This window comes from Chroicocephalus ridibundus, chromosome 4, assembly GCF_963924245.1.
Source record: "Chroicocephalus ridibundus chromosome 4, bChrRid1.1, whole genome shotgun sequence".
Classification (NCBI taxonomy): domain Eukaryota; kingdom Metazoa; phylum Chordata; class Aves; order Charadriiformes; family Laridae; genus Chroicocephalus; species Chroicocephalus ridibundus.
This window is the reverse complement of record NC_086287.1, coordinates 29,651,886-29,773,781: the sequence shown is the minus strand read 5'-3', so window position 1 is coordinate 29,773,781 and position 121,896 is coordinate 29,651,886. Positions and strand designations below refer to the sequence as shown.

Genomic DNA, 121,896 nt, shown 5'->3' with positions numbered 1-121,896 from the left:
TGGTCAAATGATGTGTATGCAGAAACAGAAGCAATGCACTCCTTGAAATGCGGTATAAGGAAATTGGGACAGAGGTCCCTGAGGTACTGTAAAAGGAAGATGTATACATGGGTTACAGGAGTCACAGACCAGCCTCTGCAAAGAGGGGAACAAAGTCAACATCCACCTATATAACGTCTTACCAAGGAACAGTCATATTCTGCAGAAATATATTAGCATATTTTTAATTTGTAATCAAATTACAAGGCGAGAATTTCCGTCTAGGGTATAGCAAAGGGGAAAAAAAAAAGATACAAACTTTAGTGAATCCCCAGTAATTGCACTAATACATAACTGTCAGTTACAAGGCATCTTTACCAGAAGGCAGGATACAAAGTGTTCACATTCAGGTTGTTTAATTAGAACAAGTAAAGGTTACAATCATTAGAATAATATTATTTTGCATGGGTGCTTAAAAGAGTTCCCTGCAGAACTGTCATGGCTGCATCATCTTCCAGGAACCAGGAATAAAAATACAGGCTCTCCAGCTCCAAATGCACAGATTCTTAAAAACAGGGTATACCAAGTCTTATCCTTCTCTAGTAATGGGACCTGCAGTCCCTAGAGAACATGACTAGAGCAAATGTGACATGGAGTCAATCGACGCAAAAAAATAGAGCCATAGTCAGGAAAAGAAACCAACAGAACACGTCTCGCTGCTTTGTGATTAAAAAGCGTGTTCTTTCCTCCTTCTGACCCGTCTGCTTACTCTCCCTTCCACCCAGACCCACACGGTGCTGTGACACAAAGACACGTATACATCCTTATGTTTCTGCTTCCACAGTTTTGTTATGTTACAGGACCTGTAGGCACATATCTGTTAGCACAGTAAAAAGGCACCAGACAACTTTCAGGTATAACAGAATTGACAGCAAGCTGGAGAATACAAGCCACATACACAACAGGAACAGAAGTTTTCAAGCTATCAGAGGCACGGTGAAGGTCACTGTACCATACAGGAGTTTCTTTCATCCTCAGACAAGCCATCAAATATGCTTTCCTGAAAAATCTGTAGAAAGCTGTTTCCCAAGTGTTGTGGAAACTGCTCAACAGATGAAAGGCTGACGTTCTCAACTCCCAAACTTGCTGTCTTCATTGTATGTAAAGTCACTTCTATGAGACACCCAAAGTGTCCCAGTTATGTCACTCAAAATGAGTACTCATCTTTGAGTAAGGTGAACTCAAAATCTTAACATGTAAGATAAAGAGGTAAAGAAAACTGCTACAAGATGTAGCCAGGAGTGAGTCACTAAGGCTAAAGATATTGAAGTGGAAACCAGAGTAATGTTCAAGTTCAGAGGGTCTGGAAAGACATACAAATTAAGACCAACCTCACTGTCTGCTCTTTCAGTTAGATAAGGTTGTTTCCTCTGTGATAGGTTATAGGAAAAAAATTGAGTTCAGCTAACCAAAAAACACTGACAGCAGCAGAAAACTCAGACTGTGCATTACATGAGCCTGCCTGATCTGCACAGAAACAGAGATCCTTGAGAAGATGGAGCTTTTTATTTACTCCCAAGGAAATTATGATAGTCAGGACAAAGCTGGAAAGTGCAGCGTGGAAGGAGAAGGGCAGCAGAAACAGTATCTGTAAAGGCTGATTTAGTTTCCCATAGTTGGCATAACCACAGCAGGCTTGGTAACGGTGGCATCTTCCTCTTTCCATTGAGAAATTATAGTCTTCAGCTGTGTGTAGAACTGCACTCCCTGGAAGAAAGGAGAGACACAAGGATCAGACGTTTGGCCTTATGAATTCTTGAGGTCTGCACCAGTGGTGTATCAAGCAGTTTTTGCTGTATTTACAGAGGGTTGAGTTTTCCTCTGTGGGAACAATTCTTGTCAGCCTGTTCTTTTTACCAGCTCCCCAAAGATTCTGGCTCTGTGAGTAAGCTTGCTACTTAGTTCTTCCCCCCTTCTCAAATCTCCTAAAAAACGGCTTGCTTTTTTATATTAAAGAAAAAAAAAAAGGAATTGGCTATTGTAACATGCATTATGCTGGCTGTGATCACTGGCTGGTCTTCAGTTTCCTGGTTGAGACGGCTTCAAAGTCTCCTTATTAATGAGGTCTGATGACCATTCCTCATTGCCATTTATCACAATTCAATCCAATAGAGTACTCTGAATCAGTAAGTTACCTGCTTGCCATAGAAATTGGTGTCTCCTCTGAACGAAGCACGAGAGCCGGTGAAAGAGAACATGGGCAGAGGTACGGGGATTGGAACGTTGACACCCACCTAAACCAAAGGAAAGCTGCCATATTAATCACAAGAAGTAGCGGATTGCAGAGCACTCTCCAAAAGCTACCATAGTTTGTTTCTTTAAATCCGAGGCTGGGTACTGTTGGCTGAGTAGTTAGTGATTAGTCACTACAGCTGGATGGTTACCCATTGTAAATGGTGAGTACTAATAGCAACAATTCTAGCTTGAACATACCTGACCCACATCTACTAAGTGAGAATATTTCCGAGCTGTGGCTCCATTCGTGGTGAAGATTGCAGTTCCATTTCCATAGGGGTTATTGTTCACCAGCTCAATGGCATCATCCAAAGTGTCTGCTTCCAGAACCACTAAGACAGGCCCAAAGATTTCCTCCTTGTAGCAAGTCATGTTTGGCTACCAAGACAAACAGCAGAAAAAGCAGCTTGTATATAGAATATAATGAACAGGATATAATAAAAATATCATAGGAAACAGGATATAATGAACACATGTGCTGCTAATGCTCAGGATATTCCTAGGATTACCCATCATACTACATTGCCACAGGCCATCTTTCGGTCCTCCTTCCCTGTTCACCATTTCCCATGCCCTGCCATCTATCTAGACCACTAAAGAAGGTTCTGCTTTTCATCTCCAGAGCACTTTCTGTTTTTACTGCCTGCTTAACCTCACTTACAGGTCTACATGACCAAGCTGATTAAGACGGCGATTAATTCAGGATAGTTTACGTCAGTTCTTGTTGACGAAGTGACCAGAACCTGCTATTCTCTCCAACTCAGTGTCCAGGATTTATGTCTGATTAGCAACATCTGACAAATACAAAAACACCAGTTGGAGAATATCTGAATCACTAATAGCTAATACAGCGAACTACAAAACATTTATTTGACAAGTTTTAAGTTTTATGCGGATTAACCTATTACTAACCACTGTATAAGAAAACTAATTATCAAAAAATCTCAGTGAAACTTTCACTTTTGAATACCTAACAATATTTATGACACAACACAGGAAAGTGAAGTATTTTAAGATGTTTAATGAAAACAAGGCAAGAAAATTCTGAGACAGATTAAAAGCCTGAATTATAAAAGAGCATAAAAATCAATAAAATCCTAAGAATACAAAGTACAATAGCAGAATTATCAAGATTAGTTTGCTATCATGGAATCACTCACCAAAAAGAACTGAATACTTAAATATTAAGGAAATCATACCAGCTAATTGCATAAACATAAAAGAATGAATTTAGGTATAAAAACTCAGATGGATGTGTACCTGGTAAAGAATATTCCCCCGTAGTAGTGTCCATCTGTTGTACACCATGCATTATGTTGAGAGGCTGACTCAACAAAGTTTTGAATATATTCAACAACAAAGAGATTTTGTACCTCGTCCTGTATTATTCTTGTGAAGATTTCCACCAATATTTAACTTTTGTTTCTGCAAGTCCTTAAATTGCAAACTGCACAGATGTATAACAGAGGAAGGAAAATTGCAAATTTGGTCTTCATCATACTCTTCCTTAGGCATCTGCTGCTGGCCATTACTACAGATAGTACGCTATGCTCGATGGACATTTAGTTTAACACAGTGCAAACTGCCCATATCTTCTTCTAATTGGCTGCATTCTGTTCAAGTTAAGATCATTAACCTCCTTCAGAGTATGTTGCACTACTGCAAATTCTTCCATCACCTCCACAACAGCACTTCACTGGAATTGTGCAAGGGAAGGCTGAGCCATTTATGGGTTTTCCACCTAGTGTTTATTGATTCCTGACTGATTTGGGTAACCCATTTTTCAACTGACCCTGCAAAATACAGCATCAAGCCCTGGTTTTGGTCATCTTACCTTGACCTTGGCAAGGATTGTTGGTCCAACAAAATTGCCATTTTCATAGCCCTTCACTTTGATATTACGTCCATCCAGAAGAAGGCTGGCACCTTCTTTTACTCCTTTCTCAATCAGATGGCAAACCCGTTCCTTAGCTTGGGGACTGATTAGAGGCCCTAGATCTGCTCCGGGCTGGTCTCCTGTGAAGAGGCAGAGACATCAAGTTTTTAACCCTGACAGCTTCCTCTTCATAGGCATCATGGAGATAACTACGGTGGCAGGAAAAATCTGAAAATCCTGATGTTTCTGAGACACAGAACAAAGATTTGAGATATTAACGAACAAGAGTAATAGCCTGCAACTCTCAGAATCATCAAATAACATTAAGCATAATTTTAGATCACTGAGAAGCCAAAATTCAATAACAGATTCTTCTCAGAGAGGAAACTTTTCCCCTTTGCAGGACTTTATTCAACATAAACAGAAGATAACTCTTGTAGAATTAATAACAGTCTAGTTTTTGCAAAGTACATGTCTCCATTTTTCTTTTTAATTGCATGCACACTAAAAATTGGAAGAACCTCTAAGTGATGTTGCTATATAAATGGTAGGTTTGAGTTAAACATAGGACATAGCCTCAAAGCTCCAGTTAAAACAAGACCGATCCTGTAAACCTTGCATCACAGTCACACTGCCAAGCCTTCCTACATGTTCCTGACTCCAGCTCTAGGGCTGTGTTTCCCAATCCAGATAATCTGCCACCTCCTACCCCTACACATCAAACCTATGGCGCCAATAGCTCCAAGGGACACACCGTTGTATGGCAGATACTACCTAAAACGCTACAGTTGTACAGAAGTGAAGTACCTTGAAAGAAATACCTTATCACAATCTGTACCTGCATTTACACGGAGATTTTTGGCTCGGTCCACAAGCTCTGGCAGCCATTTCTGAGCTTCTCCCACTAGAATTGCTGTAGACAGGGCCATGCAACGTTGGCCAGCTGCTCCAAAAGCAGCTCCAACCAGCTGGTTCAAGGTGTTCTCTTTATTGGCATCAGGCATCACCACACCATGGTTCTTGGCTCCCTGAAATATAACACATACAGAGCCTCTCATTGTTAACCACCCCGGCCCACTTCTTTTGTTCTCTGGCAACATTCTCATATAGTAGCTATGACTCTGCTACCAACAGGCTGAAGGGCTGCCCCAGAAGGGCAGCCTCCGCACTTAACTATCAGTAGCAAAGTCAGCTTCTGCTGCTGAGTGGCATGGTCTCTCTTAACATTCACAGGAGACAGAGGCAGTCTATGTGCTTGAAGTGTGCTGCAGAGGCATTACCATGTTGGCCTGGACTCTCTTGCCATTCCGGGATCCTCTCTCATAGATGTACTCGCCAGCCTGATTAGATCCCACAAAGCTGATTGCTCTGATCTCCGGATGGTCACAAATGAAATTCACAGCTTCAAATAGGAAATAATACATTACACACTGTGGTGCACAAATGGTTCCCTCTGTCCCCACCCCCAGAGTGCTAAATCTATATATCTTCTTATCAAAATTCCTGCCTCTGTGTTTCCTACATTTGAGTTCCCCTACTGTCTGTCCATGCATCTCTCCACTGATTTCTCAGCTTGTGTAATCCTGCCCCTGTGCTCATACACCCATCTCTCTGACATCTCTTCATGCTCTGGGCATCTCCCAAGGTGCCCAAGCGATGGTGAAGCGAAGTTACTGTTGTCTATTTGTACTCTTGTGTTCTGAGGGTACTTGTGTGCTATGGAAAACATCACCTTAGGAGTTAAAATTCTGGCTCCCGCTCCATATTCAGTGAGGCATTTAAATCTTGTTTAGGCTTCCTTGTGAAATCAAGACGACTTATCTACTTATTTCAGTTGCAGCTTAGGTGGCTAAATAGAATCTGAGCACTTACATGCCTTAGAAACTCTGACCCATCCCCCAAAATTCTGCCCACCATATGTCCTGAAAGATTTGGTGCAAGATGGCAGAGAATCTCCCAGTCACCTCCCCGCCCCTCCATCAAGAGGGGTGAAGTGCCTGTCCAAACCTATCTAACAGCAGTAGTATCAGACTCCCCAACTTCTTTAGTACCTCCACTGAACATGCACCACAACACTTAGACACTCCAGCCATCTCCCAAGGGCTGTTATTACCTTCATGCTGTCCATGGATGATATTCAGGGTCCCATCGGGGGCACCAGCATCCTGAAACAGCTTGGCAAGGAACATGAGTGCTCCTGGTACACGCTCAGATGGTTTCATCAAGAAGGTGTTTCCACATACCATAGCCATGGGGAACATCCAAAGAGGAATCATGGCTGGGAAATTGAACGGTGCAATCCCAGCGCACACGCCGAGAGGCAGACGGTAGGTGTAAGTGTCCATGTCTTTAGTGATGGAGGGCATGGTCTCTCCCAGTATGAGGGACGTCACACTGCAAGCATGTTCAACCACCTCTGCAGCAGAAAGGGCAATATGCCGCTGGGTGATCTGTTAACAACCAGTCCCCAAACTCCCTTCTCATCACTGCCTTGACCTAAGTCTTCCTTCCAGCCTCTTTTCCCACATCTTAAAACTCATTGTGCTCCAGAAAATACCTTTGCTCTGCCAAGCACTGTGAGCTCATCGTGAATGGATTCTCTTTTGAGTGCATTTTATGTCACTGTGATAGGAGCACAGACACAGCAGCCCCAGTAGAAGAAGCACAGGTATACTATTAGTGTACCACCTGGACCTCAACCTTAGACATCTGGGCGCAAGTGAGAAGTTCTCATCCCTTTACAGCAATTTGTAGTCACTCCTAGGAAAAGGAAGGATCTAACAACTTGGGAGTGATTCAGGGTAACTCAATCTAAGGGAACTTTCCCGGTTAGAGTTAGAATCACCCCTTTTCTTTCAGAAGGAGGCTGTGAAGGAAGCTACATGTACATAATCTCAGAGCAATCAGTTGCTCAGGAGACCTCCTCCCTTCCTATAGGTTCTCAAAGACCCTTTTTTAACAGGAGGAGCCAGCAGCTTACGGAGGCCTCGGAACACATCTCCCTCAGCATCAGCCAGGGTCTTCCCTTGCTCAAAGGTGATGAGTTTTGAAATTTCTTTCTGAAAATGGAAAAGATGAAGTTTATGAAGGTTAGAAAAGTGCCTGTCCATGCATCAGGGTGCAGAGATAAGAGAGTTTAACAGACAGCTGAACATCACAATGAAGACTGAGCAGAACCTGGGAATGCCTACACTGGCTGATTTGCTTCTTGTGGGTAAGAAGCCAGTAAGGCACACAGGTGACATTTTAGAAAAGTCAACAGTGGGTTGGCTTTTATTCTACAGCTTTCATGTGTCACACCACAGACACACAGAAAAAGCAATCCGGGGAATCCAAAGTCATAGTAACATTCTCGTCCCACTTGTCTTTGTCAACTGGCACATTCTCCGTCAAGACTGAAAGTTCCTCTTATGGTCTTTTGGTAAAGGGACAAATGCAGAATAATATTTCCTAAGAAGCACTGCCTCTGCGTCCCCATTTGCTTGGAGAGTGCTTTGCTAGACCTCTCAATGACAGCATCTCAGCTGGCTCCTCAATCATAGCAACAATGCCTCATCAAGAACGCAGTAAACCCTGACCCTCTCAATTTAATTCCTAAAGTCAACTGCAATGCATTCAGCAACAGCCATCACACACAGCCGTGGTGTCTCACCAGATTGTCTTTGATGAGTTGTTGATAACGCAGGAAGATTTGCTGGCGACTCAAAACAGATGTCTCTGACCAGTTCCAAAAAGCCTTTTTGCAAGAAGCCACAGCTGCCTCCATCTCACTGGCTGTGGCTTTTGGTACACGGCCAACCACTTCATTTGTGGCCTGAAGGAAAAAAAAACCTGCATCAAAACTCAACTTTTTTCCAGTTGTCCCTGCCAACCATTCAACCATTTCACACCACACACCTAACATCCTTGTTCTACAAGGAGCTGTACTTCTGAGGGGAGAGCACAAAAGAGACTCCTTCCTTGGTGCACACAAAAAGGGCTGGGCTACAACTGGAATAGTTCTGAAAACCTGCACTCTGCACTTCTCAAACCAAGCACCCAGAAAGCTGCAAATGCCATGCTGATTTCCAAGTTGGAATTGAAGTGACTTGTCTGTCTTGGAGCTCCTAGAGACTATAAGGCAAAGGTTTCTGCGGACTGTGGTCTTTTGCCTCATCTTGGCTCATCTGCTGTCCCTCTTGTGCATTAAATGAGGCAAGGTTCCTTTGGAAAAAGCAGTACATGACTACGCAATTGGCACTGATGTTAGTTCACCTAGATCACCAGGCCAAAGTAAGATTTTTACATGCAACCTTAGTTCTAAGGTATTTTCACTTTAAAAGCTGGTCTTTGCCAGTTTAACCTCCTTCTAATGAGCTCTTAAAAATTAAGTCTGCTTTGACATGACAAAAACATCAGGTACATCACTAAGAGAAAATACTCAAGAGAAAGAAAATTAAACACGAACTTTGCTTGCCACGCAAGAGACCGGATGAGCTTCATGAACATGGCTTGCTGCTCTGATCACTTACAGAAAGCAAATCAAAATAGGGCTTTACAGAGAAAAGTTTTAGAAACTGCTGTCCAAATGCTTACTAGGGGGTCAGAAGGGTCAGAATTCTGAGTGCAGCCTCATCTCCATTTGTCTTTGGTGGAGGACTACGACAAGTGCCACTTATTTAAGACTATTTTGCACTGCATAGCACCCAACCTCTAAATTCACTGTGAATATTGTGGCTCACGGATAGAAGCTCTGAAAGGAGGGGAGCTTCAGCTGACAGGATTTTTTACCTTGGTCTGAGAGTGAAATCAGTCTCTATCATTACTTCACATTCAGCTGGCATCAAATCACAGCCGGTTGAATTCACATACAGGGTGAAAGAAACCGTTCAGAAATTTGACATACTGATCACAGAGCCTTTCTATGAGCAAAAAAAAATTTAAGTGGGGTTTAAGCTTCCTTTCCGGAGATCAAGGTTTTACTACATAGGGGAGATAAAGGAGGGAATCACTTTCCTAAGACTGACATTTCATGTGAACAGGAAACTGAGAAGCAATTACACAGTGCTAAATCCATCTTAAGCTTCAAGTCTAAGCCTTTCTCAAGAAATGTATGTACTTTCCCCTTTTGCCAAAAGCTTGAACAGAGGCACAGACTCCTGTTGCGCAGTGATCGCTTATATATAAGGTGAGGCCGTTTCACTTACCGGGTTGTGGATATCAATCCATTCAGTAGTTTTGGACTCAACAAACTTCCCATCAATGAAAAGTTTGGTTGTTGGCTGTGGAGGACAAAACACTGGCCAGTGAGTGATCTTTGTCTCAAGACGCCCAGTCACCAGTGCGCTTTAATACATGCAAACCTTCACCATTTACCACTACGGCACCCATTAAAGAGTCTAGATCCAGTATTTACAGCAAGACCCAGCTAACTGCTTAGACTGAAATTTTTCACACTCTCTGCCCCATTTTCCTCTTGCTTTACACAAAAATGGCCAAAATTTTTTCTAAAAGCAGTTATAGCAAAAGTACATTGCTGTGCTTATGTTCAGAACTATTTCAATTACTCACCCAATGTTAAGTTAGTTTCTAACCTAAGTTAGAAAACTGAAAAACTGCAATTCATAAATGTTCAAAAGAAACAGTTAATAATTCACCTTGTGAGAAACCCCTGTGCCCAGTGCACACTCATGCTATGTGTTTCCTTCCCATCAAGCCACTAAGTAGGTCCGTCTCTCTGGCTCATAGCTATAGGCATAAAATTGGACTTTCCCCATTCCCTGCAGCTAAGAGCAAGGAACTTGCACCTGCCCAGTTCCCAGTGATTGTCCTGGCCGGCAGCACGGAGAACAGAACTTTCCAACTCAGATGCAGAGGAGAGAAAAGGCAGGTTTGGAATAAGGAGGTAAATGCAGGGCTGAAGAAAAAGCAGGGGTAGAAGCTGTAACTAGCACTGGATAAGCAACAAAACTGTAGCATGCAGGAAAACAGATTGGTGTTGAGGGATATCTCACAGCAGTGAGAGTTGGGAGAAGCTGAGAAAGCAGGACTAGGATGAGAAGTGTAAAGTAAGACCGTTAAAGCAAAAGCAAGACCTTTTGGGAGGTAACACCAGGAACAGGTCAAAAAAAAAAAGTTGCAGAAGATTATGTAGCTGGAATTACATTCAGGAAAGAAGAGGCAGAAGTCTGTGCCTACGAAAACACAATCCCCTCTAGAACTTGGAAGGAAGCACAAGAAATCTGAGTCCTTGGTTTCCTGACTGTCAGAAAAGGTCTTCTAGTGCTGGTCTAAAGAACGACAAACTCCTACTGCTATCACTCACTCTGTTAGCACAAGTGCCACGTATCTGCCGTGGACCTACAAACTCCAGAGCTTTATGACCCATGGGGACTTCAGTGCAATGGAATTTATGTTTTTTACAAATTGCTTAAAAGGGATATCTAGAAAATCACACAAAATACAAAGAAAAAATATTTTAAGCAACCCAGGAAAGGCTGAATTAAGATTGCCTGTACTTTTTCCCTAAGATCACCACCTTTTTCTGTGGAGAACTGAGGTCACTACAGGAACAAGGGGTGTAGTAAAAGCAGACTATTTGGAGAATCATGATTTAGCTATTCAGAAGTTGGAGCGTGTGCTGCCACGGATACCGGAAGAAAAAAGGCACCTTAACAGTTAAAGTTGTTTGATGCTGCCCAGAGGAAATCAGATCCTCTCTCTGACATAAATAGATGAGGCCAGTCTGCACACTTTGAAACAATCTTTTTTTCACATATTATCACTAGTTATATATTCTATATTCATTTTTGCCAATCTTATTGAACAGATATTACACGTGGTAAAAGACACCTAAAAATCGGGAAAAAAATAAAAGCGGCTGGTGTATATTTAGCACAATGTGTGCTGCTTCGGGAACGTGGAGAAAACAAACCGGGACGCGATTAATCGCACTACGGCATCGCCCTTGGGGGCACCTGCTGGCCCGGGCAGGGCCCGCTACGAGAAGCGACGCGGGGGGGAGGATTCCCGGAGCGGCTGCACGGCGAAGGGGCGAGCGGGGGAGCGGCCCGGACTCAAACCGATCTGACACTGAAGGTTTTGGTTTTTTTTTTTCCCTCCGGTCGCGCAAGGTGGGGCCTCCGGGCTGTGCCAGGCCGAGATGGCAGAAACGACCTTACAAGAGCAGACCCCAGGGAACAACCCTTCGGCCGGCGGCGGCGCCCGGGGCATTCCCGCGCCCTGTCCCCGCCTCTCCTCCCCCCCCGGCCTCCCCCGCTCCGCGGGACGGGCACTCACCACCGAGGAAGAGGAGAAGGAGGCGGCGGCTGAGGCGATCCAGGGGGCACCGTCTCTCCACGGCAGCTGGAGGGGAGGGGAAGCAGAGACCAGCGCGGTTCCGCAGGGCTCCCGACCGCCCGACTCCCCCCATCCGCGGATTGTCACCCACCCCCCCACCGGGGCCGCCATCGGCTACTCCCCGCTCCCACGGGGCCGAGGGGGCCACGACCAGCCCCCCTCCCTCCGCCGCGCCCCCGCCCCGAGCGCCGGGGCCGCCGCCTCACCCTCAGCGCCACGCGCCGCCGCCCGCCCCAGGCGCCGCGCGCCACCGCCGCCACCGCCATCCCGGCCGAGGGTCGCTGCACCGCGGCCCCCGACGGAGCCCCTCGCCCCGCCCCCTCCCCTAGGCCCCGCCCCCCGCAGCCCTCATTGGCTCCCCGCCCACCCGCCCCGCCCGCTCCGCGCCCCCCCTCCGGCGGGGCGCCGGCGGCCGGCAGCCAATCGCCCCCAGCGATCCCCTCGCCCCGCCCCCTTCGCCCCCACCGCCCCCCGTGCCGGGCCGCGGATTGGCCGCACCAGCGAAGCCGCCCACTGGCCGTCGAGCGCTCGGATTGGCCGAGCGCCGCCCCGCGGCGACGCCTCCTGGCGGCTGGGGCGAGAGCGGCACGTGGGGTTGGGGGGGGGCCGGTTTGTTTTTTGCGCTTCCCCGCGGGCTCGGCCGCGAGGGCAGGGTCACGTGCCGGGGGCGGGGGGTGTGTGTGTGTGTCCCGCGAGCAGCGGCGACGCGTCACGTGAGGCAGGCAAGATGGCGGCTCCCGCGGACGGTGAGGCGCGAAGGCCGGGTGGTGTCGCCGCTCCGCTCCCTATCCCGCCGGCGGGGCCCGGGCGGTGCCTCACCCCCTCCCGTTCCCTCTCTGTTGCAGGCGCCGACCTGGAGGCCTCGCTGCTGAGCTTCGAGAAGCTGGACCGCGCCTCCCCGGACCTGTGGCCCGAGCAGCGTAAGTCCGGCGGGCCCGCCGCCGCCTGTCAGCGGGGAGGCTGGGGGGGGGGAGCTCGCCCGGGCCGGGCCCCCGGGGGCCGGGCAAGGGGGGTGAGGGTTGTGGGGTGCTGCCGCCGGAGGCGCTCACCCCCCGCCGCCTTTCGTTGTCTCTTCCCAGTGCCCGGGGTTGCTGAGTTCGCCGCTTCCTTCAAAAGCGTGAGTGAGCGCTGCCTTGCCTTTCGCGTTTCTCCCCTTCCGCCCCCCCCCCCGCTTCCCCTGTGGTGGTGGGTCTGCTGTGTCCGCTTGTGGGCTTTACATCTTTGGTCTACAAACATTTCTCAGTGATAACTCCGGCATACGTTAGAATGATCCTTTTTGTTTTCAATATTATTTTTATACAACCTTGTGGAGCTTACTGTGAATGAGAATTACATCTTGGAAGAAACAAAAGGTTTTAAACTTTAGGAATCATGGTTGGAAGGGAACTTTAAGATAATTGAGTCCAAGCACTAACCTAACACTGCCAAAACCACGACCCTAAGCATCATATCTACCTGTGTTTTAAATACATCCAGGGATGGTGATTCAACCACTTCCCGGGGCAGCCTGTTCCAATCCTTGATAACCTTTTCTGTGAAGAAAAACTTCCTAATATCCATCCTAAACCTCCCCTGGTGCAACTTGAGGCCATTTCCTCTTGTCCTATCCCTTGTTACCTGGGAGAAGAGACCGACCCCCAGCTCGCTACAACCTCCTTTCAGGTAGTTGTGGAGAGTGATAACGCCTCCCCTCAGCCTCCTTTTCTCCAGGCCAAACAATCCCAGTTCTCCCAGCTGCTCCTTATAAGACTTGTGCTCTAGACCCCTCATCAGCTTTGTTCCCCTTCTGTGGACATGCTCCAGCACCTCAATGTCTGTCTTGTAGTGAGGGGCCCAAAACTGGACACAGCGTTCGAGGTGTGGCCTTGAAATCCCGCTTTTCATACTGACTTGGGATTGTGGGTGGTAGTGTGCTATTTTTAACTCTAAAAATTCCAGGGAAAGCTAGAAAGCAAGATTAAACATAACAATATGTCTATAAAGTACCTGTAACTCTCATATTTTTGCTGTCAGTGTAACTGGTTTTCAATATGAGACCAGACTTTTTTTTACAATTCTAAAAATGCACTTGTCTCTGTATGAACTTTAATTTTTTTCAAAACAGCCTATTACAAGTTCTCCTCCCAAGTGGATGGCTGAGTTAGAAAATGATGATATCGATATGTTAAAGGGTGAGTACGGACATTATGTGTAGGAAGTAACATTGCCAAAACAGATGGAAATTCAGTACTTACTTAAGAGGCTTAAAACATTTGTTCTTTAAATGTTCTGGAGGTGAAGGAATGGGGAGTAGTTTTTTTGTGTTGTTCAGTACTTATTTTGGAGTTTTTCTTGTTCAGGATGCCCAAATGCTTGTGTCTTTTTTTTTTTTTTTCCCCCCTTAATTATACTGTTGATTTGTCCTATTTCTGAAGGCAGGAGTCTTCCATCAGTAAGCCCTGTGGCCTCAGATCTCTAGCCCTCACATTTGCAGAATCTCCAGCTCGGGAGTCTCTTTATCTAGTTAATGATAGACATTTGTCATTAATCCAGTTATTTCACTTACCAGTTTCTTACTGCGTAAGTATAGTGTGCGTCTGCTGTATTTTGAGAAGTGGCATGAATTTTTTGATGGGCCTCAGCTGATCAAATTTGGTGAGCAGCTTAGACTTGTTGATTGACTTGTTTAGAGAAGCTCTATGCATTTGTCTTCTCTCACAGATCCAAGATCTGTAATGGAATGGTAAGGCTGTATGAGCAAGTTACAGAAGGGCTAGCTAGCATCTGGATTTGCTGCATGTTACAGCTGTTGGTTTGCAGTAAACATCCTCAAGCATGCTCTGCTGCTCATGTGAATTCCAGATAAACTGTTCCAAAGTATAAGTGGGACAAATTAACTTGAAATTGTCGCAGGAAATGTGCAGCATTACTATACATTATTAACGTATATACATTATGTATATTATCTATACATAATGTATATACATTATTAATGTATATATATTATAATGTATAGTAAGTCCATTCCCTTACATACTCTTGTAGCTTGTTCATGTAGCAATGTGAACTTCCAAGAACTTCCAAAATATGAGGCAAGTTCTTCATTGCAATGGTGGCAGATCGCAGTATGAACCATATCTGTGTCTTCTTCAGTAGAGGAAGCTGGTCTTTTCTTGCAGTGTTAAAATTAGGGATGGTATCAGCTGGAATTTCAAACATACTCTGTTCCCTGGAAATAGATATTATCAGAAGTATGACTTGAAAGTGCTCTGTGAAGTAGTAAACAGGTGAACTGTCACTAGAGATCTATAGATGTTGTTAAAACTCACACTTTTCTCTTTTCTTAGAGTTAGGGAGCCTCACTACAGCTAACCTGATGGAGAAGGTTCGTGGCCTGCAGAACCTGGCTTATCAGCTGGGACTGGATGAATGTAAGTGCTCTGCGCAGATGCGACTGACTGCATTGCCAATCTTCCCACTAAAGTGTGCGCTAATGGTACATTTGTAGCTGGAAAAGTGTGTTGGCAGATTTGTCAAGCACCTGACAGTCACAGTGACTTTCTGAAACAGGATGGGAGAGTGAGCTTACAACTCCAACTTCAGCCTACCTGCATGGGGGAAACATCTTAGCAGAAATAACAAGAGGTCACATGTCAATCTGGTGTTGTCTAGTGGCACGCAGATTTCTGTTCCTGACTTAACGTTCCCTTAGATAAATCGGGTCACTTTGCTTAATTTCCCACTCAGTGAAGCTGTTTCTCAGAATACTTGTGGCAGTACTTCTGTCAAACTTTATGCGCTGCTTCCACAGTGAAACTTTCAGTTAGGTATAAGATTCTCCTATCACTTTGTTCATACTGTTTTCTGCTTCTGTAGCTGCTGTTTTTTTCTACACTCAATTGTGGTGGGAGGTGATGTCATTGAGTACTAAAGTTGACCTTCATCCCATTTACAAACAGACAGTTTCTATCAGTTCTTGAAGAAGGAGCTGCTTTCATCATCACATCTAGGACTCTGTTGTTAACGCGTTGATCCGGCTTTGAGGATTTAAAGAATATTGTGTTTCTTTTAAATGCCACCATGTACTGATATGATTAATTTTTTTCTGCTTAATTTTGCTCCTTTAGTTACAATTACTCTTGGGCTACACAAAGCACCAAAGTTTTAAAACTTGCAGGTCTTTCACCTTCCTTTTAGTGGATAACAAAAATCAGTAATAGACCTTTAGAGTTTTCCTGACTGTAGAACTAAGATATCCTAATGCTTTCTTATCAAAAGATCATTAAGCCTGTTTTAACACGCTCCCTGCAAGTTTATTTTACTTTCAGTGCTGACATCTGTTAAGACTGCGTAAAGCATTTAGTGAAGTAGAAGTTAAAGTATAACAATGTAAAACTGAGCCAAATACAAAGATTGGCCGATGATTGGCTTTCTCAGTTAAGCTGTAGGCTTAAATGTCAGACAGCTTTGTCCTGCTAAATGCAGTTTAAGCAAAGCCTGAGTTACGTTAAAGCTAACAAGGTGGTTGTTTCCTTGCAATATTTGTTGAATGCGTTTCCATTTATTTTTACTGAAAGCAAATAAATATGGAAAGAAGACAAAGTGAGCAAACAATGAAATATCTGAGGTCCAACAGTGCTAACCCTTAGTCTATAGTAACCGAAATCTTGAATTTTCGCTCTCCGTGTTTGTAACGTCTTGTCACTGAAGTCTATTTTCCTTTAGGCTATAATATATTGAATACTTTGTATGTCATAATATACATGGATCTTGGAAAGCTTTCACAGAAGATTAGATGCGGAGTTTGCACAGAGCTTCTTGGAACTGTTTTTCCTAATACTGTTTTTAAGTTCTTTTCTCTTACAGTCTTAGATAAGTGAGAGAACAAGAAGAAAAATCCAAAAGATGTGTGCATTAAAGTTAAGGGACTTGTGGTTTTGGTCCAGAGGTATTGGATTTGATGATATCTTTGTATATTGAAATTTAATAGTCCCCTTTTGACTTGACTGTTCATTGAAATTAATGAAAACCGGGATTAAAACCGCTGCTGACCAGTCCCCTCTAGGTGGCAGCATGAGGCTTCCCACAGAAGTCTTGCTGCTTTTTAATAAAACTGTACCGTTTCAATCATGATTTGAAGTTCTTCCCGATATTGTGTTTTGTGACACATTTCCTATTCTGAATGTGCAGTGTCTTGTATTTTCAAACGTTTTATCTGTATGGAGCGTGAGAAACAACTCTGCTTCATTTCCTTCCAACTCTCCTCTTCTACGTTGCATCTCAAATCCGTTATATTTTCAAAGACTTCTGTCTTCATCCAAGTTACTGATAAAATGCTGTGCAGGACCAGAGTGATTCCTGCAGTGCTCCATGACAAGTGTATTTATTAAGTGACTTTGTAGTTATGTTGTGAGGTCTGTTATTGGACCAGTTCACAGTACACTTCATGTTAATCTTGCATTAAAAGTCATTAAGCAAAGTGACATATGGGACTGGGTACCTTTTGAAAAGTTTATTCATCAAGGTACTATTGCAACACTAGAATTGAAATCTGAGTAATTGATTTGACGTGATGTAGTTTGATAAATCAATAATTACTGAATTACATGCCTTGTTTCTTAAATTCATATGAATGTCTTACTATTTTGTCTATATAAGCAGGCTTTCTTGACAAATTTGGAGCAAATGTATTGAATGCTTTGTCCGTCTTCACTGCTTTAATCTAGGAATGGTTGAATACTATTATCTGTGTTCTACATCCTGATTATGTATAATTCCTGCTGTCCCTGACTTCTCAGTTCCTCTTTTGGTTGCTTGCTTCACACAGATTTCTGTTCTTTGCAACTAACTTTCCCCTCTCTTTTTCCCATAGGGTTACCTTTATTTTCTGTAACCCTGGCTACTTTGTGGAATGCCCCATAGCTTCTGTGAATCAAATTAAATTGTTAACTTATATTTTCTTTCCGGCTTGTTTGACATCTGGTTTGATTTACAGTTGTCCTCCACTTTTAAAAGCAGACAGTTTTACAGTCGCTACTATTTCACTGGTCTGCACTTTAAGCTGCATGTTCTTAAGTGATTTAAATAATTATATCTCAATTAATGCATAGCTTTGTGAAAGTTTTTCTTTATCAGATGAAACTGGATAGACTTGCCCTGTTTGGATTGTAACCATAAGTTCAAGAAACAGTTGACTAGAAGCTTCAGAGGTGACTTTTAGTGTTAGAGTTCTGAGATACAGTGAATATCATTCAGGCTGGAATAACGCTAACAGAGCTTCCTCTGGTATTTTATATCATCATCTGAGCTTCTTACCCTCTGTTAGGATTTCTGTGCAGCCTAGCACATACCTGTTTAGACTGCAGTACCTTTATCTGGTAAGACATCAATCTCTGAGCATGTGGGATGATAGTGTCAAAGGAGACCTTTGACAATTGAAATGGTTAATGGTATTTTTGATAATGCTGATTCCCTCCTCTTTGTCTCAGGGTTCAGTTACTTATTTCTGAATAAGGTAATTGTTGATCTGTCCAGCCATGTATCCGATTCTTCTGGCCTCAGTAGTACCTAATACATTTAGGTCCTGCTCAGACGATATCAGTTGCTTATTTTTGGCGTTGTTTTACCTTTGTAGTTTAAAAAGACTTCTGTTTTGCAGATATTTTGCAACTTTGTCATCTTTTTTTTTTTTTTTTTAACCAAATGGATAAGTGAGCACCTTGCTTTTTAAAAAATATATTTCTGACTGCTGTCTGCATGATCTCCTCTACTTTCGTTTCCCTTTTCCTAAGATGCAGGCCATTAAACTGCCAACAAAAGATGGGCTATCTTCCATAAATCAGAATTTGTTATTTGCACCATTTAATTTGCTGATGACTTACACTGAAGATCTATCTTGTGGATCAGAGAGGATCTCCAAGGTGATTGTGAGGAATCTCTTCTTCAGCTTTCCTAGCATGCTAGTAGGTGGATTCTTGCTCACTCCTGTCTGTTCCTTACAGAATATCCTTAGCACAGAATTCACCTAAAGGATAGCCTTCCTTGAATGAGGCAGGATTTTCGTAGCATGAACCAACAATTTGATTTATTGTTTTTACTCTCCTCTTAAAGGATAGACTATCCTTAAGTCTCTGGTTTGTGTATTTATTCTTAGCTACAAGGTGGTTCTAGAGTTCTCCAGCAGCTTCTAGGCTTAGGACCTGGTATCAATAATAATAATAATAATGATAAAATCTTTTAAAAATATATATATTATTTTTCAACAGACCTCTTCTGAGGTCTCGGTTTGTGGTTCCTTGCCTTGTTTTTAAGCTATGTAAATTTCTACCTCATCCTCTCACTTGTCACTGCTTTTCTCTTTTTGCTTCAGTTCTCTCATTGGAGCTTCTGTTTTCCTTCTGTTAAAGAGCTGTTGGTTAGAATACGTTGAAACCATTTTGAGTACTAAAAATTCTGCTTTGTGTGGATTTTGCTGTCCCTGTTAACGTGAGTATTTTAAGGGAGGAGGAATGGCCTCAATGAACACACCTACTTCTAATTGTTCACATAGTTAGGGGGACTTTACCAGGCATTGTATCACTGCTGAATGTGAGCAGCAGCCAGTCAGCAAGTCTCATCTCTGCTGTTGGCAGAAGTCTGAGGGGAAAAAAAAAAAAACAACAACAAAGATGTAGGCACGTTGCCTCATTATGAGCTTTTCTTCCCCCCTGCGTCCCTCCGGCTTTGCTTGGAGCCGGGTCGTGAGTGCTGCAGAATAAGGAGCCTCCAGCTGATGTGGAAAGCAAGAGGGAGGTAGTTCTTATTTGGGAACCTAGTCACAGATCCTGACTCAGTATTTGTGGCCCACAAAGCGGCAAGTTTCAAAACAGTTTGTGTAAATAACTGCAAATTTAGACACTAGCTCTGTTTTGCCACTGCATGACCCATTACAGCTTTCAGAGCAACTGAGTCAAAGTTGACTTTGGATTTTTTTTTTTTTAAAGTCTTGGTTTCATGAGCTAGCAGCTCTGGGAAGTGCTTACGTTGCTAGGAAGCAAACTTGGTGTTAAGAGATTTTTATTATCCTTGATTGCAGTTATTTTTAAAGATCTGCCCTGTCATCCTTTTGAATATACGTGTACAGAGAGGTGTATCTAAAAACTACACACACAGAGAAAAATGTGTTTTTTCTAAAAAAAAAAAAATGTTTTTTTTTTTTTAAAAATGTAAAAAAGTAAAATAAAAAAATTGGCTTTTTCCAAACTTTGGAACAAACCTGTGTGTAAAAGTAGCAGATAGGTAGGATGGAAAAGCAGGAAAAGCACCGTTTCACTTAAGGAATGTGGTTGTTCCAGGGACTTTCTGAAGACCCTGCTATTGCTTGTGAATCTTTGATCTTTTTCAGATAACACATGCTATATTGGTCCAGAAGTCCTAAAGTGTGTGTGTGTGTGTATATATATATATACACACACACCTGGTATCACTGCCATGTTTATAAAACTCTCGCTGATGCCAGAGAGATGTTCTGACTGCTATGCTACCACAGTATGGCTTTGGTGATATCACTAGTGCAAGACTTCCTGAAAAGCCTATTCTTTTTAAGTCCTAATATGTTTGTGGAGGCGATGGTGCTTTTGTGCAGTATCTGCCTTAAATATTAAAAAACGTGGGATAACTGACCCCACAGATGTGAATACCTTTTATAATTTCCCTGTCAGTGATCTTTTTGTTAGTCTTCTCTCTTAGATTAATTTTTAATTTGGAGTTGAAGCTGTTTTGCGCTTTTCCTGCTGTAAAATCAGGAATGTAACAATGATTATATTATCCAATATCAAATCCTGACACTCCTTCAAGAGCAGTGAGACAGTTACTGAACATTATCAACCAAGTCTCCCTATTTTTGGTCCTCTGTGGTTTTGTATTCCCTGGCTTTCACTGGACTCTAGCAACTCTGTTCCTGTATATGGTTATTTTCTGTATATGGTTAAGCAAATTAAATACCAAGGGTACAGTGGAAGAGCTATTTGATGCTAGCCATCAAGAGCCCAAGAATTAGACCTGGATGACCTGGGAGATGTTAGGTGAACAGCAAAAAGTGGGCCATCATGTAGCATCATAGACTAATGGAGGAAAAGTCAGCCAGTGTTCGTTCAGTCAATGATAATTTTCCTTAATATGAAGAATGAGTAAATGACTAGGAATTTTTTGCCTGGAGAGAGACAACTGGTGCAGTATATGAAAAATATCTGTACAAGTGATTAATGCAGAGAGTGTGAGTAGGGAATGACTTCGCTTTTTCCCGTAGTATGGGAGCCAGAGAGAATAAAATAGCGTACCAGGACAGACACGAGGAGATACTTGGGCTGCACATTAAAGTCAGAACTCATTGCAGCTGGAGGTTGTGGGCACGGAGGTTATCTTGCTCAGTAAACGAGACAAATTATTGCAAGATAAATCTATCGAGGGTGTCTGACCACAGAAAAGTCACCAGTGGAAATCTTGGAGATGCAGAAAGCTGGGAGGGATTACTAGGCAGGCACAGCTATGTGCTTCCCTGCTCTTACAGTCTTCTATAGGCGTTTGCCATTGGCATGTCAGAGTCAGGGTGGTGGCTTGGGAGGACCTTTGTAATAGGCTGGACTGCAGGGTAATCGAGCTAGTTTGCTCCCACGTTAAGCTGTCCTTGGTTGTGAATTGTAGTCCCCTGCAGCCTCTGAAATTTCTGGGAAATCATAAATGAGTCTTTCTGAATTCCAAGCTGTTTACACATTGCCACTCTTTCTCAGATTGGTAGTCTTTGGTTGTGATCTCTTGCAGGCAAGTTTGGCTTTTTTGTAGGTTTTGGGTAGAGCAGGATTTAACTGTAGCATATTTTGAAACATATGCTTAGTTCTGCCTGTGATCCTTGCAGGCTACTCTTGACATGGATAATTTCAAAGCTAGGATAGCTCTTCCCTGTATGGTTGAATGTGCATTCACTCATTGAGTTGTTTTGTTGTTTGTGGTGTTTGTTTGGTTCTTTTTTTTCCTTTTTTGACGATGGTTGTGGGTAGGATATTTTTAAATCAGGGGCTCCATCTTTGGTGGGCTGAACTTGTATTATCTATTAAACTAAAAAACAGGGTATGACACTTAGTTGTTAAACTGCAACTTTGTGTAAGTTGTTGAATTTGAATCAAAGTAAGGAAAGGAGGGAGGACAGTGTCTCCTCTTACTGAAACATCTCTTTCCTTTTCTGTAACGGATTGTCTTTCCTAGGAGTGTCTACATGTAGTACCAACATGCAGCCCGTAGGTTCCATGCAAAACACCTGGCCTTCGTACCCAAACGGGCTTATATTGATGTTGCAATTGATCAGATAAAAATATTTCCTGACCATAATCACTTTTTCTTTAATCCTGAGTCAATCATCACAGAGGGTTTTTTATGCTCAGAAGCCTTTATTTACATTTGTGAACATGCCCCTGCTTCCTGAAGTACAGCTGTCTAGTGTCTTTTCTAGTTCCCTTGTGACTTTTCTAGTCTCTGTGTACACTTGTTTGTAACAAAATGTTTCAGCCTTACATTTGTAGGAAATCAACATATCAACAGGTATGTATAAGTAAAGAGTGTTTTAATATTCAGGATGTCAGTGGGGTGTCTGTCTTATGGCGTCTTCTGAAATCCCTTCATGGTCCATTTTAGTAAAAGCTGTGTGTCCACGCTCTGCAGTCTGGGAAGTGGCATGAAAAAGTGAACTGGTTTCTTATGGTTTCTTATTAGCCAAAATAAGGTTTGGGAATCTATGTAGCAGAGTAGACTCTTTCCTGAACATGAACTTTTTCTGTGTTTCCTTGGAGAGATAGACTACCCAAAGTGTTGTGGTGGAGCTGGAGAAGAGAACTGAGTTTTGGAGAAGGAAGAAGGAAATAAAGTGAAAGAGAATCATGTGATGTGGATCCAAATCTAGATCCTGCAGCGGGACTCTCAGTGCCAGTTATTACAAAGATACAGCACTGTTCTTAATATCTTGACTGCTGACAAAAGAGTAAGGAGGATACTCACTTTTTCTTTGTTAAAATCTGGCACTTCCAGAAGCATAGTGCTTCTAGCACTAGTGTGTCTGTATTAATCTGAAACAGGAAGGAAGAAAATATGGTTTGGAATCGCCTCATTGTTCTAAATATGTTGGACTTTGAAGAGAATGTTGTATGCCAAGTCTAGTGCTCATTATGTCCTTAAACTTAAAATACACAGTTATTTACTCTTGCAAGGTGAGCTGTCCTGCATAGGAGGAAGCAGTTTGAGGTGCATGTACTTCAGTTATTTCTGCTCTGCTTAGAATTTTCTTTGTAGCAGCTGTTTTCTTTTTTTTCTTGGTTAGTTTCTACATTCCCTGCCCTGCTGAATGAATCTTCATCATGTTTCAGTTTTGCCTGAAAGCATATTTCTCTCTTATTTTGTTATTTAGTACTGTGTTTGGCAAGGACTTTATGTGAAATAGTATACTTCATGTGCTTCAGAGCTTGAAGGCAGAGTTTTATAGCTGGACAACAAAATTATGCTCTTTGGACACTGGATTTCTGTAATATGCAGTTAGTTTAAGGATTTACTTAGCAGAGTTAGTAGACTTCTCCCTGAAATTGTCTCACATTTTGCATGGTTCACTTGTGGATTAGGAGATGATCACAGAATTTTTCAGGAATCACAGAATTAGTTGAGATGGTTGGTTTTGTTTTCCTTAGTAAGAAAAAGATGGAGGCTGTTTTCAGTTTACATTCATAGTAATTCCTGGTCCTTACTTGATTGTTTCAGAGCGGTGAAAAGAACGCCTGTGTTGTCCGTTAAGGTGTTTATATGGCCCTGTCACCATGATGTCCAAGCTGCTATGATTTCCATGTGAAACCTTGGCCTTTCTCCCAATTCTCTTTATACCCTCCTCCCACACTGTAGATCTGCTGCTTCATTTTAATGCACAGTGCTATGGTAAGAGATACTCTGCATCTGCAGAGGGGTGAGGAAATCACATCTCCTTATACTGCTCACTGGGTGGCTTATTTACAGGCAGGATTCTTCCAGGGCAGCTCCTGTTGGAAGAGCAGACATCAGAATACTGCCTTGAAATTGCCATTCATATGTGATCTGTGAATTGGCTAATTTTGACATGTAGGTAGTTAAGAAATGATTACAGTCAGAGGAGTCGTGACCTCAACTTTTCATCATCTCCATTGGCTTGTGCCCCAGTTTGGAAGTGAAGAAGGTATAGGAAGTTTTAATTGTACCTGTGTGATTTATCCTCAGTCAGCTCTTTAATTTCTTCTGGCTGTCTGAGGTTTCCGACATGCTGTAAATTTCTCCAACTTTTTCATTATCTGCAATTTCTTTATGACTCATGAATCGGAGTGGAGAGAGAGTGTGGATTTACAGCAGAGATAAACATGTCCATAAAGTCTGTATCTGTGTCAGTAATTGTACTGCTGTCAGTGACTGTCCTGTTTTACAGGTCTCTCTTGGGAGAGGAACACGCTTTGCTACCAGTGTCAGAGAAGTGTTCGCTTTGATTTGCATTAACTTGCCAGGAGATTAGGTTGCGATAGTGAGGATGGAAATAGAGTCTGGACCTTGGCTGCTTTTGTTTCTGTTTTTTTTTTTTTTTTTTTTTTAAATAAGTGGGTGTGTGGTTGAGTTGCCCTCTATGTGCAGAAAAAAAGCAGGTCCAGACTGTTCTTAAATACAAATTCAGGGAGATTCAGTCTGCTGATGATATCAAATGTGATACTACCCATATGCATAAATTGTGCATTCTTACCATAAAACAAATGCTGTATCTAGGTAACTGTCATACCTGAAAAAAATACTGCATGGATCCTTAGGGTGTTCTCTGTCTGGTGGTGAAGTAGAATAAATATTTCTCTAAGCTTCAAGAAATTTCTGCATCTTTGCCTTCTTCTTCCCCTCCCTTACTCTGGGGGAAAACTACTAGTGTGCATTTTAATGGCGAGTACTAATAGAGCATCCTAGTCTCTAGGTGTTGATGACTCTACTTGCTGCAGAAGGACATGTATATGGTTGGAGTTTGAGAAAAGGGGAGAAATCTCTAAAACTCTCCTTCATGTGTCAAAAGTTCAAACTCCTGCAATTTGTCTTTGCTTTAATTTCTGTTTGATGCCTATTGGCATTATGTACGTAGAATATCCTTTTGTTAGATTATGTAGTTTGGGTCAGACTTTTTTGTCTGACTTACTAATTTGTCATCACATTAAGAATGTAATTATTTTCTCTCAGAATTATTTTTAAATATTCAAAGTGACTGTAAACCCCCAAATTTTTATTATTGTCAAGTAGGCATTGAGACCTCCAAATGTAGCTGATTGAATTTTTCTAAGTCTGCTGGCCACCTTTTACAGAAGGGAGATTATAATAAATAATGTAAACTCTGTGATTGCATAGATAGCTTTTAAATGTACATAGATGTAGGAGTGTTAGAAATGCTGACAGGCCATTGCATGGTGGTTAGTTCTGGAGACTAATGTTGGAAATAAAAAGGGGAGCTTTTCGAGTGTTAGACAGTGTCCATCTACCTCTGGTAACTGAGTTTCCAAAATTATGTGCAAGGACCAAGGCCAGGCTGGATGGGGTTTTGTGTAACCTGGTCTAGTGGAAGGTGTCCTTGCCCAGGGCAGGGGCTTGGCTTTAAGGTCCCTTCCAGACCAAACTGTTCTGTGATTCTATGACCACATGCTAAGTGGATGAAGAGCTGGCAGATAACTGTGCTCTTAAAACCACTGTTGATCTTAACAAGCAATGCTTAATGCAACAGCAGCATTCTAAATAAAAGCTGAGTTACTCTGAGATGCTTTTAACCTGATCTTTATTGAAATGTCTGTCTTCTTGCCTTTTCTCTCCTCCTCCTCTACTTATCTACATCCCCATACCTAGTTTGTGGATCTGATTTTGTTAAAGCAAAGGTCACCTCTGGAAGGTACTTCAACCATGACATATTACTTGCTTTATTAAAAAAAAACAAAACAGAAAACCAAAACCCAAACAAAAAATAAACCCAACCCAACACTGCTGCCCCCCCCCCCCCGAAAACTTTTCTGTTATACTTTGTGTTATTCTTTTCTAAAAATGTCTCTTCTGAAAGTCCCCTTTGGGTCCTTTACTTTGCTTGATAGTAGGAAGAAATGCTGCAATAATTTTATCCTTTCTGGAAAAGAGTTGTTGAGTTTATGTTAATAGAGTGAAGGTTGATCTGGATACTTCCTGTGGTTAAGAGAAGGGACCCTTTTCAGTGTTAGCGGGGGGAGAGGAAGAAATCTGATTAACCTGGAGACTAATTGACCAAACTGCTTTGAAGACTGTGAAATCATTCATTTGATGCATCGCCATTAGCTTTTGCAGAATTTTTGGTGTGCTGCTCAAAGCAGTAATTAGTGCTTTGTGAGGACAGCTGGACTATTAGCATTGGTCAATCAAGCAGTGGAACGCTTTGTGCAACCTCAAGAGTGGTTGTGCAGTCTCTGTTCTTAGAGGTGTTCCAGACTGGACTGAATAAAGCCTTAAGCAACATGATCTGACCCCATAATCAACCCTACTTTGAGTAGGAGACCTCCCGAGCCCTTGTAACCTCAATCATCCAGTGATTCGATGATGCCGTGATCTAAGATCCTTTCTAGAAGTAAGCTAATTCAAAGCCTGCATTCCCCAATCTCAGCTGAACACAGCACTAGACACTTGGCTCAACTCATGAGCTCTGAGCAGGAGATCTCAGGTGCAACTCCATGGTTTGCCTTCATGTGAGCAGCTTGATTAGGAACAAAAAACCTAAGGATTCTTGCATCACAGTGATGGTACAAGTCGTCATCATGGGGATGATGAATGGACTTCCAAATACTTCCATCCACAGAGCTGATTATGAGTCTACACCACATGGACTGGGGAACCTGTTTTCCTGTGTAGGGAGATACAGCCCATTCAGTATCGTTCTTTAAGCAGAGGAAGAGAATGGTCCTCAACATACACAGAGGTTCTCATGTGTCTTGGCTCAAATGAACAGCGAAACCACCATCATCTGTCTAGACAAGCAGGGGGTCAATGGGGCTTGACTGAAGAGCTTTTAGCCACAAAAGTAAAGGAATGGGCTGTCACATTAAAGCATTTCTACCTGCCACATGCTTGGCACAGAAAGAAACATGACTACAAACAAAATGTTCTTACATTATACTGTCAGAAGCCTATTTTTTGCTACTCTCATTCTGACAGGATAACTTGTAGACTACTGTCAGTGGAGGAATTGAAGATCAGGAGAAGTTTGATCAAGCATAAGGTTATGTGCATTTTTCCATTACAGTTTAAAAACACAAAAATGCCAAACAAATCTCAGGAGATGCTCTGGCAGGGACTCTCAAACCTTTGCAACTGGCCTGTATTTATTATTTAAAATTCTTTTGCTGTCTATACCTTTATCCTTTATTCTGCTTCTTCTGTGTTAATGGAACATTTCCTCTGTATTTACAAATATTGGAAAGATTATCCCTGTAGTACCTCTGTTGGAAATGCGTTCCTGTAAAGTTTTTCTCCTGGCAGGAGTGAAGAGAGAATTTTCTTCCTCAGTATGTGTAGCTGGACCTATTTGCAGGCAGCAGCTGATCCTAGTGAAAATCACACTAGAGTGTGACTTTGGAGACCTTGGTTCAGTTTCTGGCGCTGCCATGGTTCTGCTTGGTTGGTTTAGTTGCCTTCTCATGTGCCCCTCCTTATTTCCCCAGCTGTAAGGTGGAGTTCATGTTAACGTTCTTTTGCAAGACATTGGAAAAATCACAGATTTTAAAAAACAGCATATAAAGCCTTTATGGTTAAGTATCCTATCCTGTATACCATTTGTTGTTTTCCCCTGCTAGCTATTATATACCACAGGAAGGCATCATTAGAATACTGTGTGTGTTGTCAGTAGAAGTAAAATGAGATTGTGGTGATGAAACGGATCCGAACACCAAATGCTCTTCAGCCTAGGACTCCAAGCAAGGTAACTAATAAAACCAAACCTATTCTCAGCCATTTACAGACACTATATATATAAATATTTCTGTTTGCAAGCAGCATAAAGGTTAAAAATCATTAGTGTGTATCCATACTAATACCAGGGATTATTTACCTGTTTGGTGGCACATTTACCCCGCGAGCTCAGAGGCAGTGGAGTTACCCGGTATGTAAGGATCAGCTTAAGTGTTCTGTTTAGCCAGCATCTGTGCTTTGAGAAAGGAAATAGTCTATTTGTCAAATAGACTGAACATATGTTGGCTGGGTATTGCTGTATTCCTTTTCAGTTTTCTCTGTTTTTTGGATCAGGTGATAATGCATGCAAGGCTATGTGAAAAATCTAGCATTTTGTCACTTGGTTTCAGTTCGGAGCATGAAGTCTTCTGTACGATCAATAATGGACTTACCACCTTACCTCTTGCATCTCCAGTAAATGCAGCTCTGAGCATCCCGTCTGTATAATGTGGCTAGACCAAGTCTGATAGTATCTGTCTCTTATTGCCTCATTAACTTGTGAGCATTAGAACAAGATAAAAATGCCCTAAAGCCTCTTATCTGATGATTGTTGTAACCTTCTGAGTGCCATTAGTTTAAGTTTGCAATCAAATGCTTCCCTTGAGAATAAGGAGCACTGATTAAACCTGAAGTGTCCCCAGAGGCTTTTACAGCTGTCATGGGGGTGGTGGCTGCCCCTCTCCAAAAGGAAAGGGGGGCTGGAGGTCCCGGTGGGGCGGCCACTCTGCAGACCTCCACGTGGCTGCCCCAGCTGTTCTGCTTTGCCTAATGAATTGTTTTACAAGGAGAGGCTGGATATTGTCATCACAAGCTGCCTTCCCCAGGGACTGAAGCCAGCCTGATAATGACTAATGTTAGTGATAGTAATTGAAGTGTGATGGCTCTCCAGGGACTTGCACACGCGTAGAGCTGTCAGGCACTTGTGGCTGGTACAGTCCCATGAATACCTCAGAAATGCTTTTTAATTGCTTGACTTTCATAACTAGTTCCCATATATCTCCTGCAGAAATATACATTTTATGGGGGGAGGGAAAAGAAGCTGAGGACTCTGCTATGACCCTTGGTTTATATGTGTAGTTTACTACCCTGATGTGTCTCTAACGAGGATGGCTGTGTGTTCGTGCTTCCCTCTAGTCTTGGTGTGGATCTGCTTGGTCTCTCTGCACAGGCGCATACAACTGATTTCACCTGAACATAGCTTTTTTTTTTTTTTAAATGTCTAAGCCCTGTCTTCTATGATACCGATCCTCAATGCATGGGGATTGTACTTGGTGATAAAAGAAGGCAATAACTTTATTTCAGAATATCAAAGGATCACTGGTATTAATAGCGTGGAAGTAATGATAACTCTTTGCATTTTGTTTGGCATTGAAAACTGCATGTAAGATCGAATAAAAATTTTGTAAACACGTAGCATATCCACGTGTCCCAACAGGGCTGGAGTTTATAGCCATGAGCTTCTGGAGGTTTAGGACAGAGAAGTGACCAATCTGTATAAAACAAAGGGACTTTTTTTTTTTCCTGAAAACTTTCTCCTTTAGAAATGCATTGTTGAATGTGGCAGTGGGCTTGAGATAAAAATAGCTGGAATGGGAAACTGTACTCCTGACCTCCAGGATAGCCTTTTTGTGTGTGGGATGTGTTTTTTGTTGTTGTTGATTTTTTTTTTTTTTAAATGCCGTGTTGGGATTGGCAGATGAAACTCATTGGGTTAAATGAATGCTTTCTGCCAGTAATAGCATATGTTAGTTCAGCAAGATGTTAGTTCAGGAAACAACTTTTAACAGGACCATGGGAGTGGCCATACTCAGACCAGTACTCTTGTAGTATCTTCCCCCTGGCAGTGGACTTTGTCAGTGTGAAGAGCTACTTGCTGTTCTGCACAGTTGCAGAGGAGCAGGCAAAGGGAGGTTTCTGGCCAACCCTCCCCAACAGCAGCTGGTGTATTCCCTGAAATGTGAAGCTTCTGTCGCTTTATCTATTGAAAATTTACTTACTTCTACATTTTTATGTAATACTTCTTCAGGATCTTGTTAAATTTAACAATATATAATTTTTAATTAAAGAGCTAATAACTTGAGTGCATGAAAGCTTACGTTTCCCCCCCAGCTATATCCATTAGTCTAATAATGTAAAACTTTCTCTCCTTGGAAATCTTGCTTTGCCTTTATTTCTTCTTATGGATTTCCTTAGACTGATTTTGGTTTGTTCCTCTGTGTTTTTTTTTTTTTATTAATCTATACAGTTTGTTTCCATTAAACAAATCTAAGTTTAATGGCTATAAAAGGGCTTCTTGGGTATGAACGAATTGGATCTGGTGTGATATTGTTGTACTGGATTGAGAGTTCTTGTGGCTTACTTTGCTACTTATAAGGCTGGTCTTTTCTGAGAGTCTGTAGAGTGAAAATAACAGGTCTCCTCTGTCTTGGTGCTAGCTTGGACAGAGGAAGAGTGAAATTCATGTTGATGCTACTTGAGGAAGCTGTGAGGAAAGAATGGATTTACTCACAAAGCTGAGTGACCAAGAGGGGAGCTTGGAAAAGAGATAGGAAAGGGGAGACCTTGCCAAACAGAAAACACTTTCTTTGCCCTAGTTGTTGAGGGTGCTTGGAAGTACATACTCACCAGATACCTACCAGTTGCATACTACTGAGAGATGAAAGGACAGACTGGCTGAAAGTAGGGTTTTTAATACCAGATCCATCATGAGACTATGTAACAGATGTACAAGGTCAGATGATAAGACAGAAATGTGCAGGGAGGGGAAGGGAATGAACCTAATTTTTTGGTACTAAATCTCATTTTTGTTTCATCTCTGTTTTTAGGTGAGTCAATTCAGACCACTCTGAAGTCAATGTGAAGTATCTTAGTAAATTCAGGACAATTTAAAATTGTCGTACTAATTTCTTCCAGCCCTGTGATGGATTTAAGTGTTGAAAACTGTGTTTTGTTGCTCTTACTCATATGTTACTCTGCAAGTATAAGTCTATCTGGTTTTAGGCCTAGGGGCAATCTTCTGAGAGAACTAGAATTTAAGGAGAGCACTTCTCCAACTCTTTTAGAGCATCCTAAAAGGCTACTCTAGGAAATGGAGCTTGTAAATGAGACCCAGTCTGAGCTGTGGGAAAAGTACAGTTTAAAAGGTCACAAGAAAAATTTTGATCGTGTGGCTAGGAGGCTTCTTTGAATTAATTTCTTGCTTGAATTCCCTTGTTTAAAAACTGTCTTTTTTTAGGGGGGAAAAAAAATCCTGTCTCACTAAAACAAATTAATAGTGATGGAGAACTTACTACATACTTATCGCGTACTTCTCTATTAAAAAATCCAACTCTTGATCCTAATGTGAAGTTGTCTGAGTGCTGAGACACTTTGAATTGTCTCTGTCTGTGCAAGGGGGTTTTGCTGTGGCTTTTTGAGTTCTAGCTGAAGATCAAAAAAGGGTGCTTAATGGCACTGCCAGCAGAGTAAACATAGTACCTCTTCTCATCATAGTCGTTGCAAGTTTGTTCTTCACCTCCCCCCTCCAGTGAAGTGCTGGCTCTTAGAAATTTATTTTGGTAATAAAACATTACTTTATACTTGCCCATGAAAGCATGTTTGAAGGCTGTTTGTGGATTCTTTAAAGTGTCCAAGAGATTGTTGTTCCCTGAGCACATTGCAAGCTCATATCATAATTAAGCCTGATGAATTAACACGCAGAAAGTTAAGCTCATAACTTTCAGTGGTTAACTTAGGGTCTTAAAATGTGGAACCAAACCTGTGGTTGGCGTGCTGCACTTCAGTTGTCAATCCCGAAGTGTTATGTATTGATGGGGTTTGGTTCTGAGGAAATGGGTGGGTTTATTCTCTCAGAAATTTTATTCTTGCAGAAATTTTTGGTCACAATGAGGAGAGAATAAAGTTGCATTTACTGCTTTTCACAGTTGTAAGTCTTGACTGTAAAGCTAAAGGATATAGTTCATTTATTTTTCTGTGATTTATCTTACAACTTTTTACTGTAATTGGGGAGATGGGAATAGGAAGCTCCATGCTGCGTAAGTAGAGATTTTCAGTTCATAATTTAGTTTTGAGGAGATATTTTTACCGATTGGTTGCTACAGCACAAGAGTGGAGGTAATTGAGAGGAGTCTAATAACCGATTAAGTAGATTTCACTTGTGTGTTGTTTTGAGCACTGTTTTAGTGAAAGCTAGTGAAGCTTATTATAATAAAGTTTAGCTGAATATATTTTATGTATAGAAATTATTTTACATTGATAGGGCATTTCCATATGGAGAGCTTTCTGTGCTGGAAGGCATATATCCATATATTGTTTAAACTGCACAAAGTGCCAATTATTTTGGTGCCGGTATACACTGTCATGTAAAATCTGCCTTTCCAAATATTTGGTGATGTTTTATGACATCTGTATTATAAATAATATAAGTCTGTCTTTAAGTACTTGCTTGACGTCTCTGAAACCTGTTGTTACATTTTAGAGCTTTCTAGGTTCAGTGGTGATTCAACAATGATTAGCTCCCATTTTCTTCAAATTAAAATTTGACTTCTGTTTTCTCACTCTGGGGTTTAGTCTCTGTTCTACTGAACCAGTTAAAATCAGGTTTGGTCAGTAGCTGGAGGGGAATGGTGAAGAGCCCGGGTGTTGCAATAAGCAGCATCGGTGCCCTTCTCCCGGTGGGTTGCTGAACTGTTATCCCGTGGTAGCTCTAGAGGGCTCTCTGCTGTTGGAAATGTTACATTTCCAAGGAGTTATAGGACAAAGGTCTCAATAACCTGTTGGTCATTAAAGAACTCATAACACTTCTTTTGCAAATGCTAACCCCATTGTGATCAGCAAAATACAGCATATGCAATTAGAATCTAATTTTCTCCTGTGTCAATTAGAGAGTCTCATTTTTATTCTGAACTGTGTTCTGCTCTGTGTGTAAATGGCTGTTACTTAAGCTGCGGCATTAAGAAGCATAGGAAAGAATTTTGTGTATGTATATGGCTTGTGAAGTTCCTTGCGTAAGTCACTAGAAGCGTGATATTATCAGCACTGACTATATGTGCAAGAAAGATGGGAAATAATTATCCCAGCCTTTATTGTAACCATGCAGTTCATTACTGCAGTAACCTTAGAACTATATGGGCATTGTTATGGGAGCATTAGAAATAAATGTATAAGATGGATGACCAGGTGAGACGGAATGAAAGTGTGAACAGTAATTTTCAGCCAAGTAATAGGCATTTGTCATCAAGGTATATCAAGTAGCATTTAGAAAGGAAGGAATACCTATGTTAAACTTTTTGGTTTTATTTGCAAGCACTTCCTTTGGGTGTTATACAGGGACATGAATCCCAGTTCTGCCTTGGTGGATGTGCAGTATTGCGCTGTGTTTGACTGGGTGTTCTGTATCAGACGGGGTTGTATTAAAATGGAATTTAGAATGGTTAGTTTGAAAATGAGGTAAAGATTACAATGCTGTGGTTCTTGTAATACTGAATTTTATTCTCTTATAGTTTTGTAGGTTTGGTTTTCCACATACGTGTTTTTTTGATGACAGTGCATCTGCTTGGGAAGCTAGTTGGTGATATCTGGGGAGCTGTCATGTGGGTGAGAATGCAAGGCAGTTGGGTAGGTAAGCCCTTTCCTTGTGTGGATGGGCTAACATAAGCAGCGGTGTGTAATAATTTCAGTGCTAGTGCTGTTGTCTTGAACACAGACAAGGAATTTACTGACATGAATGACAACAGTTTGCATCTCCTGGAGCAATTTTCCGTGGTTTCAGAAAGCCAGTGCTGCATTGCTTTCACTCGGTTGTGTTTCGAAAGCTGTGAAGACTAGAAATAACTAGAAATAACATTTTTGAAGACTAGAAATAATTGCAGTGTGATTACAGCTTATATTCTCCATCACGTTTGGGCAGCATCTGTTGGACATCCGTTATGGATGGGGCTGTGGTTTTCTGTATGATAAGGAGCTTATGTATTGAGGGAATAAAAATAATGCTGAGTTTGATGCTCAGTGGTGAGCTTCCCAGTAAGAACATGCGCAAGTGTCGTGCTTTACCTGCTCGGCAGTGCGTTTTGTCTTGTGTACTCTGCAAAGCCATCGCTTGGAATCACCATTGTGAATTTACTGCTGTAGGGGGAAAAGGTGAAGTATGGCTAGATTCAGGAAGGGAACAGGTTGTTTTATTCGGTAGCATTTGCAGTTCCCCAAGCAACGAGGGCTGGAGAAACTGACTGTTGAGAACCACATCTTGATAAGATGTTTGGGCCTGTTGTAAAATCTTGTGATGTCTGCCGGTTGTGCCAGTGTGGAAATCCTCCTTATACAGTGGAGAAAAGGTAGTGAGAAGTCTTTCCTGTAAATTCTGTTTTTTCCTTTCCTCTAGGAGCTACTTTTCGTAGTGGGAAAAATACGCTGAATTACCCTTGTCTGCCTAAACCACAAACTAATAACAATTAAGCTATTGATTACTTTTTTGGGCAGTGAAAAGATGCTGCTTCCAGGATTCGTTTCCCCATGCCATCCCTGACTTCAGACACCTGCAGCACACAAGTTCTGGCTGTACATGAATTCAAACGCTCATTCCTCCTAGTGTTTTGGTTGTATTTCTTGTGTGTACTACATCTTTTCATGTCTGACCACAGTAATTTGAGAGGAAATAATATCTTTTTTATTTAAGGGTATGGGTTGTTCTAGTTTAGTTGAAGTGGGGATTTTATGCCGGTTTTAATATACTAGTGAAATTTTTGCATAATGAGATCTTAAGCAAATTAAAACCCTGTATGCAACTATTAAGCTTGTGCTTGTAAACTCAGAGGGTAAACACAGGTGTAGCCAGTTCTAAACTACATAGGATTTTGGGTTGTTATTTGAAATATATTTTCAAGTAATTGTGATTGAACTGAAATAATTTCTGTGGGAGACAATATTGTGGAGTGGCATCTGCATCCTCCATTATTTGTGCTTTGACTTGTTGGTTTTGAATACTTTCCTCTTAGCCAGTTAATAATCAGATCAGAGTACTGAAGTCACTGAACAAAATGTCTGATAACCGTGTCTCAGAAATAGTGTTACAGAAATGCTCTCAGTATGTTTAAACACGCTTCTGTCTATATTCCATGTAACACTGTACACTGTTAAACCCTGTCAGTTTTGAGATCTAAATAATTTTGGAAAAAATGAATTAAAAATACCCTTTTGGCTATTGCATGTACCTGAGGGACATCCTCCTTGTTCAGAGGATTTAAAAATACAACCCCTATGTTAACTTACCAGTTGAGCCGTTCAGAAAAGTCACTAAACGCAGAAGGCAATATAGTGAAAGCTACTTGACACAAATTTGTATTCTATACAAATGTTTTCTATAGTCTTCTATTCCTAGTTGTTTTATGCTTAAGTAACTATGGTGGGTAAAATTCAGCTGAATATGAGTTTCAGAGATCACTACACAGCTGAAAGGGATAAAAAGAAAGTGTTTTTCACCAGTGGTGGCCTTGAACCTTCAGAGGACTGTATATAAGCTTTATGTTATCTGAAGCTGTATCTGTGATCTGAAGCTATCTAATTGCCTTAAGATGTATTTAGTGCATGTGTAAGTCTCTTCGTTTCACGGTTACTTTTTATTGAGTTCTCCGTTTCTCTGTTTAAAACAATAGAGAGGTGCCTTTTTTGTTGTTGTTGTTGTTAGCCATTTTTACTTTCTGGTAATCCAGCAGCATCACTGAGCTTCTGTCTCTCTCTTAGTTTGAAAGTACAGTGGCACTGTTTGTTGCATTTTAAAACCAGTTCAGTTGAAGTGATTATGGCAAAAATAATTTAAAGGTTGTAACAGTCTGCAGTTCTCAAAAAGCTGAACTTTATATGTAAATGTGTATATTAGTGTTACCTGGCAGTTTTCAGCAATATTCTGAACATTTAATTGGAACTTTTTAAAATGCCTTTTTTTTCATTATTTTGACCCAGTTTCACCACATCACCTGCTCTGTTTAGGGAACTTCTGTTGAGCCTGTCCATGTCCTGGGCCATCAGGATGCTCATTCTCTAGTTGCAGTGGGTGGCGATGCCTACTCTCTGCAGAGCTGCCTTGTGAATGCTTGTGTGAGGTTCTGGCCCTAAATCTATTGATCACGCTGGGGTCACTGTGTAGTGCATTTCCCGGGCTGAAGTTGCAAAGTCCCTGGTCCCCGGTTTGCCTGCTGCTTCCCTGTTAGAATTCAGTGTGCCAGACCCACGGTACCCCTGTCTTTCATGAATGGAATTCAAAAAGACACTTACATTTCCATAAATAAATTAGGAATTCAGTGGCTTCTTCCGGCTAATCAGGGCAGGCTGATAAACCTTGCTAGCTGTTTAATAAATGAATTGTGACTGATTACCTATTAATATGGACGCCTCAGGAATTCACCCTGGGGGAAGCAGAGCAGTGAAATAGAGAGGGGCATGGCCCCCTGGGAAATCAGGGCTTCATGTTTGCAGCTTAAATATCTCTGTGAAGTATCAATAAGGAGGTAATTGAATTTTGAACACAAACATGAGCGCCGGATGGATGAAGGAGAGGGGGGCTCTGATCATCTCTTCATGCCCCTTCATACTCCCCTCCCCTTTCCCTTAGAGACCACTCTAGTGAAGATAGATGCTAAATCCATTAAATAAAGATTAGACTCTGTCGTGGTAGAAAATGGCAGCTTAGCTAGATCCCTGGGCAAATTGGGACCTTTAGCAATACAGAAAATTAAAATATACATTTTTAACAAGTGTGCTGTCGACACAGTAATAATGACTGTGAGGCTTGTGGGGTTTGCTCACCTTTCAGATCTGCTTTTGTTTGGTTATATCACTTGCTCTTGTTTTGAGATCAGCCTGCTTGGTCTCTCTGAAGCAGAGAAGACTTAAGGGAAGGAAGGGTTTTTTTTTTTCCCCACCTTGCTTTCTGTCTTAGGCACTTTTTCTTGACTCTTAGGCTTGTAATAGTATAGATCAGTACTCTTGTATTTGAATATGGAAATAATTAACTTTGGCTCAGTCACATGTCCTGAAAAGTAGTTGGAAATAGTCTAGAGGAAGCATAGATGTGATATTGGAGAGTGAAATGTAAATGTGATTGGGATTTTTTTTAAAATGGGTTTTATTCTCAAAGCACATGGCTTTATTTTTTATTTGCTCCAGATCAATTTTACTGAGTTCTACCATTATGGGAAAGATTAGTGTAGGAGTGTGCATTGTAAATTGTCAGTGTTCTTTCTTGTCATGCAATGAATTGTAGAAACACAGATGAAGTGTCCCTTAATGGGTGACAGTCGTCTTTTATAATACTGTGTTAGCCGTAGAACGCCATCAGGCCTTTTTCACAACTTTGCATGCCCTCCTCCTGGGAGATACTCCTGGGTTTTGCAGGCAGAACCTCACCTGCTTGTACAAGTAGGGGACCAATTGCCATACTAGAGAGACTGCTTCTCTTTTTCCAAATAAGATGATCATTCTGCAGAACAAAATCCAGAATTGTTTCTGTTTAAGGTCTCTTAACAAGAAACGAGCCTAAACTAATATGTTCCTGGGGAAGACTGCTGTTCCTTCCTTTTTGCCTGGAAGACCCTTGATGCTGCATCCTCAGCTTCAGCTGCTAAGAACTGAATCCAGAATTGTCACTTTTGGTTTAGGAAGGACAAAAGTAGCTATTATTAAGTGTAAGAAAAGTATTAATACACATGGGTCCATTCCAGAGACAGTAATGAGCATATCAGGAATGCCTTGGCTTCTTTTAACTCAGAGCTGCTGCAGACATGGAAGAGGTTTTCCATCTGTTCCCTCAACTATCATCTGCTTCCACATCCCAGCGTTTTACTCACTTGTCTTTTGTCAGAGAGTTTTTGGGTTGGGAATATCTGTATTCTTTCATCCAGCCATGCTTCTTGCAAGGAAAGAATTTTCTAAGCTGGCTCAGCCTCAAGGATTCTCTTTTATGGTGTTGGCACCAAATTGAAAATGAACAGGTACCACCCCTTAGCTCAATTGCAGTAATTGATTGTGTATGTGCTGTAGCCTGTCTCAATTTAAGAAGCAGCCAGATCTCAAGCCTCCCTTGGTAAAGGTAGATTACAGCATTGGGTTTACATTTGGCCAAGCATGTTGATCACAGACTCCTCCTCTCTTGGGACTTCCCTGGCCTTTGTCCCCTTGCAAGGGGACAGTGGCTCTCCTGGACGCCCCACTCCTCTCTCTCCATTTTTCAGTGTACTAACTATACACCATCTAGCTTCCTTTAACCTTGGCTGGCCCCTTTCAAAGAAGTCACCAGTACTGTGACAGCCTACGTCATTGTTTCTTTCATGCCACTGGCATCCTTAGCCTTATTCTATCACCTGTCCCTCAGCCTGTTTTGGAGATTTTTCTGCTCTTTTCTCCCTGCATGTAAACTTAAACTGATTTTGAAGCTCAGGAGGCTTTCTTTGTGTATCCCGAATTAAAAAGGACACTCTTACTAGTTTGTTCTGTAGCAGGCATGTTCCAGGAACCTCACAAGCTTATGGCTTTCCACATATTAAGGCACTTAGTGATGCAGCATTTTAATTAAATTAACCAGAATTCGTAAATTGTAGATAGACAGATTTTCCAGATCATCTCAATATGAGCTTTTAGAGCGATCAACACTCTGCTGGTGTTTAATCCATCAGACCGCCATATGGAGTGTTGAAGAGCAGAATATCTGTTTATTAACAATTGTTGTTTTTTCACGTCAGCAAGTATGATTTCCGTATTTGAGGTCCTGGGAGCGCAATCTGTTGCTGCATCTCTTATACGAATTATATCAACCCCGTGCCAGACCCCATGTCTATCCCTCTTTTTTTACTGAATCGAGGTGATCAATAGACTGTGTAAATGGCGTGATAGACCAAGAGGGACATTCCACCAGAGTCTACAGAAGTGCTTTGGTTTATACTATCACAAGATGTCCTTTATGAGAAATTATAGGTATCTGTAGTGTCAGTGGTTTACAGTTGAGACACATTTAATGAAGCTTTGCAGTTTGAACAACCAGAATATAAGTTATAATTCACTAAAGTCAGAAAGTTGTCCTCATCTTCCAGATCAAACTGACCTTTTATCCGCTCTTGTTTTAATAAATATCCATTCTCAAATTTTAGGATATTTTCTCTGGGCTTCCTTAGCAATAGAAGTTACCTGTCTCTTCAGAGTAGTGGTCTGTTCCAGTTTATCGTGACACACATCTGTTTCCGCTCCTTTAGGTGAGTGAACACTGCCAGTTGTTAGTCTTTCCAGTGGGAAAAATACTCTTGGGCAAAAGGGAAAAACATTCCTGTCTTGTGACTTTTTAATTGCTGTCTTCAGAAAGAAGTATTAGCTGGTTTAGGATGGGAGTTTTTCAACCTAGGTATCAGGCTCTTCTCATCAAATGTGATTTAAGATATCTTCCATTGTCAGAACCCCCTGGATTCTCAGCAGGAGTAACAAGCAGTCATTTCTACGCATCTGAATGTTTTCATAATTATTGGCTTATTTGTTTTCTTGGATGCATTGTCAGAGTGTGGGAAATAAGAAGTGCTTATGTAGACAACTTCAATTTTGATCTCTGTTAAGGCAAGGCACGAAGAGGAGGGAATTGTTGCTATATGTTGATGATGTTAGATGGAAAACAATGGTTTCTAACCTTTATCAGAGTTGTCCATCTTATCCAGCAGATGGCATTGAAAATGTACCTGCTGTGCTCTCTTCTTGCTAAGCAGTGCCTTAACTGAAATCTGACATCCTACAGGCTGTAGTCTTCCTTTTTCTCTGGTGCATAGCTGCACATCACTTCCTAATGAGGATTTTGAGTGCCCCCTGCCTAGTGGGTAAAACAAAATCCATGGATTAACAAGAATGGAATTTAAGACTGATCTGCTGTACCCTGCCACAAAATCAGTTTTCATGATTTCAAAGTATTCCTTTAAAAGTATTCAGCATTTGGGCAAGCCCTATTAGTAGTCTTCTCTCTCTCCTGGCTTACATTGTTTGTCCATCTGCTTCTCTGCACTCATCTTGGTATTTGTTTCATGTGGGCCAATAAGCAGCGATCTTTCAATAAGTTCAGCACCAAAGGCAATGTTAAGCACTCGTCCTTTTGACTAGTCCTGCGGGTTGGTATTCACTAGCTCAGACCTGCAGCTGGATTCCCAGAGAGGGCACAAGTTCCTTCAAGCCAGTGGCAGCCTCTGTCCCAGTGAAGGGCATTTCTTAGGCTGGTGGCAGTAGGAGTTCGTAGGCCCTTTGCATGTGGGTCCCTGGGAGGAGGAGAGATTGTGGATGTCGATGGCACTTAGTGTGGGTATCACTTGGCTTTTAATTAAATTGTGAAGACAGTGGGATGTAGATGTAGTGTAATGATTCAAATGGTAACTGGCTATGGCAACGAAGCTGAGAAGTGAAAAATCTTTACTATGCATGAAGAGAATGTCAGTTCTGTAGTACTTTATCTTTGTTTCCTGCCTTTTCTGTTTTCTTTTATCTTTATTCTTTCTTTTCAGTAAATATGCTGTTTAATATAATTTCTGTACAAGCATTACTGTACTCATGCAAGGTAGTGTTTTATTACTCCCGAGCAGCCAAATAATTCGAAAGAAATGTTAAAATTTATGGATAAGAAACACAGCTGTCATATGGAGTTATCATGAACGCCCATGCCAGAACTATGTAGCATGGCTTTGCCTCATGTTGTTTATATATTCTTCCATATTGTGACTGTAAGTTAGCAACATACCCATTTCAGAGTATTTAGACCATGTTGGTAGCTAATGAATGTTGCTGCCTTTCTAGAGCGTATAGGATTAAAAATGCCTTCTACCAGCCCCTTCATGTCCTTTATATCTGAGGACCTGAGTAGATGTGGAAATCAGAGCTTTTTACTCTCTCCTCCTCCTATTCCAAACAAATTGTCTGTGATCCCTCTTTTGATGACTGTTTTTTGACACCAAGATAATATTACAGAATTATCATGGAAAGGTTTGGGATGGAAGGGACCTTTAAAGGTCATCTAGTCCAACCCCCCTGCAATGAGCAGAGACATCTTCAACTAGATCACGTTGCTCAGAGCCCTGTCCAACCTGACCTTGAATGTTTCCAGGGATTGGGGCATCTAGAACCTCTCTGTGTAACCTGTGCCAGTGTTCCACCACTCTCATTGTAAAAAATGTCTTCTTATATCCAGCCTAAATCTTCCCTCTTTTAGTTTAAAACCATTACCCCTTGACCTATTGCAACAGACTCTACTACTCTGTCCCCATCTTTCTTATAAGCCCTCTTTAAGTACTGAAAGGCAGCAATAAGGTCTCCCTGGAACTTTCTCTTCTCCAGGCTGAACAACCCCAACTGTCTCAGCTTGTCCTCTTAGGAGAGGTGCTCCAGCCCTCTGACCCTCCTCTGGACCCCCTCCAACAGGTCCATGTCTTTCCTGGGCTGAGGAACTCCAGAGCTGGACACAGTACTCCAGGTGGGGTCTCACGAAAGCGGAGTAGAGGGGCAGAATCACCTTTCTTGACTTGCTAGCCATGCTTCTTTTGATGCAGCTCAGGATACAGTTGGCCTTCTGGGCTGTGAGTGCACATTGTCGGCTTATGTCCAGCTTTTCATCCACCAGTACCCCCAAGTCATTCTTGGCAGGGCTGCTCTCAATCCCCTTCATTCACCTCTAAGTCCTCCATGTGCCTTAGCATAACTTCTAGGAGGATCTGTTCCATGATCTTCCCAGGCATAGAGGTGAGGCTGATAGGTTGGTAATTCCCTGGGTCCTCCTTTCTACCCTTTTTAAAAATGGGTGCAATGTTTCCCTTTTTCCAGACACCAGGGACTTCACCTGACTGCCATGACTTTTCAAATACCATGGGGACGGGCTTGGCAGTCATTCAATTCCCTTAGGACTCTGGGATGCATCTCATCAGGTCCTGTAGACTTCTGTATATTTAGGTTCCTCAGGTGGCGATGAACCTGACCTTCTCTTACAGTGGGTGGGACTTTGCTCCCCAGTCCCTGCCTCGTGGTCCATCCACTCGACATGTGGGAAGAGACGTGGTCATTGAAGACTGAGGCAAAAAAGTTGTTGACCACTCAGCCTTCTCCTGTTCAGATGTTAAAAGTTGTTGCAAGTCTTCTCATCATGGTGGGTGTGCTGTCTTTGACCTTCCTTTTCTGGATGACATATCTGTAGAAACCCCTCTTGTTATTCTTTGCATCCCTTGCCAAGTTCAGCTCCAGCTGCACTTTGGCCTTCCTGACCGCATCCCTACACAACTGGGCAGCATCCCTATATTCTTCCCAGGATACCTGTCCCTGCTTCCACCAGCTGTGCCTTTCCTTCTTGCCCTTTAGTTTGACCAGGAGGTCTTGACTCAGCCATGCTGGTCTCTTGCCTTCCTTTCCTGATTTCTTACACCTGGGGATCGAGAGCTCTAGTGCTCTGTGGAGTGTCCTTAAAGATCTGCCAGCTCTCTTCTGCTCCCTTGTCCCTGAGGGCAGTTTCCCAGAGGTTCCTATTGACAAACTCCTTGAAGAGCTAGAATTTTGCTTTCCTAAAATTCAGGGTCCTGACTTTAATCTTGGCCTGACCCATATCCTTCAGAACTGCAAATTCCACCAGTGAATAATCACTGCAGCCCAGGCTGCCTCCAATCTTGATGTCACCGATTAGCCCACTTGCATTGGTGACTAATAGGTCCAGTATCACGTACCCTCTGGTAAGGCTGTCTATTGTCTGGCTTAAGAAGTTATCCTTAATGCACTCCAGGAGTCTCCTGGATTACCTACAGGTTGCTGTGCTATGTTTCCCGCAAATGTTGGAGTGGTTGCAGTCTTGCAGCAAGACAAGAGCCTGCGAGTGCGATGCCTCCTGTAGCTGGAGTAAGAAGGCTTCATTAATAGTCTCCCCTTGGTCTGGTGGCCTGGAGTAGACACTAACCACAAGGTTCCTTTTGTTGCCTTGATCTTATATTCTTACCCGTAAGCTTTCAACCTGCTTGTGGCTGTTCTTCAGAGACAGCTCTTTGTATTCTGTCCATCTCTTGATGTAGAGGGCAAGGCCTCCTCCTCTCCTTCCTCATCTGTCCCTTCTGAACAGCCTGTAGCCATCAATAGCTGCACTGCTATTGTGAGATTTGTCCCACCAAGTTTCAGTAATGGCAACTAGGTCGTAGCTTTCTAGCTGCCAGGTGGCTTCCAGCTTCTCCTGTTTGTTGCCCATGCTGCATGCATTGGTGTAGAACTATCGTTCAGAACTATTAGAAATGTAAGAGGACATACTTGAAGTTCAAACATGGCAACAATTAGTCACAGCCGTGCTTTTTCTTCTATTATAAAATAGAAGGGAGAGAATAGAGTAAAATTTGTTCTCTGGATCTTCATTGTTGTACAAATTACAGGCTGCTTGAAGGGCCATAATATCTTTTAATGTTTTATGTCATGTATGTAAATAGCAAAATCTTTTTTTCAAGAAGTTGTAAAGTAATTGTAACTTGCTGTTACTTTGGTTAGGCAAGTCTGAGAAAGTTAGCAGATTGTGATCATTGTGTGCATTTGTAATCAAAAAGTTTTAGTTAAACTACACTGTTTTTTTTTTTCTTAACAAAGATTTGTCACTTTGGTAGGTTTGTAAAGAGGTTTCAAAAGAAGGATCTGTACATGAGTCAGCTTCACTTGATAGCTCTTTATACTTGGACTGATAAGAATAATTATGCTAAGTGGTTCTGATATTCTTTATGTTGGGGTTTTTTTATAGGATTTTGATGTTTCTGAACTAAAAACTTGCTGTTTGGCAGAATTTTCATGACAAATCTACCTGTACTTGCCAGAGAACTTAGTTACACAAAGTAATTGGAGTTTGTGTGCAGTTGGTGAATGTGGCAGCATTTAGCCATGTTTTGCATGTACCCCTCAAGCCTCCTGAGCTCCTGGGATGGTCCAGACCAGCCAGGTGAAAGCACAGTCCCCAGCATGGGGAAGCAGAGTGGATTGTTCTACCCCTGTATGTCTTCAGGCTTGAGTGAAGCTCCAAGACACAGCAAATTGTTGTGCTGTTTCCCACCTCTTCTACTTGACTTTATTAATTGTTTGTACTTTACAACACATATTTCTGCATAAGGTTTCATCATTTTTTCCCAGAAAGGAAGTAAGTCTCATTCTCTTTTTTGTAACTTCAGATACTCTGTCACTGCAGGCAGCCTTTTGGTAGGAATAATTTCAAGATAGTGTGAAATACACCATTCACTTCTAGAGAGCTATATATAAATCAGGAGATTTCTTCATGAGAATGTGAAAGAAAGTGAATCTCTGATTTTGAAAGGTAGCGCAGTTGTTATTTCACATCTCTACAATTGAGAAGATAAATTGAAAATTCCTATTGACTCTCAAACCTGAAAGGAATGGGGCGGGGCGGGGGGGAATTCAGAAAAAAAAAGTCAGATTAAAAGTGGCAAAAAGGAATGCTTTTTACACAATGAATAATTTGATGTGGAACTTTCTGCCACACTGGGATTTTTTTTTTTTTAGACCAAGTGCTTAATTGCCTGATTCCTTTTCAGTAGCTGCTAAATGGATGATGAGAACATTTCTAGTTATGGCAGAATAAAATATAAAATGAAGGAGGAAATATCAGCTGCTTAGGATATAAAACAAGCACTTAAGAAGAGGAGGAATCTTTCAGAGGCTATTATTTCATATGTCTTCATAATGAGGTTCCGTGCTCTTTTTTTTCCTATGATGTTTCTGACATTGGGTGCACTCAGACAGGATACCTGTCTGGGTAGATCACTGATCTGCCCTGCTGTATCAATTCCTGTCTTCACTTACAGTTTTTATGACTACAGACCAGGCAGATTCTTGTTTAATAGGAAATAACACTTCTAAAATGTACTGTATTACTCTTTTTTTTTTTTTTTTTTTTTTTTTAGCGACTAGTCTTAGATCCTATCTATTACTAGGATTTTATATACAAGATTTTAGTTGGTGATACAGAATGTAAATTCAGAGCATGCTCTGAGTTACATCTCTAGAGAGAACATTATTATTAAACCTTTTTGAGGGTGTCCCCCGTGGCAGCTCCATAGAGCAGGTGGCCTGCATGGCACAAGCACACAGGGAGTCAGGAGCCTGTGTTTTATCGGAGCATATAATCTAAAAATCAGTCAGCCTGTTTCTCTCTCCTGGGGAGATGACGATGATGACACAGGACTTTTATGCTAAAAACTAATTGTTAACCTGTAGAAGACGTCATTCAACACAAATCCCAACAGAAAAGGGCTGGGTGATGGATGTTTCTGGGTAGCAGGCCAAGCTGTCATTTGGTTTTCAACAGATAGTGGTCCGGGTTGCCTCAAGATTTTCATGCCTAGTACCTGGCTTATTTGAAAATAGAGAGTATGTTAATTTACAAAAAATGCTTACAATTTCTGTTTATTAATATATGCATTAAAAATTTGGAGGAGAAAACAGTTCCTCCCCTATCTCAGGGCATGAAGTGCACTGACACTTGACTACGGTGCTCAGGTTTCCTGGAACATTAAGCAAAGCAGTGGCTGGGTGGAGGGTTGGAGGCTAGGACACAGTGTTGAACAGGAATATAGCAGGTAGATAATATTTGGGAAAGGAATGTGGGATTGCATATACACCTGTTGATAGAAGCATGGATAGTAGATTGAAGGAGGTGAATGTCCACCTCTACTTAGCAGTCGTTAGACTGTATCTGCAAAGCCACATCCAGTGGTGTCCTCCATGCCCCATGGTATATTGGAGTGAGTTCAGCAGAGGGCCACCAAGATGATCAGGGGGCTGGAGCACTTGCCCTGTGAACAGAGGCTGAGGGAATGGGGCTTGTTCAACATGGGAAAGAGGTGACTTCACAGTGACATGATAGCTGCCTGTTAGTACCTGTGAGGAGGTTACTGAGAAGATAGAGTCAGACTCTGCACAGTGCTGTATGGTGGGAGGACAAGAGACAACAGGTCCTGCACCTGGGTCAAGGCAGTCCCCAGCACAAATACAGGCTGGGCGGAGAATGGATTGAGAGCAGCCCTGAGGAGAAGGACTTGGGGTGTTGATTGATGAGAAGCTCAACATGAGCTGGCAATATGTGCTTGCAGCCCAGAAGGCCAACTGTATCCTGAACTGCATCAAAAGAAGTGTGACCTTCTTCAGGGAGGTGATTCTGCCCCCTCTACTCTGCTCTGGTGTGATCCCACCTGGAGTACTACATCCAGCTTTGGAGTCCTCAGCACAAGAAAGATGTGGACCTGTTAGAGCAGGTCCAGAGGAGGACCACAAAAATGATCAGAGGCTGGAGCACCTCTCCTATGAAGACGGGATGAGAGAGTTGAGGTTGTTCAGTCTGAAGAAGAGAAGGCTCCGGGGAGACCTTATAGCGGCCTTCCAGTATCTGAAGGGGGCCTACAGGAAAGCTGGAGAGGGACTTTTTACAAGGGCATGTAGTGATAGGATGAGGGGTAATGGCTTCAGACTGGAAGAGGGTAGATTTAGATTAGATATTAGGAAGAAATTCTTTACTGTGAGGGTGGTGAGGCACTGGAACAGGTTGCCCGGGGAAGTTGTGGACCCTCCATCCCTGGAAGTGTTCAAGGCCAGGCTGGATGGGGCTTTGAGCAACCTGCTCTAGTGGGAGGTGTCCTTGTCCATGGCAGAGGGGGTGGAACTAGATGATCTTTAAGGTCCCTTCCAATCCAAACCGTTCTATGATTCTATGAAGCAATAAGTTTTCTCTTGAATCTAGTCAGAAACCTTTTTTAGCGTGGAACAGTCAGGTGTGGGAAGGATTGCCAAGAGAGGTTGTGCAGTCTCCATCCATGGATGTTTTTAAGACTTGAATGGCTAAAGCCCTGAGCAGCCTGTCTGTTCTGAACAGAAGCTTGACTGGAGGTCTGCGAAGGTCCTTTCAAATCTGAACGATTCTCTGATTCTCTAGAATTTTTCTCATTTTTCTCATTGATTTTTCTCATACGATATTGTACTGTATACCTTACCATTTGACCATTCTCATAGATTAAATTTTCTTCACTCACCACTTTTTCCTTACATTCTCTTTTTCCGTATATCTCTTTCTGCTCCACTGTGCCTTTCTACCTCCAAATACGTCTGATAGCCCTGTTGTCACTGGATCATGGAGTCTTCTGGGTTCCCCTGGCTTCCAAAGTTTCTTCAATGCCCCTCAACACTCAGAGCAATCTCACCAGTCACTACATCTATGGAGACTCCTCATGGCCATCACCACCTTCTGCTTTACTTTCTGAGCTGTCTTGTAGATGGTTTGACTTCTGCTTTACTGCATTGCCTCTGCTCTTGGTTTCCAGTAATGGATGAAGAACACTAGTCTGCTCATTAAAAGATAGCTGTGGCACTGTTATTCAGCTTTCATAAGAGAAGAAGGTAATGGTGGACATGGCCTTGACCAGTGGTATGCATGGGCTGGGGATAAACATGAAGAGATTTTTGGAAGCAAAAGAGTATCGAAGCTTACTGGGCTGCTCTCAGTAGACCTTCTGGAGTGAAAAATAATGTTGTTTTGTTTGTTTTGGCTTGGTTTTTTTGGAATGACAGTGGACTAGTGTGTTTCATTTCTGGGTTTCAAGAAACTGGAGTTTCTTCTGGTTGCTACTCTCAGGAGATACCTACAGACTCTCATACCTCTGCATTTCTTGTATTTCAATCATGTCTTTAAGCTTTTCTTCAAAAGCCATGGATGCTAACAGTGTGTAGGTGTTTATGAAAAGTGTTCTCACATTTCTTCATGGATCTGGGAGGGTTTATTTTGGGGGGCATCTTTTACATCTGCTTTTACAACTACGCCTTGCCTAGATGCCTTTGAGGTCATTAACAGCTAAATTGTAATAATCATAGCAGAGCCTGCATTGTTTATAATTTAATATCTTCCAAACAGCCCTGAGTGGTATTAGAATTTTGTTATCAAGTAGGTCAGATTAAAACTAGTGATAGTTTCTATAAGAATTTTCCCGTGATTTTTAACTCTTCCAAATACATGGTGTTTTTTTCTCTATGAATCTGAACTTGACTCTAATAGCATTTTGATGGTGTAAAAACGGTAACATTTCTAAATCAGTGCATTTTCTCAGATGTCTTGTGACCACTTGGAGTTGGTAAAGATGGTTTTGGATTTCCTCTTCTGGACTTTCAAATATTCCTCAGCTCATGATATTGTTGCCAGAAGAGGATTGTGGCGGGCGAAGAGTAGCATAACTGAAAAAGCTGGACTAAAGCAAGAAGTGAATATACTGGGAAGGATGAGGATAAGGATAAAAGCAGTCATTAAAGAAAGTACCTTTGATTCATGTGGAGGAAAGAATAAAATGATGGAGGCAATTGTGAAGGTTTTCTTCTGCAGCCTGCAAACTGCATATTAGTGTTCTTCTGTTTAACTAAGGTTGAGACTTTGGCCTTGAACACTGAGATTTCAATCATTTACTTGTATTTGCTCATATAAACTTTTAACTTGGATTTCTTGAAATTATAAAAGTCCTCTATGTAATTTTGTGTGTTTTATTGTTGTACTAATGGCAAAAGGAATCTTGGTTTACTTCATGTGTAAATCAAGTAATATCGTTCACTCATAAAAAGCATGAATCTTCTTTTCATAGAGACCTTCAATATTGATAATTCGTTGTTGTGTCAAGGGCTGCAGTCATCTACATGGAAAAATGTTTCAATGAGGAATCTTGGTATTAGAAAACATTTTAAGAATTTAACCTGCTTTTTAAAGTAAAGGCATACGTCTGGACAAATAAATACAGACTACCACAGTATGAGCTTTTTTTTCATCCAGATATCTCTTCCCATGAAGCTTGTTGCCAGAAGTTAAATTTAAAAATTCAGTTCTGCTTGACAGGTCAAGCCATTAGCTAACCTACCAACAGGGGCTTGTTTTTGCCTTTTGGAGGTCAAGGAAGCTGTACCATTCTTGAACCAGAGCTTCAAGCCTCCCCGCAAACATGCCTTGATGTCTTCTGATTGGATTTGTGTGCCCTGGCTTGCATAACCGTAGAGCTCGTATCCCAACGTTATTAGCCAAAAGGAGTATAGGGACTTACATAATCATTACACGATTATTTTTCAGTAACTGTACTGTAAATATGTAATTCTCTCTACTCCTAATAACTCTTAATCCCTTTGTTCCTATTGGCTCCTGGGCTCAGATTTTGCCTTGGCCTGTGTGCCCCAGCCACTGATAAGACTTGAAAAAATTGTTACTTTCAAGGTTCACCTGCTTTGCTCCCAACCGGTAATAGCTGCTCCCCAGCATAGGCTGGGGCACCACATCATGGTGGACTGTTTCACGGGAGCTTGGGCAGCAGTTCTGAAAAGGGTTCGTTCCTTCACCTCCAGAAACCTTTCATACTCAGCTGTGTGTGTATATTCAGTGCAGACCTCTCCACCTAGCTGCTTCATGTGTTTTACACTCAAGAGTTTTGAGCAAACAGTTTCGATCTCATTTCTCCACGTTGCTTGATAAAGAGGATTCCTCTTTGAGATACTGTGGCGAGAAAACCTAAAGCATCCAGAACTCTTAGTCCTCTGCAGGGGCTGGGAGGCCAGGAAGAGATTATTTTCCTTTTGGTACAAGCAGGTAGGAAAAAAAACCCCTTTAGAGCGCTTCTCGTTAAAACGTGCCACAATTCTGTCCCACTGTTTGCCTCCAACATCTGTGGGACTTGGCGATCAAAGCTCTGCGAATCTGTAGCTGTTCCAGTGATAACTTATGCTAGTGAAGTCCCTTTCGGGTATATTTGAAAATATCCTCAGCTTTGATATAAAATTGCCTTTCATGCTGCTTTTAATATTAGAAGCATAACTTGAACTTCTTTCTTTAAGCTTTATAAAATCCTTGAACATCATTTTTCTGTGTTTAATTAGCTTCATGAGTCAGCATCTGGTCTTAGGTCTTGACGTTTTTGCCGTGTGAAATTTTTTTGTGTATTTGACCTTGGCTTTATTCCAGAATAAATATTTTAAGCTGCTAGTTGTGTGTGGGTTTTTTTTTGTCTTCGGTCTGAGACTAGGGGGCAGACATAAGCAGCACAGAGAGAAGTGAACTGTATAAACCACAATTAGAATTGCAGTGCACAGGTGTCTGAAGATCTTATACAATTGCCAAGCTATTTGTTTCTCAAATGAGAGGGGCTTTGGGAGTGTATTTTGGAGAATAAAGGGAGCAGAAGGCCTTCCTTTTGGATGTTAGGGTTGTGGTTTTGGTTAGTGTTTGTTGTTTTTTGGGTTGTTTTTTTGTTTGTTTTTTAAATCCTAGTTTAAATTCTTCCAGACTTGATACATTTAATCTCTTTAAAGAACAAGTGTAACGAATGGTTGAAAGTGATCTACTGCAGCTGCTGATAGAATTTATAACTGCCTTTAGATAGGAATCAGCATTTAAGAATAAAAATGTCTCGCATGCTAGCTTTTCTTTGAGCCTCAGGCTAGGTCTTGTGGCTTAAAAATCTGAATGCCAATGTTCAAAGTAAGATGACTTGTAATGATATTAAAGGAGAATGGCTTTAGCATCAGGGTTATGGGTGAGTTCTCTTGCACATACTTGAGGATCTTTTTGGGAAGGTAGGCATCTTAATTCTCTATACTAGTCATACACAAAGTATTATTGCAATGAAAAATAGTGAAGTGAAAAAACAGCAGCTTACAGTACAAGACACTCAATGCATCTAGAGTCCCAGTGTTCACTGTATTTTGTGATTTAATGCACAATAATTTTTTAGTTCTGCATTTCTGTATGCTCCACTATGTCAGATCTGTATTCTTGGGATGTGAGGTTCCATTAAAAAATAAATAATAATCGCAGCCCCCGCTCCCCCCACGTACACTCATTTTCTATAATATGGTAATGATATCACCGTAGCAGTAATTACGGGTCATCTTCATTTCTTTCATCTCTGCTGGTTCTGATGGCTTCATTCCTTTGACGGAGAAGATTTGGCTCTGGGTGCTGTGATTATTTTGTTAAGCATTATTCGAATAGACAGGAGTGAGAGAAATTAATCAATCCAAATGCAATTAGCATCATGTTTAACCCAGTGATGGACGTCTCAAGGTGAAACAGCCAGGGGAGTTTCAGACATTATTATTCAATCCAGTGGCTCTTATCTAAATTATAATCAAGAGAGGTTTTTATTGGCTTTGCAGAGAGAAGATGTAACTCTTTCCCTGCTTTGGGGGTCAAAGGGATCAGGTCTTTGGCCCCGCAGGCAGCTTCTAGAAGTGGGAGGTACTGTAAGAGTTTCCTTTAGTACGGGGTTCAGTCAGGGCAAAATATCTGTACATCCTGATATCCATGACCTGGAAGTTTAGTCGCTCCCTGGGCGTGGGCAGGGATGTCATTGCCCCTTGCTTTGAGTGTTTTCATTGACTGCCTTTCCCTGTCTGTATGTGAATAAATACTGTTTGTAGTGTTTGCGTTCGAAGCTCTCTGAACATCATTGTTTGCAACTGAGTGGAAACAGAATGGTGCTGCCTTACAAGGTAGGGAAATCTGATTAGGAGAACAAGGTAAATTATTCTGCAGAGAAGGAACCTAAATTTTTTTAGAGCTGATATAATTTTAGTATTTATTGATAGCAACAATAACATTTTTGAGGACATCTTAATCTGCAGCAGATCCGTTATCACCATTCTGGATAATCCTGAATGATCTCTGAGATCTCTTATCAGGTATATGATAAAACACCACTACTGTGGGTGGAGAAAAAGGAGGTGGAAAGAGGTCACACGAGGATTTAGTGATTCAGGAAAGCATTAGGTATTTGATTCCGATTCTTAAGGCTCTATCTAACACTCACTAAACTGTTTCAGTGGTTTAAAACTGTATCGGTCTCAGCTGTTTACCACTTCTCTGTCAGAGATGACTGTTTCCATGGCACACTGGGAGGAGCGGTCCACGTGCCTCACCTGCTCTGGTTCATAGCCTGGTTTTGTGCAAGCCCCCACCTTCTGTGGCATTTCAAAGCAAGTCCTGCCAGACTGTGAACTACAGCTGAAGTAAGGGCAGGTTCTGCTGTCTCACACCAAGGGAAGGACGATGATGTTTTCTACCAAGGGTGGTGTTAATATTTTAAAATGCTGCAGCAAGACTTGACAGAGCTCATCTTTCAGAGCCTGAATTCTAGCACGGTTGCTGACTCCTTTAGTATACATCTGTACATCACTCCTTACTGAGGCTGTGACCCCATCTGTAAGATGGGAATTAAATCACTGTATGTCTCAAGAATACTGTGAAGCTTGATAAACTTTGCAAGTGCTTTGATATTGATTATTGAAAGATGCCACAGTAATGCAAGCTTATTCCACCTGGAGGTTTATGCTGATTCTGTCGTCTTACCTGAAAAATGGGTTTCAGGACTGCTAGATGATTACACTGGTCTCCAGTGTAAATGTAACAGTTCCTGAAGCACAGGCCTGAGTATCTGCATGTGCCAGTTCCGCCTTCAGTAAAGGCGACTGACACTGCTTTTGCTAACCACTGCTGTCCTGAGGTGGCAGTTCCAGCTCTTCATGAAATTAGGCTTGGTGTACCATTCACTAATAAGTGTTTGTCAAAGGCCCATAGTCATCAAGTAGCAGTTCATTTGACAATTATGTTAAGGGAGTATACAGTTAGCAGAGTAATTGGAGTTCTTTTTATGAAGGAAGAGGAGTGAGCTGGTGCCAGCAGGCATCCAGGTGGTGGTAGGATTTTGGGGATCTGGCCTCGAGATAGAGAGTGGTCCATACAGACCTCTCTTTTTCTCTGACAGAAGTTCAGATTGTGTTGACTGGGTAATAATATTCTGTTGGTCTTGTCTGAAATAAGCCTCTCTTTTCTTTGAGGGCTGTTTAGTAATAACGTCAATCTTAAATATTTTTGCTGGCTTTAGATTGCCTTTTTGCTTTCACTCCCCCCAACCCCCATGACTGTTTTTTAATTTCCTTTCCAAATGCAATACTTGTTGAGCCCAGCCAAAAGATGTGGCTTTGCCATTGGCTTTCACAAGTGCAGTCAAGCAAGACTCCCACAGTTACTCACAGGCAGATTCTTCTAACCCCTTTTTATGTCCTACCAAGTAGGAAAAAGAATGGTTGTGTCTTCTTATCCTGATATTGTGTCTCAGGACAAAAGAAATAATTTCTGATGCAACAGACCCTTGTGATAGAAGGGTTAAAAATCAGAGGAGTGTTCTGCTGTCTCTCTGCAATTAATGTTCTTTGCCCTGAACTGGTAATTTTTACTGATAGTTCTTCAGAAATAAACCCTTTTAGTTTAGTTTTCTGTATAGTCCTGAGACACAGCAGTAGTTTGAGAGTGCATGATCAGTACTTTAAAGGAATCCTTCCATGTTGAAAAACAAATTCTTTAGTTACTGTAAATACAACTGAATGGGAGGAATAACTGATAAGCTAACGAAGCATGACAGTGCCTAAAATAACCTTTTTGTAGTCAAGAATGTAGCATTCAAAGTGTGCTACTACAAGACATCTCGGGGCTAGAAACATGTTCTGTTCACAGGGCATTAATTGTATTTCCAGTTCTTTATAGTAGCAAGACGTTTAGATTCAACACAGCTACATTTTCAGGTCAGAGGAGGAGCAGAGTCCAATTTGTCCTGTAAGTTGTACGTCTGGGGGAGACAGAGAGAAGTGCTTCTTTAGCGAGTGACTTCATTTTAAAATATCTGTTGTTTGAAGATGCTTACAGGCTTTGTTTTGAGATTTTTAGTTAAGCTCAGGAGTAGTAAGCAGTGCAAGGTGTAATGATGGTCATAAGTGTGGGATAAATACAGTTTGTCACATATTTTTTACATAGACTTTATCATTAAGTGTGTTCTGCTTTTGCATTCAAGTGTGTATTATGTTAAAAAAGTATGTACATGTGTGTGTTGCTTTAGGGATTCTTCTGGATGGATGAAAGTTGCTTATATAAGTGTAAATCACTGTTTTCGTTCCTGATTTTGTAGCAGTAAATCCTTCCATTATTTCCTGGCTATCCAGACCTTATGACACAGTATGTCCTGTGCTGTCATATGTGTGAGAAGGCTTTTTACGGGGAGCAATCAGGCTGGACCCCAATCTCCAGTGCAGTTTTTTTTCTAATTAAATTGTCACTGGAAGGAATATCCGGAACAGCGGTTTTCATTTTCAATCGAGGAAAAAACATTATGAGTCTTTGTCATTTGATTAAAAGTTACTTAACCTTTAAATTGCTACAGATGTAAAGATAGCTCTGAGTTTCCAATGTAATCGCCTCCAAGTTAAAATCAGGAAAATCTTAGTGTAATGAAACCCATATGTCATAGTGAAAGGATGCAAAACACTGGCAGAGTGGGCTGCTCTAGCAGGAGATTCTGCACCCAATCTTGTTAACCAGGACTGCTTTTGGTAATCCCTCATCTCCTCACTTGTAGGAAATCAATCTGTACTACTGAATCTTTTCAACCAGCAACCACAAAATTTAGTGCAGAGAGGCAGCTTGGGGACAATTGTAGTAGAAAAGGAGCCCCAGGCAACAAGGCTAAATGCGGGATTGAGGGATTGAAGTTCTAAAGAGGAGATTATATTAAACCTTATTCTGCTCCCCTATCAAGTAGAAATCTCCCCTTTTCCTTTCAGCCCCAGCCTTTCTTACCTAATACCTGTTCTTGAGATCTGCTTGGCAGATCTTGCCAGGCAGCAAACTTAATTCGTGTGGTACAGCATTCTCTGGTAAATTATAATAGCCTGATACCATTTTGGAATACATTTCTCCAAAAGAGACTATTCAAGCACTCAGCTTCCATTATAACCATTGCTGCTAACATCTTACAGTGTTTTTCCTGCGGTCTTCAGTATCCTCTTCCTCCTCCCTAGTAGGTCAGATTAATTTGCATCCAAGCTATTGCGATCGTATCCATTGTTGATTTTTCTATTGTAGTAGATGCACAGCGTAGGCAAGGTTGTAAATCGTGACTTGACATGGAGATTCATGTTTCTGTTTCATGCTGCACAGCCTCTGTAGTGTCTGTTTGCTGGTACAATGAAACCTGCACTCAAGCCCTCTCTTCACTTGAAGTCTGTGGTTAAAGCAACCATTTTAAAGAAAAAAACCTCTAAGGTTTTCACTACAGTTTTGTCCAACCTTTTAATTAAAAAATCCACCTCTGTCTGCTATGCAACTGGCTTCTGCTGGTCCCTTGGGTAGTTGCTTAAGGCAGGTTTTACCGTCTCTCTTTGACTGCAATCACACTTAGAATGTGGGTGATGGTTTCTTCATTCACAAGCTCGTCCCTCACTCCAGCAAGCTCCAAAAGGCCCCATTGGAAACGATATTCCCATTATTAAGAATTCATTTATCAGAAGCAATACTGAGCAGAGGAGTCAGTTTAATATTAGAGGCTTTTCTGTGCAAAACCCAAGCTCGAATCATACTCCAGTGCAGATTAAAGAGGAACAAAGGAGAAGGAATAGCCAAGACGTCTGAGTGCATGACCATGTAATATGTGTTTGGCCTGTGTTTACCAGGAGTACATTGAACTGTGGTTCTTGGGCAGATAAGAGAAGCAGCTGAAGTGGGGAAATCAAGATTGTTAATGTTTGTGGAAACTTGCCCTTAGTTTGGCTGTGATTTTTTTGTGATATGAGGATGTTATTTCCTGGCCACTTTCATACATATACAAAGATGTAAGGTCCTTTCTTTCAGTTTGGCATCCTATCTTTAAAAATAAAGCCCCGATGCAAGCCTGGGTATGTGAGGGGAAGAGGAATACAGAATAGCAGAAGGCTGTCTCCCGCTCCTAATGGGATTTTGTAGCAGCATGTGCGAGTTTGTTTCAGAAGTCAGAAATGAACAGATGTTGGTATAAATTACCTCTGTGTCTGATGTCTTGCAAATTAAAAGCGCGGTTGGCATCACTAAACAATTTCACCAGGTTGGGGGGGGAAGCGGGCGGTGATTATTGTAGCAGGTCGGTAAGAATCTTTAAGCTGCAGCAGAACAGGATAGCAAGGATAAAGGAATGAAGAATAAAATGAGAGGTCTGTGAATTAATCAGAAATGTTAACATCTCCGATGACAAGTGAACAGGAGGGCACGTGCTCTGGAGCAACCCCCAACCCACAGTAATTTCACTCGGCGCACAGGAGTCGTCTATGCTCTGCCTGATTTATAGGGTGCAGCCCTCTTTGGGGGAACAGAATTGTCATGCATTCGTATATCTCCTATATGGGACTTGCACTCTGGAAAACTTTCCACTCTATCAACTGCAGTTCGGCTTTGTGCTTTCTCCGTTAAGGGGGTTTTAAAACCATGTGCTGTTGACGGTGCAAAGCAGAGAGGTGGCAAAGAATTGGTGCTGAAAATCTATTCCTAGATGAAATTTTTTAAAAACTTGCATTTTTATTTAATCGTGTTCTTTGTGCATAATAACTTAGTTCCCGACAAAACATCAGTCCGCTCAGCCCTTCTGCAGCACTTTCTATCTGTGTGTCACTTCAGCAGCACTTATAAGGTACAAGCTATCTTGTGGATGGGGAAGTAGGGGTACAAATCAGTAATTTTGTGGGTACTTCACGCAGTGAATCAGAAGCGGAGTTGGGAACGGTCCCAGATGATATAACTCACAGCCGGAGGCATGAACCAAGGGAATAATGCAGTGATCTGCTTGAATCTGCAGCCAGGTCTGAAGCATGTTCCACTCACAGCAGTGGAGACTTTGCAGCCTACGAATATCAATATGTACCAGACAGTTCATAATACCACTAATTGTTTTACAGGGACCTTGTTGATGACAATACCCTGTGGTACAATTTTGGGTGGACAAATTAGAATGTAATAATTCAAAGAAGAGCCTTTAAGGCACAAATTCTGACCTTAGGTACAGAATAACAAAATGTCTTTACCTGAGGGTGCATATTGAGTATTTTAAGCTGAACATTTTTATTACATTTTAGTTCTGTTCTAATAGATAATCAGTAATGTCAAAAGAAAACCCAACATCAGCAACAAACCCACCTCCAGTTTTTATGCTAATTGTCATTTCTGTTGTTCCTCTCAGCAGAGAGGTCAGGAATTGAATGGATCAAACAGAAAATGAATTGCCATCTCCTTCCGGAGCCTCTGTAGGCTAGGTGTGGGACACATGCACACTTTCATCAATCCTGTGAATAAAAAACTCCATGTTTTGATGCCTGCCAGTCCAGCACAAAGCTTTCACCTTTATTTAAAAGAAATTAAGGGAAGCACCAGTGGGAAGATTGTTTTTCTCTGGCAGTCAATTGCTAATCGTGTTGTCTTTGATGCATTGTATTGTTATTGCAAGACAAAGATAGTATTAGGGTTGCTGTGCCAGCTTGTGAGCTGGTGGGCTCACAAGTCAGAAATGTCTCGTGCAGAAAAGTGGCTGTGTAAACCCTGCTGTAATACAACTACCAGAGATTGATGGTGCCAAAGAGTGAGAGAGAGACATATAAACCTTGCCTTGCTGTATTAAACATCGAAGGACTGACAATGCAGAGAGAGAGAGAAGACCAAAGCTCTATAAACCTTACTTTATTACACCATCCATAGATGAACTGCATTGAAGGAATATAAACCCCATTATGTTACAGCATCCAGGGACCGACACGGCTGAGAGAGGGAAAATGCTGTCTAATTTCTGTTGAAGATCATAGCATCCAGGGACCAATAATCCTGAAATGGAGAAAGGGAGAGTTCCATAATCTCTGACGGATTATAACATCCAGGAACAATTGGTCTGAGACAGAGCGATGGAGATCTGGATTACACCATTCAGAGATGGATAGTACAGAGAAAAAGAGATGCTGTGAGAGCGTAACGCAGTAGGAATAGAAAGCATAGATTGTATGTAATGAGACAGCCTGTGGGAATTATTGCTGAGTTCAGAAGATTCCAGGCCCTGCCTGCATTTCTAGGATGGCAGGAATTCAAACTGGAATGGAGTTTTATTTATTTTCCAGTTAAAAAAAATAAATAAAATAATCCTTACTCACTATTGCTATAAGCACAAATCTAAATGAATTTCTTATCCTAGGGTTAAAATCTGTAAATTATACAATTGTTTGGGTTTCTTGGCTTTTTAAAAAATATTAATCTCTCTTTCCTCCCTTGTGATTTCAGCTAGAGAAATGACTCGAGGGAAGTTCCTGAACATCCTAGAGAAACCCAAAAAGTAGCTGCCGCATCTGGAGGATGGACAAAAATACCCCAACTCGATCATTTTATGTACTGCGAATCCAGATGAACTCCAGAACTTCTAAGAAGTACAAAGCTCTTGCTCTAGGCCTTCAGAAGCAAACAGCTCTTTTTGCTTCCACGTTACAGGGGAGACATGTTGCCTGCACAGGTCACAAGGACTGCAAATGGTTGCATTGGAATTAACTTCATCTGACCATAAGGTGTCCAACAGGAGGACTCGGCCCTGACGTGCTGTGGCAAAGTTACCTGTTCTAATCAGCTCTTCAGGGTGAACAGCCATTACTGTCGTTATTCAGTTGCTCTCAGGGGCAGCACCTGTTTGAAGCACACTGGCTGGTGCGTGTCATGAGGCATTGACCCTTTTGTGTGTCTTTTGTCTTAGATGCATTGATTTCTGATGGGCAACTTCTATGCCAAAAGATTTGAGCAGAGTTTGGGGTGTGGATTGACTGATAGTGCTGGTTCTGCAGGAGAATATACTTTTAGTATGGAAGTTGAGTGCAGTCTGTGCGTTAGATCCCAGTTACTCACTGCCTTCAGAGAAGCACATCTGGTAGTCTTCGGGAACAACCTCCAGACCTTCGGTGTACCAGGAGCTTCATCTTGCCGCTAATCTTGTTCTCTAGTGAAATCAAGACTTGCAGGCCATAGGGGGTAAGGGGCGTTACTGTATCATGACGGAAAATGTCCCTACAAAAACTTCAGCCAGTTCACAAAGAAACAGCTTTGTTGGTCCACTGCAATTCTCTGCTTCTTACAGAGTTAGAAACTTGAAGAAAGTTACACAGTTGAAAGGCGGTAACATTTTCAGTCAGCTCTCCAAGAAGGAGCAACAGGATTGTTAGCCATCTTGCAAGGATGGTCTGCTTATACAGAACCCTCACACTTCTGAAAATAACATTTTGTGGTATTTTTAATTATTTATTAAACAGCAACCTGAAAATTTTCTTCCCCTACAAACTTAAAATTTTTAAGACAGACTTTTCTGTGACCTGGTCTCTTTCAGCACACAGTTTTGAGCTTTATGCATCTTATAATTTAATGTCTGTTCCTTCTGTTAATGCACTTCTGCATGTTTACCCTGAGAAGATGTAAGGAGCGTGTTCAGACTTTTTATTTTATTTAAGAATTTTTTTTCATTTCATCCTTTTTCCTAGAAAACAACATTTTAAGCATTAGTTAATATGTCCTTTCTAGGGTACAACATAATATTGAAACATTAGATGAAGGGCAGGGTTTTTTCTCTATTTAGAAATGTTATTTTTAGCATGCAGGCTTTTCAAAACTTGTCATTTCCCAGGCTGCAGTCACATGTGAGAGGAGAAATGACTTGGAAATAGGCTGTCCATAGAGCATTACATTTTTCTGTCTTTGCAGAGGGAGGAGGCTCTTTTCAGGTGCACGTGCAATAAAGAGGAGGAGATTTTATTTTAATCACATAGACTCCTCTGAATTTTTACTAAAATGCTGGTGGCCTTTTGGTTTGCAGTCTGGAGTCTTGGTTATTACTGGTCAGAAATGGGCTCCTTTTGGACGCCTCCTGTTAACTAACTTTAAGCAGTTAAAACCCACATCCCGGCAAGACCCTGCAGAAATACTGAATAGTTAAGAATGTCGGGAGTCTTGATTTTAAATTTAATGGATTTATTTCTGTACTTCACAGTTTATGCAGGGCTGAGCTTATCAGGAACTCCATCCCTTGAGAACAGAAGAGTTAAGACAGATGAATGTGAAGAGAAGCTAAAAGTGATAATTCAGAAACAGAGAAAAAACCTGCTGGTGCAGACTGATTTTGATGTAACTTTAAATATTAAATTATACATTTTGAATGCAATTTTAAGTTTTTATACTATATACGTAATATATATACACACATATATGACATAATGGGATACTTCACCTGTATGACCAATATGAGTTTGTGCATTTTATAGAGGTTTGTGATCCAACACATTAAGAAATTGAAAGCTGAAAGGAGGAGGAATATAGGAGAAGATAAGAAAGCCTGGCATAGAATTATATGCGTATTTTCTGATATGTTCAGTAAGAAATTTCAAACTATAGGTAGTTTTTAGTAACACACGTGTTTAAAAAAACAAAACAAAACAACAAAATCCTGAACAAAAAAAGCCTTTTACTATATACAGTACTTCTATAGGGAAGCCAGTAACGTATGCTTTAGAATTGTGATATTTATTGGCTTTGTACCTGTCATCTGTAGAGATGAGTCAGTGATGTATTTTTTTATTGGTAATATTCATATGTATTTTTGTGTGTTAGCCAGAGAATTGTAGTCTGTCTGTTATTGCTTTGTGGTTTGGTAATAAACAAATGCAAAGCTCGGAGATTCATATGGGTTTCCGAAATAGCCCTCTTAGATGCAAAAGCTTTTGCTTAGACACATAGGCAATACTCTTCCTCAGGCTTTTCTTCACGCTTCTGCATGCCACCACCTCAGGGTTTGGCCTGTGGATGCTCCGTTCCCATCAGTAAATAAATATTTGGCAATATTCAAATGGTACTAAGGGTTTTCATACCCTTTTGAACCCTATTTTTTTCCTTCAGTGATGTCCTTCCTGACATCCCTACAGTATCTATCTATACAAGATAATTTGGGTGACTTTTTGTTGCTGATAACCTCTATTTTGAAACAAATAAATGTTTTGATAAATTAAATGATAGGAATGAAGAGGGTAAGAAGATCAAGATTTTGTAATATTAATTAAGCTAATGCATTGCTTTATAAAGTGTTTTCCTGTGTTGGTATGTTAAATGTTACTGTGAAGTTCTTGGAAATAAACCCAATATGTATTTAGTTCCTTTTAAATGCCGCGTTACATATATTCAGTTGTAAAGGCTGTTCACTTCAATCTTGGAGTATCAAACACTTTGCTGTTTAATCCAACTGAGAAAAAAATCTTGTTTGTTATATTAATCATAATCAAAATAGAAGTCTAGTTGTGCTGTCAATTGAAGAGTGTAATATTCCATTTAACTCAGTGTTTTGCCATTACAAAACTTAACAATTGTGGAACAGTCCTGTAACCACAGTTGTTAACTTTGCTTCATATTTCCCTCAACAAGTCGCCTAGAAATAACAGATTAGTGAAAACTGACTGATCCAACTTGGAGGTAATATTTGAACCTTATTATGGTTTAACTTACGGATTTTATGTTACATAAAACTGTAAGGTGCTATTACAAGTCAAATCACAAACCCATCTTATCTGTAATCTTCTCTTTGATTATAAACAGTTGTAGACTCGTAGGGAAGGATATAAACAAAAGGCTTACACAGAGTGATTTTGCTTTAGGGTAACTTACCCAGCATCCATCAATCTGTTTTAGTCGAATCTGGTCCACAGAAGACCCTACCCTCCATAAATTTCCTTTAGTCCTAATTTGTCTGTACTTCTGTCCTCTAAAATGCCCCTGAACAGCAAGTTCCATAATTCAGTTTACAAATAGAAGTTTCATGAAGAAAAAAAGGGTGTATGTGTCATTGTTTTAAACCTCCTTACCTGATAATTCCATTTGGAACCTTCCATTTCTTTTATTGGCAGAAACAGTTGTTTGGGTTTTTTCTTCTGTGCTGTCTGTGTACTTGTCATGATTTTTCAGCTTCTGTTATGTTTTTGGTTCCATGGTTATGTTCACCTTCCTTATGTTCACAATGTTCAATTGTCTGTCTTCTGTTACAGCCTGTCTGAGATGGCATAATCAAAATTGCAGAGTATTCAGTGTGCAAGCATACTATAGAGGCGTGTAAGTCCTAATTACAGGTTATATTTTGTTCCTCTGCTGTTTTCTCACACATCATCATGGGCTAAATCCTGTTTTGAATTCTGAGAACAGGATCATCACTTAGATTTGCGGTCTGTGTATGCGACCGATCTCATCCACTTCATCTTCACCTGCAGTAACTTGTCTTAGGCAACGCTTTTTCCAAATCATGACGATAGTTATGCCAACCACTTCATGTTGAGGAAGTGATACTGGGTAATTCTGTCATCAACCTATGCAGTATGTAAAAAAGATAAATTACATTGTTGTCATATGGTCTGAACCCTGAACTCCTCTCCTACCACAAGTTCAGTAACATTGCATAACATTTCTGTAATACTTCTCAACTAATATCAATTTTTAGACATATGCAATGGAAAGAAAAAGACAACTCTTAACAGGGAAATGTGTTATGTGTTTAAGTGAGTAGGGCGTGCAAACTTAATATAAAATGAAAATAATCCTTATTCCTTAATGTTGCACCCCATTTTCATATATCATTCTGTTCTGACACTTTTTAAAAGGTCCGTAATGCTCAGTCTATAGAAGAAGATGACAATTCATTGAAAGAATGATTCTCTTTGTATCTTCAGCCCAGCAGAATTACAGTTGGACAGAAACATCCCATGGACCAACGAACTCTGAAGTGAATCAACATGCTTAGAACAACAAATACTAATGTCGTAAATGCATTTCTATAATCCCTATAGTAAAAATAGCCCACCACAGAAATATCAAAACCCACGGTTCCTACATGTACGTCCCAGCATATACGTCTGCCAAATATTTCCAAAGATACTGTATGCCTGGTGCCAAATACACATTGCCCTGATAAGAGATGAACCTTGGTATTTTTAAAAATAAGGGGAAAAAAAAGACAGAGAAAGGAAAACAAGGAAATGGAAAAGAGGAAGACTGGATCCTGTTGTTTTCATGTGATACCATGATTCTTGGAATCAAAGCTATTCTAGAGACGTGTTCTCTCTGTAAGCCAATCCTTACATCAGTGCTTTGAGTTTTTATCAGGAGGATGTGAAATTCAAAATCCTGAAGTCAGTTGTGGCCAATCATTTGAAGTCCACATGAAGATATTTAAAAGCTTCAGTGGTCAGAGAATTGTGGACTGATCCAGTTTCTAAAGAGCGTAATTCATTCTGTATAGGATATGTGCAATAATGCAATTTTTATTTAGATTGTGCTAGATTTTCAGCATGGTGGGATCTCTTCACATTTTGACTTCATCATCCACTGAAACTGCCAATTTTTAGACTTGACCTTTTCTATCATGTCCCTTTGAGCAGGATGACTGACTCCAGGCAGCTGATGCGTGTACAGAATAGGCGTTTTCTTGTTGGGTTTGTGTGGTTGACCTCTGGCTTGCCTGCTGATTCCTATAATACAGATCAGTGACCAGTGAAGCCAGAATGCTCCCTGCCTGTGTCTGTTATAGACACCTCAGTAAGGAACAGAAAAGAGGAAGAGGGCTGAGCTTGAAAGCCCTTACTTAATTGCTAGTAGAAAAAATGGGTAATAAGAATGACCTTGCACCTTATTTATTGACCAGATCTCTGGGGGGACAAAGTACTTGACTTGGTTCTGTATCACTTGAAAGGCTGGCTCTGTGGCCAATAGCTGATGAGTAGCTGTAATAATATAGGGTAATTAAATTTTGTGCTTGCAGGCACTTGGATGCCAGGGAGGATTCCCCTCCCCAAAATACTGGGCACACCTTACATCTTTCCTTGTAATCGCAGAATTTTAAAGCTAATTCTGAAGCATCAGAAATTTGCCATCTTCCACTTACTACAATAGCCCAAAACGCAGTGGGTTATGTACGAAAGGGCAGGAGGGCTCATCAGCTACGTGAGAAAGAGGGACAAGGGACCAGCAGAGTGACCCACATGGCCGTGGGTGCTCAGGCTACCTGGTTATGTGGCCTTTATTTTGTTTTCCTCTCCCTGTATTAAAGTGACTTATTAGTTACAGCTAGTTTTAATTGATTTATTCATATGTATGTATATTGATTATCCTAAATCACCTTTCGAGGTAATCACCGGTGCCTGTCTTTCTCTTGTACTCTGCGTATGGGTCAGTTTGTCACCCTGGCTTAGGTTCCTCCCTCTGCTTAGCACACCGAAGCCGAAGAGCACACGTAAAAGCTGGGGACGAAGCGCTTCTGGCGAGGCCCCTTGGCCTGCTTTGCGGCGGGGATCGGTTTGTCATCAGCTGCCCAGGAGGCAAAGGGACCTGCAGGCCCTGACTGTCCTTAACGGTATCAGCTGTGGTATTTTGCTCAAAACGAGCTTGTCGTCAGAAGCTAGGGAAAATGTTTTGCTGAAAAGTATTTGCTTGATGATGGTTTCTCAACAAAGGGTCGGATTGAAGGTTAGAGGGAGTGTGTGCCTTTCTTTGCCTCGTTTTAATCGGGGAGTTGGAGCTGTGGTCTCCTACCCACCTCACAACTTCTTCTGGAAGTTCTTGTGTTTTTAATCATTCTGTGGGCATCTTTAGAAACCTGTCCTGTGAGGCCCAGCACGTGTTCCCTTCCACGGGAGGCGTCAGGGTGTCCTTTACACCCACGCTCCTTCCCAGCCTGAACTCTGAGGCGGGCCCGCGGCCTGGCCTCACAGGAGAAGAGCACATGCCGGGTGCTGCATTTCTCTAAGGGCAGCCCACAGCGAGTCTTAGCAGAGCCTTAAGGCGTATCAAATGTTCGGTTTTGATGGTGCGTTTCTGCGTGGAAGCGCAGGTACCCGCGTACCACTAGAGACGAGAAAGGAGAAGGCAGGCCGGAGAGTTGCACTTGGGCTTTCCACCGTGCAGGTGGATGGTGGGCAGAGGAGGTCCGTGTCCCCAGCAATGGGTGGCTGCTGCTCAGCCACCGGCCTCGTGCCTCGTAGCTGGGCCCCAGCGCCTGGGCTGCTTTTCTGGCTGTTTCTCCCCGTCCCCCTTCTCCTCCCGGTGCCCGAGAGGCGGCTCCCCGTCCGTCTGCGGCGCGGGGAGCGCTGGCTGCCGCTCGTTAGAAGAATTCCCCCAAGTCAGACCTATGGTACGAGCCGTGTGAAGCGGAAGACAATTAGGGGCTTATTAGTGTCCTGGGGAGACGTGTAACTTGTGTTGCTGGGACTTACCAAAACAGCGAGAGTCTTACCGGCAAGCTCCAGCCGAGAAAAGACTGAGGGATTGTCTCACCTAATTACGGGGAATGGGCCTCTTTGTGTTTGTGATTCGGTACGGTTGTCCGATCGCTTTTCTCTGGCTGCTGGCTCAGGCCGAGCTGGAAGTGTGCTAATTAGAAGAGAAATGGACGTAGTGATCCTGTCAGCTCTCGTTACCGGCGCAGACAAAGCCGAATATTATTCTGAGGCAGTGTTTTGTGAGTGTCCCCCTTCCAGCTCTCATTAAGGGCAAGGTTGGTGGACGGGGAGGGGACTCGACCACATGGGTTGGCTAATGGAGCACAGTTACCGTTACTGTGCTAATTAACGGGCTCAGGAGGCAAATGTTTCTCCAACCAGTGGTCTCAGCAGCTGCACCTGGTGCTTCCAAAACCCAACCATCTCTTTGGGCAAGCCAGGCAAACGCTGTGTGTACGAAGGGAAGGGGATTTACGTATGATGCATCCATCAGCCATCCAAAAGTGCAGAAGAACCATTAAAATGGTCAACAGAGAAAGGGAAAGGGCATAGGGCTGCAGTAGGTCAAGCTCCAGCAATCCCATCTCCCCAGTGCCCCTTCACACAGAGTGCAAAATGTCGTCTTCTGCCCTGCAGAGGTGGGAAGTGGGCAGCAGGGAGAGAGACCTGAGGACTCACCAGGGCCTCCAGATGCCATCAGGAAATATATCTCCTGCGAGTTGTGATCATCACAGGTCCTGCTGTGGCCAGGAAGGGGAAAGCTGGAAAGACAAGAGGTGTCACAGAGGTGAATCGGACTATCCCTGTCTACGCTGATGGTGGGACGCTTATGGTCTGAGGTGAGAAGCAAGATGTACGTACATATCAGGATGTTTCTTTTACCCCAGAAAGGCAGCTAGGCAAAATTGAAATTATTCACATAGGTTAAGGTAGGTGAAAATGATGACCAAAGGAGCCATAGGAAACACTAAAAAAAAAATTAAAAAAAATGTGCACTTTCGTGCCATTAGCCTAAGCCTGCTACAGTTGAGAGTAGAGAGAGTGACAGGAGAGATGGAAGACAAAACAGGAGCCAGAGCAGGTCATTGGTGTCACAGCAGCTGAGACAGCCACAGCAGAAGGGAAGAACAGTGGGTGCTGAGGAGGGTCAGTGGAAATCAGTAGTTTTATTTACTTGTCTCACAGACTTTCATTTTAATGCATAGGTGTTTTTGTAAAGGAACATAGAAGCTTGCAGAAGTAATTGCTGGTTGATGTTTCCAAAGTTATGGGAATGTGTTAGTGATTAAGTCTGATTTGGATGTTATGGTCTTTCAAAAGGTCCTTAATTACTCAGTGTCTCTGGGCTAGATCTAGTAAAACATATAATTATGTCTTAAAGCTTTAACAATGTACTTGTTGCATGCACTCATGCATGCTTGGGTACTGTTTTCAGACATATTTGGTCAAGTGTTAAAGTTACAAGAGTTACTTTTCTTTCCTGGGTTATTTGTTCCTGGTGGTGAAGCTGTTCCAGCATGTCTTTCCAAGGCTTCAGGGTCAGTCTCCTGTCATCTTGGATGGAGCTTGAACTCTATTCTGTGCTTATGCCTCTTTTATTTTTATATCTCCAAAAGCTGTGAACCCAGCAAGGACCCTTTCCCCATGGCAGCATGTGCACTATGTCCTAGTCCTGCAGAGCTGCAAAAGCCTTTCCCTTTTAAACTGGGGCTCATTTCCTACTGTCTGCTGTGATGGCTTGAATCTTGAGAGTCTTCATGCAGCGACTGATCTCCAAAGAGGGCTTGAGAAGTATCTTCCCTGCAAAGAGGTTTATTCTAGAAGGAGGAGATATGTAATCCTCTTACTAAAACCCATAGAGGAAAGGCAAAAAGCTTTATTGCTCCTGCCTTACCCCAGTGAGCTGGCAGCTTTTATGCTGCCTCACAAATAGAAAGGTGCATCTGAGTGCAATTACTACACCTGACGTGAGGTTTTCTGGCGGATGCTCAGTGAAACCCACATCACCACTGCTTTCATGTGTCCCAGCAGAACAGAACCATAACACTCATTTCTGAAGTGGAAAAACTACTGTTACTGCCTCCAGATGGCCACCAAGTGGCCACTTAACCTTGCCTTCCAGGTGCTTCAGTCTTGGTCTAAGGAGGAGTCCCAAATCAATGGCAGAAAAGTAAAGACCACCATACCCACCTCCAGTTTCATGCTCTGGAAGCTCAGGAGTCAAGTGACCTCACTGAGTAAAAGTTGGTGACATTTCCCATGTCAAGCCTCCCTCGCGAGATTGGGCCTCACTGTCAGACACCAGGACAAAAGTCTCCAAGAAGACACATTACTGGTTTTCCCGCTTTATCTCAGTTTCTTTGCCCAAGGTAATATTAGGATCCTTGCTTGTTACACCTCTATTTTACTGGCTTGGCATCTTGCTGTATTAATAATATCATGCCAAATTTCTGACTTCCAAATGCAGATAACGCTCAACTGAGTATAAAAAAGTGTTGGTTTTGTGTCCTTGTCAGGAAGATGTTCTGGTGAAGAACATCCTTCATGCAGATTAGCAGCACTCGAGAATATTGTGAAGACAGGTGAAAAGTATGCAGATGGAAGGAAAGGGTGCAATGGGGTGCAAGGGCTTCTTGTGTCCATCATTAAGACCTTCTGGCATTCGCTTACTAATTGTACGGTAGCTGGCCTGTGGGCTGGAGTGGTGTTTGGAGGACATCTCTTTAGCTGTTTGAGTTATCAATTGCATTACACTAGCCATTTAAGTCACAGTGACCTCAGCAAGTATCAAAATTTTATTGTGCTGTGAAGCATAGAAACACATAATTAGGTGAAGATCTGTGTCCTCGAGAGCTTATGAGCAGATGAGGCAGTGAAAAAGGAGGAGAAAAGGAGACACTAAGATGTAAAGAGACTTGTTAGAGGTTATCCAGCAAACGCAGTTCGACCCCGTAACTTCTTAGCCACAGTCCAGTGGCCCTTCCACTGCTTGCCATCTGCCTTGTTGTTTCATTAAATAGATGTGGCTTTTTTTAAAAAAAAAAAAGCAAATGCCTAAGCAACTGACAGGCATTAGTAATTTAAATAATAATAAATTACAGTGCAATACCAGTCATTTTAATCTTTTTTGAAAGACCCGTAAGAACTATTCAGAGAATTAAATTTTTTCAAAAATCACTTTAATGCAGTGTTAAAGATTGAGAATTTAAAAACAGAACACTAAAAATGAAGGTTTCTCACAGTGCTATTAACAGCCACAGTGTGCGCGGTGTGCACATGCATTTAGGAGAGCTATGAGCATTACAGAGATCCTAATGCTAATATCTTCAGTGATGTAGAACACTTATTCTGACCTTCCCAAGCCTTTCCCACTCATGCAGAGAGGGGTAAGAGCTACTTTTCAGATTTCATGTAATTCTACACTTGCCCGGTCCAAATGTTTGCTGACGGACCAGGGCAGGAAAAATGTCGTTTTCCTAATTCTGCCATGTTGAAATGTTTCCTCTTGCTCTGATGCTCTGTGGGTCTGATCCTGCCCTAAAAGAGAACATTATTAAAATGGTCACCGCAGCCCTCTAGGTAGCTTAAAACTATTTGCTCTACCAAAAGAGAGATCACTTTTCTCATTCACTTCAATGGTTTGGAAAGGGAGGAACTTGCTACAATAAATATTCGTTTAATACATCTGGGTAGGGTTTACAGGAGTTTCGCTAATGAGTACCACAATATTATTAGCAACCTATTTTGGTGGGAGAGGACTGTGGAAATGGAGTGATACGGAAGACTGAAAGAAAAATACGGGGAATTGAGAAGAATTTAAAAATAGGGACTTAAAAACAGAGGAGAGGAGACCAAGGGAGCTAAGAAAGCACAGTTTGGAAGACAGCAAGGCATGGGCAGGAGGTTGGAGAGAATGCAAAAGAGCAAAGAAGGCAGCCTGTTACAAATGCAGTTTAAGAAGAAAAATAGTGAAAAATGCAAAACAGAAGGGGAACAAATAGGAATTGGTGGTGGTTTTCAGCAAGAAGGAGATCAGAGAAAAGCAGAAGTTTCATAAACAGTGGAACCAGCCAGGGAAGCGTAGTTTTCCTTGTTGATGTGTCTCTCAAGATTGCGTCATGTGTGGATTCTCTGATGCCTAACAGAGGGTATAGTCACACTTCAGTGAGGGCAGTCATTGGATTTCTTTCTTTTGTCAGACAATTAACACAACAAGACCTACAGAAATGCATTATCTACCCTCCACAAAGTTGTCTGGAATTGGCTTACAGATTCCAAAGCCATTGGGACACCCAGGTACACCTGTGGATGGGTGGTAAGATAAGATGGTGAGTAGCTAAAATTGCAAATGGACTGAGTGAGTGATAGTGAAGGGGAAGACATTAGTAAAATGGGGATTTATGTCTGCTATTAATGCATTTAATTTGCTTTACTGCCCTTTTCTTTCCTGGTTTTACATTTTAAAAAAAATGAAATTAATGAGGATCTGCTTAAAGCCCTCCTCACAAATCAGCCTAACTTTACTGCGAGTGTCCACTCTGGTTCTTTCTGGGGAGAAAAATCTCTTACTGCACTTTTGTCTCCAGCATGCAATAGGAGAGACTCCAGGAGCTCCCCTACCAGCTACACCACCAAAACCTGCCTGGGACCTCATTGAAAGCATACGTAGGACACAGATACTGCAAAAGCCGTCTGCTCTTTCTATACTGGGGTGAAGTGCAGCTCTATTATTCAGAGGCACGAGCAAATTTTCTGCTGTCCTTCACTGCAAATTCCCATCTTGTTGGTTTCTGCTGCAGTGATTCTCGTCTGGTGTTTTCTAGGGAGCTCCTCATGACTGGATACTGTGGTTTGGATAATACTTGAATTTTTACTGGGATCCCATTTTATTTTAAGCTGGTCTATCCCACATGTCCTTCTGTATTTCACTCTCTCAACAAAATTTCCCGATTTCCAGGCAGAAGGTGTCATGTCAAGAGGTGTTGAATAGGACAGAACTGATCTCTGGGATGGAGGGAGAAGTCTCTCTCCCTCCAACACAATACCTTTTTATGCCTCATTATCCTTTATTTGTGGGTCTCCAGCCAGTTTTTTGTTCCATGTGGTGGTGTAGCCAAGCCAATTTGAATTAGTTTTGAGTAGGATTTATGTATCAAATCTTTACTAAAATCCAAATGTATCAAATCCATTGTGTTCCCTTCATCCACTAATTTTATAATTCTGTTTAAAAAAAAAAGCAATCAGGTTTCTCTGTCACAATTTGTTCTGTATAAATCCCTAGTGCTGATACTTGTTTTCTTATTCCTGGGTGGTTAGTGATTTTTTTCCCCATTTTTTTATTCTATTATTTTACTGGCAATAGATATTCCCGAGAACTCTAAATGTGCCTTTTTCCTTTTTTTTATGATCAGTGGCACAATTCCTTTTCTCTAATCTCTTGACAGCTTCCTAGTTTTTGTAATTTAGCAAAATTATTGTCCCTGGTAAAAAAAGTAGCGTTTATTATTTTCCTTGTAGGGGGTGGATAGATGTCTCTGTCACAAGCCCCCATCCTGAAAACTTGAATGTACATGCAGAGTGCTGTATATTTGACAAGCCAAATGTGCTGCCAGTGAAACAAACGTGTGGAAATCATTAACTTCTTAAGTGAATCCAGTCAGGCTTTTTTCCTGGTCATATCCATTCTGGGCAATTGTTATTGCCTACTGAAGAAGGTATCAGGAGGGTATTTGTACATGGTTTTTATTATAATGTTCATAAAAGTCTTAAACTAAAATGAAATAAAAATAGCATCCAAATAAGCTACATACATATTTATATATACATATGTAAGCTATAAGTGTTATTGAGGGAAGCTCACAAAAAGAACACTATCTTATCAGATCAGTAAATTAATTTAGTCTCAGCATTGGATTGGAGATCAGTTATCAAACTAATGCCAAAATATTCAACCTCTATAAATTCTGAGAAGCTGTCCTGCTGAAGTGGTTATAAATCCCAGCTCAGAGTTATACCAAAGTAGACAGAATCTGTGCTTTGAAGGGGCGAGTATCTGATGTCTTTTAATGTCTAGCACCTACACAACTTCAAAATACCTTTTATTTGGGAGAAGGTGTGGATGGATGCTCTGAACCAGCTGTCCCCGTACTCCTTTCCTCAGACTCACTTCTCCAGATGTGCTGGAGGTACCGTCAGTGCTTTAGTCAAAAGGCGGTGCACAGACAAACCTTTTACTGCTTGTGCCTGACTTCTGCTGTTGGATGGCAGATAGTTTGATACCCCCGTGACAGTCCCATATTTACCAAAGTGCCCTCTTCTCTCTGAACCTGTGGTCCTCGCATGGATGTAGAGAGACATGTATCCTAGGGAGGAGAAATTTGCTCGGTGCCTTACTCTTTTCAAGGCAACCAACTGCTTTTGGGGAGTCCAGGAGACTAGTCCTCCTGGTGACTTGCTGATTTCAAAAGAAAGGTTTCTTTCTCTTTGATTCTTGTGGTTCACACTGTCTTGCAGCACCTTCAGACAAATTAGATATGAGATCCCCCTTTGGACCGTTCAGTTTAATTCAAAAGGTTTGCAACAGATCAGCGCTGCTGCATGTGAACATAAACTGTCTCAGGTAAGCTAAGTGCTCAGAAATACTCTTTACTTTCTAAAGCATGGAACCTGATGGCTTTTGGTTCTCCTCTCGCCTCAAAATGTCAAAATGCAGGACACATAAGAATAAGGTGATTTGTTCTGATTTGGGCCAAATGTCTTGAAAAATTCTAACATTTTATGGAAAATTTAATGTAAAATTTCTACAGAAATAATGGGGAAAATACTAGCACAAAGGTCAGTCATTCAGCATTTATTCATCAGCAAAATAAAAATACATTTGGGCTAATGATAAATTTCACAATTGCCATTTCTTCTACTAACCTAAAATGAGATAAATGTTCTTATTTTTCTTGCAAACAAGATAATTACAGTAACCCTCTTACTCCCAAGCAAGGCAATCGATCAGGCAGCTTCTCTTCCGAAACCCAGATATTGATAGAGAATAGTTACTTAAAAGCTCTTCAAGATGAAATATGTTCAAAATTATATAAAAAGCCTGTGCACCTGTGTACACTCTTCTGCTAACTGACTTCTCAGGCACATTAAATTAAGCACGTGTATCGGTAATTTGTGCACCATGTACTGCATTTGGGTTGGACATGTAGAATTTCGATCCTGAGGTCTCATTTAAGCTTAAAATATGGGCTGGTTTCCTGGTGATTGGGAGCTGTGTTGCTTACACAGGCAGCACACCTGAAAAATATCTTTCTTCAAACTTCAGAACGGGGAAGTTGACCTGGTTAGTGTAACCATGTGCTAAAGATATTTGTGGCAGTTTTTGAAGCTGTTTACCAGGATCTTGACCTAAAATTCAGTGATGACACTACCAGCCTTCTCATTGATCTGGGAGAGTTGTCGTTCCAGCCTCTGCGGAGTAGCTGCCAACATACACATGTACAAACATGGGCATATATACATACATTGTCGGTATGACCTGGATTGTAAAGCAACGTTTCATCAAGCTGCTGTTGTTGGCATCACAGCCTTGTGTTAATTCACACTGTGTATCTGGAAAAAACCCCACTTCTTGAGCCAGACTTCACAGAAAGAGCTTATTTTTGGTGGCCACTCCCTCCATATGTTACAGAAGAAATTATCTTTGGTAAGAAAAAGATCTGGAAGTATTTCAGAAAACTCAGACCTCAGAAACCCTCCCTCCAGACATTCATACTCCTTGGGCTCAGAGCAGTCCTCTTGGCCTGTCATATTATCTCACGCCACAGAGGTACCCAAATTAAATGAAGACGTTAGAGAATCAGCAGGTGGCTTTTTTAAAAGTCACTGATTACAGATAGTGTTGTGAATAGGTTCAGGCACAGCTTCAGCTGCTAATGCACTTAGGAGGTAGGCATCTGTGGCTGGACACGTGGTCCAGGGGTGTTGGTGCTGACCAATGGCTCATATCTGCCAAATCGGGAAGAATGGATGAAGATTCAAGAAAATCTTAGTATTTTAGACCAAATGCTTTTCCTCCTGAAATGGTCTGAGCTATGTCCAAAGAGGAAAGCAGTGGAAAGGGTATCCCAGAAAGAACGAGCCGTGTCGCCAGCCCACATCTGAGCACAGTTCTCATCCAGGCAACACCAATGACTGCTTCACATGATGGCTGACACAGCATTTTACACTGGCATGGGCATCAGCAGCTGCATCCTTGCAACTACTTAGGTAATGATCAGAAGTATGAACATGTTACCCTCTTCCTTGAAATCTGGAGTCTTTCTAAAACATTCCAGCCTGCTGGAAGTCCAGATTGCTTTTCAAGAATGGTACAGTTGGCTCCCATGGACAAACGATCTGCTGAGACCTTCCCCTCTTCTTTGGATTCCCAAGAGCCAGAAGATTACAAAGCCAAAAAATCTGAGATAAAAAGCAAATTAAATTCAAACAGATTACCCTGTCTTTGATCTCAGCAATAATTTCCATTCTGTCAAGTTATTTAGAAAGCTTGCGTGTACTTTGTGTTGGGAATACTTGCACTTCCACTACTGTAAAACAGACCACCAGTATTATACACTTCTCTTTGGGTACTGGTGACTTTTCCAAATTGTATTGCTCCAGCATCCACCTCTCAAATGAAGGATCCTACACCATCCTGATCCATCAATCTGACGGGACAATCCTAGTGAGGCTACTTACCACTCCCGCAGGGATCATATCTGTGGCTGCCTACCCAGAGCTTTACAGCTGCGTAAAATTCCCTGCTACTAGAACTAACGCCCTAAGCCCAGACTCACTGATTTCCTTATAGGCAGAAGGAGCTCTTGACTCAGTTGAGTGGGGCTTCTGTCTTCTGGTGATGACTTGGGAATTCAGTCAAATATTCAGTATCAAAAAAGCTTAATTTTCCTAAAGCTTAGGCCTTGGGAGGGTCATGGTCCCCACAAAACATTCCTTCTTCAGAAAGGCACTCAGCATCACAGTGCGGTGCTTGGTGAGGGAGGCTTTCTATAGCAAGAGACAGCTCTAAAGGTTCAGTGAGTTAGAACACTGAAAATGCACATTTCCTATCTGGATCTACCGCGGCTCTACCGCAGACATCTTGTTAAATGTGGGCAACCACTTAACCTACTGGGGTCCTAGTGCTCCACCTGTAAACTGATAATAACATTAAGCGATCTCATAGAAAATGTATATGGTTAAATGTATCCCTGTTTATGAGACTTTCGTGCGCTATTGATGTAACCTGTGTCAACACAGAAAAGAGGAAGAAATTCAGTACTAGGTAGGCCCGTGCTATACCTAATGCTTAATATCATTGCACCAGTGTATAGTTTTTGTGTTTACGCTAGAAGGCAACAGCCTTGTAATAGCCAAAGTGAGAAATGGCCGAGGTTTAGCCGATTTCAACAATGGATCTAGAAAGAAAAAGAGGAAACAACCTGTCTGGGTTCCTCCAAATAACTCCTCTCCCAGGTTCTAAGTGAGAAATACCATAATAGAAGTTGTTAGGGTGTTCTCTCAAATACAACTTAAATTATGGACACCTTCTTCTGAAAGAGACAGACACAGGAGAGGTTCTGAGCAGGTGAGCAAAATTTATTCATCACATGGGTCCATTTGGCCTCCGTACCATGAATCATCACCAAGTCTGGGTGTCTTTAGGGTAGAAAGAAGGAACGACAAATGGGAGAAGGGTATTAAATAACGATTACCATAGAGACCAGTCAGCTTTACCCAACTCCATGAAATTTAAACAAGAGAGCTTAGAAAATGAAACCCTAGTGCATTTCAAAGGGATAAAGGGCAGTGTATAAGCTGTGGAATGCAATAGCAGGATATCGAAGCAAGTTGTTTAGTCAGGCTTCTAAAATCCACTGTCAGCAATATGCAGATGAGACACCTCTAACTATTTTTCATCCCTTGTGATCACACCAAGAATGTGAGGACGGCACAGTGCTTTCAGAGGAGCTGCAGGCAGAAGCAAGGCCAAAGTAAGGCAGAGGGATGATGCCAGTGGGCAAAGGGAAGTGCCCGAGTAGGCTGCAGTTGCGATGCAGCTTCCTTTGGCTGAAGAGCCCCAGTGGTCAGGTCAGCCTGTGGTTTAAGATGATTTTTGAGATTCTTCACCAGGCTTCCACATGGGGACCCAGAAAGAGCTGCAATTTTGCCAGGAGATCCCATTCCTTCCACTTCAGTTGTCCAAGCCTTCATCTGCAGCAGCAGGGCAAAGTATGTTGTTATGGAGCCTGTGGCTTCTAGGACAGTCCAGCTGTCCTATGGTGTGCTGTAGTCAGCCTGCTCATGGGCATGGTTTACTTCTAATTCAGCCTCTCTGCCACTTTCCATAGTGGCTTACCACTGAACCCGGAACCAAGCTTAATAATCGGTTTTTACATCCAGGATGTCCCATGTCTGGGGCACGACTTCCAAAAGATGAGGTGGAGTCTGACGGTGGCGAGCACTCCCACAGCAACAAACCTTGGCCATCTCTTTGTGACCTTTCAAGTACATTTTTTCAGCCACATCCTGCCTGACATAAATAGACAGCGGCAAGATATATTGTTTAAAAAAGACCTCCTCTGCCCCTCTGCTCGGCATTGCCAGGAACACCCCAGACCTGTCAGCCTTCCTGTCCCCCAGGAGAAGAGTGACCACAAAGCCAGAGCTCTGGCACGTGTCAGTCATGTTCAGGTAACCTGCCTTGTGCTTGAGGAATATGTTTATGGTCAGGGCCCTGGGTTTAGGGCTCGAAAAGCTGGATTCAGCTCTTAGATTTTCAATGTGACCTTGGCTATGTCATTTAGCCTCTCTCTATGCAGGGATCCCACCTGCTCCAGAAGGGCGAAATAAGGATAAATTTGTAAGTCCGGAGGACGTGCCCAAATTCTATCTCATGATTTGCATGCAGTAAAGAGCAACTGAGAAAAGTCATATTGAAAAAAATTTCTCTGTTTTCAATCAGGAGTTGTATTCTCTGATGTAAATATGAAGTGACTAACAGTGCCTTGCAATGACCTGCTGTACGGCGAGCACAGGTGTTTGCAGCCTGCCAGCAGCCGCTGTGGGCTGCTGTTGAGGTTGATGGACCTGTGGCATCCCTACCATGCCACGGACCTCCACTGGGGCCACGGGCACGGTGGGTACTGCTGGCTGAGCCTATGGGGAGCCACAGCCTTGGGACCCCTCACCCCATCCACATCCCCCTCCCCTTCTACCTACATCCTTGGCTGTTTTCTCCCCAGGTCCCCACCTTGTCACCAATCTCCAAAACCCCTCTCTATACGGAGCCTGTTTTATCATGGCAGGGAGCCCTCCCGACCTTGCAGCATCCCTCACGCTGCATCCCCTCCGTGCTTGTCCTCCCTGGGTGCCTGTGGCCACGGCCCCACAGCATCCTGGCTCCCATCGGGCGGCCTCGCTTGTCCCCATCCCTGGGGCCGCCCAGGTGAATGGGTGCCGGAGGGGGGCTGCACATCACCTGACCCCCTCCAGCCAATTCCCTCAGACAGGACGTCAAGTTAATGAGCCCTCAGGCCTGTAATTAGCTGTCAATTACCTCAAATTAATCAACTCCTCGCCTAATTAAGCATAATCGGCAGGTGGGCAGAAAACGGGCCATTGTGCGGGAGCCATGAGAAAAGCATGGCTGGCAAACTTGGTTAGGATCAGCGGCGCATTCCCGGACGCCGCGCCACCGACACCCGGGCGCCCGCCCCGCTTGCGGGCGCCCCGTCCCCTCCGCCCCCGTCCCCGGGCCCGCTGCTGTGGGGCAGGGATAGGGGGGACCTGCTGGGGTGAGGGCTGGGGGCTTCCTTGCCCCCAGAAGCCTGGGGCAGCCCCCAGGTGCTGCTGCTTGGGGGGGCCAGACTGCAAAAAAGCCATGGTTTAGGGTGGGGTTTGTTTTTTTCTTGCTTAATATTGGCACCGTCGTGCCTTAATATGTCATCTCGCCCTCCCTATTTTCTCTCCCTGCTTTGCCATGTGTTCTGTGCTCCTGTGCTTTTAATGTCTCTCTGAGAAGGGGGACAGAAACACACCCCGTGTTCGCTGACCCAAGCTCTCAGCTATAAGGACACCCACTTAACAGCATGAAGATATGTGTAGACGGAAAATGGAGTTTCAACGGATATATTAATTACTACCTATAAAAATGAGTCATACTGCATTAATTTTCCTATAGCATTAACATAACCCAACCCCCCCCCCCCCCATCCTCCAGAGCTGTTTGGCGGAGGGGAGACATTCCCTGCCGGGGCGGGAGCGGGGCTCCTGCCAACTTTCGGATGTCACCGGAGCGCAGGGCGAAACTGCTCTCTGCTGCGCCAGGGGATGGATCCTGCGCACTAACTCCCAGCAAGCGCCAGCAAACACGAGCAGAGCGCAGTATCTTTCTGAGCCACAGAGAAGAAGGGCTGAGGGAAATGCAATTTCACGGTAAAAGTATTGTGCGCAATATTAAAGTGAAAGGTTTTGATTATGCCTGGAAAGTCTTTTTTTTTTTTTTTTATGTAGCCAGATTATCACCCAGCGCGCTGGATTTACACTGCATTAGTGATCGTCAAGATTAGAGCAGAATCCCCGGATAACAAACAGGAACACAAGACGTCAATTTATGACATAATAGCAATAGTAATGCAACAATAATCATAGTCGAGAGAAGAAGGATGCAGTGGAGGGTGAGTTGGATCTCTCGGCTCTGAAGAAAGAAGCTGCCTGCAGTGGAGTGGCCTTGATTAAAAATCCCTCTGTGGTGTGCAGAAGGATGATTTTATACTTTACTCCTGACAGAGAGGAAAAGCAACAGCCCAGCACAGGTCTGGCAAAGTTGGTGCATGAAACAACCAGCATCTGGAGGGGCGAGTTAGGAGATGCAACCTGCCCCCTTGACCCTGCTAAGAGTCTGTGGAGGTCCCAAAAGCCCCCTGAACCTCTCAAGAGAAGATGCACGTCAAACGTGGCATTTCTGTGCCTGCGGCTATTTGGAGAGCAAGCCCATGAGAAGAGAGGCTGCAGGCAGCCCCTGCCCTGCAAAGGGTGCCATCGGGTGACGAGAGAGGGGCTGCGGCGCTGCCATGCTGGGGAGCGAGCCAGATCCTGGCAGCTGGCCTGGCCCCGGGGGATTAGAGACGCCCCCACCTTCCCGGCTCACGTGGTGGCACACACTGCAGCCGGGCCCACGAGGCCCCTCTTTTTTTTCTGCCTGCCCTGTTCTCAGTCGAGTGCTTATTACCACAGCAGGAGGTTTGGGCAGAGACCCCTCTGCACACATAATGTGGGAGCCCATGAGATGCTGGGGGACTCAGCATCCCCTCTGTCCCCTTGGCAAAGCCACCACTTTCCAGAGTTTCCCTTGCACCTGCCATCTTTGGGTGAATCTCTAGACCCTCCTCAGGGGAGCAGCTCTTTTTTTTTTTGGAATCAGGAACTACCCCAGTATCCTCACATTCCTCAATTTACGAGTGTTTTAATTCCAGCCCCCTCCGCCCCATCACGTGTGTTCCTTTAGCTGAAGCACTGACCCTGCTCTTTGGGGTCCATCAGCACATTCCCGAGGACCAGCTTGGGAGGGATGCTCTGTATGAAGGTGTCGCAGATGGTGACATGAGCTGCGGGCGAGCAGTGCTCTCCTGCAGCTCCCTGTTTATTTACAGGCATGCTGCCGATGCACATTGATTTCACCGTCTCATTCCCATTTAGAGCTGGAGCACTCAAATGACTTAACATCAAGGTTGACTAAGCATTTCTATTATCAGCTGCCTTCTTAATCACTCATAACTCTTTCAGTCTGGGAGTGTGAAGTTCTCCAGATCTGATCGCCATCCAAGGAAGAGCAGCGGTTGCTGTGATTGTGCTGTGTTTGAGCAAACAGGGTTCAGGTGTTTATAAGGGTAAAGTGCCCAAGCCACAGAACCCTTATCCCATTATAAACCAAAACTCTATCTTTGTGGAAATGAAAAAAAACCCAAACCCAACAACAGAGAAGCAGATGGTGGAAATCTGTTAAGGCTAGACTGATGGAGCAGCTTTCAATGATCCACTGAAAATCAATTGCAACAGGGCTGTGTTGCTACAGGTCGAAAAATCGTGCTGAGGGAGGCAGCGTTATTGCTGGTGGGGTGCTGCTGCTGCTGCCGCTGCCTGGAGACCTCCCTGATGCTGGGGCTGCACGGTGGGCGAGCGTGCAAGGTGCCATACGGCCGAGCGCTGCCTCACTGGGGAAGCCAAGGGCCTGGCTGGGACCGCATGTGACCAGCTCTTAGGGGAGCATCCCTGGAGCCTGGCCGCTGGCTGGGGAGGTACCTCCTGGAGAGGAGGAGGAAGGGTACAGGGGCAGCACCAGAGCATGTCAGAGGAATCCAGGAGCTATTCAGGTATGAGACAGAAAAAGAAAGATATTTATTCCTACCCCTGACATTGTTTGGACTTTACTGGCCACTCCAGCTGTACCAGACTCTGCTGTCCTGCAGGTAGTGCCCCAGCTGGGAATCACAGAATCACAGAATCTTCATGGTTGGAAAGGACCCTTAAGATCATCGAGTCCAACCAAACAACCTACAATCTCTGCCACTACAGCATGCCCTGAAGTGCCACATCTAGAGGTTTCTTAAACACCTCTAGGGATGGTGACTCAACCACCTCCCTGGGCAGGCTGTTCCAGTGCCTGAGCACTCTTTCAGTAAAGTAATTCTTCCTAATATCTAATCTAAACCTCCCCTGCCGCAACTTCAGACCATTTCCTCTGGTCCTGTCGTTATTCACCTGGGAGAAGAGGCCAACACCCACCTCTCTACAACCTCCTTTCAGGTAGTTGTAGAGGGCAACGAGGTCTCCCCTCAGCCTCCTCTTCTCCAAGCTAAACATGCCCAGCTCCCTCAGCCTCTCCTCATATGACCTGGTCTCCAGACCCCTCACCAGCCTGGTAGCTCTCCTCTGGACACGCTCCAGCACTTCAATGTCCCTCTTGTACAGAGGGGCCCAGAACTGAACACAGGACTCGAGGTGAGGCCTCACCAGTGCCGAAAATGCTCTTCTTCCCCTTGGTGCTGTCATAACACACACACAAAAAAAGCCGGGTGAGCAGTGAAGCTGTGCCATTTTCTGAGTTTGAAAAAGCAAAAGGTATAACTATTTCATTAATTGTTTCAGCCAATGAGTTAGAAACAGCAGTAGGGAATTCACAACACCCCTCCTGTCATTCTGCCTGTACACAATACTGGGTGTTTGTAAGGATCATGACCACCACCTTGTTTGCTTTGCGCAATGCCATAACATTGAGGCTGGCCACGTTTTGATTTGGTCGTCCCTCGCTGCCTGGCAAGGAGCAGAAGTGGTTTGAGGGGAAGGCGTTGCTGCTCCAAACAGTCGATGCTACAAAAGCTGTGAGCTTCTCTGGACTTGACAGCTAACTGGAGCAAGGTGGAGATTGAGCTCTTCCTGACCAACCCTCTGTGCAGTGCTACCCCAAGATTATAAAAATAAAGCAGTCAGGTTAGCAAGTACTAACAACGCGCATCGTGATTCTCCTCCACCTGTTCATTTCAATGCAATCTGCAATCACACATCTGCAGAGCTGCAGCCTCTCCCAGGTCATGCGTGAAACTAAGTTCAGCAATAACTGGGTAACCTCACTGAAAACAACGTCCAGCCCCCCCGGGTCAGGGGTTTTGGGCTAGCCTGGAGTGGGCTGCTGTCCTGAGCTCCGGCTGGCCCTGGGCCCCATGGAAAAGGTGCACAGCAGCCTGTCAACATCAGGCACCTAAGAAAACAGTGAAAGAAGGTCACAAATTTCATAACCATTCAGTGTTGTGTGGTAGCACTTGGTGAACCAGCCTCATCCTGGCACTTGCAGGTCTTCTTTAGCAAGGTACAAGCGTGCTGTGCTCCCGGGCCAGAGCCACCTTGGGTCCAGCACCAGCTGTGCCCAAGGCAGGAGCCTTGAGGGTGGCCAAGACATGCAGTTGGGCGTGGAGATGCTCCAGCACAGCTCCACGCTGCCAGGCTGGAGCTGGCTGCCAGCCAGAGCAAACCCACATCTGTCCCCGCTTGTCTGTGTAGACACACACTTAATAACCATTACTGCTTCCCAGAGCAAGTTTCTAGGCTTCGTTATATTTTTACTTGTCTTCCAAGGGATACAGCAGGCACTCTGATAAATGAAGAGAAAGGGCTGCTTGCTTTGCAAGGGATTTATGTGACAGTCTCTCTCTCAGCTCAGGAAATCCTTCGTGCCGTTCCTCACGGTGGCATCCCCAGCCAGCTGCGGATAGGGTGCACCAGACCCAGGGAGCCGGTGGATGAGCGCACCATCGCTGTCCCTGCACTCTCACCAGCAGTGGGCCAGCACAAAGCTGCCTCCAAGCAGGCTCTGGCCAGCCCTGGGCAGCTAAAACCCCAGACCCAAAGAGGCAGAACAGCCCAGGGAGCAGCAGTGGTTGGTGCTGCACCACCTTGGAATTGCTGAGGGCACCAGTGGCATTTGCCCGGGGCCATGGCAGGGTTACCCAGCTGAATCTGAACTCTACTGAAAGATAGACACGGTGACGGTTTGTTCCCAGTGTTTCTCCAGTGACCTGAGCTATGAGAGTGGCTCCAGGAGACCCTTGCATGAGGAGCCCTCAGTGCCTCACCATCCGTGCTCGTGAGCATGGCCGCCACAGGATCCCTGTGCATCCCAGTCCCTCACCCACCACGGATGCTGAAGGCTGCAGGGTCTGTTGGTGGGATCATGATGCTGGATGAGGACACCACTGCTAAGGGAACAGAGGGCACGGATGGCCCTGGGCTAGAAGCCGCTCACATGAAGGCAGCAGCCGGTGCGGGGTGCGCTGCCCGCCGTCCCGAGGCCGTGGCAGGGAGCGAGCAGGGACCATATGGAAGGTGCTGCCAAACGAGGGCGTTGAAGCAAAGGCTGTAAATGAGTTTAGCAGACAGCCAGACATTTTGAGGGGGGGGGTATGCAGAGGGGGGAGTGGAGGAGAGCCGGGTTGCAGTGGCCGAGAGGGACCCGCCGGGGCACACAGGCATGGTGGGCAACACTCCCTTTCCCCCCACCCCGCACCTTCTCCCAGTGCCCTAACTTTAAGACCCCTCAAAAGGAAGAGGGGACCAAGGTGTCGTGGCCCCTTCTTTGTTTTTAATTACTTCCCATTTTAATCTTGATTTGCATGTCGATCTCTCAGAACTGGGCCAGGGACTCTACAAAGCCCTTGTCAGCAACTCCCCCAATAATAAACAGGAAAAGGCTTAAGGGGCAAATCACTTGCATGTTAATGAGACTGTTTGCTGGAGTCAAGAGAGAAAACAGCAAACAAACAAATGGACTGAATTCCAGCGGCAGCTGTTTGCTCCTTAATCTCGGCTCGTCAGAGCTGCCCTTTGATGGGACACAATCTACACAAACGATTGTGCTAAATCTTCTAATCTACGTCCTCATTATTACATCCCTTCTTACGCATGTAAATCAGGGACAAACTCATTTTAATATGTAGATAGATTATGGAAGGGAAGGGGAGGGGATTGGAGGGGAAAGGAGCTGTTGGTGGCGTCTGCGCCTGCCGGGGTTTGGAGGGGTGTTAATGAGGAGTGCAGGGAGGGGAGCTCTCTGCACAGACCCCCAGGGTACCAGGAGGAGGGGGAGGAAGAGGAGGACCTGTTATCAGGGCAAAAGGAGGGGATATAAAGGGACAAGGAGACTGATGCTGGGATGCTGCAGAAGACACGGGTGTGGGGCAGCATCGGCAAGGCGATGTGACCGGGCGCTGAGGAGGACCTCACCCTGGCATCCCCTAAGCCCTCTGCCCATGCACTCAGCTCCTGGCTTTGTCGAGGTGGGGTGCTGGAGGAGGGCTTGGTTGTGTACAAGAAGGCTTGGTGGTGGCATAGCGAGAGGTAACAGGACGAGAGGTAACTTCAAGGGCACACTGGGGCCCTGGCATTGTCCCTGGGTGCCTTGCAGTGCAGGGCCTCCTTGCAGCAGAGCACCGTGGTCTCCCACCCCTCAACCCACTGACTCCCAGCACTGTTTGCCAGTGGACTGGGGATCGGACCAACCATCTTCATCCAGGTTGGAGCAGCAGGGTAACACCTCGGGCTGCAGAGTCCAAGGATGCAGTCTACGCTGCCTTCAAACAGATGTCATTAGAGCTATGGTTATGACCTTTAATAGTGTTCAAAATAGTTGCTTTACAACAAACGCAGCTGTGGGAAAAAGAGGTCTCCTGCATTTCCCTGCCTCTGGCATCTCCTAATCCAATTGCCAACCTGCAACCTGCTGCTGAACCTTCTTCCACTGGAACAAGGTGGTAGAAGAGGGAGATCGTGCAGCACCAGCCCTATTTACCTGAGCCACCTCATCTTCCTCTGCTCCAGGAGGGGCAGCCTCCTGGTAGCAGAGGAAAAAGTATTTCAAAAACAACCTGGTCAGTTCACAATTCCCCACTGACCTTCTAGAATGCAGAAGATAAGCAGTAGGTTGGAGCGCAAAAGGTGAGTACAGAAGAACAGCAGAGGCATGTAGGAACATAATCAAAAAGGCCAAGCATAAAATAAGTTTGCAAGTAGCAAGTTAATCAAAGGGAACAAGAAATCTTTCTGTAAATTCATTAGTAGCAAGAGGAAGACTAAGCAAAATATTGGATCACTGCTCAACAAGGAGTGAAAATTATTGACAGAGGTTAATATTAGAGAAACTAATAACAGTGATAAAGAGGTAAGATCTTGGCATAGAATAAGGAAAGAGTAGGGTAGAAGTAACATTATCGAGATAGATGCATTCAGATTTATTGCGTGTAATGAGCTTCGTTGTAGGTACTTCGAGATTTGGCTAGAGCAGTCCAGAGTCAGTAGTGGCTGTCTTCCAGAACCTGTAGAGATGTGGTGGAATACAGGAAAATCATAGGCATTGCTCTTTAAAAAGTGAAGGAAAGGGAGATGGGTAATTATGGACCAATCAGCTTAATTCCCATTCCCATTAAAATTCTGGGGTAAATCACCAGGTTATCTCAAAATATCAAAGGCAAAATGAGACAATCAATTGTATCCAGTGTGGATTTATCAAGGATCAGTCCCTTCCAGTCACTCTAATTTATTGCTGTGACAAGGCAACAGGTCTTGTAGATAAGGAAGGAACAGGAGATGTTGTGTGTCTTTACTTCAATAAGCTGTTTAGGCTCCATTTTGAAAGCTATCCTTATGAGAAAACTAGGGAAATACAAATTAGTAGAAACTACCGTTAGATAAAAAATTAGTTGAAAAACTGTGCTCAGCAAATAGTCCTTAGTGGTTCACTGTCAAAATAAAGGATGTATTGAGAATAGCTCCACAAAGATCTGTTCTGGGTCTGGTTCTGCTCACTGATTTAATTAACAACGCAGATGACAGAAGAGAGAGTGGGCACATCAGGAAGACACAGACCTGGAAGGCACTTAAAGTACGCTGGAGGACAGGCTTAGCATTCAAAATTGTCTTGGCAAATTGGGAAAGTGTTTCAAAAAATATAGATGAAAGTCAGTAAGAAACCATGCAAAGAATGTCGGTGATGTGGAAAAAATGAAATGCATAAACAGGGGTTGGAAAGCAACTTGTTAGGCAGCAGTTCTTCCCCAAAACCACTAGGGGTTAGAACGGATTACAAACCCTGCCAAAAATAGTATGCTGTTGCAAAAAAAGCAAACCTCCTACTGTAAGGGATAAATAAGACTACAGCTGTCAAGACCTCTGGAAATTATCTTCCCTTCTAGTCAGCAGTGGTGAGACTTTAGTTGGTGTTTTGAGCCCAGTTTTGGCATTGCCTTTCCATGTTGGGCCCATTGGAGGGTGTCTAAAGGAGGACAACGAGAATGATCACGGATCTGAGACATGTCCTGCAAGGAAAAACTGGAAGATGTGGTATTGTGTAACTTGAAGAGGGAAGACTGAGAGACAATAAAAGAAACCCCCCAGGCACAAAAACTATAAAGGGAGAGGGAAAAATCTGTCCTTTGTGCCCATGGCAGTCAGGTAAATCCACAGGAAATTGTAGCAAGAAACATATGTGTTAGACATTAGGAGCAAAATTAAGAAAAATGGAGGTGGGGGAGAGACTGCGAAGAAGACAGTGGAAGAGATTACTTAGGTGCTTGTCCATCTGTCAAGAATGAGACAGGTATAGCCGATCACACCACAAGGCAGAGAGGAGGAAGAGACGGTCTCTCCGGGTCCCTCCCAGTCCTAGTTTTCTAGGAGTCAATCTCATCATTTCTGACATCCACCATCTAACCTTCTGCAGTATTGGAGATGGAATTACACAGAGAAGGCTGAGGCACAACGAGGTGCCACTGGTTCACTGAACGCATCACTGCTCTCCTCACTCACACCCCAGCGTACGCTAACTAACCAGGGATGATGACAGGATGGAGACCCGAGAGATGACGGAGACCTAAAAGATGACCAAACCCTTGAGATGGACAAAGTGTTGGCCCCCACCATCTTCTGGGATCTGGCTAAAAGAAAAGGGCAGGGCTATGCCACCCAGATCACTGCCACGTCAGCCCATAATTGACTGAGCATTGCTGCTGGAGTTAAAACAGTGGTGTGAGCATCTGCCTCCCCATTACCAGCAGATGACCAACCTGATTGCTGATGCTGCTCCTCCCTGCTAGGAAACCTAAATCAAGCGATGACTTGAAGACTTACTATAAACTGTCTATATACCTTAATAGAAGTATCTATTTCTGCAACACTTCCTTGGGGAAATCTTGGGAGGTTGGAAACGTATCAGGCTGGAACAAGTATCCACCTCAGGTAATGGAGTTTCAAGTAAAGGTTGGAAATTGTTTCCTTGCCCCTTTTTCTCTATTCCCATCTATTTTCAATATGTATATTCATCCTCTGTCACCTTCTTTCCTTGGCCGCATGCATTCCTGTTCACAGAATAGAATCATAGAATCATTTAGGTTGGAAAAGACCTTAAAGATCACCAAGTCCAACCATGAACCTAACACTGACAAGTTTGACCACTAATACATGTCCCTAAGTGCCATATCTACATGTCTTTTAAATACCTCCAGGATGGTGACTCCACCACTACCCTGGGAAGCCTGTTCCAATGCTTGATAACCCTTTCAGTGAAGAAATTTTTCCTAATATCCAATTTAAACTTCCCCTGGGGCAACTTGAGGCCGTTTCCTTTCTTCCTATCATGTCTTACTTGGGAGAAGAGACCGACCCCAACCTCACTACAACCTCCTTTCAGGTAGTTGTAGACAGTGATAAGGTCTCCTCTCAGCCTCCTTTTGTCCAGACTAAACAATGCCAGTTCCCTCAGATGCTCTTCATAGAACCTTCACCAGCTCCGTTGCCCTTCTCTGGAAATGCTCCAGCACCTCAATGTCTGTCTTGTAGTGAGGGGCCCAAAACTGAACACAGTATTCGAGGTGTGGCCTCACCAGTGCTGAGTACAGGGGGACGATCACTTCCCTACTCCTGCTGGCCACACTATTTCTGGTACAGGCCAGGATGCTTGTATCACATCCTTGTATCACACTTGATGTTCCATGCATCCTTGTCTGTCTGAGGAGCAAGAAGCCTTTCATGCTTTCTTTTGAGATGAGAAATGGACCATGAGAGCATCATGGTCCTTTGGCCAGACGGGCCTTGGACTTAAATTCAGTATGTCTAGGATTAAAGGTGGACACATTCCCAGGCTCCATCTTTCTTCGGGCTGCTATGAGCAGCTCATCGTTGTGTTCCAGCAGCGGTGCCGATTCTCACATCATATTGTCTGCCAAGCCAGGATATTAGCTCTGGTCTTCAAAGCTCTCTCAGAGTCAATTATGTCTGAGTCTGCATTTTCATCACGGCCCACCTGCTCCTTTGGGAAAACACAGTTGACTAAGTCCATGATGAAGTGAGGGAAACTGGAGATGAAACGGAGATAAATGTCAAGGAGGTTTGGCTACCGAATAAGTTTGCAAGGGAAATACACTACTCCAAATTAGACATGTTTAGGACATACAGCAATGCTCCCTTTCTTAAGAAGCTTTTCCACTATAAGAGAAAAGAGGGTTTAATATTATAAGGTATGATTAAAACAAAACAAAACAAAACAAAAATGCAATAATCCCTTCTTAACAGACTATATTAGCAGTTACCAAAATAATGGTTGAGACCCTAAGGTGTTCAGCAGCCCCCAGTATGCTTAAGGAAGAGAAGGATTGGGAAAGGCACACAGCGTACAGAAGATTGCAGGAAAACATGTGAAAAAGTTTGGAGAGGGGGGTGAGGAGGGTTGGGACAGGATGTGGTACATGGTGCCCGTACAAGCCAAGCATGCAGCATGCAAGGGGACAGCAGCATTGTACAGCTCCTGTGTCTGGCACTGGTGGCTACCACCAGTAAGAGGGCAAGCGTGTGAGAGTGAAAACATCTAATCTATTAAATGTTCCCCATGACAGAGCTCCCACAGTCCTACCGGTTACTCTGGGAAATGTCTACAGTCTAATGTCATCCATCCCCTCTCAGTGCTCACCTTCACCCCATGCATAGGTGACCTGTGATCTGCATTTCACTTAGCGACTACCACTCCCCTTCCTCCTCCTACCCAAATCTTTAGTCTTCCTCATCAGATTTTGTACCTTTCTGGTAGCCGAGGGATTACTACCCTCCCTTTAGTTATCACTTAAGCAAGTCAGGCACACGTATGCATGGCTCACAGACCAAAACCACAAGCTCCCAGTCATTTTCTTTCCTCTTCTCTAGACTGTTGAGTTTGTCAGCATTTCCTTAAAAAACAAATGTGCAAAACTACACAGAAAATTTGCGTCTTAACATTAGAGCAATCTAGCACTGATGGGCTGTTCCACAATGTCATGTTTTTGAACATGGAGCTGTCTCAGTCCTTTTTAGAGCTTTGTTGTATTGCAAATCTACCTTGTGATCACACCAAACTATTATTTCCAGCTGGTCTCACTGTCCGTCTGTCTGCCTGCCTCTCAGGCATATTTTTGGCTCTGGGATTTTCCCCCTGTGAGAGTTTGCTGAATTGACTCGCACCTATGTTCTCTTCACTGCAGCACTCTGGTTCTCTCTGCCTGATGGGCACAAATTCTTCCAATTCAGTATCATCTGCAAATGGCATTAATATGCAACTTGGTCTGCTTTCTCCATCATTTATGAAGACTTGAAGACGGGTAGATTTAAACTCTCCTTGCTGGAGAACTTCTGTCCCAGCCTGACAGTTACACTCAGAGACTATTATTTATAGTCATCTGGCTGCATTGTCATTTTCATTGATAACTCCTATCTGAAAATTCACAATAATTTTCCCAGTGGCAATTTCACGTTTTGCTAATTAGAACCTCAAGAACGGACCTGAAAGGGGAATTTTTTAATCAACATCAAACCACAGAGCTGAACAAGGCCCAGTGTATTTCTGACACCAGGCAAGAAGGTCACTTGAACCGGTTTCATTTCATTTGGGTTGTGTCCTTGGCAATTCAACCTGAATTTATTTTGAGAAACAAATCTTGTGAGTAGTTTGCCCACACATTGAATGCATCTGTGGTCTTCCCTTCCTCTAACCGTTCTATAGAGCTAAGACAATTCAGTATGCACAGCAAAATTCCTCCTGTTATGATAGAGTGATGGAAATTAGATTTTTGCCATAGCAATTGAGTCTAGCAATCTTTCCCTCTTTGGAAGATAAATTTATCCATCATGCCTCTTTCTTTAGCACCTAGCTCTGTGGCATCCAAATGTAGCAGAAAAATAATACAACCACAGCCCAGAACAGGAACTTCTTTTTAATCTTCGCTCTTCTTGTAGGGCAGAGGAATATGCATTTGTGCTGTTCCATTACTGCAAAAAGCAGAATAATACCTCATCTCCCTTAGAGTGGGATCCATCTCGCCTGACTTTAGATGCCTACACCTGAGATAGTCATGGGCTACTTTTATAGTCAATATCAACCTTGTCAATGAAGTCAATGGAGATGCAATTCCTCTAGTCCAGTGTGGACAACTATTTCAAGAAAAGATGAACTGTGCCCTAGGCTCTATTGAGCCTACTGACCAGAGTCCTCTGGCTTAGAATGGGAGTGTGGCCAATGTAGACTGCCTATGCTGTAGGTGTTCATGCTGGGCCTGGTGACTCCCATTGTCACATTGTGTTCTCTCTCTGTCCATTACTTGACTCCAGTTGTCCATTTGCTCATTCTGATAGTTCCCGTATAGATGTCAGTAAGCAGGAATTTTGGGGAAGTTTTTTCTTACTGCTGCTAACACAATGCTTTAGTCCAGATCCCCTGTGGTGCTTGGCTATTGCCTTTGATCATGGAAGCTCTCTTTGAAGCCTACTGACATAAGTTTGTCCTGATTCACAAATTCAGGGTTTGGGACAAGCAATGAGGGATTAGACCACATCTATCAAAGAGCACAGAGGCATTTTAGAAGAGTAAGGAACAGTAGAGTAAAAGAGGAGTAAAGAATAGTTAAGATTGGGCCTGCACAAGGTACTAGGCTTGGCAGCCGGCTGGTGTTCATCCACCCAACAGCGCTGGTGGTGGGTGGCTAGCTGTTGAGAGATTTTATTTTTGCAAGACAGCAGGCCCCTGGTCACAGGGAAATGACACTCAGTCACTCGTGAAGCCTGGTGTGCCTGTGACTGAGCCAAGCCTACCCTGTCCCTCCACCCTGGCTCAGGGCACCCAGCTTCCCCCGAGCGGGCTGAGCTGGAGGCTCACTCTCCTGGAGAGATCGTTATCGCCCAGAGCCTTTCCCCGGGCTGTTTGGCTCCACTTGGGGTGACTGAGATGGGGCAGTTCCCATGCTACTGCCCCAGCCCCACGGACAGATCGGTGCAGCGCTGGGGCACCGCACTGTAAATCGGGGTGGTGAAAAGATCTGGACTAGAAACAACCTCTTCCTGGGAGCCAAGGGGCATCTTCAGATGCCGATTTGGCAGTGTCTTCAGCCTGGAGAGAAATGATGTTCGATACAGGTTGGTCCCTTGGGTCAAGTGAGACAGCTCGGGCTTGATGGCCCCTTGTACGCGTGTTAATATCCAGCACACAATACCCGAATATCCTCAGCATCCCCCTTCGCACCTGAGTCCTCCCAGGGAGCAAGGGCAGCTTTTGGAGGCTCCTCATTAGGTCACTGGCCTCGGGAGCCGAAATCTCCCCTCCCCCACCTCTGTACACAACTGTTCCTCATTTACATAAATTATCTCTATTCAATTATCTGTCCAGATGTCCGAATTGTGCCACCAATGATCTGTGAATGAATTAAAAATGGAATATAATTTAATAATAACTGATTAGAAGGAGATTAGTTGTTATATAAAAAGGAAAAACCAAGAGATAGCTAGTTGCCCTTAATCCGAGCCAATCCACAGTAATTATAGAAATACAGTCTCGCTTGCTCGCCTTCCCCATTTCTCTTCTTCTCCCCCCCCTTTTCTCTCTTTCTCCTTTTCCCTTTTCTCTCTGTCCTTTCTTTCCTCTTTCTCTTCTTTCTTTCTTGTTTCTTGGTCTCCGTCCCTCCTGTGCCCTCTCCACTTTCTCCTCCTGATTATACGTACCTACGTCAACAGAGTCAAAGCCCCCCCCCGGCTGCTGATGCACCCGAGTAGCTGGGGATGTTCTGGCAGGTCCAACCAGCAAGAGCTTTCGGCTGCATTAATGTCGTGTCTTTCAAGCCATGTTAATGATGGTGTCTTTATACTCTCACTTTTCTGCTAAATGTTTCTGGAATTGCTGTCTTTTCCCTGGGTTCCTAAGCCTGTCTCCTTTCAGGTTTCCCTCTCCGTGTCTTTCAGAGTCATGCAGAGCAATTTCTACGTTGTACTGGATGTAATAAAATCATAAGCAGTGCAGAGGCTCTGGCTCCTCCTCTTGCACCAGGAAGAACCAGCAGCAAGTCCCTGAGCCCCCACGGTGTCTCTCCCTGGAAAAGCGTGCCCAGACTTTTCCAAGAAACTTGTCACGGCTTTATTTTTTTCAGTGATATTTTCTCCTCTCCCAAGCATACAGCCGCAATACCCCAGAGCCAGGCTGAAAGAGAGAGTGCAGCACTTGTCTAGGTATTGGAGGCAGAAAAAACTGGGGAGAAAAATACAGCACCCTGCTGCCTGAATGCTCCGTGGGGGTCCCCCACCTTGTCTCCTTCCCTCCCTCCCTCCTAGCTGTCACCCACCTATGTCAGCTGGGACTCCCGGTGCGAGCCTCTGTCACTCGCTGTGATTTGCAGTGGCATGAAGCTGAATAACTAAAAACTAGGATTAGTTTATTTTTACTCCTCTTGTAAATTAGAACATGGGGGAAAAAAAAAAATCATTTGCTGATGTTCATGGCTGAGCTGGAGTGGACTGTTTAATTCAGGTAATTTCACAACGCGATTTGGAAACTATCAGTTAACAACATAAGTCAAATTTATCCACTGGTTCAACAAGGAGCTTGTCAGATGTGGGCAGTGATGAGCAGGGATATGGCTTAGAGAAACATTCTTTTGCAACAAAAGTGAAGCTGAAAACCCAAATATATTCACTGTCATACACTCGTCTACCTGTACTAAGGTACCAGGTATTTAAAACCTTCAGTGTCTTGGCTTGCTGTGTGAATGCTGGCTTCCCGGACATTCTGAATTAAAAGCTCTGCTCCACCTTCAAACATCATCCTTAAGAGCACTGCTCACAGCAGCAGGTCCACCTTTCCCTCTTCTAAGCACTAAGCCGTCTGCAGTCCATACCCCTTCCCCCCAGACTAGTCCATAAACGGCTGCTCCATCTCTCAGGGACAACTGCGGTGTTTGGAAAGTCAACTGGACCAGCTCCCGTGTTCCTCCAGCGTCAGTTTATATCTGTGTTCCCACGCTGCGCCTGTGCTGAGATCTATCCTGTGTCATTGACATCGGTGATATCAGATCAGGCTCAGCACTCGCACGGGGACCTTGGCTTTGCTGCGGAGAGGTCGGAGTTAAGAGGGAGGGGAGAAGGACCAAGCATGGCTCAGGCTCCAAAAGTTTCAGGAGCAGCAGTGTTGTGCATGGAAATATCCGCATATAATATTATTCACAAACATCTACTTGAAGTATCTAATCTGGACTTTTATGCTGTGTTCATTGCCATGGCATCTGAACATCCTATGAATGTAATTCAGTACAAATAATTTGATAAAAATAACACTTTGTGTGTTGGTGCTTTTTTTTTTTTTTATCTTCAAGCCGCTTAGTCAAAGAAAACTTTAAGGAGGAGTTTGTTTTAGTGGCATGGTGATCAGTTCTCTGCCTATTTAATTATTACAGACTTCCCTGGCTTAGGCAAAGACCGTACGGCCAGCTTTACAGGAGCGTTTTGAGGTATCCAGCCTGGCTCTGTGCAGCCGGAGAGCATCAGCCCGCTTGGCCCTAGCGCGGAGGAGCAGGGATCAGAGAGATCGGCGGTCTAAAGCCCAGAGAGAAAACTTAACATATGATTTAATGGGCCGCGGACCATTTTGCTGAGGTCACGGATGACACTGTGATGGCAGCCGGTGGTTATTTTTGCCTTTAACGCACCTTTTATTTCTTTAAAATAGAAGGGTATGTCTAGACATAAAGGAATTTAATGTTAGAATTTAGTTTGTGTTGCAGCTGCACCAACAACCAGCAAATGTTTCACAAAGTAAGTTCCGAGAATGTTAGCATCAAAAAAACCGCAACCCTTTAAAGAGTCATAGAAATTAATTACTACAAAATGTGTAAAGTTTTGATTACCCTGCCATTCACCCCCTTTCATTAGCACAAACTTAAACGTGAAGATTTACTTTGTCATCCCAGTTACATGCAGTCTGGGTCAATTATTTTGTTTTTCCTGCGGAAAGCCCGCCCTTGCTCTTCAAAAATATTTACGAAGGTTTATTCTAGTGAGGTTTGGTCTGTGTAAGTGCTGGAAGCACAAGGGCCATATTCGTTCCCTGTTTAGTCGGTAACTCCAGGATGGACTGGCAGTTCTAAAGGAAGCTGGTTAAAACCTTGTTAAGGTAACACGTCTCCTTAACAGGTCACTGCAAGCAAAATAATTCATTAATTATAATTTCTATGTTGTTGCCATATTTTACGATGCTACCTGGCATCCTGCTGTATTTGTGGTTTTCACAAAGACCTCTAAGACTCAAGAGATTACAGGAAAATTTCAGCTTCTATTAAAAAGTGCCTCCACCACCACTGCTGCAAAAGGCTTGACAACACCAACCAGAGCCATTCTAATGCTCAAAAAAAGAAGCTTAATACATTATTTAAAGCCTTCCATAATTTTCAACCTAATATATTTATTTTTTATGGACTTAATTCAAAAACTTTGGTCTCTCGGGCTTTTGCACTGAGCATTTTTATATTTTGATAATTAAAATGTTATCGCTCTGTGGCTAGAAGACGTGTTCAGCAGACTTTGAAGGATATTATTTACATATGATTTGGCTTTGATAGTCTTACCTTTTTGAGTAATATTTTACTCACAAGTAGTTTCATCGGCTTCTGTGAGTATTATTCAATATGATAATATGAGGAGAGGTAGCAAATCTGCCCCTTAGGTTAATGCAAGACAAGCCATAGTTACTGAAGGTATATTAATGCTTTATGTTTTGAAAAAAGTGGTTTGTTCTGTTTTATAAATCCATCTCTGAAGCCCACATGAAAGCATTATACACCTTGGTATTTCTGTTGCAGAGATTCAAAGTTAAAGGGATTACTGAAATGTTTCTATACCGTTCATTTTCCCAGGTTTACATTTATGTTAGGGGATGTGTGAACTGGAAGCATAATCACTCCCTTAACATACGTTACCTTTTCATTATCTTTTTTTTTATTTTTTCGTTGTTTCCATCGGGGTTTTGGTATCTGCTTTTCTAATGGTTATTAACCTCTGGAGGAACCTCAGTTTGAAGCTGGTTTTGTTGATGGTTGTTATGGAGGTTTTTGGGGAAAGAATGTTCATTTACAACAAATCTAAGAACATGTTGCGATGCCCCGAGGGATGTTTAGCTTTGTTGTGCAGTGTAGGTTTTGTTAGGAGTCTGAAGACGAAGGGCAGTGCCACGGCATGAGCAGAGGGACCAGGAGCACTGCAGTCCAGTCCTACCCTAACTTCCTCAGAAGACAGTGGCTTTTAGCACACCAAAGCTAGGACTTTTCCAGGCCAACCCATGTGCAGGACCTTCTCTAGCTAATACTTCTGTGTGCCATTCGGGAGAAGCAGTGGCACCACCCTGCACCATTGGCTTCACTCAGCCTCAGCCCTGAGGAGCAAGCACTACTTTCCTTCCTCCTAGGGCCTCGGAACACCCTAGATCAGTTCAAAGCACTTCCTTCTCCCTTTAACCCTTTCCTGTCTACCAAACATGCCTGGCTCATTCCCCTGGGCTCCACCTCTGCCTCGCAAACCAAACCTCTGGTAGGTGGCTGTGAGCCAGCTTTGCCCGTGCTCCACCACACCAGAGCAGCAGCTCTGACAGAGGCTTCCCCCATCCCAGACTGTCAAAATGATCTTTTGAGTCTTCTAGGCTGGGTTGTAAAAAGCCTGGGGAGTGAGACTGTGGCATTTTCAGAAATCCATGCTGACCTGAAGGTGGACTGCTCAGCTCCAGGATGAAGGATGAAGGCAGAGATGCGTTGCTAAATAGAGGCTATTTTCCAACAGAACAGGACATGTTTTCCAACAAAATGGGATGCACATTGGAAGATATTATGCAAGGATGTAAGATGAGAAGGAGGCCTGGGAGCATTCATAAACCATGGACCTATCCCAAGCAACCCAAAGTTGGGGTAGCCATGAGATATCCCAGCTGCTAATACAGAGTCTACGTAGACAAAAGGACTCTGGGCTTGGGCAAACTGGGCTTGTTTAGCCATCTCAGTCCCTTGGGTCACCAAGGGGGAAGCAGAGGGCTGATGGGACTTCAGTGATTCAAACCAAAGTGGTGTAAGTGGCATCTGCTGCTAGATGCCTGGGCAGCTGGAGCACAACCTTCCTCCCTGCCATAGGAGCAAGGCTGCCATGGGGCCACAGTGAGACTCCATGCAGCCTTGGGTTGGGAATATCACCTGTTTACACCCTCCTGGGCTCGTCCGGATGAGGGATCTTTTGACTCCATCCCTCCACCTTGATTCCCCATGACCGCGTTCTCCGTTGGGGACCGCGTTCTCTGTTGGGGGAGGCTGGGAGTTGGTGACAGTTGATGCTGAAGACTTGGCACCTCCACTGTAGATGTTTGGGGCAATTTGTTTGGATTAGCTCTTCTCTGGTGCCATGAACTGAGCACCTGTTTGCAGCTGGAGGGTGCTGGGAGGAGGAGGGGGGGGCTCGTACCACATCATCTTCCATTCTGTTTCATCTGCAAGCACACCAGGTTGCATCTCCTGAGGCCCCTGTGCAACGCAAAGTGCAGCGATGGAGGTGATCAGGATCTTTGCATCCAGAGTACGCTCTGGACCCAAAAGCCATGTTCAATGTAGACAGACTCATTAGTTGCCGAGTCCAACCTCTGCCAAGGCCGTAAGCTTTGTGCTGGAGCACATATTTTAGAAGGTCTAAGCAGGAATGACCATTCCTTGGGTAAACAGTTTTAACACTGGACACTGGAACAGTAGAGGTGGCTGTAAATCAGGTTTTCTCATACTGTGGGAAATTCCAGCATTTTAAAGTATTTTCTTTCCATGGAAAATTAATGTTGTCATTTTAAAATGCTGTTTCTTTCTTTTTTTTTTTTTTCTGATACTCTTACAGGTCATCAGCAGCCGCTGACAGCGAGCACTGTCTGCAGCGTACACACACCTATTGCTGGCAGCACACCATGACTGACAACAGAGATAGTGATTCCTATTTTATATTTTAAAAATCATTAAGGTCATCAGAGACTTCATGGCACGTGAAATATTTCACACTTTTGGCAGCATGAAGATTCTCTGCTGTGTTATAATGAAAGGCTTTTCCATCAATTTAGTATTCACCCAGTACTATGTAGCGAACGTACTTAGTTTGAAAATTAAAATGAAAATAGATTTCAACGATTTTTCATGATATAATGTGATAATAGTACAATAATATAAAATGAAAATGCATAAATTAACATGAGAAAATACATTTCGGAACGATTTTGTAGAACAAACTCTTTCAAAATATATTGCTGTAGGAAATTCTGTAAGCAACTATTTTTCTGTCAAAACCCCAAACATTTCCATCAAAACAGCTTTTTTCCACCAAGAAGCTCCTTTAAAAATGTCTCGCCTACTCTACTAATTATCCGCACTGTGAAAAATCCAGGCCTTATATTAATACTTATATTTAATTAAATTAATTAATTTAATTATGAATTAGTTAGCTTGACCTTCCGGTGCTGAATCCTGTTATGCCTTTGTTTAATAAATTAAAGAACCTTCCACCCTCCGAAAGCGTCTCTCCTAACTACTTACAGAGGGTGACCAAGCCACCTCCTAATTTTCTCCCTAACAAGCTGAATAGATTGAGCTTCTTAATTCTCACTGTATGACAGGTTTTCCAGCTCATGGGTTGTTCCTGAAGCTCTTGTCTGAGTAGTTTCCAGTTCTTCAGTGTTATTTTTGGAAATGCAGACACCAGAAGCAGACACAATATGAATCTGTTATGGTCTTGAGATGCCAAGACCATCCTCATCCTGCTAGGTAATATTTTCTTGCCGAAACATCCAAAAATTGCTTAGCTCCGATAGAGTGGATTACACCAAAAATCCACGTTTAGTGTTTATTATCTGTCACATCTCCTCCGTCCTCCTCAACGCCACTGCTTCCCATGACAGCATCCTGCGACCTTCATTTTCTGTTCCGAGATATATGATCTTGCATTTGGCTATATTAAAATCACATATTGTTCAAATGAGGAGAGCCTGCCAAGTGATCCAGATTGCTTGGTATAACTGACCTGCTCCCATCGTTATTTATCACCCCACCAATTTTTATGTCAAGGAGAAATCATTACCAGCATTGATTTCGTATTTTCTTCCAAGTCGCTACAACGATGTTACACAGTACGGACTGAGAACCCGATCCCCGGGCGACCCGTCTTCAAAACTTCTCTGCCGGTGGATGATTCCCTGCCGAATTTTTCCGAACCACTAATTAGTCGGCTTTTAATTCGTTTAACATGTGCAATTCCGATTTCACCTCGAGCTAATTTTTATTAGCGAGAAGGTCACGGGGTGCCAAGCGAAGCGCTCGCCCGACACCTAAACGCGCCGTTGACAACACCTGCCTCCAACACCGCTTTATTTCTCCCTCTCCTGGAAAACCACGCTGCGCTCCCTTGACAGCGCTCCCCTTTGGGCACGCATCCCTCGGGATTATTGGGATTGTGGATTGGGGCACCGTGCGAAGCGGCACCGCAGCAGCCGGGACCTGCTCCGGCTCCACCGGGGCTCGCCCCGGGGGGAAGGCGCTCGCCCCGGGGGCTGCCCCCCGCGGGAAGGCGCTCGTCCGGGGACGCGGGCGAAGGCGCGGACGCCCGTCCCTGCGGGGGCTGCTGTCGGCGGCACCCTTCCCGGGGGGAACCGGGGGTCCCCGCGCCTGGGATCCCTCCTGGGCCGACGCCGGAGCTGCCGCCTGTAATTAGCGGCATTAGCGGAAGGAAAAGTTGCCCGCTCTGATCTCCCGTCCCGAGGCCACAAGGTCCCCGGGTGCCTCCATCCCTCCATCCCTTCCCTTTCCTCACTGCTCTATCGCACGCCGGGGCGGCCGCCCCCTTCCTTCTCTTCTCTTCTCCCCTTCCCTCCCCTCCCCGCCAGCCGGGGAGGGGGAGGAGGGGGCTTGGGGGGGAGGCTCCCGCTTGTATTTACCAGCAAATGATTAATTGTTGCTCGGCGCTGGCTGCTAATGCTGCTAATCCGGGCGGCTGCGTGTTCGGCCGCTCGCCCGGTGCCAGGCCCCGCGGGCGGAGGGGGCGCAGCGGCGGGCCGGGGGCTGCGGGGCTGGGGGGCCGGGCTGCGGCCCCCGGCTGTAATTACTCCCCAGACAAATCTCTGCAAACAGAGGAGCGGGGGGGAAATCTCTGCCCATATTGCAAGGGGCGGCGGCCCCCACCCGCGGGATAATTTTGAGACTCAAATCCCAGCAAAGACCTGCTACAAATTGCTGCAAATTAAGCTGATTTTGCCCCGAATGAGGGATTTTCTGCTGCAGATCAGCCCTTCCCGGAGCTGATGAGGTGGGGATTAGAGAAGGGACTGAAATCAAAGGGACAGGATGGTGCGGGAGGGGGGAGCCCGAGAGGGGAGCCCAGCAGTGAAAGTCCTGGAGCATTAACACTTATTGATTTCTACTTTGCTGACATTTTATTCTATTACCAAGTTTCCGATTAGCCTAAACTGGGATCCATGACAGCCAAGGCAGAGTGTGGAGCCCCGGCGGGCGAGGGGCACCTGCTTTTTGGGTCTGCAGCCACCCAGCCCCGCAAGCATCAGCTCTGAGCAAATGCCACCTTCCAGGGGCTGCCCGGCTCCTGGCGCTGGAAGGGCTGCGAGGTGAGCTGGGCTTGTGGCCCTGGGGGCACTGCGAGCTTCTTTTGCTTACCAGAGATGCCGGGGATTTGGGGGGGAGGAAGGGAGCTCGTTCCAAATTCTATCTCCTTATAAACCCCCAAATCTTTAAACGTTTGATGTGATGGGGACAACCACTTCACCCCCGTTTCAACATCAGTCTGTCCGTCCATCTCTCCATCCCTTCCTCTCTCCCTCCCCCCTCCCTCTGGATCCTCATTTCCATCTGTTTAAACAGCAACAGCAATGCATGTTGCAGGTATTTCAAATTGCACCATTAAAGATTTTATGTTGTGGATGTTAAAATTAAAAAGATATATGTGCAAATAGTCACTACGAATTTAATCAACTTGATTTAATACTAATAGGAAACAGCAAATGGAATTTATGACTCAAAAAGAAGTGAATTTTTTTAAATAAATACAAGTACTTTGTGCAAAACAGAAAAAAAATCCCAATCTGAAGAGTTTATTAGAGTCTAATCCCCCAACAACAACCAAACCCAGGGCTGCCCACCCAATAATCCTGGCTGCCATTAAAATATTAAAGATAAATCTAATCGTCTCTTTATCCAAAATAAGCGACTTTTATGTGGAGAGAAAATGTCTAACCCTTTGGGAAGAGAATTACTCCTAATGCATCAAATGGAATTCAGTCAGGATGGCAAAACTAGGTTTAAAAGCAAATGAGATGGTAATAGAGATAAAGGCCAGTATAACAAATTAAAAACACTCATTTACACGAATTAAAATCCCTCCTAAAAGGGTTCTGAGTAAGGAGGCCACTGGACGGTCTTGGCCCTTCTTGGTACACAGGGTTTTACGCAGCCTCTCTGGACACAGGGGAAGGCAGGATGCGGCACTGAGTAGCTGCGGGGAAGAAGTTTTGCTCCTGATCCCACTTCCCAGAGGCAGTTTTTACCCACATTTTAGCACAGCCCTGCACTGCAGCTCCGAACCCAGGTGCATCTGAGATTATACCAACCCTCGTCTTCCAAATAGTTGCCTCTGGCCCCAACATCCCACCCCAGCTGACGCCACGGGCCTGGGATGTCTCTGTTCCACCCACAATCTTGAGTTCGGATGTGGGATTCCCCCGTGTTCCAGGGCTTGTAATATGTTGTGGCAGCTCCCAGTGTAACCCCACATTCATTCCGGGCACGGCAGGGTGCTCAGCTTGGGAGCTGAGCGATGTCCAACTATGGGAGCACCTTGTTGAGGAGAAGGATTCCCAAGGAGCTCACCCAGCTGTCCTCCCTGGGTGAAGTCACCTCTGGCAGCTGGAAATCCAGCTTGCTGCACCCTGCAAGGAGGAGATGGACTCAGGGTGGTTACACTGAGCACAGAAACCCCGAGCAAAGGTCTGGGAGCTGTGAGTTTCTTCTCTTTTCCTGCTACCTGAGCAGCTCCAAAGGAGTGGGACAAGGCAGAGAGGAAACCTGTCACCACTGCTGCTGGGGCATGTTGCCCTCCCAAGCCCCTCGCCTGGACAGACCCAATGTCCTGGCCACAGTGTCCCTGCCCACGGCTTCACACCCCACACATGGGAAAGCAGCTCCCAGACATGACCTGTGCTCGGGCCCCGCAGGAGGGGGCAGGACCCCATGGCAGAACCATGGGTGTGGGCAAGGGCAGCGCTGCAGCTGCTGGTGGGTGCTGCGGTGGGGGCTGCTGCGACCCCCTGCCTCCTCCCATATGGTCCCCATAGGCACCGGGTGCAGTGAGGAAGGTTGCAGCTGGTCCCACCACCGTGTTAGATCATTTTGAGATTGTCTGTGTGCCCCAGCTTTGGAAACCCCAACCTCTTTGCGGGTGCACTGGAGGAAAAAATCCCACCAGGGTTACTTCTTCCCAACGCTACAGCCACCCGTTAAATCCAGCCCATGGCACACTCCCAGGCAAGGTGCTGTTTGCAATGGGCTACAGCCAAGCACATTTGCCAAAGCTGGGAAGATGCTGAGATCCCTCACAACCACCTTCATGAAAGACATCTGGTAAATCCATAAGAACAAGCCTTTACCTGCTCAGACTTCTTCTTCCAGTATGAAACACAAACTTGGTTCCAAAGTGAGAAGGTGAAGGAGAGTGAAATTTGAACCATCCCCATTAGCAATGTGTGACATGAATAAGAGCAGTTCTCTACAGTGCTGGAGCTTCAGGCTGCTTAGATTTCCCAGCATCATTTTATATTCACTTTTTAATTTTAATATTTTTGATGCAATTTTATAGGTAAGATAATTTTTTCTTGAGTTAATGCTTAGGGTCTGTAAAACCAGATTGCTTCCTCCGGGAAAAAAAAGCCCCACGTTTTCCCAAATTTGATTGTTAGACTTCACCCTTGGTAGAAGGCTTCTGTCTTCTAAGTGGCAGTGGAATAAGCAATATTCTTGGCATCTTGACTTCTTACTCGTGGAAACATAGCAATTACAGCTCATAAGGACCTCAGCAGGCCCTCTAGTCCCTCCCCCAGCTGTAAAAGGGGTCCACTATACACAAACCATTCATTTGAGATGTTTGTGTAACCTGTCCTTAAACCTACCCAATGAATTTTCTTCAAGATAGGCATCCTACCCCAATACCTGTCCTATAGAGGACAGGCATCCTTTCCTTGCTGTTAGAGATTTTCTCCTACCATCTTGCTACAAACTAAGCCACCTCCCGTAACGGTCCACTGTATCTACTCCCTCAGTAGATTTAGTGGACAATTTTAGAAGCTCACCACTGCCACATTTTTTTAAATTTATTTGAAGACTTGATGGTATCTCACTTCAGTCATCTTCTCTCTAGACCAAAGAAATCTATGTTTTCTGGACGTCTCATTATTTTTCTCTGGTCCCTCACCAATTAATCCAGATCTGTCCTGAAGCTCAGTAGCCAGAACAGGTAGAGCAGGCTGCAACCCAGGCCATGGACTGGCTAGAAAGTTGCTTTAGATACTTGCCTTTTTATCTTTTATACTGTCCCGAATATGGACACTCACCTATGGGCAGAAGCTGTGAATAGTAATATTTTCCTATATATTTATTTTCCTTAAAGGATCCATGCCCTGGAACAAAACTAGGTCTCCCTGGATTTCCCTCCAGCCCCCCTACATGCTTTTCTTTAAGCAAGGCAGACTAGTTTGTCACCTGATGCTGGAAAGGACATCAAAGTGATTCCCAAATTTCCTCTTTCTCACAGACCAAGAAAAGGGAACACATAATATAGTTAAAGGACAGTGCACCAGAGAAAATCCTTTGGCACAGTGTATTATTTACCTGTGGTACTTATATGCCGAAACATTATTGAGACCTGAGCAGAACATCCTCACCCCAAAATTAGTATTAGAATTAAATGGCTAATGAGGTGGCCAACAGTCACAGTGAATCAAGCGAATCTTTATATGCATTAATGGCAGCTTCGTTTGGGATGTCCAGGTCAAGCATCATTACTTTCCTACGCCACATTTTAGCTGGCTTTAAAATTATCACTGCTGAAGATATTTTAGTCCACCTGCTTGCACCCTGGTACAGCCTAATGAATCAACACCAGAAGCATTTGAAACCGATTGAACAAAAATGAGCTTGGTTGCTCCAGAACAGTGAAAAGCATGTCTAAACTATGGGTCTAGCTTGGTATAAAATCACTTTTAGTAAGCTGCTTTTAAAAGGAGATAGAAACATTTATTAGGTTGCCCAGAGAGGCGGTGGAGGCCCCATCCCTGGAGACATTCAAGGCCAGGCTTGATGAGGCTCTGAGCAACCTGATCTAGTTAAAGGTGTCCCTGCTGACTGCAGGGGGGTTGAACTAGATGGCCTTTAAAGGTCCCTTCCAACACAACACACTCTATGATTCTATGATTCCTTGCATATTATTCTCTTCTCTTTTAGGGGATGGGGAAGAGTGGCAAGGAACCTCCACTGGTTGCCCCATCCGGCACTGCCTGCTATCAGAGAGAGGAGGGGGGACCAGGTGTGAAGGGGCACTGACATGCAGTACCCACTCCAGAGTGGTCCAAAGGGTTAAAATTTTCCCCTCTGATTTACAGGTAACCAGGAGTAGTTGGTATATTCAGCTAACAGAAAGCCTTGGTGTCCAGCCCTTACCCCTTCAGCAGCCCCACACAGAAAAGACATTGTCTAACCCCTTGTCCTGAGCAGGGCAGAGCTGCCCAGTGTCTCAAGCTGAAAGATGCCAGAGGAAACGTGCCATGAGTTGCTCTGTCCTTGCCACAGAAAAACTGCAGGACAGAAGAACAGCCTCTAGCAGCTGGATGCTCTACGTGGCATGACTGGAGGCGCTCAGCCACAGGAGAGAGTCGACAGGAGAAATATGGATGTGTCTGTGTTGGGAGAGAAGATGAGGTATAATGGAAAAGACCAAAATGCCAGAAGTGCTACGCAAAGTGAACTCCTATCTCCATTAAGTGACAGTGACCAAGGTCCTGCGGACTTCAGGAGGGCGAGGATTTTACCCAGGGGTTAAGAAGTGCAGCTCGAAACTACCGGGAAAATTCAGAGCAGAGCGCAAGGGAGAGGTGTGCTCAGGGCTGCAGTCACTCAGCCAGCAGCTGCCAGCTGAGAGCGTTTAGCAACGGGCATGACAGGTGCCATAATCTCCTTGTCATCGTGTGCTGTGTATCTCCAGTGATTATTTAGAAATCGATACACTGACATGTAAAGAAAAAGATATGTTCAACGGGACACTGGAATAGACATCAGAAGCTTCTTATACGTGAAGGCTTTTTTTTTTCAGAAAGAACGTACCTAACAGACAACAGGAGCTCCATGGAGTCCAAGATTTTAGAGCCTGAAGGGAGGAGCATTACAACCTTCTAGCCTGAAGTTCAACAGAGTGCAGAGGAGGGCAACGAAGCTGGTGAAGGGCCTGGAGAATAAATCTTATGAGGAGCGATTGAAGGAGCTGGGACTGTTTAGTTTGAGGAAGAGGAGGCTGAGGGGAGACCTCATCACTCTCTACAACTACTCGAAAGGACATTGTAGAGAGGTTGGTGCCGGTCTCTTCTCACAGGTAATTAGTGATAGAACAAGAGGGAATGGCTTCAAGCTGCAGCAGGGTAGGTTTAGGCTGGACATTAGGAAAAAATTCTTCACAGAAAGAGTGATTAGACACTGGAATAGGCTGCCCAGGGAGGTGGTGGAGTCACCATCCCTGGATGTGTTTAAGACTTGTTTAGATGTGGTGTTAAGGGATATGGTGTAAGGGAGAACTTTGTAGAGTGGAGTTGATGGTTGGACTCGATGATCCCAAGGGTCTTTTCCAACCTAAATGATTCTATGATTCTATGATTCTATAAAGTAAGCTACAAAATTTCACCAAATAATTTCTGCATCAGGCCAATAGCTTCTGGATGAGTTATAGATCATCTCTTGAAAAGACTTTCAACCTTGATTTGAAGACTGTGTGACAGAGAGAATCCACAGCCTCTGTGGGTAGGTAGCTCTCATCACTCCTTGTGTCTCAGCAGTTTTTATAAATACAGCAAGTGTTCGTTCTTGTCATATTAGCTTTATCATGTCCTATATCCACCTAGAGTGCAACATATGGCGGAAGGATAATGTGAAAATGCCCGATGCCTGCGACTTTGGTAGATCGCCAGTGCTCCCCAAAGTGAAAGAACACAGCTAAAATAAAAATGTACTGGAAGGGACTTTTTTTCCAGGTATTTTTCCCCATATAGTATTTGAAAGGAGATAAGCAAGACATGGACGGGAGTTGCATGGCCACTTCCACTAGGAGAACATGCAGAGGAGACCAAGACAAGTGAGGCTGTGCTGGAAGGACGCAAAAGCCATTGTGGAGGAGAAGGAACAGCGCAGGCAGACCAGGTCTGTGACCTGCCGGTGTGAATCCACCGAAGTTTGTCTAGACAAAGGGCAAGGCAGCTTTGAACCGGGTGCTGAAAGAAATGAGACACAACACACTTATGTGATAGAAATGGAGGAGAAGTGACACTTCTTTGCAGACTGAGGGGGTGATGACAAACATTGCTTCCACTGGGATTCGGGATGTCTGTGGACAGAGAAGGATGCTGGGAGAAAGTGAAGACTGGATGAAGAACGAAGACAGCCCAATATGTGTGCCCTGGACGAAGGACAGATTTGCAAACAGCAATGGGAGAGGTGGAAATGTTCAGCATCAAGAATAATGCAGCAGAACAACGGAAGAAGGCAAAGGGTGAGCTGGATCAGGAAAAAGTGAGAGGATCTGAGGTTGGTGAGATTCTGCTACCCAGGAGAGCATTTAGCTGAGGAAAGCTCAAATAAAGCCAGAATTTCTTCTGGTCAAGGCAGGTTGAAAATGTTGCCAGAGGTTAGTCACAGAGGTATTGAAATATAAGTAAGTATTGAAATACAAGTTCAGTTTCCTAATCACAAAAGCTTACAGAGAGGAAAAGAGGAATGAGAGAAGGCATACTGAAAAGCAGACAGCCGGCAGTTTTGCAGCTCGGCGACCAGTGACTTACAAAGAACTTGGCAGAGGGGGGCAGAGCTGTCCTCACAGCTTTGGAGACACGATCAGGAGAATGGAAGGCCCTCCAGCACCCCCAGGAGAAATGAAGGTGAGGATGTGCAGGGTACCCCAGTGGGCAGGCGATGAAGTGTTTGGAGCAAAGCAATGAAAACACCGAAAAATTCCAGTATCTATCAACGAGACCCTGTGTCCATAGTTCTACAGCCTGGCAGTGCTCAGAGCATTAACTTGGTATGAACTACAGTGCTTGCTTCAAACCACCAGTCACGGAGGCACAAAATGATAGAGGTGACACATGCTGTGGAGTCAACCTCAGGCTGATAAGCTGTGATGGGCTTGTCAAGTTGGGCTTTGTGCCAGTACTGCTTAAGCTAGAAAATGTTGTCATACTCCAATAACCCACCCCCTGAACCTGTCTTTGGGTGAGGATGCAGAACTAGGTCAAAAGGAAAAAGGGGAGGAAGCGTGGTGCACAAAGAGCGGGGAGAACGTGGGCTCAAGTTGGGAAGCAGCCCCCATGCAGCTCTACACCCTGTGTGAGCCCTAGGCAGTTCTTTAGGCAGAGCCACCTCCTCACGCGGACGCTGGAACCAAACAGAAGTAGTTGCAACATTTCAGAGGGCTTCAGACCTGGTGGTCTCGGTTCTGCAGCAGACTGCAGCTTGGGGCCATGTAACCTAGACAATGCAGAGGTGAATCAGAGATATGTGGGGAGGAAATGTTTCTGGAGAAATTTGAATCAGTTCCTGGAGAACTTGAGAATTAAAGGAATAATCAGCACAAAGTTCTGAATAATTTATTGGCAACCTGATAGCTTGAATTTTTACCTTAACTGCCCCAGTCATGCTGAGTCAGGGTTTGTGTAAGTCCAGGCTGGGGAAGGAAATCGTGTACCATACCTGGGGAGCCCCAGCGGGGTGGGATAGAGGGCAACCATGCATCAGCTAACACAGACAAGACACAGACAAGGTTTGAGGTGGTAGGATGGCTTGTGGTGACCCTGTCAGGGCCTGTAGCACAGCCTACCCACCTTCTAGGATTGAAGCTGGCTGCTCAAGGTCCGTTCGCTAACACGGGCTGCTGTTAGGAAAGACCTGGAGGGGTCGTTAGTAGGGGTTCCCCCCTCCTTTGCTCGGCAGCTGCTTTTAAGCTGCGGCTCATCCCTTGCTCCTGCCCGAGCTACACTGGCTGGACCTGGCCATGCAGCCCGCTCGTCTGGACCCCAACTCGAGAACTTGACTTCCCGGCTTCAAGCGGGATCTGCCTCATCCCCATCGACTTGTCTGGTGATCTGGACTGGAGGCCGATCCTGGCTACTGGCCACAAACCGCTCTGCTTGCCTTGCTCAGGTATGGTGGGACGGGGCCCTGGCTGGGGGAATCCTGCCCTGTCAGTTGTTACCACACTTGGCTCCCAGCTCCCTGTCCCTTATGGAGCAGCTGGCCCCTGCAGCGCCCCGTCAGCCTTCATTCACTTCTTAGGAACGATTTCCATCACTGCAGAGACAGGAGTTGCTTTACAATCACGCCTGGGAATACCTGAAACATCAAGTGGGTACATGACTCTTTCACAGCTATGACAGGGGACAGCCTCAGCAATACCGCCGTTGGGGTGCAGGTGCCCTCGGTTTGTTCAGAAAAAGTGTGATACCCAGCATCTGCGGCAGCCCCAATCCCTTGTCAGGCCAGGACTCTAAACCAGGATTCCCAGGTATGCAGGACACATCCTCTGGGAAGTCCAAAAAAAACCTGTGGCTGTCCTGGACAGATCCCCCCAGTTTCTGAAACAATTCCCAGCCCTTTCCGCGCCATCACACTCTGGGTACTGCAGAGCCTCCTCCAGAGACCAGGACAGCCTCCCCTTCAGAGGAGGCAGGAACCACTCGGGCTGGTGGACCACCCCAGAGGCCTGCAAACTGAGAAGAGGAGGAACGAGGAAATGCTTCCCCTCAGAGCTGAGGTGGAAGACGGGCTTTTGGTGCTGATCTGGAGCTGCAGTCCCAGCCCCAGCTTGGTGTCCCACTGATTAACTGCCCCACCTGAGCAGACCTAAAGTCGCTGTGGACTGTTTACAACTATCAAGGTACATGCTGTGGTGGAGCTTTTGCCTCAGGTTGAGTGAAACGGGGGATGCCTTAGCCTTTCTCTCAATTTAATGTCTTAACCGTGTAGCTCAGAAACCACGCTCATGGGCAGGGGTGTCTAGAGTGTCCAAGCAGCTACTTCACCACCTCTGATGGCATGAAGCTGTATGTCTCTCCAACATACAATGCTTCCAGCTCTACATGTTCAAGGAACACTGCTCGGCCTTAATCCTTAGGTTTCCTCTGTGCACCCTTATTTCCCTGCTGATCACATATTTATCTTAGGATATAGGATGAGCAGGAAAGCCAGGGATGCCGGCATTTCCCTACACGGATGTTTTATGCATCTCTCCACAGGGGCCAGTGCCCCGCGCCGCGCGTGGCCAGGCTGGAGCCGTGTTTCGGAAAGCGCGGATGCCTCCATCCGTCCTTCCATCCACCCCTCCATCCCTCCCTAACCCCACCTCCCCCAGCACGGCTGGAGGCGAAGCGGGGCCGCGTCCTGCCCCGCCGGGGCGGCCCTTCCCGGCGCGGGGGCGGGCGGCGGCCCCATCCCGCCGGCGGGCACCGGCCCCAGGCCGCCAAGCAGCGGCCCCGCCGCCGCCGGTGCCGGCTTTTTGGCATCCCTAATCGCGACTGGCCCCTGTGATTGGCTGCGCGGCTCTGACCCCGCTCGGGCTCCCGGCTGGGCGGATAAAAGGGGCCTGAGCCGGGGGCTCCCAGGCATTCCCGGAGCGGGCACCAGGGACCGCCGGCCGCAGCATGACGGGCAAAGCGGGCGCGGCGCTGGCCCCCAGCCTGCCCGGTAAGCCCAAGCCCGACGGCGCGGCCGCCGCCCCCGCCGCCCCGCCGCCGCCGCCTCCGCCGCCCCCCGCGGCGGGGGCCAAGCCCAGCTCCGGGCCCACCCCTCCCCGCTGCACCGGTTTCGGCATCCAGGAGATCCTGGGCTTGAACAAGGAGCCGCCGTCGCACCCTCGGGCCGCCCTGGACTCGCTGCCCGCCGGGCACCTGCTGGCGGCCCGCTCCGTGCTCAGCCCCGCCGGGGTGGGCGGCGTGGGCATGGGGCTGCTGGGCGCCGGCGGCATCCCCGGCTTCTACACCCAGCCCACCTTCCTGGAGGTGCTCTCCGACCCCCAGAGCGTCCACCTGCAGCCCCTGGCCCGGGCCCCGGGGCAGCTGGACAGCAGCCAGACGGCCAGCTCAGGTAGGCACGTCCCCGGCCCCCGGGGACCCCGCCGCGCCCCGCCAGCGCCGCTGCCCGCCCCCGGCAGCCGCCGGCACCCGGAGACCCGGCGGGAGGCCCAGTGCGCGCCGGCGGGAAGGCGATTTCGTTTCGCTTCCGAGGAGGAGAAGGGCGGGCGGGCGGGACCGCATCCCCCCGCCACGTCCCCGTCCGGGGCTGCGGCAGCGGTGTGATGGCGCGGCCGGGGGCGCCCGGCCCGGGGATGCGCGGAGCCCCGGCGGAGCAGCCCCCTCGCCGCCCCGGCGGCCCCAATTCGTTGCCGGAGAATTAGAGGCCGCTCGGCATCTCTTTCCTAGACGGCAGCAACCCTGCCCGCAGGCCCCGCTCCCAGGCCGCCTCGGGTCCCCCCCGGGACGGCAGGCACCAGCGCCCGGCCACGGGGACAACCCCCAGCCTCCTCCCGGGAGCGGCCGGAGCCGTCCGGCGCGGCGCGGTGCCCGGGTCGGCCGATGCCCGCCGCCCCCGTCCGCAGCACGGCCCGCCGGGCAGCGCGGCGCCGGGGCCGGGCAGGTGGCGGGGAGCTGCGGACAGGGACTGGGCCGGAGCGCGGGGACAGCCGCGGCCGCCGCGGGGGACAGCGGCGCGCATCGAAATGCGGGTCCCCTTTCCGTCCCCCGGCTGCTCCTTCGGGGCAAAGGCGGTGCCGCCCTGCCCTTAACACCCCCCGACCGGGCACCCCTGGGGAGCGGGGGGCCGCGGGCGGACACCATTTCTTCCCGGGATTATTTTTTTTTCCTGCTGGCTCCATGAACCTCAATTTTTCCCTCCCCGCTCCGGTGTTTCTGCGGGCAAGTCCGGGATCAGCGGGCCGGGGCAGGCGGTCGCGGGTGCCCGGCCGCGGGGAGCGGGCTGCAGCTTCCCCATTTTCCTCCGGTTTTGTTGTGCTTGCCGGGCTCTGCATTTTAGCAACGCCACAACAGCAACCCCAGCAAACGACTCCGGGGGGGAGAGGGGAGAGAGCGAGCCCGGTCCCGGCCCGGAGCCTTCCTTGGCCGGGGTGGATCGCACGGAGCCGCCCGCACCAGGACCGGCACCGGGGCCGGGACCGGGAGGAGCGCTGGGGCCGGCGCCGGGTCGGGCTGGAGGGAGCGGCCGGCGGCGGGCACCCTCCGCGGCGCGATCGCAACGAAACCTTCGGCCGGAGGCGTCGGAGGGAGCGGAGCCGCCGGGACCGGCCCTGCCCGGGGGTCCCCGGCCGGGAGGGAGCCCCAGCCCACGGCCGCTGCCCGTTTCTCCCCAGATTCCGAGGATGTCTCCTCCAGCGACCGGAAAATGTCCAAATCCTCCCTAAACCAGAGCAAGAAACGAAAGAAGAGGCGGCACAGGTAAGCCAGCGGCCGCTACCCCGCCGGATCCCCCCGTCCCCCTCCCCAGGCCACCGGGCACCGGCAACCCCGAGCCCAGGCGGGCCCGACCCGCTCCGGCCCGGAGCGAAATACCCCTCCCGGCACCGTCCGGCGGCGAGCCCCGGCGCCCCTGCGGCTTCTCCCCCGGGCCCTTTCCTTTTTTCTTTCTCCCCGTCCAAAATAAATCGGATCTGGGGACGTGCCTTTAGGGAGCGGGGGGGATCGGCCACAGGTGTAATTTTATTTAATTTTTCTGGCTGCGGATCCAGGTATCCCGAGCCACAAACCCGAGCAGCCCGTGAGCGTTTGGGCGGGATGCGGATCACCGGTGTTCAGGGGGAAAAAAAATCATCAACCTGTCCGAAACTGAAGCAGTTAAATAATCAAAACCGTTCCCTGCTCCACATATAGCCATCTTAATATTGGCTGTCAGCAAGACAGAATTTCTATCAATGATTTAAATATTTTATTACTTATAAATAAATGTTTTGCCAATAGATTAAATAGTTGGGAATCAGACACAGGCTGCAGAGAAGGTGAAGGCAGCTGGGGAATTGGTTAAGGAAACGAAGATCCACTTTGGGAGATCCGGAGGGGATTTTGATTTCCCCTCGGGAGCAGTCAGGGTTATAGACTTTGCCTGACTTCTCCCACAGTTAAAATGGAGTTGGATTGTCTGCGCCTTATAAACAGAAACAAAAAATCCCGTGCTGGATTCTGGCATTGCTGTGGCCGGAGAGTCAGGACAAAGAAAGGCCAGACACCATCCACCAAGGGTGATTTAGGAATAATTAAATCAATCCTGCCACGGTGCAGGAAGTGTGGATTAAAAGATGCCCCAGTGAAAGCTTAGCAGGATGCAGGGTGGAAGGAGACCAACTGTCCCAGGAGACGCCCTGCTATGCGTGCAACAGGACACTTGGGCTGGAGGGCTCATCCCAAACCCCGGGTCCCTCCTCAGGCAAATGCTTCCAGTTTGGTGCTCTGGAGTAAATACGGGTTCGTTTTCTTTGTGGACCGGACAGGGCTGGATGAAAACACAGCAGAGGCTGGTGTACAGGTGGTGATCTGGGTGGGAGAGAGGAAACGAAATTGAGATTTGTTTTATTTTCAGTTCTAGGCAGAAACAACCCTGCAACATTTAGGTGTAGTTGTATATTCCGCACTAAATGGTTAAGACCTCTAGTTGTACCAGGAATGGGCTGGGAGGCCAATAGTCGGCAAATGTCTGCAAGGTAGAGACACCAAAAGGGAGAGTGGATTGTGCATTGCAAAGGGACGGGGGCTACCCAGGGACGAGAGCTAAAAGGGGAAAACTTCAGCTGAATGTTAGGCAAAACCCTCCCGCCGGTGAGCCTTGCTGGGCTTCGGTGCTCCGGTCAGAGGAGGGTGGAGAAGGCGGCTTGAAATCTAAGCTGAATCATAAATTGGAATGATTTTTCCTGTGGTCCCAGAGAGAGAAAATACACGAGTTAATGTGCCTCTGCTGTCCCTAGAGTTCACAGATTTGTCGGGGCTGAAGGGAAACTGTTTGAAAAGAAAATGGATTTAGGAGTGAATTTAAAGAAGGACCTGATTGCAGGCAGGTCCCTCGCATTTGCGTGCTGCTTTTGTTAGTAATGTTATCGATCTGGTGGAATCCTTTCGATTCTGAATAGCGGAGGCTATTTCTGAGATTTTCTGTTTATGCTCTCTGGAATTTTAAGGCTTTCTGAAATTCGTGTGTATTTTAGAAAAATACTTTTTCCTTTCCTCTTTCCTTGCCCCTTCTGGGAGCTATGTGTTTCTTTGATAATATATTTATATGCTTACTTTGAACAAAGGCTGCAATTCGTTGTTGGGTTTTTGGGGTTTTTTTGGGTTTGTTTTTTTTTTTGCTATTGAAGTGTTAGTTTTTATTGAAAATTGTGTTTTGTGTAGCGGGGGTTTGCAGGGTGGGAGTTTTAACCCTCGGGGGAATGGAAGTGGTCCGAGACCTCTCATCCATCCCCTGGAGAAGGGCTTTCATCCGTCTCGGCTTTCCAGCTGCTGATTTTTCAATCTGGTTGTCCCGAGCTGAGAACTGGCTGCGCAGAGGCGGGTTGGGCTGCTGCCCGCCCAGGGCGGTCCAGGAGGATTTCCAGAGGATAATGGGGTAATGCAAACTGGCAGAGAGCAGCTAATGGGATATCGGAGTGGAAGCAACCAGGGTAAAGACAGAGGAATGGAGCTGGCACTGGCTGTCATGGGGAAGGACTGGTAAAAAGCAGTGGGGAGCAGAGTGGATAAAACCTTTGGAGGATTCAGCTGAGGACCAGGGCTCCAGGGGAGGATTATTTGCTCACGGAGATCGCAGAGGCTAAGGACCATCAGCTGGGGAAGGGCTCAGTACTTCTCCAGGTGGGGTGCTGAGGGGATGGATGCTGCTTTATCTCAGTGTGACTATCAAAGGGTTAAGAAACCTCTGGATGCAAGAGGAGGAGGGGGTTGGGTTTAAGCCAGGCCAGGGGTGGGTGTGCAGTGGTGGTGGGGGGTGAGGGATAGGGACACCCCCAGGATCCTCACAAGAGGCAGCAGGGTCTGAGATGTAAGAGCAGCTGCCATCGCTGCTGGTTGCAGGTGCTCGCTGCTGGGGAGGGACCGTCTCCAGAGGGAAGTCCCTGAAAGGAAGGTGATTTGTAACTGTTTAAAGCGCTGTCTTCTGCCATTTTCTGGTTCTCCTTTCACCCTGGCACCTGACCTTTTGTACACAGAAAAACAGGAGATGAGGGGAAAAGCTATGCGTTACCAGGTTACCCAGGTTTCTGCAGCTTCTCTGTCCATTTCTCTGACTCTTCATCATCTTTGCTTCTTCTTCCTGTGTTTTTTGATCAAAGAGTTTTACTCCCCTCAGGACAATCTTCACATCCTACCAACTGGAGGAACTGGAAAAGGCCTTCAACGAGGCCCACTATCCTGACGTATATGCTAGAGAGATGTTGGCCATGAAAACAGAGTTGCCAGAAGACAGGATACAGGTAATCATATCTCTTGGACCCCCTTATCCTGCCCCCTCTCAGTCACGTTCATCCTCCCTGAAGAAAAGGTAGCGGCATGAGAAGGCTGACATTGCTCTGAATAAACCTCCCCAGGCTGCCCACTCCCCTGCTCTGGATGTGTAGGCAGCCAGGTCAGCTGTTCTTGGCAGATTTGTATTCAGCGTTTGTATGTTGACATGTGCTGTACGTGGCATGTTGTACCGGTGATTCGAGGTGTGTGTAACAGAGGGAATCCAAAATCACTGAAGGGGCACTGGTGTGCAAGGAAAGACCGCAGGATTTCGAGGATTTGGTGGTACAGGCAAGAAGGGAGCCTCCCAGAGACCGTGTCCCTCCCCACACTGGGAGCGAAAGAGCTCATCCCTGCTCCTTTGGGCGCAGGAGGATGCGCAGGGATGTTGCAGGCAACCGGTACCGCTGTGGGTAGGACCGCAGTGTGGGCATGATGGGTGGGTTCCAGTGAGGCGTTTGCACCATCTCTGCACTTTCACTGCATTTTCATCCTCAAGTGAAGCTTCCCTGAAAGTTTCTGGAGATAACTTTTTTTTTTTAATGCTTTTTAATGCTTGGTGTTTAATTGCATGCCAGTCCTGTTGTGCCACTGTGAGGAGGTAGAAGGAGGTGGTGTGGAGTATCACCACTGTGTGGTCAATCCTCCGGTGGTAAGGAGCAGCCTGAGCCGCAGGATTGTGCCAGCACCAGCCTTTAATGTTCATGGCAGCCAGTATGCAAGCAGTCATTACAGCCCAAAAAGCTGCAGAAGACTTATCCCTGCTGTGTACAATATGGAAGGCGCAATGCACTTGGACAGACCAAACATGATGTTCACAAGGGTGGGCTCCAGCAGCTTCTGCTGCCTCCCCTCTTCCCACGCCCTGCTCCCATCAGGTTGCTGCACAAGGCACAGGGCTGTAATGGCCAAGCCTTGAACCCGTTTTTGCTGGTGCAGGTGATGTTTCTTGTCTGGCTGGGAGATAAACTGGCGTGGTCCCCCGTGCAGCGGCAGTGGCTGCCTCTGTGGCTGGTGCGTACCAGTTTCTACACAAGGCATTAGCCTGAGTCCCACATGGTGTTGGGAGGGCCCTGGCTGCCCTGGGTCCTCCTTCTGCTCAGTCCCTCATGCATGCCCAGCACCTGCCGATCTGTTCCTTCAGCCCGTGCTCTTTCTTTGTTAAAGAGATGGCCCATGAGGCTGTTCCCTCATGGGTTTGGAAGGTAGTTCAGAGGGCACTTAGCAAGATAACGCTGATGCTGGAAAGATGCTGAGAATGACCCTGTGCAGGGACAGGGAGATCCTCCCAAACAAAAGTGCAGCCCTTTTTCCCTCAGTCCTGAGCCCCCTCACTGCCCTCATTCTTGTGCTCAATCAAGAGTGATGATTTTATAAAAGCAAGTTTTGCTTCTTATCCTGTTGTGCTGGCAGGACTCCTACTGACCTAACAGCTTGTAGATAACCTGCATGCTAACAGGGTTTCCACCGGTCTTCAAAAATAATGGCCCATCATCTGAAGTCCTACCTGACGCATTAGGATTTTGCTCTGAGCAACAGGCCGTGATGCTTCGCCTCTAGAGAGAGTGAGCTGGATGGAGGGTCACTTCTCCACTTGCGACACTGTAGGACATCAAGACAGGAGAGACCTGCTGGGAGTTTAGTGCTGCCTACACCCAACATCTGATGCTGGGCTGGAAAGAAAATCCTTTGATTTTCCATAAAGGGCCTCTTCAAGGAAGAGGTTCATCTAGTGGCACAGTATATGTTGAACTGCAGAGGCACCATTTCTCTGGCCAGAGCTGAGGGCCTCCCCTATGGGTGAGGCAGAGGGAGATGTTGTGGCAGACAGTGCAGAGCTGGACACTGCGTGTACTGCTTCAGCAACTGGAACATCCTGCTAGTGCTTTACTCAGTGTTTTATCTGATTTGGAGGTGAAATCTCCAAATGGTGGCTAACATATCTTGGCTGTCACTGACTTGCTGCCAGCATGTCATTCTGCAGCTCGCTAATGAACAACTGCCTACTCTTCCTGTATTGCAGAGTTTTTAAACCTAGGAGTGCTCCTTACCACGACCTCTCTTCCCTAGAGATCAGGTTAGACATGGACAGCAGAAGCACCGCGTGGTGTGGCTGTTCTGAACATCAGGTGTTGCTAATGGCACACGTATTCCAGGAGAAAGTGCTTGTGAGTAACGCTTTTGCTCATCGTGAGAGGGGAAATCATGAGAAGCAGCAGAATTTCTGTGGCATCTGTTGCGTGAGAGGATGAGCACTCTGCCAGAGGGAGCATCGGGGTCACGCAGGAGTCCCAAGCACCACTGATCTTTCCAATGGGTCAGCACCCAGTTGTCCTTTATCACATATTCTATCCTTGTCCATACTTTTTTGTGTGTCACAAGCCATGACAAGATGATTCTCAACCCTGGTCATGCTTCTTGGTATTTCACTTCATGTTCCTTTTCAACTTTAGCCCCTTTTGTATGAGCCTAATTCTTTCCCCCGTGTTACAATGTTCACACTCTTTAAATAAGTCTAAGCTATTTCTTCTCCTGGCTGTCACTTTTGGTTTTCATCATTGCTTAAGCAAGCTATGAAGATCTTTTCTTAAATCATTCTTCATAAATCACACGCTAGTTTCTTAATCATGTGGTTGTTCTTCTGTGAAGCCCATGCTGCCTGTCAGCCTTCCTGGAGATAGGGGACCACATGCCTACAGCTGCACACCGGGTGTGTTCACACCAGTTCAGCTGGACTTCCGAGTCCTTGCAGAAACAGCCTCGGATTAGCACTGGTCTACTTGTTTCCACATTTCTTTCTTTCTATTTGTCTAATTCAGTCACTTCAAGCTTTTTTTAGACAGATTTTTTCTTTTTTATCCTCAGGATTTTCCCTTCAGTGTTCTGGGTTTCGTGTGGCATTTTATTAACTTTGTCTAACAAGCATAATAATGGCCCTGCCAGCTTTGACGCTGGCAGGAGGTGGATGTTAGAGAAGAGTATGAGAGCAGGGCAGCTATCTAGTGATACTCACAGACTACTTCAGCAGCCTCCTGGGATTTTGAGCATATGTAAATATCTTAATATCCCCCAGCAAGAAGTTCTGCAGCAGAACTGCATGAGTGAAGTAAATCTTGCTTTGAATCTATTAGCATCATTTAATGCCCCTTGGAAGGAACAGCTGACAATGAAGCTTTATTCCCTTCTTCATAATATTTATAATTTCATGTCATCATATTTTTTTCCCCCTGCATGTGTTTCTGACTGCTCAAGGGAGCTCTATATTTTTGGATTTGCGTTGTAGCTTGCAGTTCCTCCCGTCTTTCAACATTGTTCTCTCCCTCTTGTAGGTTTTTAATGAAAGTGTTTTCTAAGATTGTTGTGAGCATCACATGCTGTGGACTTTCACAGCATTTCATGTGGGTTCCCACTGGATCCACACCTAAGAGTGATATCTACCCCTTATTTTCATTCATGGAATTATTTCTCAGGAGGTAGTAGTCAAAGAGAAAGTAAATCACCTATGAAATTCAATATGAAGGTGAAATTCAAAGAGTGCAATTGAGAAAATGATATATAGGAACTGCTTGCATGTAAAGCCTTCAGCAGAACACTACAAATAGCCATCAGAGGCCAAGAAAATTATTGGTTTGAGAGGACATTGAATTCAGGAAAAAATATTCAAATCCTCCAGTTAAAGAAAAGATGAACGTGTATTTTTTTTTTCAAGGCAGCGCTCATTCGCATTGCATGCATCTTCCTCCCGTATTGAGCTGGCTGCTCCTGGAGGGAACGTGAGCATCCTCCCATTGGGCAACGTGGGAAAAGAATTTAATTTTCCTAAGTGAGACACTTTGCACAAGTCAGACGAGATGTCGCTGTGGCCATTTTGCAAGATACTTGAGAAAGACTAGGTTAATCAATGTATTTGAAAGAACATTCAGAAGAGTTGAAGTGCCGCTATTAGAATAAACCCAGAGCATTCTGTAAAATCCAGGTGAGGTAAGTAGATTCCTGTGGGCAAGTACATCCTTAATAGACAACTTGAGGTATTCAAAATGGCCTCAAGCTGACAAGTATTCTGACACCTGACTTAAATCAGTGTGTTTCTCACAACAGATACTCTTAAGTGTAATGTGTAGATTTTAGATAAGCTACCCCTATTGAATTTATTAATATGTGACAGTTCCAAACTTTAAACACTAGTAACAACAATATTTAAGTTCAGTAACAGTTTGATTTGGGATTATTGAAATGACTGTGTATGTTTGTCCTTACAGTGTGCCTCCTACTAATCGAACAAATCGATTAATCGGTTCAGTATTTCCAAAAAATAAGATCCTGACTGCCATTGTGGGGACGCTAGGTTTGCCTTTTAAGGGAACTGATCAATTAAAAAAGAGAATAAATGTGCTAAAAATTGTCAATTCTTGTTGTTAAATGATTGTATGGTATTTATGTGGACGAAGAATTTGAGGACAAATAGAATTGCTCATGTAAGCAAGAGGAACCCCAAGGGGATGCTGGTGCCATGTGTGAGGAGTTGGGACTGTCTGTGTGTCCAGCAAGGTTTGTGAGGCAGCTAAGAGGTCAATTTTGGCTAAAAGCAAAACAAAGCCAACTAAACCTCTAATTGAAAATGTATTGGTTTAGTTGCTATTAGATTAACACATTTCAGTATCACTGTGTAGCCCTTTAGGAGCTGAATGGGGATGGAGGGAACAGGAGGGTGGTCATTTGGAGGGAAGCATTCCTACCAAGAGTATTTTTCCAGAACAAGAGACTTACCTTGCTTCAGTTTTGCAAAAACGTTCTGTATTTAGGGGTGAACATAATTTGGAAAGGCCTGAGGAACCTGTGTTGCACTTAGCAGGAGCTCAGGAGTGAGCCCACGGAGTCCCCTCAAGAAACATGATAGAAAGTGGGAAGGAAGAATTGGCTTTATGCAGCTTTAGAAGCCCTGGCTTCTCCCCGGCCCACCAGCTTTTCCTGCTCGCTGCAGAGAGCTGAATTGTAGTCCTAACCCCATGGTGTAAGTGTGGAATGGGGATGATTGCTCCATGCAGTTGCTGACCTTTCCTGAATCCATGCTTGGATCTTAGTGCTGCAGAAAGTAGTGGCAGTGTTGGTTTTTCTAAGCTTATGCTTGTCACTGTTGCTCTCAATAAGTGAGGACCTGTCTATTCTTGCTAAAACTTTGGGTGATTCTCACACTTAGAAGAGAGGAAGGCCAGCATGAGGCACAGTGCCAGCAGGTTCCCACCTGTATCTCCATACAGCACATTCCTGGAGATCATGTTGCTGGAGGGAAATTACCAGAACGATTATTGTGACTGGAGGTAGATTACCAAGGTGATGGAGAATCTGAAAGTATTGCTGCTGTGTGAGCCAACCATTTCAGTATCTCAATATTTTTTAAGAACCCTGCAAACCCTGCGAGAAGTTAATAGCAAAATAGAGCTGAACTGTTTCAGTGCTGGCTACCTTTGCCAATAATTCCTGAGCACGGCAGAGTGATACCAGATAAGTGTCATTAACTTCCCCTATGCTTTTAGAAATGCAGGAAGTGTACAAGCGAGAGTAATAAAACTAATCAAACTTACTGGCTTGGTGAGAATATTATTATGAGTGTTTCTCGTGGCGTATGGTGCATCTCTGCCTCCATGTCTTTAATTGGTATGTGAGGAGTTCATCCACTTTGCTGCCTCTTCAATAACATGCTTGTTTAGTTGATCTAAATTCATATTCATTTCCATTTTTCAATTAAGAGTTGTTTAATTTGGCCCTTTCTGTAATGGAGTGTTTTCATTACCCTTTATCTATGGCCCATTTTCAGTCCATGTGCTAGAACTTCGTTTACAAGTTAATTACCAGAGCTGCAAACAGAGGGGCTGGGTGATGGGCAAGAGCAAGGGCCCAAGCAAGCCTTCCAAAAGGGCTTACTCTCTGAAAAATCTTAGACCGTGTGCCTTTGGACAGAGGAAGAAAATGTGGCAGGAGACAGGAAGGGAAGTGGAGAGCCGGGAACATCTCTTCAGCTTTCTGTGAAGTGGGGACCCTCCTGCAGGTTGCTAGACCATGCAGGTTACCTGCCCAGCTTGTGAGATTTACCCTGCTACAGCTGGGGCGGTAGGTGCAGTTTAAAAGGTATTTTTTTTAGTGCAGAGATGAAGGTATAGAGCTATGAATATTTTGTATACCCTGGTTATGTTCAGTCCCTGAGTTGCTTCAGCCACTGATCCATTTTCTAAACGGGACAGAAAAACAAATAAAACCAAACTTGCTTGTCCTTACCTTCTGCTCTGTGCCTTGCAAGATGTTTATGGCTGTCACAGCATAAGGGACAGTGTGATTTTTGTGTGCTCCGCCACAGTACCAGGAGGGAAGTGGGGCTTTGCAGTGACAGCTCCTTCCTCATTCTCTCCATGGTTTGGAGACACTACCACTGAGAGTCAGATACCTTCAAGTGTTGGGGCACTTCAGCTGCCTGCGAGAGAAAAGACAGGCAGGCAACAAAATAGGCCGTAGCCCGTTGCTGTGGAGTGCCTTGGCAAAGACTTTCCCCATCATGGCCAGCAGAATGAGGAATGGCTTTGCAGGTTTAATGCCAGGCTGTGACAACTCTTCCCTGCATTTATCCCCCTGTTATATTAACAACAGCAGGTTAAGGGTAACACTTCTCAGAGTTAGCTTAGGCACTGCAGTTCCTCGATCACTGAAGCTCTTCTGGAAATGCTGCCCTAAATCCCTGTGCTGGTAACACTTGCATTCACTCCTTCTTTTAATGATGAACTTTCTTTTATCTCTTCTAATACCACTGCACTTTTTCACAACTGATTTTTTTAAAAATAATTGGTTAGCCCACCAAGTTCAATAGTTAATTCCCTTCCAGCCCTAGGATGCCTGGCAGAGGGATCAGCTGACGGTTGTATGTTCAGGTTTTCCTTTAATGACCTTTTATAATAAAGTTTTCCTCCTTTCCTGACTTTGAATAGAGATTTTTTTAACAGTTCAATAACACAAGCACTTTAGAGACGCGGTTAATTTACTCTCCCTTTTATTTCTTAATGGATCTATTTTTCTCTGTAGTGTTTATCTTTTACCCTGATAGATCTCAACAAGTTCTTCTGATTCTTCTCTGGCAGCACAAACCTCCTCTGCCTGCCTTTTCACTGCCCTTCTTTGTGGGTGTTCTGCGAGCCAGGTTTTGCACAGTCCTGCGCAGCGTTGAGAAGTCTAGTGCTCAACAGACATACAGATGACCCCGATCTCTGCATGCATGAAGGTGGCAGGTCCTTCTGTGGAGAAGAAAAGAGGAACTGAGTTGGAGAACAAACTATCACTACAATATCCTACAGCAAAGGTGGGTCCCAGAGACCGCCTTCATCAGAGGCTGTGAGAAAGCATTAGGTGCTCTCCTGTCTACTCTGAGTGGCGTTGCTCTGGGAGCAGCAAGAGGTGTTCAGTTTAGGGCCTGCCTGGTGTGAGAAGCACAGTTTGCTCCCTACTTTCTGTTTCAGTGGGTTTCTGCCCAAAGGCAGAGCTGAAACTTTGGCTGGTAGTTATTAGAGCTTTCAGCTACGGTTTTCTCTCCAAATTCACAGCAAGGGAACGCAAGCGAAACATTGCTTATATCTGGTCACCATCCTGTGACTTATATAAAGGCCCATGTTGCCCATTCATAAACATGGATATTATGTCCCCTCCATGGCCTAGAAGTAACCTACTGACTGACTCCTGCCTGGCTGTTGGAGCTGTGGGTAGCAGCAGCACTTTGCCAGGCTGGGTTAGCCCATACCTGTGTTGTTCAGCCAGGCCAGTGCAGCCAGGCTGCCCAGCCACGTCTCTGGGAAGCTCTGTCTCACCTGCAGCTGCGGGGTCTGCCACTGGGGGAAATAATACCTTCTCATCCATGCCACCCTTTCCTCTCTAAAGGCACTGCTTGGCTTACCCAGAGGGAGGCAGAGCTGTGAGTGTTGTTGGGAAACAACCCCTTGGAAGAATCTAGCCAAGCCATCCATGTAAATGCATGTGATGAGTATTTGTGCTGGCCACTGCTTTTAGCCAGACGTGCCAGTGATGTCCGTTCCAAGACAACTTGTTTTATGTTCATCAGGTGTTTCTGATATCTCTAGGTCCCTTCATATCTTTGGCTTCACCATCCTTCCAACTCAGAGTCCCTCATGACTCACTACAGCACCCACCATTTGTTAGTTGATTGGATCAGCTTGAGTTTATATGATGACCATAACTGAGATCAAAGCTTCAGTGGCTAAGTGACAACTGAGGAAGGGTCCCTGCCTGGGAGATCTTGGCTTGGGTGGACTAGGCATGAAGGATATCTGGGAATATCCTGGTGAGCTCGTATGTGCTGCCCTGGTGCAAGCAGCATCCATGAGCAGGTTGTGTGTTGCCAGCTCTGCGGGTCACACCGTTAGCTGTGCTGTGCACTAGTTTGAGCTGACAATGTCAGCTGCAGGTGTCAGTGGCACAGCAGCAGCAAGTGCCTGGAGCATGAGTCTTCTGCAGTGGTAAGGTGTCACGTGAAAACTCCTGGAATTGTGAATTACCTAAAGAAGGTTAAGGGTACACAGAGCTGAGGAACACGTAGAGCCAATAGCAGGCACGTGGTAGGAGTAGAGCACTGAAGGGCCACCCCAGTGCAGCCAACGTAACTGCCAGCCCTGACCTCTTGAGTGGTGGTCAGCAGACAGACCACTGTTCTGGCCTGCTCTTTGGCTCTAGTGGTCCTTCTTCCCCAGATTCAAGAGAGCCTGGTGAAGGATTTACTGAGGTTGGGAGATTAGATATCTCTTATTACATGAGGCAAAGAATTGCAAACATCATCCTTAGTATGAGTCTTCCTAAGGGAAGATTGTAAAGGATTGCAACTTTCTGCTTTTGGTGCTAAGTCCAAGCTGCTGCATGGAAACTTATTACAACATGTTACAGCGTTTTACAATACATGACATGTTTCTGTAGATATCTTCCAGCTAATGCTTTAACGCACCAAGAGTTCCCATGCATAGGTGAGCCCATGCTGTAGCCCTCAGGGGGGGACTTTGCGGGCTGTCCCCATGCACCCGAGGATGGGCTTGAGCCATATGTCAGGAAATGGTGGGTACCAGGTCGTGGTGCAGACACCATCTCCTGCTGGTGCACAGCCTCTGGCTCCTACGTTTTTTCCTGGAGAAGGCCAGATCTCACTTTTGCCCTTTGCTCCGTGTCTACTGATAAAGGAAAGGACAACATGCAGCTGCTTCTGGCATGCAAGGAGCAGCCCTAGAGCAGCTCCACAGCCTCTGAGGAAGGCTGTCATCCCAAGCTCTGATTTTTGTGCCCACTGAAAGGCATTATGAAGGGGATGTGACATTTCCCCTCTGACTGCCCTGGCTCGCCTTGCTCTAACATGAAGGTGATCATACTGTGTTTCCCTGCATGTTCACAGAGTGCACTGCATATGGATGTTTACGAAGACCAATGCTAAGGTTTCCTCTGTGCCAGAGGACCTGCAGGGCAGTGTTAGTGGGGCAAAAGGAGGCAAAATGAAATTATACAGGCAGGA

General features: G+C 44.7%; 3 protein-coding genes across 3 annotated transcripts in view; 2 read left to right on the top strand and 1 right to left on the bottom strand.

Moving 5' to 3' along the window:
- Positions 1-208: 208 nt before the first annotated feature.
- ALDH6A1 (aldehyde dehydrogenase 6 family member A1) lies at positions 209-11,825 on the bottom strand. Its single transcript, XM_063331308.1, has 12 exons — positions 11,695-11,825; positions 11,429-11,494; positions 9,337-9,411; positions 7,803-7,964; positions 7,131-7,209; positions 6,264-6,566; positions 5,431-5,552; positions 4,989-5,178; positions 4,109-4,290; positions 2,473-2,652; positions 2,175-2,273; positions 209-1,746 (listed from the first exon to the last, which is right to left on the bottom strand). The coding sequence occupies exons 1-12, from the start codon at positions 11,752-11,754 to the stop codon at positions 1,642-1,644; spliced, it is 1,623 nt and encodes a 540-aa protein (XP_063187378.1). The 5' UTR covers positions 11,755-11,825; the 3' UTR covers positions 209-1,641.
- Positions 11,826-12,055: 230 nt separating this feature from the next.
- LIN52 (lin-52 DREAM MuvB core complex component) lies at positions 12,056-59,821 on the top strand. The gene is made up of 6 exons (XM_063331309.1): positions 12,056-12,234; positions 12,334-12,408; positions 12,568-12,605; positions 13,593-13,659; positions 14,815-14,898; positions 57,630-59,821. Exons 1-6 carry the CDS (start codon positions 12,216-12,218, stop codon positions 57,683-57,685), a joined length of 339 nt encoding a protein of 112 aa, XP_063187379.1. The 5' UTR covers positions 12,056-12,215; the 3' UTR covers positions 57,686-59,821.
- A 47,677-nt stretch (positions 59,822-107,498) lies between these two features.
- The window catches only part of VSX2 (visual system homeobox 2), a 23,008-nt gene continuing 8,610 nt past the window's right edge, over positions 107,499-121,896 (top strand). The window contains exons 1-3 of the mRNA XM_063334473.1: positions 107,499-107,940; positions 109,220-109,304; positions 112,198-112,321. Coding sequence (XP_063190543.1) covers positions 107,499-107,940; positions 109,220-109,304; positions 112,198-112,321 — 651 coding nt within the window. The remainder of the gene's footprint in view (positions 107,941-109,219; positions 109,305-112,197; positions 112,322-121,896) is intronic.

Coding starts and splice junctions, on each gene's coding strand:
- ALDH6A1 (XM_063331308.1), bottom strand. CDS start 11,754: ATGGCGGTGGCGGCGGTGGCGCGCGGCGCCTGGGGCGGGCGGCGGCGC. Junction 6,567..7,130: donor AGATGTGTTCCGAGGCCTCC/GTAAGCTGCTGG, acceptor TTTCTGCTGCAG/AGGTGGTTGAACATGCTTGC. Junction 1,747..2,174: donor CCAATTTCTATGGCAAGCAG/GTAACTTACTGA, acceptor CCTTTCTTCCAG/GGAGTGCAGTTCTACACACA.
- LIN52 (XM_063331309.1), top strand. Junction 12,409..12,567: donor GGACCTGTGGCCCGAGCAGC/GTAAGTCCGGCG, acceptor GTCTCTTCCCAG/TGCCCGGGGTTGCTGAGTTC. Junction 12,606..13,592: donor TCGCCGCTTCCTTCAAAAGC/GTGAGTGAGCGC, acceptor TTTTCAAAACAG/CCTATTACAAGTTCTCCTCC.